We start from the raw sequence: 144,179 nt of genomic DNA, 5'->3' as shown, positions 1-144,179 counted from the left end.
CAGTCCTCCTCTTTTTTGCTGAGGAAACCTGGCCCTGAGGTAACATCCAAGCCCATCTTCCTCTACTTTATATGTGGGATGCCTACCACAGCATGGCGTGCCAAGCGGTGCCATGTCTGCACCCAGGATCCGAACCGGCAAACCCCGGGCTGCCGAGAAGCAGAACATGCAAACTTAACCACTGCACCACCGGGCAGGCCCCTAAATTGTTTCTAATCTTAGTGAGGAGTCTGACTCCTGGCCAAAAGTCTATGTGTGATCTCTCAGGCCCAACTACAGGCAATTAAAAGGCTTTACCTGGCAAGTCTCTTGGGAAGGGCTGCCATCCCACACCAGACTTGGTGCACAGCCAGTGCCCTGCAGTCTCAGAAGGGAGTTGTAGTCAAGGACTCAGGCCCCTAACCAACCATGCTCTTACATTTATCTGCATTCCTAGCCCAGGCACCTCTATTTGGAGGCCTCTTTATCAGGAGCCTTTCACAGACACCTTTGCTGAGACCTCATGTTGGGGGGAGAGGAATCTTGAAGATACTTTCTCCACTCTGGCTCAGTACTCAGTGAGGACTATCTTTCCATTCTTACTCCCTTCCCTTCTCCCTCCCCCAAGCTCCTGGGCCCATAAAATGGCAGAAGCCCTTTGCTTAGGGCTCCCTTGGCAGTGATAAGATCCTCACACCCTCATATCCACACATCTGCACTGACCCTTGCTGGGTGCTGTCCCATGGGGAAGAACAGAACACACAGGGAGCCTGCACTTTCTCTCGGTCAGCCTCTTGCTTATACTGGAGCAGTAAGTAAAGAAAGGCTTGACTGTTAATTTCATTTCAACAACTCAGCTCTCTCCAGCCCAGCTCTTGACACTTTCCTACTATAAACACTGCTACAAAAATTAACCTTATATATGTATAATTTCTCACATGGGAGTATATCATAAGATAAATTCCTAGAAGTGCAATTATAGTCAAAGAGTAAATGCATGATTTTGATAGCTATTGACTAACTTCTCTTCATAGAAATTGTATCAGTTCACTTCTCCCCCAGCATTGTATAAGAGTGCCCTGGGTAAGTTATTTATACTCTCTGTGAAATTGTTTCCTCCTCTGTAAAATGGGCATAAAAATAGAACCTACTCCATACGGTTGCTGTGAGGATTGAATTACTTATTATGAGTTAACTGTTTACCCACTTTCACCACTCTTATTTAACATAGTATTGGAAGACTTAGCCACAGCAATCAGGCACGAAAAATAAATAAAAGGGATCCAAATCAGAAAGGAAGAAGTGAAAATGTCTCTGTTTAAGATGACCTGATTTTATACATAGAAAACCCTAAAGAATCCATGAAAAAGCTTTTAGTAATAATAAATGAATATGGTAAAGTTGCAGGATACAAAACCAACCTACAAAAATCAGTTACATTTCTATAGACAAGCAACGAAGTAGAAGAAAGAGAAGTTAAGAATACAATCCCATTTACAATTGCAACAAAAAAGAATAAAATAACTAGGGATAAATTTAACCAAAGAAGTGAAAGACCTGTACACTGAAAACTATAAAACATTGTTGAAACAAATTGAAAAAGACACAAAGAAATGGAAAGGTATTCCATGCTCTTGGACTGGAAGAATTAACATAGTTAAAATGTCCATACTTCCTAAAGCAATCTACAGATTCAATGCAATCCCTATCAAAGTTTCAATGACGTTTTTCACAGAAATAGAACAAAAAATTCTAAAATTTATATGAAACAAGAAAAGACCCCAAATAGCCAAAGGAATCCTGAGAAGAAAGAACAAAGCTGGAGGTATCACACTCCCTGATTTCAACATATTCTACAAAGCTGTAGTAATTAAAGCAATAGGGTACTGGCATAAAAACAGACACACAGATCAGTGGAACAGAACTGAGAGCCCAGAAGTAAACCTACACATCTACAGACAGCTAATTTTTGACAAGGGGGAGCCAAGAACATACAATAGAGAAAGGAAAGTCTCTTCAATGACTGGTGTTGTGAAAACTGGACAACCACATGCAAAAGAATGAAAGTAGACCATTATCTTACACCATACACAAAAACTAACTCAAAATGGATTAAAGACTTGAATGTAAAACCTGAAACCATGAAAATTCTAGAAGAAAACATAGGCAGTACACTCTTTGACATGGATCTTAGCAGCATATTTTCAGGTGCCATGTCTGACCAGGCAAGGGAAACAACAGAAAAATTAAACAAATGGGACTACAACAAACTAAAAAGCTTCTGCTTTTTTGCAAAAGGAAAGCAAAGGAAACCATCAACAAAACGAAAAGACAACCTAGCAATAGGGAGAAGATATTTGCAAACCATATATCAGATAAGGAGTTAATATCCAAAATATACCAAGAACTCATACATCTCAACAACAAAAAAGCCAACAACCCAATTAAAAAATGGGTGAAATACCTGAACAGAGATTTCTCCAAAGAAGATATACAGATGGACAAGAGGCACATGAAAAGATGCTCAACATCATTAACTATCAGGGAAATGCAAAGCAAAACTACAATGAGATACCTCACTCCAGTCAGAATGGCTATAATTAACAAGACAGGAAACAACGAGTGCTGGAGAGGATGTGGAGAGAAGGGAATCCTCATACACTGCTGGTAAGAGTCCAAACTGGTGCAGCCACTATCAAAAACAGTATGGAGTTTCCTCAGAAAATTAAGAATAGATCTACCGTATGATCCAGCTATTCCACTGCTGGATATTTATCCAAAGAACTTGAAAACACAAATGCATAAAGATACATGCACCCCTATGTTCATCACAGCATTATTCACAATAGCCAAGACTTGGAAGCAACCTAGGTGCCCATCAAGGGAAGAATGGATAAAGATGTGGTATTTATACACAACAGAATACTACTCAGCCATAAGACATGATGAAATCCAGCCATTTGTGACAACATGGATGGACCTTGAGGGTATTATGCTAAGTGAAATAAGTCAGAGGGAGAAAGTCAAATACTATATATGATCTCACTCATACATAGAAGATAAAAACAACAAACAAACACATAGCAACAGAGATTGGATTGGTGGTTACCAGAGAGGAAGGGGGGAGGGAGGAAGGCAAAAGGGATGATTAGGCATGTTTGTGGTGATGGATTGTAATTAGTCTTTGGGTGGTGAACAAGAGGTAATCTACACAGAATTTGAAATATATTATGATGTACACCTGAAAGTTATATAATGTTATAATCCAATGTTACTGCAATAAAAAAATGTTTATTTAAAAAGAAAAAAAAAAAACCTGCTGGCACTTGTACATGTCACTAATCCTTTCTAGACTTAGTATCGATTAGTACACTCTCACTTCTTCCATCCCCAAACAATCCAGACCTGGTGAAGGGTATGGCTTTTTTTTATATTCAAATTTCAATAATCTATTCATAAATCATACAGGCTTCTGAACACTAAGAGAAAAAAATTCATTTTGTTGTACCATTTACCTTTACGTTTACAGAGGATTCGTATATATCCACCACCTTTCCTAGAGAAATACTTCAAAGTTCATTCTTTACTAAAAATGGGTCAATAGTGTGTTCCTTGGAAGCAAAGACAGCAAACCATTGTAGGATCAAAAATAATTCCCAAATTCTTTCTTCATGGGTTACTGAATCAAATATTGTGGCTATTTTAGTGCCCAAATAACATCAAAAGGCTTTCAGTTTCAGATGAACAGTTTTCTGAGCCTTTCTATGTAATACAGATTATTTCAGTGGGTAATCTAAAGACATGAAATTCTAGAACCATGGGACAATAGTTTGGTATTTTATACCTTAAGAGGATAGTTTAGTCAAACAACTGGTTAGACTCATTATAAATTAAATTAAATTTTATTTGCTAGTTTTCAAAATATGTGCTGTTTTGTATGTGGTTATGCATAAGCCTCATAAAATGGATTGTTCCACTGCGTTACTTATTTGTCCAGGTCTACTCCGGAGGCCTGTGTTCCAGAGGCCATGTTTTGACTTGGGATCTGGAAACAAAGTTGCTGAGAGAAGTGAGGTCAATTTTGCTATGAGGGAAATCATCAGTCTACCAAAGGCGGATCAAAGCTTTACAAAGGATTTCATAGTTTGAATTGAAGGGCAATGAAACATAGAAACAAGAAAACAGATAGTGAGGTTGGTGGCTGAAACAATTGAGAGAAGGATAATCAAGTGCAAGTACAAATCTGGTCACTTGGAATCTGAACTTTGAACGGACAATATGAATTCTGTGTTGTTTGGCTTATTAATTCAGGGGCTTCTTTACCCTTCATCTTCAGTTTTGAAAGGGGATTTCTGGTTCAGAGTCAGAGCATTCCTGAAACCACTAGTGTTTCCACAGGCAATGAAGGAAAAGTCCACTCTCTGGAACAACATAGGTTTTAGGCAGTCCTTGCTGCCCTTTTCAGGCCTTTATATACATAGCCAAATCCCTCATTAGCCTTCATGTTTCCAACAAGAACAATTCTCATTTTTTCAATCTAGGGAGGCACATGCTTCAGGGCAAGGCAATAATAGACACTACTGAGTTACGTGAAAGGGTCACTGAAGATAAACCCAAAGGAGGGCTGAAGTTGGTTTGGATGCCCAGCTAGATGCTTCACTGCAGCGACATGAGTATGGCAAACTGCTGAAATTTGCTGAGGATCCATCACGTTCCACAAGATCACGCTTGCAAGAACTACCGGAGTATCCAACAAAATCACTGGAATCTAGAACTTGCTCAAGGCTATTCCCTGGGAATGAGAAGGCAGACAAGCAGCTAAGTGATACCTGACCACCTGCCCTCACTGGATTGAAGTCCTGATTCTTCCACTGTTTCAATTACAAGCTCTGAGTAGAAATAGGGGATATGGTGGGTTGACATCCTGACAGACTCTAACTGCTTCAACTTTACTGTGCAGACCACCTCCCACAACTGATAACCATGTAGGTGGGCAGACATGTTTCCAGAAATGCGAGTGGATGCTTGGAAAGAAAGAAAATCCAACCACAACATTGAAAACCCAGGTACCGTCCATTTGCATATCTTATTCCTTCTCTCCTAAATTCTCACAATACAATAGTCTTTGCTTTTATTAAGCATAAATTTGACACAACTATTATAGACTTACTCATTCTCCCTCCCTCTCTCCCCAAAAATGCCAGTTGTGACTGGTCAGACTCACTTTCTGGGCTCTGCTCTCCCCAGCCCCTGGCGCTGTGGATGCTTTGGGCCGGAGCATCAGTCTCTGCTGGACGCAGGAGTTCTGAGCAGCGCTCAAGCCCACTATGCGAGAGGGGCCAGGAGTTTCTGAGGCCCCTGCGGGAACCTGGGAAGGGAAAACGGGGACGGTAGAGGCCAGACCTCCTGGGCCCCCTGCCCCACTTTGGCGCAGTTCTCCTTTATTTTACGTATTGGGCTTGTTGGTAAACTTCTCTTAGTACGAAGGGTTCAAACGATTTTTAAGGGTTTGAAATGGCTGCTGTGGCGGAAGGAGGTCCTAAGGGGAGTCGGACTTGGCTTGAAGGCCGGGACCTGTCACCCGCTGTGACAGGAGGGAAGAAACCTCTCCTCTCTGGTAATAACCTCGGCACCGCCTACCTCACAGGCCGCTGTGAGAGCCAACACCTGGGCGAGCCGGTTCCGCTGGCTGTCGCCTTCCCGCCGGAAGTCCCGCCTCCGCGACGCCGACCCGGCCAAACCGCACCCCCACTGCACACACACCGGAAGTGGGCCTCACGGGCGGCCGCATCCACCCAGAGCCTGGGAGTCCTCTTCTCCGGGTAAGACGTGGATCCCTCCCGCCTAGAGTCCCACCCGCCGGCAAGAGTCCGACCCCGCAGGCCTAGATGTCGCCTCTGCTGGCCAAGATTATTTCTCCACTGGCCACCAGTTCAACTCTCCGCACCAAGAATTGGCCCTAGACTCTTAAGGAACATCTTTTTTCTCAGTCCATGCCCGGCGCCATGACAGAGACCTCTAAGCCCACTTAGGAATCCCACCCAACTGCCCAGCCAGAGGCTCACAGAGGCGGCGCAAAGGGAGCCCATATCCGAGTTCGCTGAATTGGAGGTGGAAATTGTCGCCCTGTGCCACACGCTGGCAGCCAGAGAGAGACGCTGCGTGGAGCTCAAGAGGAAGCTGGGCCTCGCGGCCTTGGTGGGGCTGAGGCAGCATCTGCCCAAGAGCTGGCGCGAAGTTCAGGTCTCCAACGCCCACGAGAAACAAAAGGCGACAGCTGTCCTGTTCGCCATGGGCTCTGCCATCTGCAGGAAGCTTGCAGACATGAAGACGTCGGCCACATTCAGATCCTCTGAAGGTCTGATGGGGACAGTCAAGTCCAGAGGCCCAGGTGGCAGAGAGCTTGGCAGTGACTGCCTTCCTTCTTGAGCGGGAAGTGGGGATGATCTGCTCCCAGTTTCTGAGACTGGGAACGATCCACTTTCTGGAAGTGGAGATGATCCGGTTCTAGCGACTGGGGATGACCTGCTGCCCTTTCTGAAGCCGAAATGAGCCCCTTGGTAACCTTGCCTGGCCACCTAACCAGTGCAAGAACTCCCCTCATCACAGTTGCAATTCTGCCCGCCAAAGACAAGTAGCCAAACCATAATTGTAAAGTTAATTCGGGATATGGACAGAGTCCACTTTTGAGAAAAGCAATGCCCGTTTGTAGACAGATATTGGCTGCCGTTGAGATAGAGAACCCAACGTTTTTTATCCAGTTATTTTACACTGAAATTTATAGATGAAATGTATCACTATCCTAACCTTCCTGGGGTTGCATTTAGATGGACAGGACGATGGCTCCAGAGGGATCTTAGGCAAAGCCCAAACTCTTTTTTGGAAAACTAATCTATCAGAAGGCCAAAGTAGATTTCTGTTTAGAACTGGAAAAATGTATGAAATAATGTGTAATCCTATCCCTTCCCATTTCCTTCCTTCCCTAAATCTCAGAAGGAACCTTGAAAGCTGCACCTGGCCTACAATTTTTATTTTAAAGAGATGATCAAGAAAACCTGTTTTTCTCTTGAGAGTGTCAGAAAGGGTGAAAAAATATCAGTAGACTAATTGTTACATAATCCTGTAACTTTTTAAAAACTTGATTTTATTTTAAAGCTCCTAATTAAACAAAGTAACTTTCGCTTCGATTTAGGAGATTAACTAATTTGGACTCAAACTGAAATTGCAACTCTGCTTTGCCTTGTGCTTTGTTTATAATCTTTTTATATATCAAAAAGAGAGTTTTAAAGCGTAACCCTTGTGGCAGTGTGTCTCTGCCACAGCAGCATGCCACAAAAGGAGGAATATTGCTTCTCTGTTCTGCAGCAATTCCTAGTTAGATACCCCCTCTAGCTGAGGGGCTGGAGGGAAAACAGCACAGCCAAGTTCAAGAAAGGTAAACCGCTGTCTTAAGCAACATTTAAGACAGAATGCCTATCTCCTGTAAACCTAGCTGTCATGCCTTTGAATGGACCTATCTAATTGCCCATCACTGATCTCCTTGACTAGAAGTCTGTCCTTGCTTAAAATTAACCCCAACTGAGAAGGAAACAACCCGACCCTCGGGATGCCAGGTTAATAGGAACCTGATTTGAGTTGATTCAAGCTTTTTCATATCTGATTTTCACAGGAGCTGTGGTACTTTTTATTTTATTTTGTTTTGTTTCCTTTTCCATTTTGAAAATGCCTGGACCCTGCAGCTCTTTCCTTCCTCCAGTCACACTGCCTGAGGTAGAAGTTTGTGTCTTACTGGCTTTAGCGGGGGTCTCGGACCTTTATTTGCCTGGGTTTTTATTGATAACGTCTCCTTGCCTAGAGGAAGTCTCTCCAGCCTAAGAAAGTGACCCTGTTTTGTTGATTCTTGAATGCTCCCCCGTATTGCTTTAGTTTTCCCATCAGCAAAACCAAATACCACATAAATGCAAAAGTACATGGTACACTGTAAAGTCACTGATGTATTCCAACCCTCTACAGGTTTCTCAAGACAAAGTTTTGCTTGGATTAAAACAAGATGTTCAACTATTTTATGTGTTTGTTTTTTAATTTGTTATCAACCACAATGGTTTTCTATACTGAAGAACTAGAGACAAACTTGCAGCATGCATAAAGGCCAAGTAGTCCAACAGGCAAAGGCTTTGACCCCATACCGCAGAAAGCCTTGTGTTAGCAAAAATCTCAGACTGACATCATGGCTAACCAAGAACATGTTCTATTTCGTTTAATACTTCAAACAAATGCAGTAACAGTTTCCTCCAATAAATCCTCAACTCCCCGAGAGCAGTAAAGAACATATCTATTTTTGTTCATCATTGTATTCCTATGCCTGGCTTAGGGTAGATGCTCAATAAATACTTGTTGAACCAATGAAGGAATCAATATCACATACTTCAGACATCAAATCTTGGATCCAAGAGATTATCAACAACATGAACTAGTTGACAAGTTCCTCCTCCTTTTAAAGAAAGCATTTTACTTCCCTATTCAAAGACAGTTTGAGACCCTACTATGCGTCAGGCACTGTGCCAGGCTCTGAAAGAACAGAAATTAATTAGACATGGTCCATGCTCCCTAGAAACAGAGTTTCAAATCATTACAATTCACTGCAGTAGGTACTAAAGTCGAGGAATTCCGTGAAGAAGGGTGTTCAACTCTGCCTTGATAAGTCAGAAAAGAATTCAGGCAGAAAGTCTTAGAGGACTAGCAGAAATTTGCCAGACAGATAAGAGTAGAACATTCCAGACAGTATCCAGAGGAACTAAGTCATAGAGGAATGTAATAGAAGGACATGTTCCAGGAAATACAAATTTCACTATGGCTAGAGATAGAGGGGAAGTGTTGAGAGATGAGGTTGGAGAAATAAACGGGCAAAATCGTCAACAAAATGCTATCTCAGACATTACTATTTTATCTTGTAGGAAATAGGGAGGCATTGAAGGTACTTAAGTAAGAAAGTAACTTATATGCTATCTCAGACATTAGTATTTAATCCTGTAGGAAATGAGGAGGCATTGAAGGTACTTAAAACAAATTTGTGTTTTAGATAGATCACTCTGGCCACCATAGAAATAGATTGAGAAGTGTTTAAGAAGTAGAATATCCAAGACTTAGGAAACAAGTGCATGGGAGAGAGGGATGGAAAAATTTGCAAGTTGATGAGGACGTAGAATTGGAAAGACTTGATACTAAGAATCCTGGAGCCACACATTCATTTTGCTTTGGCTATTTTATTGGATTCCAGCACACCTGCATCAATAGCCATGGGCACCAAATAACGTGCCTCCACAAGTATATGGACTCTGGATCAAAAGTTTCCTCCAGATTTCCTTCCTTCCACTTGCTTCTACCCTTCCCATACATTGCTGCCCCTCATTCTCTAGCCTTTCTATCTTCATAATTTGGTCACCTCTGCTCATCTAAACCTATTTGGATTTCGTAGCCTAACTTCAACCTATTTCACTTTAACTTGGCCATTGCAGGATGCAATTTCCAATAGTTCCTGGAATATGTGAACCCTCAAACATGCCCTATCCATAGGTCTGGCTCAACCGCTGAGAACCACAGGTTAGGAAATATATTGGAACAAAATTCCCTGAGGCTCAGTTTTTTGGTCTTCCATTGCCCATATGAGTGAAGGGGTTGGGGTGGGAAGTAGAGACAAAGGTTGAAAGTTCCAGCTCTCACAGATGACACTCCCCATGCAGCTGGCAAAGATGAGAGTAGAGTACCTGTTAATTACCATCATACATATCCCAGCATATTTCTAGCATCACAGCCAGAGAAGTGCACCAGCCACTTCTGGAGGCTACTTTACTTCTAAGCTCCAGATTTGAGAGAAATTATATCACATACCTACTCTGATGGCTTGCATGGATTGCTGAGAGGTGAGCAGTGACCACTGACCCAGAACTGTGTAGGTCTTCTGATAGTGTTAGGCAATATGTTTGATGGCCCTACTCATCAAGGGGACAATGATGATGCCATTTGTTGATTCTGTTAAGGGATGAGGTCAGTTGCATCTAGGCCATGGAATTTCAGTTCTTGCCCATAGACTCCAATGTAAGGGAAAAAAATGAGTTCCACTCTATCAAAACTACTGGGGCCTCAATGCAGGCACCATCCGAGACCATGTCCCACTCCTGCTGATCTATTGGTGAAAGGCTCAATGATGCCACAACTTCCAGTGTCTAGAGCCACATTCACATAAGGCAAGTGACAAAGGGGAAGAATCCCTTCCAGATGATGCACCTTGGCCAGCTAGTATAAACACATTATCATGCCACTTGGCCATCTCTCAGAAATTACTAAGCAGGTCCCTAAGACAGCCAAAACTATCTGGCAATTCCTGAGAATTCACCAAGTAATTTAAAAGTTCATTCCCTGTGTATCTATACTACCACCCAAATAACTGAAGCCTCAAGAAGAGAAGTAGGTTCTTCTGGAAGTTGAAGGTTTTGGTCACCTCTACCCCAATCCTGGCTACCTGGCCTCAGACCCATGGCATCAAAACTGATGCATCCAACATAGTGCTACCTCTCCAAGGAGACTCTCCTCTTCTTTCTCCCCCCCCCCCCCACCCCAGTAACTTGCAACTGATTGGGGAAGAATAATTGTACCTAATTTAAAGGAACAATTCATAGACTTGGCCGAGACAAAGTTTCTTTCTGTAACATTAGAACTAAGAGATAGAAAGACTGAATCAGATGGTAACTGGTCTGTACAGTCATATAGATGTGGGTTTTTGTTGTATTTGGAACATATCCAAGCACAGAAGGTGATCTGCTAAAAGGAGACCAGAGCAGACGTGCAGAGAGTTGCCATGTGACCACTCAGACTCACTCCCTAGCCAGAACTGAGGGCAGGACACAATTCCAAAAAGTGAATGTGAGCTGGGCCATGATGCCAAAACTTCACCACCACAGAAACCCTTAAGTCTCATGCCAGAAAAGAGAAGAGTCACCTGGGTTTATAAGGTGACAAAAATCACTTATTCCCATTAGGAAAGTTATGGGTCAGGGAGGCAGTCTTGGGAAACACTGAGCAAACTAGGGAAACACTGGCACCCAGACCAGGGAAAAGAAGGAAACTCTACTCCTAACATATTGCTGTTTTTTTTTATTATGAAAGAGTTTACTCGCTTACGCTACAAATATTGAGCACCTACTATGTGCCAGGCACAGTTTAGGCGCTAAGGATTCAGCAGTGAGCAAAACAGACAAAAAAATTCTTGCCTTCATGGAGCCTATATTCATATGGGGGAAAACATAAATGATAACGTAACGAACACCCATACAGGCACCACAGAACTCGAGGCCCAGCATAGCTATTTACCAGGGGCTGTGAACACTTTACAAAAAGTCCTCATGAAACTGATTCCTTCCTAATTAGCTTGGCTTCACATCATGCTTAGACCTCCTTTTTATTTTGTCACATTTTAACTTCGTAGTATGGCTTCATCTATCCTAATATTGACTAAGAAACCTGTGCTGTAACCCAAGCCACCCACATTTCTAAGCAACTGGCTACAAACTTTCAGGGTTTCTCACTACTCTTTCAGACTCCATAATTCACTGGAATGACTCACAGAACTCAGGAAAGCACTATACTTACGATTACAGTTTTACTGTAAAGGATACAAATCAGAAGTGGCCAAGTGAAGAGGCACATAGAATGAGATCTGGGAGAAAATCTGAAGCTTTAATGTGCTCAGGTTTCATCACCCTCCCAGCGCGTCGATGTATCATTAACAACCTAGGAGGCTCAGGTGTCCATAGTTGTTATTGTGGTCTCATTTCGTAGGTATGATTGATTGAATCATTGGCCTCATGATTGAACCCAATCTCCAGCCCCGCTTCCCTCTCCAGAGCTTGGGATAACCTCCAACCTGGATCATGTGGCTCCAATCCCCAAACTTCTAACCACACAGTTGGGTCTTTCCAGCATGGCCAGCCCTCACCCTGAAACTATCCAGGAACCCACCAAGAAGAACAAAGACGCTCAGGCCACTCAGGAAATTCCAAGGATTTAGAGAGTCCTTCCAAGGAACCAGGGACAAAGACCAGCCAAATTCTTTATTATACAACAAAACCAGGCAATAGGAAGCTGCCCTCAAAATGGTCCCTCAGGTTCCACAAACACAAGCAAAGGGCACTGTGCCTCCACGGCAGCCTGTAAACATTGCTTACAGACAATTTGCTTGTCAATGTTCCTTACCACCACAAAACTCTCATATAATAATTCACTGCATTGTTCCACCACCCAATGTACACCATTCCATAGCTCTTATAGCTTCCAGACCATTATTTACCCCAAATTCCCATATTAACTGATCATTAGTAACACCCTAGTGGTTGGCACCTAGAAAAACCACAGACTCCCAATAGAGAGGCATAAAATACCTTCAAACACACCAGTGACCGTTGGGTTGAGGCAGGACTGGAGATGAAACATCTAGTCTACTCAACCCTGCACAAAACTGGAAGATATCTTCCTTAGCATATTCAAAATCTTTATCTACCCTATGGAAGCTCAGAGTTAATTACTCTTATCCCTGCATATTCATCCTGGCTTCCACTGATTCTTGCTGAGCCTTGTCCCTCTAGACCTTTACCCACCTCCAAATATTATCTCTCAGCCCAGAAGCCTGGGCTGGGAAGCCAGAGCACATAAAAGTATTAGAGGCCTGCTGGTTGGTACCTTGGTTCTTTCTATCCTTAAGAGGGTGGAGAGGTTATGGAGCCAGAAGAATGGTGGTGAGCATCAGCCTCCCACTGCAAGCCTTTAATGGAGCCTGTCCAGGGCCTTTAATGGAGCTCTCCTGACGGAGCTGAGTGGGGAGGTGAAGCTTTGCCTCAGCCATCCTGGACACGCTCTCAATCATTCCTGGCCTGCTGTCACTCTGAATTCTCCTTCTTCCTTGGAACTCTGCCCCACCTCTGTCTGACTCCAAACCTTGGCTCTCTGTACTTCAAACTTTGAGCCTACCTCTGGCCCTGTGGATTTGGTATTCCAACCAAGTGTTCCCATCAAATGGCTCTTGTCTTTTTCTATTGGACTCTTTTATTTAGTTTGCCCTTTGACCACTGACTCTGTTTGCTGTCTGTGAAAGCCTGGTAAGCCCATCTGAACCTCATAGGAGAGGAGATGGCAACTCACACATTTGGAGTCACCAAAGATTGGCTAGTTTGCAATACATATAGTTGCCAAGAAGGCAAACATTTATAACAATGAAAGCTAATATTTTTATGCCACTTACTGTGGACCAGACACTATTCTAACACATTTTGTACTTTAATTCATTTCATCCTCATTCTGCCTCTTCCGTGCAGGTTCTTTATTATCCCAATCTTACAGATTAACAAAGCAAGGCTCAAAGAGGTGAAGTAACCCTCTCAAAAATACATAGCTAGTAAGTGGCAGAGCCATGTGCAAGCCAGGAAGAGAGGTCTTAGCCAGAAACCAACCCTGCCAGCACCTGGATCTTGGACTTCCAGCCTCCAGAACTGTGGGACATAAATGTCTGCCATTTGAGGTGCCTAGACTGTAGTATCCTTCTATGATAGCTCTAATACAGACTAATACAATCTCCTTCAAATTTTTATTCAAGTCACCCCTTTCGCCACCCTGTGTCCAATTTTAACCATCATATCCCCATTTCTGGCTTTAGCACAATATATCATAGGTTATATTTTTGCTATTCACTTCGGTTTTTGTATGCCTCTTCCACCAGACTGTAAACTCCCTAAGGGCAGAGATTTTTGTCAGTTTTGTTCACTATTATGTCCCCAGCATCTAATGCAGTGTCTGGCACATAATAGGTGCTCAGTAAACAAATGACAGACAGGAAGAAAGTCCAGGAGCTGACTCGTTCTCCTCATAGCTCATCACACTCCATAGGACAGGACGGAGGCAACAGGGCTGAGCCGATGAGTGAAACCTGGTCTGTACTTAGAATGGGGTCAGCAGGATGACAAATGTCAACTTCAACAAAAGATCAGAGTAGCCAGAGTCAGAAAGGCTAATGAGGGCCAAACCAAGGAGGCATCTGAAGTCACAAACAATTAAGGGCATGTAGGCAGCCAATGACTAACTCTGCCGTATACCTGCTTGTTAAGCCTTGTGGCTTTTACTTCTGCTTGCTTCACCTGCCCAGATGCTCCAAGTGCTCCTCACTCCTATTTTGACACTCTTGTCCTTAGCCCAGGCAAGACTGGTGGTGATCTGAGGAATGATATGCACTTCTAATCAGTGCCTTCAAAAGTTTCCTTCCCTCTTCAAGCCTGAGAATCCTAGAAGAGGAAATGCTTATAGCACTCCCTCAGGTAGAGGCTGGGAGTCTCTCCAGGCTCCACCGGGATCTCTTGCTTTGGCCTACCTTCCCTCACTGCCTGTTTCATTCCCTCTCTGGATTTCACCTCTCTCCCTGGTCCCTTTTGATGGCATCTTAGTTGTGGTTTCATTCCCAGATGCTGTCCTTGGAGTGCTTTATTCAGAAGGCTCTGAGCAGCCGAACCCAGCATCTGGGGCTCCTGCTCCTGCAGGAGTGGACTTAGAGCAAAGGCATAGAGAGGGGCTCTGTAACACTCCCAGCCACCTCGCTCCACTCACAGCTCCTCCTCGACACTAGAGGGTGCTACTCACACTGTCATTTTACCTTATTTTTTGCCACACAACCCCATTGTCATGCTCTTCACCCCCAAACCTCCATCAGCTACATCTCTCGATGAAATGTTTGTATTAAGGCCTAAATCTATGATTCCCCCTCAAATATGGATAAACCTTACACCAGTTCCTTAAGTAGAAAAAAACACTGACCATTAACTAGGGCTTTTACCTTAACCTGGAGAACCTGCTAACAATACTGAGAAGGGGGTCAGAGGGAAATGGTTTTTAACTCGATAGAGTATCTGACAAAGTTTGTGTATTTGCCTCAGGACCAGGCAAGTGAAGGGAATTCCTTGTTCTGATCCAAAACGAGAAAAGAGAAATTCTTCTCTGAAGGAAGAGGTTGTTTGTGGCTGTGGAGGGAAAGGGAAGAAGATCGATTATCAGGGTCAGTGGATGAAAAGAAAGGAAGCATGTCAGGAGCTGCTCTGAAGCTGAGCAAGGACGAATTCTCAGCTTCTCACAACACATCATCCCCCAGTCCCCAAACTCTGAAATCCTCCAGCTCCACACCTCAGTATCCTCCTTCCAACCATCTAGTAGGGGGATTTTCTGTTGTAGGTGACTTAGAAGTTGGGGATAGTGGAGGAGGAAAAGTCCCTCATTCCTGGCATCCTTAGTTGGACCTTGAACACATCTCCCTGTAAAAATACTGTTCATAGAGTGGCCAAGTCTTATAGTTCTGTTGGGACTCTACTTCAGAGCATTATGGGCTAAACATAGCTAGGCGCCATGCATAATATGGTTTCTCTGGAGAGTGGACTCTGAGTTCCACGTAACTCACTTCTACAAATGAGCCACTGGAATTCTGCCATTCTGACATGGGAACTGCCTGTGAAACTCTCAAATGAGAGAGGAAGATACAGTGGTGTCTTTAGGGACTGTTCAGTGCAGAGGACAAGGAAAGATCGTGTGTCCTTTTTGCTTGAGAGCTTTCCTGCATTGCCTTTTGATCATTCTAGAGATCAAGAAATATGTTCCCTTCCTTCTGGCTAGGTCTTAAAGGATTCTGAGGCCACAGACCAATACATCCTTTGATTACTGTAGAGTCAAAATAAAGATGTTGTGTCTCCCTTGCTCAGAAATGGAAGAGAACAAGTAAACATCAGAAGAAAATTTAATTTTAGCTTTTTTGGGCATTTGGATCACAAAAAGTACTAAAGCATGTCTGATAAAAGTGCACTACTTTACCAGAGCTCAGAGAAATAAGTTTATCTAAATTCAGATTATTAAACTAAATTTTATCAGCTTTAGTATAATTGGGGAAGGAGTGGGTATGGGCGTGTGTGTGAGAGAGGGTGAGGTAGGGGAGAAAATGGTTCATGCAATCTTCTCTGTGAAGCTGAAAGTCTAGTTAACTCTGAAAACATGCCATTACTAAGTGAGCTATAAATCATTGTTTATATGCAAGCTAGCCACCAAGTCATATTTATCCTTTTGGGGGGCCCTTAGCAAAACAATGCAATCAACTTCTAGTACACAGAAATATTTCTACACTGCAAGTTTTTTCTGGGGGAAAAAAAATAAGTGATTTGAAAATAGAAAGAGATGAAACAGGCTTTTTCATATGATGCTTTGGTAATTAACGTTTTTACATATAAGAAGTATCCTGCAAATATTTAAAGAGCATTCACAAGCATGAGGATAGTGACAGAGTTCAGTAAACCTTGATATCATGCATTTGAGCTCTTGCTATGCGCTAAGGACTTTACATCCATTACCTTTTTTAATCCTCACTAAACCCCTTTAAGGAAGAAATTAACAATCCCATTTCACAAATGAGGAAATTAAGGCAGAGAGATTAAGGCACTTGCCCAAGTCTTCGAAGCTTGCAAATGGCAGAGTGGACATTTGAATCCAGGTGCATCTGATTCAGAGCTGGGCTCTCAGCTACTCTACTGCCTCTCAAATGGCAGAAGTCCTGCTGCCACGGTTAAACATCAGCCACTATTATCAAGGATAGCCCAGGGACACCTTTATGGTGCAAGCATCATGTGAAAAACACTCTCAAAGGTTTTCTCTGTACAAAACAGGGCACTTACCAGAGGAAGGTGTTCTTGAATATTATTTCCAGTAACAAATCCTTAAAATTAATCTATACTTTTTGTGCAATAGATGGTCTTTAAGCAAGTATCTTTTAGAAATGCAATATGGAATATACAAGTACAATATGAATAATGCAATCTGCATAAAAACAGGTGTAATGTCTTGTAGGGATATAGGTTCCCTGCTTGGGGGAGCTGGAAAACAGAGCGGGACAGGCATGCATGTGTGCACACATGTGCGCACCTTGGGAAGTGGCTCTGCTACCATCCAAGAGAGAGGGGGAGTCATAGCGTGTGCTAGTCCCATCTCTAGCCTTGCAAGGAGGCTTATTAATATTGGGAGACTCAAGTCTAGTGACGTGAGCTAGCTCGTTTTGCATAATCCTCTCTTGAGGCTGTGGCTGAACTGTGGTGGAAGTTTGGATCACTCCGCCTCAATCTCCCCAGGATAGTCCATACAGCTCTAGAGATGTCAGTCCTTCCTAGAGGTGTCAGTTCTTGTAGGTGCAACTTTGTTGTTCCGCTTCTGGAAATGGGTGTTGGGGTTCAGGAACTTTCACCCTCTAAGCTCCTAAAATGCAATATGTTAGAAATGCAATCACTTTGCATCAACCACCACACCATCCCCCCTCCCCACTCCACCTCCCCACCCCTGACTCCCAACCAAAGCTCTGGATATTCGTAAATCATTATGACTGCTTGATTTCGGAGAGTTCTGCTGAATTGCTTCTAAATTTCTCTGGATCAGTAAATAGGAGTGAACTTACTGCCCACAGCAGCTGCTAGCCCCAGTATCTGTGAAAGCAGGGTCTGTATCCGCATGCCAACCTCCACTGACTGGGTGGACCCAGCAGGAACCTGTCCTCAGGGCTCTGAATTTTCCTTCTGTAGTATCATATTCCCCAGGCTCAGGGACTAAAGGAAAGCCAAGCCATTGCCTTGTTGCCAGGGAAACCAAGCAGGTGCTCTGAAGCCAGTGGTTCCTAACAAAATGCTCAACTTTTCCTTGCTGGGAGGCAGAGGTTGTTCTAGCTAGGGTAGAAGTTAGATTCCAAGTGGTCAGAACTGGAACAGTGTTTGCCATGTGGCATCAGGAGGTCAGACGGGCCAGCTAAGTCCGAATCCATTAGAGAAAGCTTACATTGGAAAGGTGGCAAGACAAAGAGCTAATACATAACCCAAAGGCTGGAGGTTGGGATTACAGAGTCAGGATTTGAGAATCAGGCAAACTGGGGTTCACTTTACAAAAATGTAGGGAGCAAAGTAAGATGTCCAAGGGCGCTGCTGAAAAGAACCTCAGGGTGTTCCTTGGTTTCCTCAAGGAAACCAAGGCACCATGAAACATGAAAGGATACATGGGCAGATTTGTCAGCTTCACAGCAAGGTGTGCAGCCTTCTACCTCCTGCCCAGCTCTTGAGTGAGTTAGAACAAGTCCTGTTTCCAATTCCAGGCACATGAGTGTGCATCAGTGAATCACATAGAAAAGCTCCTTCCTCAGGGCTGGATATCACCTTGACTCCCCCTGAATACTTTGGTCTACTTTGACCTCTGCTTGACCACAAACTAGCGGGAATGTCAAGCCCTTTCTTTCAGAAGGTCCCCTCTCCTAGATCTTTGCAGATAAGTCTCACACAAGGTCCCAGTCAGCTCCCACTTAAAGCTCTGCCAACCTAAGTGCAGTCTGACTGGCAAACAAGCATACCAATACGACAAAAATCCAAATGCTTTGTTATGGTCTTCAAGGTTTATCTCATCAATCTCATCTTATTACCACAGCCTCTTCTCTTTATCTTCTTCCAGCTTCACAAATTTTTTTGTTCCCTGATCATGCCAAGCTCCTGTACCATCCCTAGACTGTCTACTGGCCCTACCCTGAGTTCTGCACTTTATAGGATCACATCTAGCCTTCCTTCCTCCATGCCCCTCTACATAGGGCAAGGGACATGCTCACCAAGACCCATTACCTCCCACTCTTCTTGGGGTTCCTGGGACCACAGAAGGCTCTGTGCAAACAGCCTCAAGCCTGCTCCTAGAGCCTGCAACAGCCTCTTTCTCAGGTCTGTCCTCCTGGAAGGGGACCACTCCCACCGGTATGTACATCTCTAGACTCTGTGTTACACAGCATATCATAGAATATAGACATAGAAAATAATTATTGAACAAGAATTTAAATTACTCAACATGTTTGCTTAGGTCTGCCCAGAAGAAAGGGTTAAATTAAAAGCAGTGCCTTCAGCTGTGCCCCGACAGTCAACTCTTTAAGGCTTTGTTAAACCATAAAGCCAGGGAAACTCAGAATTCAAGTTTCCCCCGAGACAGGCAGGATTCAGAGAAAGTAAAGACACGTTAGACTTCCCTGGCTCTTACAAGCTGGTGGGGATGGGAGACACATACATACAAACATGGCAGTAGCACAAGGGGTGCGGGGCACAACGCATTAAGAGATACAAAGCTCTGTGGGAGCAGGGGAGGAGCAGTATCTGAAAACATTCCAGCAAAGGGGTCACCTTTCATACCAAGGTGAACTTGGAATGAGCAAGATTTAACTGAGACGAGGGAAGAGGAGAATTAGGTGTTGACCAAATTTTATCCAGCTACCATTTTATCTATTCAAATTTTATCTACCATGGCAAGAAGATAGTAAATAACATTTTTAAATTACTTTTAAATAGAATTATTTGCATATTATTTATGTAAATAGAAGGAAACGCAAGAAGAACTACAATAGAAATGGCTAAAGTGGTTTCTGTGGGGAAAGGAACTGAGGGGATAGGAAGGATTGGGGTTGTGAGGTGGGAGAGGGCCTGTTGTGGCTATTTATAAACCCTTCAGTACTATTTGATTTTAAAGGCACAGATATGAATTCCTTAGATAAATAATTATTAAGTGGGCTTTAAAGAATGATAAGGTTTCTACAAGGAGAGGGAGGAGAGGGGGCATTCCTAGCAGAGGACCCAACATTAACAGAGAGAGGAGGCAGGAGAGCAGAGGGAGGAGCGGGTAACCCATGAGGATCACAGTGTGGAACACACCTATGTGGATACGGACACATGAGCTGGTGCTCGACTGCAGAAGGGCTTGGATAGAAGAACACGCACACACGTGCTCACATTGTTGTTGGCAGGAAGGCAATAAAAGGCATTGGGCAAAGGGGTGATATGCTCAGCACTGAGCTCTACATACAGCAGAGATTCTTGCCTTGGAGATCACCTGCTTGTTGAGACAAAATTGCTGGGCCCCACCCCACAGCCAAAATTTCTTCTTGAACTCACACAACTCAACAAGAAAAATCAAACAACCCGATCAAAAAATGGGCAGGAGACATGAACAGACATTTCTCCAAAGAAGATATACGGATGGCAAGTAGACATATGAAAATATGCTCATCATCACTAATCATCAGGGAAATGCAAATCAAAACTACACTAAGGTATTACTTATACCCGTTAGAATGGCAAAAATAACCAAAACAAAAAGTGACAAATGTTGGAGAGGTTGTGGAGAAAAAGAAACCCTCATACCCTGCTGGTGGGAATGCAAACAGGTGCAGCCACTACGGAAAACAGTATGGAGATTTCTCAAAAAATTAAAAATAGAAATACCGTATGACCCAGCCATCCCACTACTGGTTATCTATCCAAAGAACTTGAAATCAGCAATTCCAAAAGTCCCATGCATCCCTATGCTCATTGCAGCATTATTTACAATCGCCAAAATGTGGAAGCAACCTAAGTGCCCATCAACTGATGATTGGATAAAGAAGATATGGTGTATATATATATATATATAGTGGAATACTACTCAGCCATAAAAAAGGATAAAATTGTCCCATTCACAATGACGTGGATGGATCTTGAGGGTATTATGTTAAATGAAATAAGCCAGATAGAGAAAGACAATCTCTGTATGACTCCACTCATAAGTGGAAGTTAAACATGTAGACAAAGAGAACAGATTAGTGGTTACCAGGGGAAAGGGGAGGTGGGGGGTGGGCACAAAGGGTGAAGGGGTGCACCTACAACATGACTGACAAACAATAATCTACAACCGAAATTTCACAAGGTTGTAAACTATCATAATCTTAATAAAAAGTAAAAAAAAAAAAAAATTATTCTTGAGTAGGTCCAGGATGAGGCCCAAAGATTTTCCATTTCTAATAAGTTCCTAGGCAATGCAAATGCTCCTGGTCTGGGAACCACAATTTGAGAACTGCTAAGAGAGTTATCTAGCAACAAGAAGTTGAGACTAGGGTAGTGCAAGAATGGAGGTCAAGGGACTGTGTCCACCAGGACAGAGAAGAAGGAGTGGGTCCCTGACGGGGAGCTGATGGTGGGAAAGTACACAACAGACCAACTGCTTCAAAGGATGGGGGACTACTGGACCATGTTCTGGGTCATGTCAAATCACAAAGGACCATTAAATCTCCAGTGCCTGTGCCAGGTGCACAAGAAGCACCTGAAATCGATTTTTTTAAAATAGCAATCCTGTCTAGAAATTAAGCTGTGAGTTTTACCTTACTTTCCCTTCCTTCCCTATCAGTAACCTCATTTTAGTGCAATTTAGGTTGCAAAAGCATCTTCCAGGGAGAGCACCCATATGTGCAAGAGTATCTATTTGTAAAACATACATATAAAATGGTATATGTAAAATCATATTAAAACTGATTTCCTTAATATTTCATTTTAGAATATCCTTTTAGCTAAAAAGTGTTCAAAATAAATATCAAGTACAGGAAGCATCCATTTCCACCAAGTGGGGCAAAAAAATAATTAACTCCCCATACCATAGAAATAGTCCATGAAAACATTCTCTGAGAATCTACCACGTGACGAGCACCATGGATGTGCTTGGATACAAAGATGAGTAAAACATGGACACTGCTCACAGCAGTTCAACATCTAGCAGTCTTTGTTCTGTGCTCTTAAATCCGCCTAAGGATTGTGTTTCGTTTGTAATAAAAAATCAAAAGCAGGGACCAAAGAAGATAGCTTTTCTAAATTGACCGTCTCTGTTGTCTAATTATTCCACTGAGGAGAACACTTGGTCCTGGATTATTTCACTGAGCTCAGATGTATTTTTCTGACACATAGAGAGTCTGGGAAGCATCCAGCCCCCATTTATTCCCTGGTCTTTAAGCCTCGTGAGCATTTTATCACTTACACATTTCAGTGCCCAAAGAGAGTGCCTCTTGGGGTTTTGAAAATATCATTTCCTTTACTACCTCCTCAAATAACAGGGTCACTTCGGGACCGGTGAGTGGTTGGCAGTGGGACATGTTTCCCAGAAGTACTAACAGTTCTGGAGAGGAGCAAGTATTTTCACAGCTGCAGCTCTGGGTGCCGAACTTTCTACTGTCAGTGAGAATCATGTCCCACTGAAACTATAGAAGTGGAACTGACCCTCAAAGGGATAAGGTGACAGGGAGTGGTGTTTACTTGAGTCAGAGAGCAACCAAAATTGACTTCTGCAGCTGGAAAAAACAAAGACAAGGGTTAAAGATCAACTTCCTCTTTAATTTTGGCTAATTGGCAGCCCAAGTGGCCTTTCTCAAATGTTTCGGGTCTGCTGACTCTTCCAATTCTGTAAAAGACCCCACATGTTGTATTAACCTAGACCTCCTGGGCAATGGAGGGAAACAAAAGGAAAAATGTTGCATCTCATCAGAATTAATGAAGTCATCCATAGCATCCAGCTCTCCCTGCCCCACTCTCAACCTCATCTATCTCCAATGTTAGGAATTTTGTTAAATACCACTCACATCGGTCCACATCACTCCATCTTGGCCCCCACCAGCATATTCCATGCTGACGTCATCTCTCTTGTAGATCACTGCAGTAGCCTTCTCATTGGCCTCTCCCATCCTATTTATCCCCCTCCAAACCATTCTTCACCTTAAATCACAGTAACTCATTAATTCACAGTATTAATTCATGGTAATTCATTCACAGTAATCTTTTGGAAACTCAAATAATACTACTAAAATTGGAATACCCTACACATACACATAAATCCTAACTTAAAATTTTCCCCTGGCCTTCCCATTGCTCCAAAGACTTAACTAGTTGATTTGTCCCAGAGAGGTCTGCATAATCTGTGCCCCCCCGTGCTTTTCCCTCTTCTTTTTGCATCACATTGCTCCCATCACCCAGATCCGCCTGCCTGGAACACTCCTCCCTCCCTGCTTTGCCAAGTTGTCTCCTACTCACCCTTTACCTCTTAACCTTTATCAGCTCCTGAGGGACACTTGAGGAAGACCCTCTCCTCTGTGGTTAGGCCAAATGCTGGAGTTTTAAACTCCTTTCGCACCATCAACCAGCTCATGAAACCTTCATAGAATGTAACACAATCATTTAACACAGGACATTTACACAATCTTATGTGATTGCTTAATTTCTGCTTGGTCTCCTCACTAGACTGTAAGATCCACAAAGGCAGGAACTCTACCTCTTATTGCTTTTCATTGTATTCCAGAGCCTAGCACAGTGTCTGGCACATATTGGGTACTAAATAAATGTATTTGTTAGGAAGGAAGGAAGGACGTAGTGGAAAATTGATAGTTCTAAAATGATAAAGAGGAGGTCTAGCATTTTAAGTGAATGGTAATAATAGGTAACACCTGTTAAACTTCTGATGTTAGAAATTTAACTGTTCTAACTGTTCAGAGCTCTTTACTTGCTCATTCCAGTTCTCGGGGCCAACCCTGTTAGCACGTATTAGTATCTCCATACTTAATAGAGGAGATCTGAGACTTAGGTTACTTGTGCAAGGCCAGGTAGCCAGTACAAGGTGAAGACTTAACAGTCATCAATATTGTTACTCTATTTATTACTGTGATCACCTCGGTGGAGTTCCCTCAGGTTCCCTCGGGAAAGGAGCAGTGTCTGGCAGATGCAGCCCCACCTCCAGACCTCCAAGCATCTTTTGAGGCCGGGCCCTGAGTCGGGGTTCAGGTTGAGAAGGCACGAGGCCTGGCTGGCCTGGATGGAAATGGCAAATGGAGGGAAGGACCCTTCAAGCAGGGCAGGGGGTAAGGTCGCTTGGGCATCCAGAAACCTTTGTGAGAACCTGTCTTTGAGTTAAATCTCAACTCTTGTCTTCCAGAAGCAATGGAAACAGGATCCAGCTGGCCTGTGCTGCTACCATTAGGCCAAACAGACCTCTCAAACAATCTTTGAGGCCCTGCCACTGGGTGTGGCCCTACCCCCAAGAGCACGCTGGGCAGGGCCTCCCCTTAGGAATCCCTCCCTTTGCCTATAAGTTCCTGCGGAGGATTCTGATCTGTGCTAGGTGTCCCTGGCTGTGATCAGGGAAACATGGTCTCGCTTCTCTGGGAAGGTAGATAATTAAGCCACATACTCCACACGTGTAAAAAGTGTTGTGAATTGGAAAGCAAGGGTAGATCCCAGCTCGCAAGGATCAAGGAAAGCATTGAGGGAAACCTTTCTGTATAATAGGAAGGGAAGAGGAAAGAGGGAATGGGATTGCATTTTCGTTTTGTTGTTGTTTTGAAGTTTTTATGATGAAAAGTTCCCATGTGATGACTTCTCATTCCCCTGTGGTGGTCCAGCATGTGTGCTGGAGAAGTGTGGACACATTGTAGGAAAGTGAGATCGTTGTGAGAACTTAGGCAAGAGAATTGACTGAGAAAACAAGCACAGAAGCTCCATCGAGGCAGAGACTCTGTTTGTTGCCTCCACTGGGTGTCTCAGGTGGTTAGAAGAGTGCCTGGCACGTAGTAACACAGGAGGAGTTACTGCAGATTCTCATGCAGTGGTGGAGCTGACCAGTAGCTGTAGAACAGACATTTATGGGGACCCAACACTCTTACTCGTGTGATTTCATCCAAGAGGAATCAGCCCCTTATTCGAAGGCAGGTCTAAAAAAGGCAGAGTTGGATTTTGCCAGGCAGGAGAGATGAAAGGAGAAAGGGGTAGGCCATTTAGAGTAGCGCTGTTTAGGCCTGGGTTTAAGTGATGGGCCATGAAGTTTTCCTTGGAGAGGGAGGAAATGGAGACAGAAGTTGTCAGATGGACAGGGGAAAGTATAAAGTGGCTTGTAGTTCCTGAATAGGTTGAGGAATTGGCATACCGAGGGCATAAGCTGAGAGGATAAAGGGTGGAGTGTCGGACTGTCTTCTTTCAGAATGCGGAAGCATTCCTGGTGATAAGTTCTAGGATATGGCCATAACTGACATGGAATGGAGGTAAAGGGCTCTGAGATGAGGAGGGGTATTCTGTGAGAGGCCGGATTCTTGGATGGTCTGTCCACATGGATGTTGGGGCCTCTGACTGATTGTTCCAACTTGAAGTTCCTGTCCCAGGCTGTTTTCCTGTCCTAGAGTCTCTACAGAATTGGCATTTCCTGCAACTCCAAGCTTCAGTGTGTGGCATGACTTTGGATGAGAAGGCAGAAATGGGGTGGTGAGAGAAAGGGCTGTAGTAGACATCAGCTTTGGTTTTGGTTTTGATTTTGTTTTGACGCCCAGCATTCACTCATCTTCTGGAAATAGTCCTTCTGTTGCCCTCTGAGGAACTAACCCTATTCTCAGTCTCAGCACAAGTGCAAGTGGTGTTCTCTACCGTGACACTCTTACTTTAAAGATGGGTTGAATAGAAGAGTCAAATCCCTGAACCCAGTGCCTTCCTCAGGGGTGACGGTGACCGGAGGGACCTGGCATATCTAATGCATGCAGGTGGGGCTTGGATGGGGCATAGACTCCCTGGAAGGCAGGGAAGGGGGTTGACTCTGACAGAAATGCTGGTCCTCGAAGGCCACAACTTTCCAGGGATGTCCGATCCTGTCTCTGTTCTGGCTAACACTTATAAACTACTCTGGTCAGCAGAGGCAGGGTCTTGGCTGCAGGACGTGGTCCTTGCCCAGTCCCCTCACTGGGAGTCAGAGAGAGCCCCGTTGTTGGGGGGATGTCCCTTGTCAGGCTCTATCTGGGCCTGCAGTTTCTCCTTCTGTTGACCTAACTCCACAGCCTCAGTGAACCTACATGTCAGTTTCTCTAGGATCTTCCCAATGGCTTGTCATGAGCTTGGCTTTTTGCTAGGAACTTTCCTGCCCTATGATGTTTCTCTTGGAATTGATCCACCAGGCCAGCCCATAGGAGCTGTTTTTTAAGGTCTGATAGTTTAGAATCTTGGGGAAGCAATATTTTTGGTGAGGGACATTCACTGATCAGGGTAGTTTCTACTTTACTTGTATTGACATTTACCATTTGGGAGCTTCCCAAGTCCCTGGTTGTCAAGATATCACAAGATTGTGATTTAAGAGCATACAGCTCCTCAGCCTTGTTGAATATCTGCCTGTACCTGTTGGACATGGAAAAATGTTATAAATTCTTCTGTTCTTTAGAATTCTTGAATTCTAAGTACATCCTTTGGCCCTGAATCATTTCTGCTCTATCACTGGAGCTCACATTCTCATCCCTTGGCTCGTATCCAGCCCCAGCTTGCCTTGTGGGCACCTCTGGGCTGCTTCTAGTATTGTCTAGAACAGTCTCGCTCTGACTCACTTTGTCTGTAATGCTGTGTGTGAGGGGCTCTAAAGACTGTCTACCATGCTCAATTGTCTGGACATCCTTGGCAAGCTCGTGGTTGATATCAGAGTGGGATGGTTTCAGGGCGCCCTGTCTTTCTTGCCCACAGGTGAGGTAGCAGGGAGAGGACGATCCAGAATGGGGACTGAATTGGTTGTTCTCACCTTGTTTCCCTGGAAACTTTTAGAGCTTCCCTCAAGGGGCTTGGAAACCTCAGCTTTGGACTTCACCCCACAAATACAGGTGGCTGAGGAGAGAAAGTCAAATTGGGGAAGAGGCCATGTTTTGGCTTCTCTCAACATATAGAATTTTATGGATTCAAGAACTTTGAGGGGTAGGCCCCACCTCTGACTCATGTGAAACCTTATAATATGGGCTTCCAGCACCTGTCGGGTGTTGGGATCAAGAAAAGAAAGCTCCAGAGTGGTCATCTGGCACTACACCCTCCCTACCATTGTGTTTTTCCAATTTGTGTTCTCCTTGTTGGTCTGGAAACTCCCAGAAGGAGGGGATGGGTCGTCCTCAACCAGCCATGAACGACACACTCCTAGAGGGATCCTCCCTGCAGTGATCTGCCAAAACTTCATTCTCGAATATGATCTAAGAATGATTCTCCTTTCATTCTGGTCTGTGTCTTTCTTTGAGACATTTAAGAATTCATTTCCTGACTGATTCCTTGAGTGATACACACAGTTACTTTTTGTCTCTGCGGCAGCCCGCAGACCCTTCACTACATAGCATTCTAGTGACCCTTGGAGGGCTGTTTTCTGAGCTCTTTCCTAGGATATCCCAAGATTCCTCCTCACGTCCTTCCTTAGCTGAAACTCTGTTGGGATTGTCTCGTGGAAGCTTCTTGGGAGACTTAGTTCCATCTCCACTAGATCCTCGCTGCTCTGGCCCTGAAACTCAGAGAGCTGTGAGTGAGCATATCTGCCTTTCTGCTGAGATGTTTCTGTGCATTTACACTGAGGCTCCATCAGTGCTAGAGTCTCTAGATTCCTATGGATGTGGAGGCACCAACATGGGAGTAGTCTCCTTGGAACATGGAGCTCCATTTTCTCCTAGAGTTCACTGGTGATATGAAAATGGCCAGGAAAGATGGAGACTGGTACGTAAGCATGGAATGACTGGTTGACTCATGGAAGGCTGGGAGCTCAAGGACAAATGGCTTCTTGAGATTTTTGGAACATAGAGACTAAACCCCACAGAATTTCCTGTTGCTTCTGCAACACGTGCCGTTCCAGGTGTTGATTTTCAGATGAGGTATGGGAGTCTAACTCATTCTGAGATCTATGGAAAGACACTCTACAGTCCTTAATCTGGGATGGAGAAGAAGATGGTAGGATTGGGAGTGGGGATTGAAGGTGGGGGTTGGGACTGGGGCTTGGTTTGAGGCAAGGGTTGGGGATGTACATTGGGGAGGGGAAGTGGGTGGGAATGAGGAAGTGGTGCAGATTCTTGATCCCACATTTTGACTGAAGAAGCATTACAGACTCTGTCGAATAAGGCAAAGTGAGACTCTAGCAGAGAACTACTGCTAGAAACCAGGAGAGTGGCCCCTGGGGACTCACTGTGCAGAGAGGGAAAACCCCAGAAGAGCTGGCTCTATTTCTGCTGCAGGTTTTCCCCCAAAGTCTTGACATACAGTAGCTACTGATAAATGCACATCTTCTCTGGTTTGCCTTTGATGTTCTAGCCAGATTTGGAGGCTGTTGTGTCCTGCACATCAAGTGGCTGCAATGAATTCCCTGAAGGTATCTCTTGGTTTTCTGACCACGTATGTTTTGAAAATAATCCCTCCTCCTTTTCTTTCTTCTCTAAAATCTAGAAAGCCATTCTCTTTTTTATTTGTCTCACTAAGAGTGCCTGTATGTTAAGGCCAAGGAAAAGATGGCTACTGGCCATCATGTGCTTGGTAGCAGAGTCTCCCCAGAGACAGGTCTCTGGTCTGGAGGGAGACATGCTCTCGCTGAATTTAGAGTGTGATAATGTGAGGAAAAACATGTTCTTGGCATGAGCCTGCCAACAAGAGAATTCTGAAGTTGACAGACTTGAACGGTAAGTGCCTCTGATTGTTGGGACACAAGTAGACAACCCACCAGGGCTATCTGGAGATGAGTTCTCCAGAACAGGCTTCAGTAAGATGGAAATAGATTTAGACTGAGTCAAAGTTAATGGGCAGTCTAGCGGTGGTGAAACAGACAGGGTTGGTGGTATGTAATGACAAGCCAATCAATCAATGAGATTCATTTTCTGGGACAAATATGGTAAAGGATTGATATCTTGGCAAAGGGTGGGGTCAAGAGAGAGGATGGTACGTAGAGACAGAGTGGATTCTGGTTGGAAAACAGGATCTGCTGTCTGACTGTCATGTGGTGGGAGAGGGGGAAAGGCAAGGGGTTGGGGTGAGGAATGGTCTGCTGGGAATTCAGAATCCAAGGGAGGAAAAGGCTCTGTTGGCATAGAGTGACCTGATGGTGAGGGTGAAAGAAAGTCAGCTAAGGGGGTGATTAGGTCAGGTGAGAGAATGGAGGTGGGTGAGGAAGGCTCAGGCAGAGGGGCTAGTCTTAGGGCTCTTGGAGAGACTGCTGAGAAAGCAGAGGACAGAGAGAACAATGACTCAGTAACAGAAGCTGTGGAAGCCAAAGGGGACATAGAAGGAGTAGCATCACCCAGAGCCTCTGGGAACAGCAGCTAATTGGCCTCAGCAGTTGTGCTATTATACACCTCACAGAAGGAGTCTGGACATAACAGTTGGTGAAAGCAGATGGTGTCATGATGCCGGCCCAGGGAGCTGTGGGAGACAGGACGTACAAAGCTGCAGCCAGAGCCAGAACAAACATGTGGGGCCTTGGCAGGTCTGGCAGAGGTAAGGGTGCCCAGTGCATGCTGTCCTTTCATATTTTCCCACTTCCTGGGACCTCATGGAAAGGATAAGAAGGGTCACCCTTGGAGAGCTCAGGTGGAACAGGCAGAACCTTACCTCTCAATGTTCTACCTTTCCTTCTCTTCTTGGCTCTGCCCTAATGCTAAAAACAAAGAGAAAAGAATAAGGGGCTGGGGCTCATTTCTCTCTCTAGAAAACTCAGATACTCAATATCTAAGAATAATATAACTCTCTATTTTAATTAAGAGAATTTTGTGTTCCTTCCTTTAATTAATTTTTAAAGGTGTTAAAATATTTTCAATATTTGGGGGGTCAGCCCTCTGGCCAAGTGGTTAATTTCGCACACTACGCTGCGGTGGCCCAGGGTTTCGCCAGTTCAGATGCTGGGCATGGACATGGCACCGCTCATCAAGCCGTGCTGAGGCGGCATCGCACATACCAGAACTAGAAGGACCTACAACTAAGAATATACAACTATGTACCAGGGGGCTTTGAGGAGAAAAAGGAAAAAAATAAAATCTTTAAAATATATTTTTTTTTCAATTTTTCCTTCTTAGAAAAACTCAAAGGAGGATTTTTGTCTATGAGGTCCACACTTGATATTCTGAGTCAGAAGTCCACTGCTCAAGGAGGGCATAGACTCTGAGGCCAACAATCACGACTGTGCTCTCTCAGATAGACCCTGTATCCTGGACAGAGCTCAGGCTCCAGCCTCTGCTCAGAGGCTCAGCCCTGCTCTCCTGATCTGCCCAACGTGAAGGGAGGCTTGGTTGAGTGACGCCTGCCATGGGAATGTGACACATGATCAAGTGCTGGGAACTCTGTTCTCCTGCAGAGATCCAAAACTCTAAGCAACCTGACCCAGGACAGCAGAATCACTAGTTAGGAATTTTATCTGAGAACTCATCACCACAGCCAGATAGTCTTTGATCTTCAGATGGAAACCCTAGTCCTCCCTGAACCCCTAGTTCTGCCTGGTCTCCTCCCCTAGAAGAATGGTGTTCTATCCTCTCCTCGGACTTCCCTTTTCAGGTGTGTTTCTGACCCAACTAAACTCATTTAGAAATGTGGGAAGAGGAACAGGAAAATAAATAATCATTCTTTGAGAGGTGACTTCTGGTTCCAGCTCTGACATTTAAAGAGTTTTGGAGTCATCACTCCAGTCTTTAGAAGAAGGAAAAAGCTGAACAAACTGTACATCAATTACTTTTCATGGAGCCATCAGAGAATTGAGGTCACAGGGCAAACTACTACACAAAATCCTCAGACAGGGTGAATTCAGAGAATCACACTAAAGATCGGCTTACCTGGAGTGGAAGCCACTGGAGTCATACACTGGTAGAAATACGTAAAAGGACACTTTGACAAATCCTGAAGGATGTGTGTGGGCTAGCATGAGAGTGAGAAACTCTTGGGGTCACTATCTTAGGAGGGGCCCTCACCTATTCATGGGCTTTATTTCCAGGAACTCCACCAGGTTCTCACAGTGACGAGCCATGAAGAAACTCTGATGTTTCTGTCAGGGGAGGGTGGAGTTGGGAGAAACATAACCATTTTGAAATATTTTAAAATATCCCCTGAGTGTTCTCCATAACAAAGGCCTACTTAACAGAGGAAAAGACAACCAAGCCTTATCCCACATGGGAGAAGAGAAATTACCCAACTACAAGCCCCCTCCAGCCTTCCTGTCTCATATAAAGAGTGAAAAGTAAGATAGAAGCACTTGTGAACATCACAACCCAGGGACACAGACCTAATAAAAGACTGAGATTTAATCATGTCCCCTCCCCCAGCACCTTACCACCACATCCACAGGACTCCAGTGTAGTAATAGGATCACGGCTGAAGGAGCTTCAAAGCATAGGCTCTATTTAAGAAGGAGATTTAGGGAAACCCCAGGAAAGACAGAAACAAGGACACTAGAGGAAATTGAAGCCTTTGACATTTACAGCTACAGTAAATATTAAACACACCCCAACACCTAGCCAGATTAACATGAAACTTCACACTAAAGGTCTATTTACTTCGATTCCTATTACCCAACACATCATGTCAGCTTTCAACAAAAAATTACAAGACATGGTAAAATGCAAGAAAAATCATCTGAAGAGACAAAGCAAGCACCGGATCCACCTTCAAATGTGACACAGATTTTGTAATTACCATACATTGAATCCAAAATAACCATGATTCATATGTTAAGTGTTCTGATGGCAAAAGCAGACAACACACAAGAACAGATAAGGAATGTAAGCAGAGAGAGGGAAACTCTAAGAAAGAATCAAAAGGAAATGTTAGAAACTAAAAGCATTGTAAGAGAAATGAAGAATGCCTTTGGTTGGCTTATCTGTAGATTGCATATGGCCAAGGAAAGAATACATGAATTTGAATATATATCAACAGAAACTTTTCAAACTGAAATGCAAAGAGGAAAAGAATTTTTAAAAAATTTTATAACCCAGAATATCCAAGAACTGTGAGACAGTTTAAAAATGTGTTACATACATGTAATTGGAATACCAGGAAGAGAAAAAAGAACAGAGCAGAAGTAATCAAAGCAATAAAGGCCAAGGATTTTCCAAAATTAACAACGAGATTAACCATAGATTGTGGAAGGTCAGAAAAAAACCACGCAAGATAAATACTAACAAAGTCTATTACCTGGACATATCGTATTCAAACTGTAGGAAACCAAAAGATGAAATCTTGAAAGAATACAATAGAAAATAAGCACTCTGAATCTAGAGGAACAAGGATAAGAATTATGTGCTTCTCATCATAAACCATGCAAGCAAGAAGAGAGTGCAGTGAAATACTTAAAGTGTTCTAAGAAAAAACATCAACCTTGAATTTTATATCTAGTGAAATTATCCTTCAAAAGTGAAGAAGAAATAAAATCTTTGCCAAAGAAAAACAGAGAATTCATCAGCAGCAGATCTGCTCTGCAATAGATGTTAAAAAAAATTATTCAGGGTAAAGAAAAATGATGACTCAGATCTACATAAAGGAAAAGAAGAGAAGAAATAAATGAAAGTAAAATAAAAATTGTATTTTTCTTATTCTCAATTGACCCAATAACAATAATGACAATTTATTAGATGATTATAGTATGTGGATAAGTGAAATAATGAAAACAATGTTACAAGGGACTTTTATTAGTTGTAAATGTACATTACAACTCTAGGGCAACCACTAAAATATTTTTTTTTAAGAATAATCAGTATACTAAGAGAAGAGACAAAATGGAATCATATAAAATGCATGTTTAAAACCAGAAAGGAAGAAAGAAAAAAATAGGTATAATGAATAGCAAACAGTTACAGACACTGTAGATATTAATCCAACTATATTTTTAAAAAGTACTAAATGTAAGAGGTCTAAATTCACCAATTAAAAGACAGAGACTGTCAGCATGGATTAAAAAAACAAGACCCAATTATATGTTGTCTATAAAACACTCACTTTAAGTATAAAGATACAGATAGATTAAAAGTAAAGGGACAGAGGAAAATGTACCATGCTAACACTAACGAAAAGAAAACAGGAGTAACTATATTAATTTCAGACAAGACAGACATCAGAACGAGGAAAATTATCAGGGATAAAAAGGGGCATTACATAACAACAAAGGGGTCATTGCTCCAAGAAGACATACAATTCTTAACATGTATAGATCTAACAACAGAGTGTCAAAATATGTGAGGCAGGGGGCTGGCCCCATGGCTGAGTGGTTAAGTTCACGTGCTCCACTGTGGTGGCCCAGAGTTTTGCCGGTTTGAAATCCTAGGCATGGACGTGGCACCACTCAACAAGCCATGCTGAGGCGGCATCCCACATGCCATAACTAGAAGGACTCACAACTAAAAATACACAACTATGTATCAGGGGGGTTTGGGGAGAAAAAGGAAAAATAAAATCTTAAAAAAATATATGTGAGGCAAAAATGGGTAGCACTACAGGGAGAAACAGAGGACTCCACTGTCATTGTTGGAAATCTCAACACCTCTCCATCAGAAATGGACAGATTCAGCAGGCAGAAAATCAGTATGGATATAGTTGACCTGAAGATCATCATCAATCAACTTGATCTAATTGACATTTGTAGAATACTTCATCCAACAACAGAATACACATTCTTCTCAAACTCACATGGAACATTCACCAAGATAGAACACATTCTGGGCCCCAAAACACACTTTAACAAATATAAAATAGAAATTGTACAAAGTATGTTTTCAGGCTATTATGAAATTAAACTAGAAATCAATTACAGAAAGATAGCTGGAAATCCCAAAATGTTTGGAGATTAAACACACTACTAACACGTGGGTCAAGGAAGAAGTCTCAAGAGAAAAAAATATTTTAAAGTAAATGAAAATTAAAATACAACTTATCAAAATTTGTGAGATACAATAAAAGTAGTATTTAAAGGGAAATTGATAGCATTGAATGCATCTATTTGAAACGAAAGATTTAGTATCTCTGATGGACTCTGGTTCACTTACCTGATTGATGTCTCTGTCTCTAAAATATTGGGAAACATGGATTCCTCTTTAGGTAGCACAGTAGTGGGAGAAGGAGCACCATCCCACCCATGAAGGCAAGGATGGGAATACCTAGGAAGATGGGCTGGAGCTCAGCCATGGTGCAGTAAGGCTCCTCAGACAGGGAAGGTGGTCCTCGTCATGGGAAGTGCATTGCTGCCTCAGGCAGCTGGGCATTAAGAGTGCACATTCTAGACTAGAGTTCCAGGCCCACATCACAGAGCTTTAGCACAGACACCAAAGGTTCTTGAGGGGAGGGGAGGGGACAACACAGGAGAGATGAACCCACAACCCTTCCCCCACCATCTAGCCCAGCAAATCCGTCCATACCTCCAGGGCCCCTTAGATACCTGCAACCTACCTTTCAACTACACCTGTTCACCATACCATATATTTACCTTGGTGAAATTTTCTATTTATTCTACCTGTTACCCAGATATTACCTGAGACCCTTTTACTGCTTGATGATCTCCCTTTGGACCCCACATCATCTTTGAAAGTTTGCTATGCCCAGGGATTTACACCCCCAAGATCTACTCTGCCCTCACCTACAGCTTCCCCTGATACTTAATGTGTTTTTACCTGTAGGAACCAGAAATATACTCAGCAGCAGCCCTACCCCCAATATCTCCTCAAAAGAATCCACTCTCACCAAGAAGCATGAGAGAGCAGAGTAGCCTGTACCAATGATTAGAAAACATGAGAAAGAGGGAGACAAGGGCATGGCTCACCCATGGACCCACGGCAAACAACTTGAAAATCTTCAGTAATTCTTTTTCTCCCAAAATCCCTCTTAGGCTGTTCAGCCCCTAAGGGTTCTCAAATCTATCGCCCTCCACCCAAACGATGTCTCACCCTGCTGCTCCCTCTCTCTTCTCTCTGCCAAATCCCCTCTTTCCCAGAAACATTTTTAATTTTTACTTAATTTTGCAGAGCAGTTGTGCTGGACCACAACCCACAGGACCAAACTCATCTTAATTTAGGGAGTGGGCTTCTCTTTAGCATAAATTCTAGTGAGCACAATTATAATTATAGCAGTACTTTCTGATTTTTTTGAATGACACCTTTGATTACTTCCTCCATGAAAAGTTTTCTGATGTTTTTCCCTTCTACTTTCTGTCTTTTCACCAAAATTCCTATTGGCATCTCTATACCTTTTTAAACCATAATGTCATTTTCGTTGATGGTGTACATGTGTTTATTTCATCTCCCCATGCTAGCTAGTCATTTAATAGTTGTAATGCTTACAGATTCATTGTTTAGTGATAAGCTGCGGAAATGAAGCTCTGTGTCATGTCCTCCCTCTGCCTGCCTGCATTCCCTCGCTGAGTCTGATGGATCAGTCTCAGCCACAGACACCCAGTCCCTTCCCTCCCGTGTGAGAGGGTTTACCAGTAATGACAGCTCCTTTCTTTCCCCATCTTCTCCATCCACAGCTGCACCATTGTTTCCACCCAAAAGGAAGGTACACGTCAAGCCCACCCTTCTCACATACAGTTCCTCAACTGTAGGTGCTGTCTCTGCTCAGAATCCCTCCACATATCTTTGCATCTCTGGTGTTTTCTAGCAAGTCTGGTCCTGACTGCTCCTAAGGTCCTAGGACTCACAATTGTGAAAACATCCTTCAAAGTCTGAGAAAGATAAACTCCACCAAACAAATTTCCAGGTGAGAAGGGGTTATGAGAATGGCACATCAAACATATTCTTCAAAAACGGCCTTGTCATGAAAAAGAAAGGCTGAGAAATTGATCCAGATTAAAGGAGACTGAAGACACACACAACTAAATGAAGTTTGTGATTCTAGACTGAATCCTGTAAAGGAGGCTTTTTAAAAAGCCACAAAGGCCATTACTCAATAAATTGACAAAAATGGAATATGAATGGGAGATTAGTTAAAAGTTTTATGCCAATGTTAAATTTACTGAAGGGGATACCTGTACTGTATGTAAGAGAATATTCTTTTTCTCAAGAAACACACAATGAAATATTCAAGGAGAAAGTCCATGATGCTCAAAATGTATTCTCAAATATTCAGGAATGTGTGAGTGTTGTTCATATATGTGTGCGTGTTCATATAGAGAGAGAAGGGGAGGGAGGGAAGGAGACAGAAACAGAGACAGAGATCGCAAATGGGTCAAAATATTACCAGGTAAATCTGGATAAAGGTTATGTGGTTGTTTACCATCCAAGCAACTTTTCCACAAGTTTAATTATTTCCAAAAAATACCTTTTTAAAATGGGCTGTTGGCTGTTGTCCTGAATTTTACCCAGTCTTTGAGATTTCTGGCTTTGATTCCCGTAGCTGCCACCACCAGCACACCCAGACCCCAGAAGTGTGCAATGGTGACTTTAAAACAGTTGTCTCAGGTTCTGTCTCAGGCAAGAAACCTGGGATCCTCTTTGAACATTTGAAGCATGCTAACATTTCAACAGGGTTACAAAATACTGGAAAAGAGCACCTCCCTCCAAAAAAAAGAGATTTAAAAAAATTATACACAATATAAAACAAAAAACAAACAACAAAATATTCAACATGTTTACAGCATAGAACCCTTAATTTCTTTCTTATCTGCTGCCACCAGGTCTTCTGTCTTCTGGGTTTTTGTGGTGTGAATGGGTTTGCTGGCACTTTGTGTGCTCTGCTAGTCAGTTACCACACCTCCACCAGATTTCCGTCTTCCAAAACTGTGTTGAAGTCTTTTGTCCTGTCCTCTCCTTGTCATCCTCAAGTGCTTATTCTTTTTAAGTCCTTTCCTTGTTTTAACAGCTTTATTGAAATATAGTTCACATACCATACAATTCACCCATTTAAAGTATATAATTTCATGATTTTTAGTATATTCACAGACACCTGTAACAATCAGCACAATTTTAAAACATTTTCATGACGTCAAAAAGAAACCTTGTAACCTTTAACCATCATCCCCCTCTCCCCTCACCCCCCAGCCCTAAGCAACCACTATTCTACTTTCCATCTCCCTAGATTTCCCTCTTCTGGACATTTCATGTGAATGGAATCACATGTGGTTATTCATGACTGGCTTCAAGACGAGGGTTTAGCTCTCGCAATAAGGACATTTCAGGCAGTGTAATTCCATTGAGGTTAGGAAGGAAACCTCTTTTCATACAACAGGAAAGAAGGAAAGGAGGAATGGGAAAGGGTTTTTGTGAAGGTGTTTTGACGGAAAGTTCCTATCTCATGGCTTCTAGCTCCTCTGTGAATGGTGGTCCAGTACATCTACTGAGCAAGTGGAGACAGCCTAAGTTTGAGGAAAGTGAAGGAGATTTGAAATAAAGTAGAGAGGCAGCAGAGAGAATGGACTAAGGAAACAGTGACCTAAGCCCCATTTGTTTTCCTCACGTGTTGGTAAGCATGGGGTCATTATTTGTGGAATGAGCTAAGGTTTTCCAGCTAGTGCTGGGGCTGAATTTATCGTGGCACCAGTAGATTCCATTGTGAGATTTAATCCAACAGCGATCAGTTACTTATAGGAAGGCGTTTCTGGAAAAGAGGTGGGATTTTGCCAGACAGGAAAAATCAGAGGGGATCGGATGAGGCACATTTGTAGTGGAGCTTTTTAAATGTTGCTTGCCTCATAGTCATTTCAGAGGAATCGTCTTGCATGTCTTGTATTCTTATCTTCCAAACCGGACCAAATCGCCAACATTCCAAGAAGTCAGTAAGGACAAGAATGTCCTGTTGGCAAGAACTGATGAAATTGGACTTTGCTGATGACCAAATTCCTAACCAATCAATGAAATACAAGTCTGGCCTTCTGCCTTATGACCGAATCTAAAGCCAACCTATGAAGTATAACCCTAGCCTTACCTCATCTAGCACCAATGAACTCTTCTTTAATACAACTTATCTCATCTTCCTCCCTTTTTCCCCTAAAAACTCTGAGCCCCCTCTTCTGTAATCAGGACACTATTTGGGTTTCTACGTGAATCTGCGCTCCATGAATTGCAATTCTTTGATCTCAAATAAACACTTTGCCTCTTAAACTGGTTTCTCTTTTTGTAGGTTGACATATGGTGTCAGGAAGCGGGACCTGAAGCAATCTCACCTTCACGGACCAGCGTCCCCTGGAAATGGGTTGGGGACCAACATGAGCCCCCTTGTGTGCTCAACTTCTTCCATGGACAGCTGACTCCTCCGGTCGTGGGACCTCTCAAGCTTGGACCTCCCTCCCTTTGGTTTAGGTCAGTGCCTTTATTTAGAATCATTGCAGTGGCTTTCATTGTCAAAGGAGAGGTTTCTCTCAAGCAAGCAGGGGATTACCTGATTGTGGCACTGATGTGGCTTTTGTTGCAGGAGGGGATTCCCTCAGTAGATTTGTGAGTACTCTCAAAAATTAAAGGGGATTCTCTCGGTAAAAATTTCTGCTTAGACTTTGCTGTGGGTTAATATGCATATGAGGAAAAAGCTATTGCTAAGAGACACCTTGGAAGCCAAATCCGCAAAATTAGTGGGCATGGGTCCAGCATTTAAGAGCCATAAGTTCACTCACCAACCTCAAGAAAACTTCTGTGCAACGAGGTACTCTGTAAAACATCACACAATCCCAACCCCATGGCACATCCCTCTTAGGTATAAGTTTGACTCCAAGAGACCCAAGGCTGGGGCCGGCCTGGTGGCACAGCAGTTAAGTTCACACATTCTGCTTCAGCAGCCCAGGGTTCACTGGTTCAGACCCCGGGTGCAGACATGGCACCACTTAGCAAGCCATGCTGTGGCAGGCATCCCACATATAAAGTAGAGGAAGATGGGACGGACGTTAGCCCAGGGCCAGTCTTCCTCAGCAAAAAGAGGAGGATTGGCAGCTGATTAGCCCAGGGCTAATCTTCTTCTTCTTCAAAAAAGTTTATGCTATGAGACAATGTATGTTTTCAGTAAAAAAAAAGAAGGTATAAGGACTGGAGATATTTTCGTTAAGAAAGTAAGTTTGTTCTAAAGTAAGACTTGTTATGGGAAAGAAAGGACAAATTCTGAATGTAAAAAAGAAATTTACAGAAGGTTTGTGGAGGAGGAACCCTGAGAAAAGTTTTGTGCTTCGTCAAGCTGGCTAAGATCAGAATGAATTTAATTAAGTAAATTAGTTTTAATTTGAAAAGTAAGCTTGTACAAAATTAGAATTTGGTTTTCTCTTTATTATAAGGACAAAGTTTTCTTGGGCTTTTAGTCTGCTCTTGATAAAGAGATTATGAAAGATTTTTTTTCTTTATCTTTGAGTAGTCTACCAAAATGGCAGGGATTTTGTTCTATAAAATAATTTTCTTTATTGTTTTTATCAAGTCTTTAATCAGAAGAGCTAAGGTTTTTTTTTTTACAACTATTTAAATTTCTGTATTTGCCTGAAAATCTTTGTCACCATGGTTAAATGGATAACTAAGCATCATTTCACATCAACTGATGATCCTATTTGACAAAGTGTTTTAAAACATTTTGATATTTTTTACAAACTTCCCAAAATCAAATTCTAAATGAAATCTTTTTCCCTGGAAATAACTTTGAGGTTTTTCAGAGGGTCCCTGGAACACATCATCTCAAAAGATTTGTTCTCTCTTCCTATAAAAAGGGAGATATTAAACTAATTAGGCTTAGTTGGTATGTTTAATCACATGGCAAGCATTGTCAAATAAGTGATGATAATAAACCTTCTTAGGTTATATTGTGTGGGTGAATATTATTAATATAAATGTTTTAGAAATTATATGGAATTTTAAAAACTTTACTACGTCCTGGTATAATGCACTTGTAATTCTAGTTATTATCTTAAAATGTTGCATGTCATAAAAACAACCAAGTTTCTTTGTCAACTGTATTATAACATTAAGTCTTTTGTCATCTATAGTAGTTATATTTTTACTCTGATGCCTTTGCAAATATGTTTCATCCTCAGAGAGATTCATGGAAAAGACTCTGATCCTCTAGAATACAGGATTCTGATAAACTTTCAGATCATAAAACTGGACTGGGTAAGAAATTACAGAACTCTAACTGAAAAACTAACGGCTTCATAAAACTGCGAACAAAAGAGCAAGAATAAATATTAATTACATGGGACATTATTTGGGTTTCTACCTGAATCCTTGCTCCCTGAATTGCCATTCTTTGATCCCAAAGAAGCGCTTTGCCTCTTAAACTCGTTTCTGTTTTCCTAGCTTGAGCAGGGAGGAGGGCGGATCATTTGAGGGAATCGATGCTTATTGCCCCATGGTGTGGGAAAGTGTGAATTTATTTTCTGCTCATTCTTTTCCCGACATCATCAAACAAATAAAAGGTATTCCTATTGCTGGAGGAGGAGCGGGGTGGTCAGGCCTGCGAGGGCCAGGCTCCCCCGCAGTTGGGATGGGCCGGGTGGAGACGGCCGGTGGAGGGGCTCGGGCGCTCCCTCCTGCGGGCGGGGACTCTCCGCCTCCCACACCGCTTGGGGCGCCGCCCCCTCGCTTCTGGCGGCCGGGCGGGGGGCGGGGTCCGGCCCAGGCGCCCGGGGCGGGGCGGCTCCGCCCTCCGCGGCGGGGCGGCGGCCGGAAGGCGACAGAAGGAGCAGGTTGGAGGCCATGGCGGCGCCCGGCGTGCTGCTGCTGATGGGCGTGAGCGGCTCGGGGAAGTAGGTCCGGGAGGCAGGGGCCGGGGAGGGGGCCGCCGGGAGGCGGCGGCAGAGGCCAGACCCTTGTTGTCCGGGCCCCAGGGGACGGGAGGACCCTGGGGAGCGCCCCAACTTTGCAGAAGAGCAAACTGAGGCAGGGACACTGCTCCCTCTCCCCACCCTCCTGGACTACATCTGAGACCCGGGCCCTCCATGGAGAGGCTCGAGCGACAGCCCGAGGTAAGGAGGCGCCTGGCGGGGCGCACAGAGAGTAAGGTGCCGCGGGCCTCCAGGAGTGGCTGGGCCGTCACATGTGCCCGTGGGTGGGGCCTCCGGGCAGAACTGGCTGGAAGGGGGCGAGGCCCAGTTCTTGCGCACTCTCGTCAGGCTGGCGCAGCGGTAGCCCACTCCTGCGAGGCCCGCACTTTCTGATCAGTGTCTATCAGCTTAAACAGCAAGGAGGGTGGCCCCCGGGGCTTGTGAGGAAGGAGGAACACTGGACGCCACGAAGCCTCTGCCCAGCCCAGTCTGGCCAACGTGGGGCACGGGGTCCATCTAGCCTTTGGCTTCCTGATGAGACCAAAATCTATGCCGTTTGTCAGAAAAGACGGCTACTGCAGTATTCCACCAAAGGCAGCAAGACACAACCTAATCGACTGAAGTGTCATAACCTTCAAAGGCCTGTAGTACCCTGCTAGAATTTTCTGAATCAGGAGCTACCTATGTGGTCAGATATATAGGAAAGAATCTTCCTTGCGCCACGTAGGTAGGTTTATTTTCCCAAAATTATTGACATTTTGGGCCTCAAATCTTGAGAAATTAAAATCGTTTGGGGAATCTTGGACTGAAATTAAAGTTAAACATGGAGTCTGGAAATCCCTAGCTGCTGTATGATTTGAAGCAGTTGAAGAAGGCGGAACTGCTGCTCTGGTGGGATGTCTGGGAGTCAGGAGCCCCTGGGCTCGCTTACCCTGCAGCCTGGCTGTGGGAGCTTGAGCACTTCACGTTCCCCTCTCTGCCTTGGATCGTCTGGGGGAGTCTGAACCATGATTTATATGGTTATGATGTTCGTGCATTCAGTGAATATTTATTAAGCTCAGTCTTTACTCTGTATCACTGATATATAGTGAACAGGACGAATAAAATCCCTGCCCTCAGAGAGTTTACCTTCTAGTATGGGAGACAGACACTAAGTGAATAAATACACCTGTAGTGTGCAGGTGGTGGTAGGAGCTCCAGGGGGAAATAAAGGAGGGTAAGTAGAACAAAGAGCGCTGGGCAGGATGGTCAGGAGTGGTATTGGAGCATGACCCACAAGAAGTGAGGGAGTAAACCCTGTGGATAGTTGGGGAAAGGGCGTTATAGACAGAGACAATGCAAGTGCAAAGGCCCTGAGGCTTGGTTTCTTTGTGGACTAGCAGGAAGGCCTGTGGTTGAGTGATGGGAAATGAGGTCGAAGAAACAGTGCTGGTGAAGAGAAGTGGTCATATGCTGGAGATATTTTGAAGGTAGAACCAGAAGATGTGTTGATGGACTGGATGTGGGGTATGAAAGAGGGAGAGCAGAGTTGAGGGTGATTTCAAGATTTTTGGCCTGAACTGGAAAAAGGAAGTTACTGTTAACTGATGCAGAAGCAGTAGGCAGAGCAGGCTTGGAAGAAAATATCGGGAGGTCTATATGGGATGTGGCAAGTTGGGTATGCTTATCAGTCACCCAAGTGGGTTTGTTGTGGGTGATCAGATATGCAAGTCCAGGGTTGGGGAGAGGGACTTGAGATGTAGAGGGAGGAGTCCTCAGTGCGTGGATGTGTTTATAGACATAAATTGTTGAATGAATGAAAGGAACGAGGGAATCACTGAGGGAATACAGAAGCTGGCCAAGGACTGAGCCCTGGGCCCTCTGAGGTTAAAGGTCAGTGTCAACTGTTGCTGACAGTCTGAGTAATAAAATGACTGAGAATTGACAGTATTGATCAGTGGATGTAGCAACATCGAGTTCTTTGGTGATGTTTGTGAGCCCCTGTTGGGGCCCGGCAAGATTTTTAATTTACTCCATAACATTTAGAGGAAAAAAAATAGCTTAAGAGAATAAGAGTCTCAAACCAGAAAGATTCTATTTCAAACAAAGTAATGTCAAGTAATACGTTTACTTATTTCCTGTTCATTGTCTCCCCCTCCCCTACCTGAATGTAAGGGATCTTCTTCCTTTTTGGTTTACTGACTTGTGTGTCTAAAACAATGCCTGGCACTGCTAGGTGCTCAGTAAATATTTGTTGACTTGATGAATGAATGAGTGAAGGAATGAATGGAGCTGTTTGAGTGGGGGCCGTGTCAGCTTTCTTCACATTTTAACAATCTTGGTAAAGCCACCCTGAGCTTCTTCCCAGGTTTCCTTCCTCCTGCTGGGAAAATAAGCGCAGGCCTTCTGCATCTCTTTCTCCTGTATCCCGCGCCCGGCCTACCACCCTTGTCCTACTGTCGTTTTAAGTCTCCTTGATCTTCATTTAGACCAACCCACTGGCAAACAGTTCGATGCCAAACTAGTTTGTAGTGTTTGGCTCTGACCAACCTCCCCGGAGCGGAGCGCGGTGCCTTCTGCGGCGAGTCCGTGGTCCACGTTCAAGAGCGCAGCTGCTCTCTGGTTTAGGAAGTTCGGACAGAGCTGCGGACAGTGTCTTTTCTGTTTCCTTCCTGCCATTCTACCCCCAAATCTAGTTAGCTCTTCTTTTAAATTGTGAACGGCGGCTGCCGTAGTCATTCCTGGCTAATCTAACTTAGTCTTCGGTGTGGCTTCTGTGGTGCAGAGCTCCGCTTCACCAGCAGCTTAGTCACCGGTAGGCTGCAGCGTGTCACCCTGCGCAGCCTTCAGCAGAGTGAACGTCGTGGGAAGGTTTCAGTTCTCTCCCAGTCCTTTGGTTAGTCTCAGTCTGGTCCAAGGGTGTCTTTAACAGCTCCCTGAAACATTCTTACAAAAGAGAGAATAGGACCCTTGGTATGAACAGTGTCACAGCGTTTTGTTTTCGTTGTATATGCATCTTTTTGGTTACCTTCTATTTAAGGCAGGTGATGACAGCTTCCTTATAAGGAAAGGAGTTTCTTTTTTTACTCATTTATTTAATTTTACAAGGCGAAGCAGTCAAATAGAAATATCAAGTAAATAATTATATGGGTGGTATGCAAAACTTAGGAGAGAGGGCGTGGTGAAATGGTAGGAGGATACAGTAAGAATTCTGAGGGTGGTCCTTAAATGATTGGCACTTGGGCAACACTTTAGAAATTGACAGCAAGAAAGGGTTTCACTGATAGTTAAGTGTCTGCCAGCCTCCACTCCTCCCCTGTGCTCTAGACTCTAAGTCTCAGGATGGCTGAGACCATGGCTAGTGGGCTGGCCATTATATCCTGGGAGCTATAGGTGCTCAGTAAGTACTGGCTGAGTGAAATGAGTATATGAATGGATAAGTCGTGTGGCTCAGTGCCCTTGTTTTGCAAGTGAGAAAACTGAGATTTAAAGGAAAAGGTAACTTGCACAGGAGCACACGGTCACATAGTGGTGGAATGGAGACTGTGGCCGGATCTCAGGTTCCAAGACCAGACCCTTTTTATGGAGCATCATGCCTGTCAGGGGATGAACAGATCATTATCAGATGCATGGCACAGAGAGCATGTCACTCCCAGACTTAATGAGTGCTCGTCATTCTCCAGATCCTTTATTTTAAGAATGTCTCTTTTCAAGCCCCAGTGTTTTAATGCCTTGATGAGCTCCTTGAACCTTGTGTGGGTGCTGGAAGGTTAAATCCCCCATCAGACCCCTCCCTCCAATATCCTCAGGAGAATTTTATCGCTGTATTAATTTAGTATTTTTTCTCAAAAAATAAACATCTATAGCACAGGGACCAAAAAACATCATAAAAAACTTCAAGATTTTAATGAAATCTTATAGATTTCAAAAAGAAATTTCTAGATAATTATTTCATTTAAATTCCTGGAGAGAACGAAAGTCAGGCTCTAGACTCCAGGGTCAAGAGCATCACTCTCAGCTTCAGTATCATAAAGTACCAGTGTTTTTTGTTTGTTTTTGGTGAGGAAGATTGGCCCTGAGCTAATATCTGTGCCAGTCTTCCTCTACTTTGTATGTGGGACACGACTACAGTGTGTCTTGATGAGCAGTGTATAGGTCTGTGCCCAGGATCCGAACCCGCCAACCCCAGGCCGCTGAAGTGGAGTGTGCAAATTCAACCACTATGCCACCCGGCCAGCCCCAGTTCCAGTGTTTTAATACCGTGGAGCAGCCATCTGTTCCCCAGGGCATTGGTGGATGGAAGGAGGCCAGCTGGCTGGGGAAGGGCAGTCGTTTGAACATCCGTGTCCTCTCCACAGATCGACCGTGGGCGCCCTGCTGGCATCCCAGGTAACCTGTCCCGGTGCCTCCCAATCGCGAGCCCACTGTGCAGTCTCGCAGCTTCTCTCCCTCACTCCTTCCTTCTGGGCTCTAGTGGTTTATAAAACTCACCACAGACACCGCCACATGGCCTGTGAAACCCAGTGGAACGATTTTTATTTTCTCTTTGGTGACTACAAATAGTGATGAATGGAAAAGGAGCTGTGGCGGCCAGTGAGCAGGGGTGATGAAGTGACTTACAAACCTCTTTCTTCCTTTGGGGGATGGGGAGGGGTGGGTGGAGCTGCTCTTGGGCTGCTGGTGGTGAAGAGGGCAGCAGGGCTGTTAGTCACCCCACAGTGACTGTCATATGGGCCGCACTGCCTGCCACATACACCCTTTCACTTTGTTCTTAAAGCTAGGATGGAAATTCTACGATGCAGATGACTATCACTCGGAGGAAAATCGAATGAAGATGGCAAAAGGGATACCGCTGAATGACCAGGTGATGTTCGCTGTTTGTTTCCAACACAGATATTCCACGTGGGTGGGTGACACGGGTTGAGATCTCTATGGCTCGTGGTGTAATAGATTCCTGAGTCATGAGATAACCAGTGTGCAGTGCTCCAAAGCCAGGTGCACAGTGGGTCCTCCATGTGTTAGCTGTGGCCTTGAACTTGTCTCTGAATCAGCATCGGGAGCAACACCACCCTCTGCCCCAGCTTGAGCACGGTCTGCCAGAACACTTTGTTGCCAGGTTTTAATCTGCAGATGTCACCCCTGAGTTGGCAGAGGCTCCCTGGGCCTCATACGTAGGGAAGTTCATCTTCTCTTCCCAGGTCCTATCAGCCTTCCACCATCGCCAGACTCTGGCATCCACCCCAAAGCCAGAGTGACCTTTGCAGATTCAAATCTGGCCCTTCGAAGTTTCCCACTGATCTCAGGGTAAAGACCAGACACCTAAACTCCTAAATGTTCATGATCAGGCCAGGCTGACCATGCCCCACTCCAGTCTCCTTGGGTGCCATGTATCACCCTCCAGCTCCCCTGGAGCCACCGTGGCCCCTTTCAGTCCTTTCTACTGCCATGTTCTTCCCCACAAGGCATTTGCATCTGCTCTTCCCACTGCCTGGAATGTGCTTCTTTCTCCTCTTCACTGAGCTAACCCTGCTCATCCTTCCCATCTCATCTCAGCTTCTGTGCCACTTCTTCAGGGACCCCCACCCTGACCTATTTAAGTAAAGCCTCCTATAATGAACACTCGCAGCACCGTCTTCCTTAGTGCTCTTGCCCCAGTTGCAAGTCGGCATTTGATGGTATGAGAATTTGATCAATAATTGTCTCTGCAACTAGTTTTACCTCTGAAAGGGCAAGGACTATGGCCATTTCTGTTAACCATCGTATATCCCCAGGGCCTGACACACAGTACATGTCAGGAAATATCTGTGGCATATTTGTGAGTGGACGAATGAATGAGAGAAGGAATGAATGAATAACCCTTCATTCCTGTATGCACCATCAGGAGGCCATTTCCTAGAGGGTCTCTCTCAAAGCAGAGATACAAACTGTGGATTAACATGTTGGCGTAACTAGTTGTAGCCCAAGAGTGACTGTGAGGGCAGGTCAAGGGCCAGGTCCACGGCGCAGCTGAGAGCAGGGGCACCAGCCAGGCCACGTGCCTAGGGTGGCCAAAGGGCAGGGACAGAATGGAACTGGCCAAAGACCAACACTGTTGTTTTCACTTTCAGTGACCTTGGTTCACCCCAGCTGTGCTCCTCCCCCCGCCCCCCACCCCCCACCCCCTGCTCCAACTCTCTTCCCTTTGCCCTGCCTTGAAGGATTCGAGTCACTAACCCAGTATTAGGTCTAATTCTAGAGCAGTCTGGGTGCAGCTTTAGTTTGCAATGGTTCAAACCTTGAACCATCAAAATTAAGTTTGCAATATTTGACTTTAGAAGATAGGAGGAGGGAATCATAAAAGAGATACGGAGTAATAATTTAAACGTTATAATGATATTATATTAGAGATAACTGACATAAAGTAGATAACCTGGCTCTACCGCTAAGCTTGTGTAACCTTTGGCAAATGGCTTTGTCTCTCTCTGCCTCATTTCCTCCCCTGGAGCTGGGATGGTAACAGGACCTATCAGAACATTGGGTTCTTGGGAGGATTAAATGAAATAACACAAAAATGTGCACAAAGCAGTGCCCGAAGCATTCTGTAAATATCACTTATGTATTATTCTTGCTAATATCTCTATATACACATGTATATGTAACATAAGCCATTTCTACAGAGTGTGTCAAGTGTGACTGTGCCAGTGTTATCTTTCTCCTTGGAGTACAAATTTAAGAACAAATTAAAGTAACCCAAATGGATGGATTTTAGAATGGCATTTCAACATGCTTCCTCTTGTATGTGAGTAAGGCTTGTTAAGTGGGCAGTGTGGCTGGGGGGAATTCAGAAGAGAAGTTTATCGTACAGAAGAAAAGTTACTGATAGCCAGAAGAAACATAACCAGTTACTAAATATATTGAGGAGAAATTGTACACATTAGCCGGACTTTAGAGAGAAGCAGAACAGGGAGAGAAAGAGTAGAACGGCAAATGGTTTACATTCTTGACAAGAGCCCAGCGAGTCTGAGAGTGAAGATGCGGGTCATGGCTGGGCTGGCACCGGTGCTCTCCTGGTTGTGCTGGCAGCCAGCCCCACCTCCCATGATATGGGTTCTGCCTGGGGGAAGAGTCTTGGGAGGGCTTGGAGAGGGGTTTGTGCTCAGAGGGCTGAGGTTTGAAGAGAAAGAACCTGAGTTGAATATGCCACGGGATCCTTAAGGCTATCTAAATGTAAATTAATTAAAATTAAATAAAATGTAAACTCCAGTTGCTGGGTTGCACTGCCACATTTCAGGTGTTCAGTAGCCACATGTGGCTGGTGGCTACCAATCTAGACAGCACAGAGAACACTTCCATCATGGCAGAAAGCTCTGTTGGACAGCGCTGGCCTAGAAAGATATGCCACCCAGGCTGCAGTATGTTATTAGCTGCTGCTGCTGCTGATAAAGAACTTCCACGCCGTGTCAGCATGGCCCCTGCGTGCCAGGGCCACACTGTCCTGGTAGCCCACAGTGACACTTGAGCAGACTTCAGCTTCAAAATCTGTTTAAAACGGGGTTTTTAATACTTTTTTTTCCTGATTATAAATGTAATATCCTGTATAGAAAATTTGGAAAGTGCTGAAAAATTCTTTCACAGAATACATCACCCTTGGTTTCATCTTTCAAAAATACCTACTGATTGAATTTTGGAGTTTTTTCCCTTATCTTTTTTTGATATATATTCTTTTTACGTGATTCTTCTCTGTGAACTTAAGTTCATTTTGCACCAGGTGAAACCAGTCGCTCATGCCTTCTCCCTCCGCACTCCTCCCTCCCCTCTCTCCACCTCCCGGGGCAGTGCTGGACACACTCCATCTCCATGTGTTCCCTGACTCCCTCTAACTGTCAGCCCCTTCCAGAAGACACTGTTTCTCTAGATGTTTCCATCAGATCACTGAAACCATCAGCCAAGGAAGCGTCCTCTGTCCTCACGATGTTCTGATTTAACTCTAAATGCTTAAGCACTGGGCTGGGGGAGGGCCCTCATCCTTGCATGTAGGACTCTCAGGAACGACATGACCTTGAACATCAAATCTGGCAGGCAGAGATGCTCATTTGGGTTATGTTATTTCCTCCTCTCTTTCCCCTAAGACTCTGTGTGTGTGTTTGACTTTCATAATGTGTCATACCGTCTGGACTAAGTATTCAGAGTTCAGTGAGTTGGCTCTAATATCTCCTCTGTCTTGCCCCAGTTCCTGCGTCTTTAAAGAGGAGATCTGGATCACCCCCTTTCTTCACAAACATTATGAACACAGAATTGGGAGCTCGTGTCCAGAATACCCTAAAGTTCAGACTCCTTAGCAGGTCACTCAAGGTCTTGACCATCTAGTCCTGATGGTTTCTCCTGACCATCCTTACATATCAACTCCCACACCTCCTGCTGACTAGTGCTAAGCATCTGCCTTATCCCTTTCCTCAAGAGTTTTGGTAAGCCATCTTTAATACTCCGGGTCTTGGATTGTGCCCTTCCCTCTGCATGGCAGTCCCTGCTTCAGTTGAAATCCTCTGTATCCTTCAGGATTTAGTCTTCCTAGCACCTGATCAAAACTGATCTCCCCCTACTGTGTTATCATCGCCCTTGTCACTGGCTGGGGGTAATTAATTGCTCATCTACCCTCTGTCTCTTCCATCAGGCTGGGAGCCCTTTGAAGATAGGGACTGCACCATTCATATTTATATCCCTGATGCTTGATATGGCACTTTGCATATACTAAGTACTCACTGTACAAATAAAGCCCAGTGCATAGCAAATTCATGAATTAAAGCTCTTAAAAATTAAAAGTGGGAAATAAATACTATTTATCTCAACTATTAAATCAGCCCAAAAGTAATGTTTAAAGTGGAGTCTACTCCTTTTCTTATTTAAATCCCAAAGCAGCTCAATGAATTACATACGATCCCCCATTTTACAGATGAACAAAGGGCGACACAGAGAAGTAAAGTAACTTGAGCAAAGCCAGACAGTGAGGGGAATCTCTAACCACAAAGACCCTACTTTTCTTACTAAGTTAAAGGCCCTGATAATCCACAAAACAACTACTACACCAGAAGTGAATCAGGAGTGGTTAAATGGAGAGAGAAAAGGTTAAAGCAAGGGTGAGGGTGAGAGCAGCAGAGAGGTGCGACCCTCAGTAAGCACGTCCATCATAGGCAGGTGACGCTGTGGCCTGACTTTACGCAGACCAGGCGTGAGAACTCTGGTTCCTACACGCGAGTTTATGAGCCTCCGGAGCTGCTTTGGAGAAACCCTTCTCCTTGTGGCCCATGTGCTCCTCCAAGGAAGGATCCCGATCGTTTAATTACGGCTCACCACCTGGAAACTTCAGGAGCAGAGTTCAAAGTGCTGCTTTTTTATCTCCAACCTTCTGTCCTTGTTTGTGTGGCCGGTGGACCCAGACCTCACAATGCGGTGACTAGACGGGTCCAGGGTGCGTTCTCATTGGGCACATGTTTGAAAGCATCTCTTTTTCTTTAGTTTTTATATTTCCATTTATTAAGTACAGTTTTCATAATTAAGCTTCTAAGGAATTTTACTATGACTGAATGAAGCAGTGTGCTTTATTCTTAACTAAAGCGTAGATTGAAGCACCATTAAATCATTAAAAAAGCATGGATTCAAAGTAAACATCTATTTCCTTGTACACAGGTGAAAAAGCTCATTACTCAAACATGTTTTATTTTTAGTTTGTTTCATTCTTATTATGAAATATTTCAAGCATGAAGAAACTGTAATGAATAATGTGGTTGACACCCATCTTAATGAAATAACGTATTTGTTTGCTGAGCCATAAAATAATAGAGGGAATGATCTCCACCCATAAAGCACAAATAGAGATGTTTGTGCAGACGGGATGGAGGAAATGTACAGCCTGAGCTGAACAACACACCACCAGTCTGCCCCTCTGCTAACGGAAGAAAGACGTGCTACGTCAAGTACTAGGCATTGAAGTATCGTCTCTCCTTGGTTCATCCTAAACCCACTATAAGCATTTACTCACCCAGAAGCACAAGTTTTTGTTATGTTTCTTTGAATCAGTCCTAATTCATCGTTAGAGTTGCTCCTTGAACTCTAAGTAGGCATGCGAATTCGTGTTCAGCCCTCTGAACCTTCTGACCACCTCCTCCTCTACACCAAACACTCTTGTTGAGTGGGGATTGGTGGCCCACAGCACTAGCCTCAGGATTTTCAGTTTTATTAAGGGACTCGCACAGCGACAAAGGATATGTTGTGAAGAAGGCCGGATGACTGCCCAGACAGGACCCCAGGGCCGGCTCTCCATCTTACAGGCTCAACTCCTTGATACTGTCAACACATTGAACATGAGTTCGTCTCTCACGTGAGACCCCCACTAATCAGGTTCACAAGTTCCTGCATAAAATTAAAATGCCCGATGATTAATTTGCAAAGAGAAACATAACTGTCACATAGCCCATAACACGTTGACCTGATAGATTTTCAGAAGCTAACATACAATCAGAAGGTTTCTTAGTGAACATGCAATCAAAAAAGTGGGAGAGGTAGGATCGAAGTTTCTAACACTGAGACCATCATCCCCTTAGTAGGAAGAGGTTTGCTAATGAGAACATGATGTTTGAAGTCCAGTGGCCAGGAGTCCGTGTCCCTGGACAGTGCTTCCACAAATCCCTGCTCAGGGCTTCCCCGTCCGAGCCTCCCCAGGACAGACATGCTTCCTTCATGTGTAAAAATAGTTGGATCGCAGCCATGTCTTGCTAGGCTGAGGGTCATTCTTACTCCTTCAGATGACTTTGTACATCTCTGCCCCTTTCCATGAAGTGTTGATCTTTAAATTGAACCCTTAGAGAACAATCTTATTTCCTTCTTCTCCAAGTCCTTAGGAAAGTACCTCACTGTGGCCCCATTTGCTGTAAGAAGATACATCCACTGACTTGTTAACTTTCTAGAAGTTGACATCATTTCTGTGACTTGAAGCCAGCTACCCCCATGTAGAGGTAAAAACCCACTCAGAAGTTAGTCTCTAAGTGCTCCACTTTACCAGTGAAAGTGATACAGTGATAAAGTTAACCACTTTACCAATTAAGGGGCCTGTGCTGCCCTTCCTGCTGGCCTGAAAGTGCCACAGCTTTACAGGACTGCATCCTTGGGGAGGAAATAGAGCCCATCCTGCTGACGTGTGAGGTTTCAAGGCTCAGTCACCCCACTCTGTCACAACTTTCTGTTAGAGGAGCTGTTTTAGAAAATATAGCCAACAGGTTAAAAAAAAAAAAACAGGTCATTTGATAAGTAACAGTGTTAGGAACTTGGTAGAAAAGCTTGGCTAACCACAAGGGGAATAGACGAAAGAAAGGAATTTAGAAAGATCAGTTCTGGGACTGGCCCCGTGGCTGAGTGGTTAAGTTCACGTGCTCCGCATCGGCCGCCCAGGGTTTCACTGGTTCAGATCCTGGGCGCAGATATGGCACCGCTCATCAGACCATGCTGAGACGGTGTCTCACATGCCACAACTAGAAGGACCCACAACTAAAATATACAACTATGTGCTGGTGGGATTTGGGGAGATAAAGCAGGAAAAAACAAAAAAAGATGGGCAACAATTGTTAGCTCAGGTGCCAATCTGTAAAAAAAAGGAAAGATTAGGAATGAAAAGAGCTGTGAACAATCTGTCAGTAAATTTGAAGACTTAGATAAAATTGGACAATTTCATAGAAAAATATAAATTACTGTGGGGAAATGGGCTTGGATGGCTGTGATCTAAGTGGCAGAGACACTGCTCAGGGACACGGTCTGCTTTTCCCCCCAAATGAAAATGAACTTCCTGCTGCTGCAATTGGCTTGAGAATCAGACGGGGCAAGAGAGACCTGTGTGTTGCAGTTACCAAAACTGAATCAAGGAATAGAAAACCTGAACACAATGTTCATTAAAGAAACTGAATCTGTAATCAGAGATCTCCCCTCAGAACAGGGCTCAGGCCCAGATGGTTTTTCAGATGAGTTTGAGTCAGCTGAGCCTGCTGTAACAAATACCATACACTGGGGGCCTTAAACAACATTTATTTCTCACAGTTCTGGAGGCTGGAAGTCCAGGATCAGGATGCCAGCATGGTTGGGTTCTTGTGAGGGCCCTCTTCCTGGCTTGCAGGTGGCTGCCTTCTTACTGTACCCCGACTGGGCGGATGGAGAAGCAGAGGCAGGAGAGAGAGAGTGCGCACTAGTTCCCTGGTCTCTTATAAGGGCGCTAATCCCATCATGAGGACCCCACCCTCATGACCTCATCTAAACCTCATTACCTCCAAATACCATTACATTGGAGGGTTGGGGCTTCAACACACAAATTTTTGGAAGATAAAAACATTCAGTCCATAACAATAATATATTGTATACAACCTGTTTCAAAGAATAGCAAAAAACTACCCTATTTATTTTATGAGGCTAATACAACCTTGATACCAAAATTTAATATGGACTATACAAGGAAAAAAAAAAGGTCAGTCTCAATTATATAAATGCAAAAATCCTAAATAAAATGGTAGTAATCAAATACCTAAAAGCAAAGACTTCTAAAAATGCATCATGTTTCTGAACATGCATCAGAATAATAAAGCATGGGGGCACAAGTGAGGATATGGTTGGGACGTGATATAAAACAAGATTAATTGTGAGTTGAAAATCGTTGAATTTTGTTGAAAATTGTCTGCTTTTGTATATGTTCAAAAATTTCCGTAATAAAAAGTTTGTTTAAAAACAACGCATATGGCCGATCAGCATCTACCCCAGGAAGGCAAGAACACATCTCAGGAAGATTGCTCTGTAAAGCACTGCAAGATGCACCATGTCAACTTCCGCTGCCTTCTCTTTGGAAAAATATAAATTTCTCACAATGCTTTTATCTGAGGGGAGTTTTGTTTTTGGAGGGTTTGAAGAATAGGACCAGGGAGTAGCTGACAGGGCTCATGTGAATGTGTCCCCGCATTTGGGACCACAGGAACCTAAGAATCAAGCGATACAATGAAAGGAGATTTGTATACATATCACAACCAGGGAAAATGATGGAGGGAGACACACACTGGTATTTTAGAGCAATTTTTATTATTGTGGAAAGAGCCCCCGACCCCTGAATCAGAGAAATGTCTCTGTGCTTAACTGCCCAGTGACCTGGCCCTCAGCCTCGTGCACGGCCTGCTTCTCAAACCACCAAGATCTCTCTGGACCTTAACGTTGATGAACATGATTATATTTCTGTACAAACAAGCAACACTTGGAAAAGTCACTGTCTATCTGCTTTAATTTCAGGACAGGATTCCATGGCTCTGCAGCTTGCATGACATTTTAGTAAGGTAAGAGCACCAGGCCTTGGATAAGCCAGCGAGTGAAGAAAACCCATTAAAAAGTTCAGGAAAAAAATACACTCTTGAAATCACACCTGACTGATGATAAAGGATCCCAGAAATGGAATGCACTTCTATCAAGTAACCAACAATGATTTTAATCAGCCCTTTGGCTGACATATATCTTCGTCGGGTTCTAGAGGCAACCTTCCAGACAGCTCCACAGTTACCAGCTGGGAAGCTTGGTCAGCCACGTGGCTTCCATAAGCCTATTTCTTCATCTGAAAATGGGGATAAATATAGTTCCTACTCACTCAGTAGTGAGATTAGGCATGAGTAGCACTTAGAACGGTAACTATTAACTTACTGTATTTGAGGACTTAATATGTATAAGGACATATTAAGTGCTCAAAAAATGAAAACCGATGCCACCACTGTTAGAGCCATATCTTAGTCAGCACTTTTTCTTCCCCCTACTTCAAGCTGTGACAACCAGGAAGATCTGGGGTCATTTTTAAGTCAACAGGTAATTGACCACCAGGATTTAAGTCCCAAATTGTCCAGCTCTGGAGCATGCCTCTGAGCAAACAAGGTCCCCTCTACCCATCTGCAGGCCTGACCCCTGGGAATCCTGGTTGCGACATGGAGGAGGATAAAGAAATAGCAGGTAAAGCGATATAAATCTTGCTTTTCTAAGATGAAGTCGTGTGTTATAAATCTAAAACCATCTGGGCCACATGAGATTAGAGTATACTGATGATTAAAACTTCAGTTTACTTTCTTCACACCACACTGACATGGCTGGCAACCCTGTCTTTGCTGGAGATTAGGGTTTTAGGGTTTAGGGTTTCAGGGTTTCAGGGTTTGAGAACTCCTGCCCTGACATAGACAGACTTGTCAGACGTCAAATATACTGACTTGTGATGGAAGCAGAAGTGAAGATCTTCAGGAGAGCAGACCAGACTCTAACCCAGAATAAACAAGCTCTCACTTGGGGCCCTTGGGAGGAGCTGGGAGGCTCAGGTTTGTTGCTGACGATACACTCCATCCACTGGGTCTCCAGTCTACGCTGGCCCTAAGTTCAAAGGCAGACCCCTTCAGAATTCACTTCAGAACACGTGAACTTTCTACTAAGCCAGCATTTACCCTTTCACCTCTGTACTCGAGTCCCTTTCCCCAAGACGACTGCCTCTCCTGCCCAGGGCAGGGGCACACATCAGCTGGGTGGAAGTGGGCTCTCACGCTCTCGCACTGTCTTGGGCCACTCTGGTTTTCCTTTATTGGTGCCTTGTCTCTGCCTCTATTTCTGGCTCGGGTTTTTTATTTGTGCCTCCCTAGAAATGTCTCAGTCTTGCTCACTGACCACACAGGGACTAAGGCTCCCTTTTCTCCTGCTTTCTCCAGCACTGCCCTGGTAACTGCCCCAGACTCTTCCAGCATACTGTACAGTAGGAATGGGGAGAAGCCAATCATGAAACTTAAATCACTGAACACCTGTGGAGAACCTGAGCTGAGCTCTGTGTGTGGCACAGGCGCCTGTTGTTAGCCATACATGTCCACACGCTGTGGCTGAGCCACATCCTACATCCACAGGAGCAGAATCAACACTTTCCGAGCACTTCCTGTGTACCAGGCATCTTGACAAACTTGTCCTCACCACAGTCCTATGGGCAGGTACTCTGAGTAGCCCCATTTAACAGATGATGAATGGATGCTCAGGGAGGTAAATACCTTGCTCGAGATGGCTGAGTTGACTAGTGGAAGATCTTTACCTCAAAGCCAGGTCTGCCTGATGCTCGACCACCATACTGTAATGCCTTCCACTGGCAGAGGAGTCAGACTGGAGTCCTCCACCTGGAATTGACACCCATTATTCTAAATGTCTTCATTCTGTAGCACCCCTCCCCCACTTTTTTTTCTTAACAGAGATGTAGCCTCAGGACAGCATGTGGTTCTAGCTTGTTCTGCTCTGAAGAAAATGTACAGAGACATCTTAACACGAGGAAAAGAAGGTGCCCCTCTGAAGCGTGACGACTCAGGGAAGGAAGAAAAGCCAGCTGAGCTGCAGCTCCTTGTGGTCCATCTGAGCGGGTCATTTGAGGTCATCTCTGGACGCTTACTCAAAAGAAAAGGACATTTTATGCCCCCTGAGTTACTGCAGTCCCAGTTTGATACTCTGGAGCCCCCATCAGCTCCAGAAAATTTCATCCAAGTCAGTGTAGAGAAAAATCTTCCAGAGATAGTTGCTACAATTATGGAAACTCTAAAATGAAATGAGAATCCTTTCCTATCAGTGGTCCAGAACAGAATTAAGCATAAATCTCTATCCCATGCCAAACCATGTTCCTGTATCCTTGTAGATACTGTATTCTAAATTCTTAAGGTGAACAAACCGCAATGTGTTGAAATATGCGTGTTTGGGTGTGTTTTTAGGAATCTGCAATACTGTTGTCATCGTGCTCTGGCACATTCAGAGAAGAGAGGGAACTCTGAAAGTAGAGCTTCAATTGAAGTTTAAATTCACGTGACCCAAGCAGATGATCAGAGGCGATCCCATAATTGATGCTGTAAATCACCACCTTACTTAGAACATTCTTGATCATGCCTATATTTGGACAAATAAATGAAACTTGGCTATCCTTGGCATCCCTTAGAAAGTGGTCTCAGGAGCAGAAATGTGTGCAGAATCGACCACTCAGCAGCAAGTCATGTCACACCACATGCCTCCCAATACTCTCTCCTTGGTCATTTCAAGATAAATAAATAAAAAGCACATATAGTTCATGGATATAAAAAACTGCAAAGGTGGAACTTGAGTGAATGAAGGACAGGACTCTGATCCAGTCTCCCCCTCATCATATAGGCAGACCTCTGTGAGACTAGGCTGGTGTCAGCCTACCCGCCCTCCTGCTGTAAAAGCCATCAGTGATGGGCACTAGGCAGGCGAGGAAGGAACACCAGAGCTGCTTACAGCCAAGACATGAAACAAAACCTTCCAATGGGCAGCGACGTGCCAGAGGCAGCTGGGCTGGACAAAGCTGTAAGGGAGACTGGAGGTGCTGGTATGTTCCTGGCATGCAGGTTACCAGGCAGCCACTACGGAAGCTGCAATCTGGCCAGCCACGGGCTGAGTTGAGCCCTTCCCCCAACAGGGCTCCAGGAATAAGCTTCCCTTACCCTCTATCCAGATCAGGACCAAAGGACCCAGCCACTCCTGCAGGCCCACTGGTTGGCTCTGGCCAGAAAGTGAGTTTTGGAACCAATTACCTGTCTTCTTTCACAAGGGCATGCAGCCTTTGTCTACCAATAAAATACGTGTGTGGGGTGCCAGTGGACAGGACCTTTCTACGGAAAGGGATGTTGCCTAGGAAAATGTGGAGCCCCAGATTTTCCTGCCAGCCTATCTGGGGCACCTCCTGCCTGGTTTGAGTTTACATCAACCCTCCTATCAGGGTCCAGGCCTTTAAGTTGCCCAGTCGACATACTCTCTCTGGCTGGATGAGTCACCCCCAGATGCAGAGGAAGGACTCCATCAGTCCACTGTACTCAGTGAGTCCACACTGGGTCCTGTGATGGGCACCCTGGAGGGTTTGAGGACCTGTAACACCAAGCCCTGCTCCCGGGTAGCTCAAGTCGGGTGGAAAGATAGGGCATCTCGTACCCTCTGGCATAGGCTGGAGTTCTCAGTGAAGGCAGTTCTTCACAAAGAATTGATTTTCAAATATCCTGCTAGACTTTCACATAGGACCAAATGAAAAAGCCTGTTTATAATTATAGGAGCACAGAATCTAGCACTATTTTACACATAAATTTTTTTTCAGTTTTAATATTCACTGAAATTTCCAAGAATGCAATAAAAGGAGAGTTATATTCCATTTTAGTTTTAACATTACCAGGAGTTGTTTACCATTTCAGAGAAGTCACTGTTTTTCTGTTACGAAAACAACACGCCTACATCCACCTGCATTTGTAATTCTTCGTTCCCAGTGATCCACCAATGGGCACAAGCACCTAGCTACCCCACTGTGTTCATCTAGCACAGCCACGCCCAAGCATTCCATATTGAAACCTATTAGTTTATTACAAGTTACTTTTTTTCCTCCTTTAGAGTTAAGGCATATTTATTATTTGCTTAGGTAAGTTTTATTAACAATTAATTTCACTTCAAGATGGTAAAGGGGGCATTAGAAAACAGTTGTTAAGAACAGTTGTTAATTGAGGCTGGCGGGGTTGAGCACGGCGACAAGGGAGGCCGAGGTATGAGCCAGTGCTGCCCTCTGGTGGCCCAGGGTCCTCTTCCTGGGTTAGGAGCAAGGAACGCTTTGCCCCTCCCAGCCCTGACCAGACTCCTGCCCAGCCTCTATCACAGGGGAAGAAGGGGCAGGCGAGAACTGTTTGTAGTGGCTCAGAATAGATGCCAACGAAAGATTTCCTCAGCCCTGCAAATGCCACTTACGACCCCTCTGGCAGGACTCTCCACCTTACCCTCTTCCACTCCCCACCACCAGAGGAAGTTCAGGTTAAACATTTTCCTCTCCTATGAAATGGGGACCTGCCTCGTAAGGTTGTGAGAACTTACAATGCTGAGACCAAAACCTGACACTAACTGCTCAACGAGTTAGCTCTTGGTATACTTGTCATCCCCTGGAGTTTGAGGGAGTGTGGCCAAAGGACAAAAACTCCTAATCCTGTTTTTGACTGTGGGGAGCTTATGAACCCCTCCTAAGGATGTGAATCTTAAGTCTTTGGGTTCTGATAGGTCGTCTTCCACCCCTCCCTTGGCCAGATCCAATCAGGCAGGGTCTGGGATGATGCCCTTGAAGCCTGAGACGACTCAGCGACCTGCTGAGCAGCCAGCTCTGGAATCAGGACCCTGAAACGGCTGGTCTCTGGGCACAGCACTGCCACAAACTCACTGGGTAACGATGACCCCTCTGAGGTGTCACCAGGTGCCGTCCAAGGTCTGAGACCAACACCTGTGCCTCTCTGAGAGACTGCTCTGATGAGTAAACAATTTCAGTGGGTGGGAGGGCAAGAAGGGAGAAATTAAAACAGGCTAACTTTAATCAAAGATACAATCGACCAGGGACTTTGATTTTCTAAAACTGTGATATGAGTTTATTCTCCTTTCACTGAACAGCAAATCTGTATATTAAGAATGATTGGAGTATTAACTATATTATGGGCATTATGAATGCCCAGCAATTATCAAGGAAGTCAAATTTGATTAGACATCCAGCTACAAGCTGTGTTGGGCATCAATGTAGGGAGTCATTTCAACCCCTACAGAATCTCAAGTGTGAAACGTAGCTTGGTGCTGATTTCTGGATAATCTTCAATCCCTCCAGTGGAGTTTCTTGCCAGAAACCTATCTTAGATGCGGTGGAAACTGAATTTCACTTTGTGGGTGAAGGTTGGAAAGTCATGAGCCATCACTCAGGAGGACCCCAGACCTAATACTGGATCTAATTAAGGATCCAATCAGATGGTGCTGGGGGAAATGACCCCAAACCATGACAGTTCATGGCAGGACTTGGGACACTTGAATGCCCAGAGGACCTAGCAAAAACAATAATGGTGGGATATGGCAGACATTAGGTAGTAGTGAGACTGTGGCAAAATGGAAAATGGATGTTTTATCTAAAAAGGGCAGCCACTACTCAGCTCAAGATGATGCAGGGACATACCTGCATTAAAGTTGGGTTTGTTGCTTGTTGCATAAGGGAGAACCCACACCTTCAGAACCATGAGGGGTATCTTAATAAGATAAGAGGAATGAAGTGAGGCTAAAGCTATCATTCATAAAGAAGTACATTAGCCAGGACAGGGAGTTATTTGGTCACTTTTGTGTTTTGGAAAAGTTCACGTTTTCCTCTGTGTTCAGGCACAATTACAGAACGGTCTTTGTCTTGACCATGGTCACAGAGCAGTTCTGTAGTTACGTAGGTGTTCCATGGAACTGTATGTTCAGCAGACAAAGAAGCCTCATTTTAGTACTAGGCCAGCTCCTGGATGACAGGGACTGCTTTTCTCTCTCTCATTGTCAGAGATGGTTGTCACTAAGATCTTTTAGTCTTAGATTTGAAATAGTTGAGGACACATCATTTATCTTTAGAATAAGCAAAGAACTCAGGTTTTAACTTGAAGGGAGGGTTTAACTTGAACTTCCCTTCTCAAGAAATGAGAATGTGGTAGGTTTTCAACCTTAAGTAAGGGCCAGGTTGTGGTAGCTGGTTATACCCTGAGGTCAGAGGGCTGAGTGACAGGAAGCGAGCAGTGGATTAATCTCTCAGGACATATACCACTTCCCCTTCTGTAGCTAGGGCTGTTGTGGTTAGGGTATGTGAATCTGGAAGACCTTGAGAAGTTCTCTCATCCCACTCAGCAAACACGCTTGTCCAAAGAGGGCCCAGGGCCCGGGAAAAAAATGTCTGTCCCTGTTTCACCATGTATCAGTACTTCATTCCTTTCTCTTGTTGAATACTATTTCCATTGTAAGGATATACCACATATGGTTTAGCCATTCATCAGTTCACAGATATCTGCACTGTTTCCAATTTTTGGCTATTACAAATAATGCTATGAACATTCCAGTACAGTTTTTTGTGGGGACATTAACATTTTCATTTCCCTTGGGTACATACATACCAAGAAGAATAGCTGGGTCAAATGCTAACTCCATGGTTAACCTTTTGAGAATCTGCTCAACTGTTTTCCAAGTAGCTGCTGTATTTTACATTTCTATCAGCAACCCTAGCCAACACTTACTTTCTGTCTTGTGATCACTGCCATCCTGGAGGACATGAAGTGGTACCTCATTAAGGTTTTGATCTGCATTTCTCTAATAATGCTGAGCATTTTTTCCTGTGCTTATTGGCTATTTGCTTATCTTTGAGAAATGTCTATTCAAGTCTTGTCCATTTTTTAATTGGGTTGTCTTTTATTGCTGAGTTGTAAGAGTTCTTCATATATCCCAGATACTTGATTCCTATCAGATATATGATTTGCAACTACTGTCACCCATTCTGTAGGTTGTCTTTTCACTTCATCAACTCTGAAGCTCTAAAGTTTTTAAGTTTGCTGAAGTCCAACTTATTTTTCATTGGTTGCTTGTGCTTTTGGTGTCACATCTAAGAAACCACTGTCTAGTCCAAGGTCAAGAGTTACACCTATATTGTCTTCTAGGAATTTTACAGCTTTAGCTCTTACATTTATGTCTTGGATCCATTCTGAGTTAGTTTCTGAATCAGAATATGCATTTTAACAAGAACCCGGGTGATCTACATGCATAATGAAGTTGAGAAGCAATGCCTTAAAGTACTAATAAATTCCCATTTCCTTTAAATCAGTGGTTCTAACCCTGGCAGTTTATCACAATCACTTCAGGAGCTTTAAAAAATTATGCCTGAGCCTTACCCAGATACAGCAATTCCACTTAGTCTGGGGTGGGCTTATGTTTTAATCTCTGTAGTTGATTCTGACGTCAAACCAAGGGTTAAGAACTACAACCTCTTTGCAGATTAACATTTTCTATAGCCCTCACCTAACTCCTCAATTTCTTGAGGAGTCCACAAAGTTATCTCCATCCACTTGCTTCACCATTTAATCAATGTTTCATGTCTTTCTCATTTGAAAAGAAATCCTTAACATCATTCACACATCCTTTTTATATGGATTTCACCCACATGCCTTTGCTAGGCTGGTAGGCACCCACTGCATTCTTAATATGTGTTACTGAGACTTTGAACAGTGCCACATTAACTAGGATCAGTCTTAACAGTGCATATAGTACATGAGATCATAAGCTTAGTGTCTGGATATGACACAAATCACACTTTGATCAAGAGACCAGAGGATGGAGGTCACATTGGATGGTAATGTATGAAGGTGGGGGGGAATAGGTCTCAGAAGAAAAAATAAAGAACTTTGCAATTGTTCTGGGAAAACCAAAGATCTCAGTTTGGCCAAGAGCATGGTCTACAATGAGCTACATTTAACATCTAGTTATCATGTTCTCTTTGAGGCATTACTTGTCCTTGCTCTTTTTCTTTTCTTTTTTTTTTTTGAAGCAATGCAATGGGAATAGGTAAAACACTCCTGTCTTCCCTTTACAAGTCCAGAAGCACAAAAGCAGTTCACACTGATCAATGATCTATATCTAAGAGCTAAATCCATAAAACTCTTGGAAGAAAACACAGAGGGAAATCTTCACGACCTTGGATTTGGCAATGCAATCTTAAATATGGCACCAAAAGCATGGGCAACAAAAGAAAAAATAGATAAACCAGACTACATCAAAATTAAACACTTTTGTGCAAAGGACATTATCATCAAGAAAGTGAAAAGACAATCTACAGAAAAAGGAGAAAATATTTACAAATCATATAGCTGAAAGAGTTTAATATCCAGAATATGTAAAAAAAAAACTCCTACAATTGAACTATAAAAAAACACAATCAAAAATAGGCAAGGACTTGAAAAGACATTTCTCAAAGAAGATAAGCAAACAGCCAATGAGCACATGAAAAAATGCTCAGCATTATTAGAGAAATGCAGATCAAAACCTTAATGAGATACCATTTCACACCTAGTAGGATGGCTGTAATTTAAAAACAAACAAACAAAAAACAGAAAATAATAAGTGTTGGCAAGGATGTAGAGAAAACTGAAACCCATACATTGCTGGTGGGAATGTAAAATGGTAAAATGGTGCAGATGCTGTGGAAAACAGGTAGTTCTTCAAAAATTAAAAGTGGAGGGGTCGGCCCTGTGGCAGAGTGGTTAAGTTTGCGCACTCCGCTTCAGTGGCCCAGCATTTCTCCAGTTTGGATCCTTGGCGTGGACATGGCACCACTCGTCACGCCATGCTGAGGCGGCATCCCACATGCCACTACTAGAAGGACCCACAACTAAAATATACAACTATGTACTGCGGGGATTTGGGGAGAAAAAGCAGGGGAAAAAAAAAAAAAAGATTGGCAACAGTTGTTAACTCAGGTGCCAATCTTTAAAAAAAAAAAAAATTGAATTACTGTATGACCCAGCAATTCCACTCTAGGTATATGTCCAAAAGAATTGAAAACAGAGAATCAAACAGATAGATACTCATACACCAATGTTACAGCAGCATTATTCACAATATACAAATGGTGGAAGTGTCCATCAACAGATGAATGAATAAAATGGAGTATATATCCACATAACGGAGTATTATTCAGCTATGAAAGGGAATGAAGTATGGATAGATGCTACAACATGGATCGACCTTGAAAACATGCTAAGTGAAAAAAGACAGACACAAAAGGCCACATATCATATAATTCCATTTATGCAAAATATCCAGAATGGGTAAATCCATAAAGACAGAGAGCAGACAGAGAGTTGCCAAAGGCGGGGGTAAGTGGAGAATAGTGAATGACTGCTTAATGTTTATGGGGTTTCCTTTTGGGGTGTTGAAATCATTTTGGATTGTGATGGTTGTGCAACACTGTGACTATACTTAATATCACTGAACTATACACTTGAAAATAGTTACAACAGTAAATTTTGTTATATCCGTATTACCACAATTTTTAGCAAAAAAGAAAACCATAGGCCTTCCTTCCCTACAAGAGCTGAGCCTATCTCACTAACCTTATTACTGTATGCTAGAACAGCAAACTAGAATGCATACTTCTTTTAGACTGACTCAAAAGTTAAGGGCCTCGTCACATGTACCTGGTTCCTTCTACAATACTCAGCAAGCAGTTAAGTCACTACTTCTCCCCTGGAAAAGAGTGAACATTGAAGAATAATGTGCTCCTCCAACACTGTTCTCCTTTTGGGATCAAAGACGGTTACAAATTCTCTGACATTCTACCCATCAAGCAGTGGGACCTATGACCCTTAAATCTGGGCAAGCTAAGACTGCTGACAACTAGAATATGAGACAAATGACACTGGGCCAGTTTGGGGCCTAGACTTTAAAAAAACTGACAGCTTTCATTTTCCTTGAAATACTTGCTCTTGAAACCTATCCACCACGTTGTAAGGAAGGACAAGTAGCCCTGAGGAAAGGACGCTGTAGAGAAGAAGTGAGATTCCAACTGCACTCCCAGATGAAAGCATGTAGCAACTGAACAGCCACGTGAATAAGCCCTCTTTAAAGTAAATGCTCCAGACTCAGTCAAGTTGTTGCAGCGGTATTCACAAGCCTTGCCAAAATTGCTCATTCAAAAATAAAATAACGATTTTGTTCTAAGCCACCAAGCCCTGTAGTAGGTTGTTATGAAGGATTAGATAACCAAAACAGAGTGGAAATTCCCTTCCCTCTGTAGGAAGTATAACGATGTGAAGAATGTGTCTGAATAAGCTTTTTAAAAAAAAAATCCAGCTTGAATACACAGTGACTACTATATATCCCATTAAAGAATCAGGACCCACATTCAGCTTTGGTCTTTTGAGGGAAACTATACTGAGAGCTTCTATGTGTGCACAGCTCTGTTCCAAGCATAGAGTGGTAAGCAAGACAGACTGGGCTGTGGATCTGGGGCAGGTTACTCTATAATTAGGGAGTCTGAAATACAAATGTTAACATGTATAAATTGGAATTACAATCTAAGGATGTGCTTCATAGCTGTCCCAGCTCTGGAAGAAATCTCAACCTCGTTCTACTCAATCTCACCAAAGCAAAGACACTGGGAGTGGGGTGCTTTTCTTTTCCTCTCTTCCACTTTCAAAAGGGCTGACCACTCCTACTGACAAGGCAAGGCAGCTCTAGCTGAGGAAAATGATGGCTGGAAAGACACAGAAACCCTTTCCCCCTCACACTTCAGCTCATGTAACAAAGGTGCATCTGTGTATGCTTGCGTATTCATTTATTTATAAAACCTCTTCTGGGGATCAAAAGCTAGTGATAATGCCTTTCTCTCTGTATTTTTTGGTAGAAAACAATTACCCCAAACTCTCCTCCTAAATTAAGTCCCCGGCTCCCCCAAACCCCCCCCCCCCAACACACACAGGATAATTCCCACTAGAATACAAACGTAGTAGTTCCTAGCTTAAAAGAACACAAAAGACAAGTTTCCTCTCTCCCACCACCATGCCCCTCACCAGTTACTGCCCCCATTTCTCTGATGCTACTTCGAAACTCTGTTTCCTGATATCTCCTCGGCCCACACTAACCAGGATGTCACCCTCAACACTGTAACATCCCTGTCATAGTCACGAAGGTCCTCCCTTTACTAAACCCACAGATTAACATTCAATCCGCAATGAGTACTTGAAGCAGAGCATTTAACACAGTTCACTTACCATCTTTCTCCTTGTGAAAAGGGTTCTTCAAGGACCTCTCTTGGTTCTCAACTTACTATCTGCCTGTTCATCTCCTTTGCTGGTTTTCTCTCATTTCCCTGAACTGAAAGTGAGAGTAAACCAGGGCTCAATCTTCCCCAAGTGTGTTTATCAACAGTCTCGCTAAAGCCACAGTCAGGATTTTTCAACCTTGGCACTATTAAAATTTGGGCCAGATAAATCTCTGTTGTGGGAGGCTGTCCTGTGCATCATAGAATGTTTAACAGCATCCTTGGCCTCTTCTCACTAGAGGCCAATAGCAGCCCCAATCATAACGTCAAAAATGTCTCCAGACATTGCCAAAAAGCCCCTGGGGGCAAAATCCCTTTTGGTTGAGAACCACTGATCTAGCTCCCAGGTTTCAAATACCATCTCTGTATTCTGGCAGCTGGATAACTTGTCTATAGCCTGAACCTCTCCTCCAAGTGCCTTTCCGTTGTCTCCACTTGTACGTCCAATCAAGTACATCCCACTTAACATGTCAAAACTAAACTTCTGATTTTCACTCCTTCCCATATGTGTCTCTACCTTGTTTGCCTTGCTTGATACCTCTCTTGCTCTTAACCTCACACTTTTATCCATCAGTAAAGCTTACTGGCTCTGCCTTCAAAACACACCCCAAATCTTACTACTTCTTACCACCCTCCACTGCCTCTAGCCCAGCTCAAGCCCCTGTGATCTCTCAGCAAGATTACCTCCTAACAGTCCCTCTGCTTACACCTTGGCCGCCTAGTCCAGCGGTTCTCACCTGGGAACTTGTTAGAAATGCAAATTCTCTTCCAATCCCAGAACTATAAATCAGAAACTCTGGGGATGGGACACAAAAATTGGGATATTACATCCTCCACATCACACACTTGAACCACTCCTCTGCCCCCACCTCTCCAATCATATTCCCTACACTGCTTTCTCCCTAGCTCACCTTGCCCCGCCACAATGAACTCCCCGTGTCCTACAAACACACTTGGAACGCTCACATTACAGGACCTCTTCTTAGTTGTCCCTCTTCCTGGAAAGTTAGTCAACCATCCCAGATATTCTTCAGGACTCTATTTCAATGTCACCCTCTCAATGAGACCTTCTCTTGACTACCTTCTTCCTGAACTAGCCTCCTGTGCTTTTTTCCACCAAAGCACTTGTCACCACCTAACAGGCTATGTATCTGTTTTGTTTATTGTCTGTCTCCCTACATTCTACTACATAAACCCCATATGGACAGAACTTTGTTACATTTACTGCTATACTTTGAGCAACTAGAAAAAAAAGCTGGTACTCAATAAAATAAACGCTGACTTTCTAAGGCAGGGGCTGTCTATGGTTGATTAGAGAAAAGATACAAAGCAGTTAAGGAGGAACACTTAATGCTACTTAAGTAACTGCCAAGAAAATTTCAGAGCAGAAAACAAACTCAAAACTGTAAGGTGAATGAGGCAGACAGAATGCAGCAGTTGACAGGAAAGGAAGTGGTTCAGAGTAAATCAGTCACTGGTTTGCAAAGTTCAGGAAGACTTCAGAACTGAGCCCAGAGGCGAGAGTAGGCTTTATATAAGCAGAAGACAACAGATGAAATTCCAGAGAAGAGAATACCATGAGCAATGAGAGAGAAGTGGAGATTTGCCAAGTACAGTTTTCCAAAAGTGTGTTCATTGGATAGAGCATTACACCTTGAAGCATATTTCAGTGAAAACGATGGCAGAAGCTGGGAAAAGGCTGGATTAAATGGCCTTTAATCCATCACTGGAGGATTAATGGATTATCTTCCACTAATCTTTAATGGAGGACTTCTTGTTGATTTTAACATGTTTAATTTAACATTAACCTCTAAGACAGGAAGTATAGTATGCAGTTATTTCTCTGCCTTAACCACACCATCTTTTATTTGGTGCAAGCACACAGACATGTGGTCTAGCTTCACTTTTATTACTAATGTTAGCGACGTTTTTATCTGTCCTATTTTGTTGTAGTTTGCCTATTAAATTAACATAGTAATAATGTCTCCCCAAACAAAAGACCCCTTTTATTACTATATTTAAATCAAGTCTGCAACTCCAATTCTGAATACACAGAAGCCAGCTGTCATTTATCTGATTGTTCAATATTTGCTATACTTTGTTTAGGATAACGTAATATTCCACTTGGGAAATACACCTGAAATGTTATTTTCATCACTCCATTCTTTATTCAATTTGTAATAAATAACCCAATATGAAAACAATTTAAGCCTATAGTATTTTAAGTGTCTTTTTAATGCTTTTGAGGATTTTAAGTATTTTGAACTCCTAAAAAAAATTCAGACCTAAGATAAACATATCAGAAACAAACAACAACAAAAACCATACCATTGCAGTAGCCAAAAGGGACTTAAGAGATCACCCAGTCCAGTGTGCCAGATGGGCCTTACCAGCACTTTTACAGTGAAGAAATCATGATTTCTTTACTCAAAGTCAAATAACTAGTCAGGTACCAAAAAAAGCAAGCCATGGCCAGGTCACCTGACTTTCTAGTTGTCTATCTTTTTAACATACAATACAGCGTATGCACACATTTTTATTGAGGAAACAAAAAATTAATAAACCATAATCTAAAGTGTGATAAAATCTGGGATAAATCAATAGTCTTTAAAGACATGGTTAGACAAAGTAAATTGAAGACATCTTTTTCTTTCTATAAAAGAGGCAAGACAAACCAAGTGTAAAAGCTAGAGATTTATTGTTATTTTGTGATTAATAAACTGTCAAATTGGTTATGACACTATCCCGCACTGTATACCACCATTTGCCAGTACAAAAGTTTTTAAACCAGACTGAGGCATAAGGCAGAGAGAGCAGAGACACATGAATATTATCCTTAACAACGTCCTCTAGTCATGCCTCCACCTTGACCCTCATACATGTTTTCCTCCTGGGCAAAGCGGCAGAACAGTGCACCGGCTGGTGGGCAACCTGGCCTCTTGACCCTTTTTAATAGCAAGCAACTTACAGAAGTAATGGAATTCAACTTGTATTTCCCTTGATTTTATTGGTCTGAACTCAATTTAGATTACTTTAACATTTTCATTTCCTGTAACTGTACATGAGAGAATATAATGACCTAAGAGAATACTGAACCAGAGTCAGCCAAATATATTACTGACCCCAAAGTTATGTTTTAATTGGTCCTAAAGGAATGTACCACCCCAACAGTTTGAGAGTTAGGCAAACAGAACTTCTTTGGGGAGGGAAGAGAAAGGCTGTAGAACAGCCAAATGTATTCAACATTGTTAAAACGGCTCTTTGTTTTTCACCCCTGAATTTACTTTACTACACTATATGCACAGAAATCCTAACAGAATCTTGGTTGCCAGTATTATTTAGGCTGGCCCAATCCAGGATAGATCCCCACCCTCCCAAGCTCCCCTTCTCTGAGGCTCTGAAAAGCACAATATTTAACTATTTCTTAATAGAACTACCAAAACACTTCAGAAACAAGTGGCTCACAAATCATTTTAAATTCATGTATTGCCTGTGCATGAGAAAACTGATAAACCCAAAAGATAGTTCTGCTTTTATGTGGTGATTAAAAATAAATGAAACATCAAGACACTTTCAGTGAAAGCAACATTTCAATTACAAATTGTAATGCCTGTTAAACTACCTATGGGAGAAGCTGAAAAGTCCTAGCAAATGCACTTTTGGGTTATACTACAGTGCTCCTTCAGTCTGCACAAAGATTAAGGTAATTTACAGTCAATCTGTGAATGTTGAGACAATGTTACATTATGTTGTCTGTACAATTAAATGTCCTTAAAGAGATAACCAGAATCAGCTTTTCTACTATATTTTCAACGAATCTGACTAACCGGCACTTTTGCTGAGAGACGTTTATCAAAGATGCTGTAAGATTCTACAATTAGGAAATATTGAGCTTTAAAGGTATTTCCTCATCTTTACTTCCTCGGTTACAAGTGTTTTGCTCAGATAATCTATTACAGTATGTTTCTAGAAATGCAGTCCCAAATGTGCATACTATATTGTATACAAATAAAGCAAAAACTGTCAGTAGTATAAATCTTACAGCATTTTGTTTGCAAAAATACATGCCAAAGTCACAATAAGCAGTATTGTACCACAAATTATAGAGCGCAAATGATTTGCTTCTTTTAATGCTTTTATTCTACATAAATTACTACCATAGGCTAATGTTTAAAAAGCAAATAAACTGGACAGATGCAGGACAAAAATCTGTTCACCCAACTATAAAAGGTGATATGTTTTTCAAAAATTACAATAAATGCAGAAGTGTTTGATGCATGCAGTAGCCTTAAATGAAAAAGCATTGATTCCCACTGTTCCACAAAAAAAAAAAAAAAAAAAAGAGAAAAAAAAAAACAGAGAAACCCACACATCTTACTGCACTCCACCTTAAAATGCATCATATTGGGCTTGTTTATAACAGCACAGAATTCCAAGAGTCAAAATGAAATAAAGCAGGTATTTTAAAGATTTAAGAGCCGTTATCAAAAATAAATTACATTTTTTCAAGATACAGAAATGCTGCTATGATGGCTGGGAGCCCAGTAACCTTTCAATAGCCGCATTGATATCACCTCCTGTTGCTATTAGCGCTTGCAAGTTTGCTTCACGGTTCAAAAATCCCATTGCACTGAGCTGTTCCAGTTGTTGCTGAAATCTAACTTCTGGATTCTGTAGCTGTTAAAAGAAAAAAAGTTAACCAAAACTCTCAAGGAAAAATCAGCCCATGTCCCACCTGAATATCCTTTAAAAATTGTTAATAGCTTTTTAATAACACTCGGTCTACTGAGCTATAAAAGCACTGGCCTCTCTCTTGAAACATATTCAACATGCTTAAGAGTACAGCACTTTGTTATTTTAAATAGTCTAATTTATACCTAAACAGCCATGCCAAATAGATCACATAACTCTGCTTTAAAAGAAAAATAGCTTAGTAAACCTCAACCATTATTTTAGATATATTTAAAAAACTCATGAACATGCAGGAAAACTTAAAAGTTTACATGCAAATAGTTTAGAATTAGATGATTTATTTTGTAGCTATTGACCAACTGGGTAAGTACAAAAGCCAATGTCCTCACGTATAAAATTATAAAGTTCTAATAAGGCTTAGGATGTGGATTCAATTTCTGTATTGGCCAGGCAAGTCTTCAGAAAAGAGTTCCAGTTTCAGGCCCACAAACTATATTCCTGACAATTTAGCTGCATCAAAACTTCCTTTCACAAATAAGGTAAGATAAAAAAAATCTTGGCCAACCTGATAATGGGGAGGGCCTGGAGATTGTTCAACTTACGTAACAATTCTGTCCAATACCTAAAATTTATTTTTCTTATGAATATTGACTGAGTCAGAGGCCATGCTAGGTAGTAGGAATACAAATACTTGTATAAGATAAAACCCTGCTCTGTTTATTTTATTTAATAAGGCTTAAAATTAGAAAGCATGCTATATTTTGGGGGTAACAACCTATTGTAATAGGTTTGAACTCTGTATAATGGCAGATTCTCAGTAAAGCAAATAAATGTTTCCAGATGCAAGAATATTAGGAGTTCACATTTTTTAGCCATATTTGTGAGGTGTACATATATAACATAAGTTACCATAGGAAACAGTAGTGGGCAGGGTGAGGTAGTCAGAGTTTTCTTAAAAGTCAAAATACAAAGACTAGATATAATACAATTGGTCAGGAGATATTTGGGATAATCAAATTTCTATTCCTCCCTGACAAACTTCTATAAAATATATTTCAAATAATTTCCAAACAAAGACTCCAAAAGAGAGTGCATTTTTAAAGGCAACTTCCAAAAATGCATTTTAAAGGCAAAGTTGTAGCACTTCTTCCTCACAACTAGAACATTTCCTTTAGTGTCTAATATAGTACCAAAGTTAATTTTTGTAATGCCTATTTTAGAATCAATATCCTCAAGACTGTGCTTTTCATTACAGTCTAAACCCTAAAGGACTGCCACTTTCTTTTTTGGGGGAAAATTTTAAATTTCTAATGTTAAGGAATATAAAATGTGAGCAGAGAAATAATCATTACCTGAGGATTGACTCCAGCAAGCGCCTGCAGCATCTGCTGTATAAACTGCTGGTGTCCAGGCTCAGTGGTTCCTGCCGTGGGACTTGGGTTTTCACTTGGTGCAGAGCTAGACCCGTTGGTTCCTGAAGAGCCTCCAGTGCTTCCCAATGCCCCCAGGCCAGGAGTGAACCTAGGAAAAGCACAGACTAGTAAGAAACCTAAGCTCCTGCAAAACTAGAGGCCAGATTAGGCCAGTTGGTGGTAAATCAGTTACATTTTAACATAATATTAGCTAAGTTATCTTCCCAAAATGAGTGTTTCTAACTTTGGAAATTCCATCTAAAAACAATCTCAACCAAAAAAAAGGTAGAATGATATTGTCTGAAATTCTCAGAGAGAAAGTAAGTGTTGTACACCTTCATAATCTTCAAATAAACCTACCCTGGGATGAGGCCAGGGGCTTCTGTTGCTAATGTCTGTAAACCCTGCTGAATCTGTAACAAGGCCTGCATTGCTCTGGGGTTTGACATTGCCGATAATGTATCAGGATTCTGCATCTAAGGAAGAAAGAAAACCAGTGGTTACAAGGGAATTAAAATCAATGAGGTAAAATTTAAATGTTTTCTTTGCTATGTTTCTGGAGAAAAACCTAAAACCTTACTCTTAAGACACTGGTAATGCCAAATTTCTTTCCCAGAATAAACACAAGCACTTCCTCTTTAACAGCAAACCTAGTGTGCAAATCGTTATTTGACCTCCTCCCAAATACATCATGAAAGCCGTTTTTCAGAATGAAAGACAATCAGGAGCTACTCTGGAAACCACAACTGTTCCCCTTCTCCAACAGAAGATAAAAGTATTATTTCTGAGAGACAACCTCCAAATGCACAATTTACATAGCATGGTAATATGGTGAAAGCCACATATTCCTCCTGACCAAGTGTTATCTGTTGCTGATGTAACAATTTTACCCGTAAGATAGACTCTAAAACAATAGTTCCAAATTTGAACTTAATACATGTGTCCTGAGTTCAGCTTCGCTACTTCCAAATATACACCACCTGACGGACCAAAACAGATAGGCTTACATCATTACAATAGACCAAGGACACCAACTAACCTTGGATAATGGTTTACAGGACTGAGAATCATTTGCATAATATTTTAAAAGCCCTAGAACTACCAGTCTCAACACACCAAGACTGACTTCACTTTTATCTTTTTAAATAATAAAATACCATGGCAATCTCAAGAACATTTTTGTAATAAACCCTCCTTGTAGGACAACACTGACAATTTTAATCTTGCTAATTCTGAGTTTGAGGAAATGAGATCTACTCCTTGGAAAACAGACATTCTATTAATTTGGAGGAATTGAAACATTACAAAGAAACCAAACATGTAAAACAGGATAAAGTAGAGCTCTTTCCTGTTACTCAAGATTAGTTAAACCATAAAAGCATAACATGACACGGTGAAGCACTTCAAAGTTAGTAAAGTGAAAGGAAATGATTTATGGTATTATCGAAGCATTGAAAATCCTAAATCCTCAAAAGCAAAAACAAAATGGTCCTTTCCTCAGACTTTATGTTTAAGAAATAGAAGCAAAAGATCAGCAGTGAAATGGGGCCCAGTTAAGATCAAGCTGAGTTCTCTGCGAATTGACAGCATTATCAGATTCTACTCTATGTTTTGCTATCAGCCACAGAAGAGCAAGGAAAATGTTCATCATCAAACTTTTTCAAGCAAATCATTACCGAAGATAGCTAGCATCTTTTCTTACTCACTTGTTGGAGGAAAGTTGGGAGCTGTTGTCTCATTTGTTCTTGAAGCTGAGGATTTCCAGCAAATAGGGGATTATTCAGCATCATCTATGGGGCAAGTGTTCAAACAATTTTAACTGGAAATATCTGAAACAAGTAATGTACCTTGTTTAATAGTCTATCTTCCCCCAAGTGCCTAACCTGGCACTTAAAATGGAGGAAGGTAGAACATGAATAAAAAAGAAGGGAAGATACTGTCCACAAGAGGGATCTCCAGAAAAAAACAAAAACGAGCCATCTTCTCTCTCAACGAGAATGGTGATTATGATAATGACATGCAATATCCTAAAAAATAAAAGCAATCATTTTCTTAGGCTTTTCCTTGAGCAAAGGTGACTATTTGCCCTTGAAAGAAAAATGGGAGTAACTGGCATTCGTGAGGACACATTTCTGCTACACTGACAGAATAAGCATAAGCATCAATATATGAAACTATACATGGCTTGCTTAGAAACCTCGACACACAAGTGGCAAGCACAGAGAAAATCCAGACCTGGAACCACTGTTATCTACCTGCCTACTACAAAACAGCTAATATTAGGTCCAGAAAAGGAACGCCACAAAACAGCAACCAACGTGCCAGAGAAATGGAGCTGCTAGGTGAAAATCAGCCTAGGACTAGCACCAACAGATCTCTGGGGAAAGTATTAAAAAGTTTTAAGACCGGAAAGATGTAAATCCATTTGAGAACACCAAGATAAGCCTCTGGATTTCACCTCACTACCACCAGAGATGAGAAAAGTTACAGGCCTCCTAACCTTGAAATAGGTGTTAAGAGTTAAAAAGTCAGGTCAATATTAACATGATGTTGAATACCTGAAAATAAGATTACAATACACAATCAACATAACCAGAAACTAGTAAATTCTCATAGCTTCAAAAAAGACAAATTTTATATCGGTTTCCCCAGATGGAGTGAAAAGTCAACTAACAATGATTTATTGATAGCCTATTACCTGTCCAAAGTCTGGGGGGAAGATGATCCTTGCCCTCAAGTAGTTAACCATATTTGACAGTAATTATATGTAAATCCTGGAAGTAGAGAGAATTGCTCCCTCCCTCCTCAGTTTATCTATTGTTGCAAAGTGGATTATTTAATTTCAACAAATAACTAAGCAGGAAAAAGTCAGACAATGTTTTTGGATATACAGGATTTATTTTGAACTGACCAATAAGTTCACAGTAAATAAAGTAATACATGAGATCAACAAACCTGCTTCTTTATTAGCTCGAGTCATACTTTTTATTATGAACATATTAATGAGGTTATCATATTTATCTTTCAGGATTCATGTCATTTGAAAAAGCATGTCATCTTAAATTTATTCATTCTCAGAAAATTATATCTCACTTGATTAGGATATTTCTCCTAACTTACCTGTGTATTTAACAATACAGTTGCTATACTCAGACTTTTTTAAGTATCTAAAAATCAAAATTGGAATAGAGAAACTATAAACTTTAATCTACTGATAACCAGAGTACACTGTAAACGCTTCTATATTGTCTATAACAAAAGACATTCCTATCTAGCCTTGTCAACATTTTGCTTTAGAATAAAAAACTGTATATGAAAGCACTCAAGTCATTTTATAATGTAAAACTGTTAAGTTTAAATGGCTGGGAATGTGCTTGTTAAAGTCAAAAATTTTAACTCGAGGTGCACATTCAATGCTAATTATTAATTAGTCAAACATACATTTAAAAACATACAAATAGGATCATTCTACATATCCACTTTCCACATTTACTTTCAACAAAAGTGCTGTGATCACAGTAAATTGTAGCACTTAAGTTGTAGTCTGGTAATTTTCATATAAATAAAACAATTTTTCTTAAAAAGTACCTACAATATGCAAAATTAAAAGAGTATACAAAAATTCATCTAAAAACTTATTTCCAATTCCAAAAATTTTAAGAGGGCAGAAGTTATTGTTGAGGGTTGTAACTCAAAGATACCTGCTGTATACTTGAATCAATATGGTTCCAGACTTTAGAAAATAAAAAACATTTCATTTGACATAATGAAGGAAAGTGATTAACTTTAAGAGCTTTTAAAATTGGGGAAATGGGAATAAACTATAAAAGAAACTACTTCAAATTCCTAACACTCTACAGAAGCCATTTTTAATAAACAGCAAGTATAAAGTATAGATGATCAAGGCTTATTTCACTTTCTCCAAGGTTTCTCAAGCCCAATGGTTCTTAACCATTAGAATCACCTAGGGAATCTTGGAGGGTGGGGAGGGGGAGATCCAATGCAATTAGACCAAAATCTTTCAGGGTGAGGCCAAGAATTTTTTTTTTTTTTAAGTTGCCAAAGTGATCCTCAATGTTCAGCAAGGGTTGGAGATCCACTAATTTTCTTAGTTATGGTCTCTTCAGAAACAAGTGAGAAAATGAATAATTAATAAAGAGCCAGTACACTAACTAAAGGGGTCGGGGGGGAGGAGGGATCTATAATGGAAAGAATAAGAACACTTTCCACAAATCTCCCTCTGCCTTTAATAAACAATTTCAGGCTATTTTCTAACTGCCATTTTGAGCATGACTATTACTCAGAATCTGTGTGACCTAATGAATAAAAGTATTTCAAATGTATTAACACATTCTCAACCACTTTCAAGATTTACATTTCACTAAATATAACTTCAAAAGGGACAAAACTTTTGTATTCATCACCTAAATCAACAGATATAGATACAAAGTAAATGTGTACTTCTTTCTAGCCAGTAAATGGCAGAGATGAAGCTATTTTAATTATATACAAAATATTAATTTACTGCAAAGGAACAAACTATTAAAAAACTTGGAGATGCAGTTTTACATACTTTTCTAGTGTTAAGGTAGCACAAACAACACAAGTGTACCAAAATCACAATTACTTGATTAGGCTATTTCAATTCACACTGCACAGTCCTTTTTAATACAATTACAAACTCACCTGTGCAGCCAAGTCAGGGTTCTGGCTTAGTGACTGCATCATGCTTCTCATGTAGGGGGCAGACAACATGTTCTGCATAAGTTGTGGGTTTTCAGTTATTTGTTGCAACAAGCTCTGCATTCCTGGTGTGTTGAACATACTAGCTGAAAGTTTGTTTAAAAAAAAGACACTGTATCAAGGAAAAGATATGTAAACAAAAATCTAAGTTTTATAATATAATATATATCATGCATAATTTTAGCAACTGCAGATGAGCATATGTATTACTTATCAATTGAACTAAGAAAGAATTTTAAAACTAAGATCTCCAAGACTATATGCTAAACATATACCAGTAAAGGAGGGCTTATGATTTTAAACATTCTGGTCACATTTACACTAAATCATATCTAATGGAAGGGCCAGGTTCTCAAGTGAATTTAAGACAAAAATCAGGTATTGTCAAAATTACTATTGAAAAATCCCATAAAGTGAAGAAGTCTGAGCCAACTTCCCCCCAGGATCACTTAATTAGAATCATATTCAGTACTCAATATGCTCACACTTAAGAAAAAAGGAAACCTCCCCCAGGAAACAAGAGGTGCAGGCTTCCATCCCCTTTTCACTGAGTACCAGCAATCACTGAGCGAAACGACAGGCACATTTAACATTTCAGAGACCTTACAGCATGGTGACTAACAGCACAGACTGGACCCAGACGACCTGGGTTTAAATCTAATCTAACAATGTAACCTCAGGCAAATTATTTGACTTGGAAACTTCAGTTTCCTCATCTGTAAAATGGGATAAGTATTATCTACTTCATAGGGTGATTGCGACAAATCAGTTAATGGGTAAAGTGCCTGTTACTATTATTCTCGTTTTTCTCGTTTTGTTTTTGCTGAGAGCTACAGCTAAATTTATGTAATTCGATTTTCTTTGGAAACTAATTTGTTCAACATATATCCAGATTTTCACTTCCTGACTAGATATACTCAAATATATTCTCAAACTCATTATGTGAATTTAACTCGTTAGCTTTCTCATTTCCCTTCTGTTCTTATTCCATCCAGGGTAGTTTTATCAGGCTTACAACATTTGACTCTTCCTACTCATCTTTCTAGTTGATTATAATTCTGGTGTGGTTTGTAATAATTTTTGTTGTTCCTATTTTCTCACATTGTTTCATTTTAGTTTCTTCCACATCCTAGAGTCCAAGAACATTCTAAGACAAGAGACGACAAACAGCCTGCAGGCAAATATGGCCCATGACCTGTTTTTGTACAGCCCACAAGATAAAAATGGTTTTTACCTTTTTAAATGGTTAAATAAAAAAATATATTCATGAACTATGAAAACTATATGAAATTCAAATTTCAGTGTCCATAAATAACATTTTATTGGAACATAGTCATGCTCACTCATTTGCTGTCTACAGCTGCTTTTGTACTACAAAAGCAAAGTTGAGTAGTTTCAACAGAGGCTGTCTGTGGCACTGCTGCTCAATGTATCACAAATCACAGTGACTCACTTATACCTCATGCTACACAAATCACTGTAGCATGTTGTTATTTTCTTTTTTTTTTTTTAATACTACCAGTGCATACCAATCATGTCAGAACTAGAAGAAAAAGGGAGAATTGGACCACATACGTCATGCTTTTAAGGCACAATGGAGAATGATTTTATCAAATTAGATGGCAAAACACTGTATTTCTTATGCAATGACACTAAAAGAATACAATACACTCCAACACTGCTAGACAAGGCACTCATCACAGGAAAGCAACAGTCAGATAAATACAAAATTTAAAATGCAATGCAGTATCTCATCACAGCCAAATTTCTTCACAAAAATAAAAAATGAAAATAAGGCGGCAACCAAAGTTAAAGTTTGCATGCAGCTTATTTGTAAACCAAGCAAGGAAAGCAGTATACTAGTGGTGATTAATTAGCATGGTTTGTTAAATCTTAATCGCAGCAGCCAAATAAATGTATCCAGAGAAAATAAACTTATTTAAGACTATTAGCCTTTCAGGAAAAACAGTTTCTCAAGAGTTAAGGACACTGGGTTCACTATCAATATTCATTTAAAAAACAATGCAAATTATTGAGTGGCATTCCCTGGGTCTTGATGAGATGACAGGTGTTACTGATACTGCTCATTTCTTGTTTATTAGAGGGTCAATGCCAAGTTTGAAGTGACTGAAAAATGAGCCTCTAGTAACAGTCTGCATGGAACTACAGGCAAAATATTTTCAAAGTTGAGAAAATACTGATTCAGTACAAAGTCAAGTACAATTTGCCAAGATGTGCTACATCTGATGAAAACATGTGGAGTAAAGGATTAGTTGGACAAATATACAAAGCTTGTAACAATATAAAGTATTTAAAGCCTGGTTCATTCACTGTCTTATTCATCAGCAGGTACTCTGGAAAATATTTTGAACTATCATGTTATTCAACCAGTAGGAGTAACAACGGTGAACATCATTCACTCTTGTGAACTTAGTCAACTGCATGAATTTTTGTCAGACTTGCCCAACAACATAGCATTTGATGGTTTAACAGAGGTAAAGCTTTTTGTTTTTTGGGCTTTCTTAAAGAGGCAACGTTTTATTGCAATTTTTTTAGCTCAGGCGTAAAAGTGAACTTCTTCGGAACCACTTCACCACCACTATCAAAGATGGATGACTTCGGAAATTACCTTCTGAAAGAGACTTGGTAATGTTTCTCAATGAATTCAACCCAAAATTACAAGGCAAAAAACAGCATTTACATGCAAAACTGATACTGTGGTAAAGTCATTATGACAACAACAGAAATTGCTGAATCGTAAGTAATGGTCAAGCAACTTTATATATTCTCGTGCTGTCAAAAGTTAAAACAAGATGATCTCCATTCCCACAGATTGGCAGTAGATATACAGTGTCAGCTAGCACTAACATTCCAGCAGCATTTTTTTGAACCTCAGTACAAGTGCAAAGAAAATTTCCACATTTCAAAATTCATTTAACTGTGTGACTGAGGCACTACCACCTAACCTTCAATTGTGATTAATCTGCAATGACATGCTAAAAGCACAGAAGAATCTAACAGAATCCTATAAATGCCTTCCAAGAGATAGACTTGAATTTGTGTAAGTAAAATCTTGTAACCTATCAGTATTAAGAGATGAATATTTGCAACTGATTTTGACAACAGGTGACACTGTGAACACGAATTAAGCAAAATGTCATCCTTAAAAAAAGAATTCCAGGGCCTGCCCCAGTGGTCTAGCGGTTAAGTTTGGCACACTGTGCTTTGATGGCCTAGGTTCCATTCCCAGGTGTGGACCTACACCACTCATCTGTCAGTGGGCATGCTGTGGCAGCGACTTATATACCAAAAAAAAAAAAAAAAAAAAAAAATCAGGCTGAATCTTCCTCAAAATAAAGAGAATTCCATTCCTATCATTAGATACATATGAGAAAATACTATACTCAATCATTATATTTTTAATTCCATCAATAAAAAACTTGTGGAAATTTCTCTCAGAATGAAATATATCTCAGTTTTCCCTCTTGGCCTGCAAAGCCTAAAGTATTACCTGGCCCTTTGCAGGAAAAATTTGCTGACCCCTGCTCTAAGATTTCCTCACCTTCTAGACTAAGTGCTTACGGGGCAAAAGAAGAGTCAAGAATTTCATCCTTACAGGTATATGGGTGCATATTATGTATATATGTGTGTATCTAACTTCAAAGAGTTGAGTCAAAATCACAACAGCATACCAATATGCTAACAATTTGTTAGGCCAGCAGAGTATATTCACTTTTGCTGTTTCTTGTATTCCTGTGATGGAAACATTAACATGAAATCTTAAATAGAGTATCAAGCCATTAAATAAAAAATCTGAGTAAAAAGTTGCAAAACTGATTTGTTAGACAAAAGTTGTTACTGTAGACAAGCATCATACTATAGTGAAAAAAAAAGAAAAGCAATTCTCCTATCAGTTAGGAAATCAAATTACATCTCTGCTCTCTGTCTGCTCTAATATCTCTAAAATGTGAATAAGCATCTCTCTCAAAAGATGGTTAATGAGAATTAAATAAGCAGTAAGTAAAACAGAGAATAAGATAAATTTTTTTTCTTGATTTAAAAATGGTATTACTTGCAATGTTAACTAGACTTATTAGGGTGATCATTTTGCAGTATATACAAATATTGAATAATTACATCGCACACCTGAAACTAATATAATGTAATGTCAATTATACCTCAATTTTAAAAAATGGTATTACTTCAATTTTTATAAAACCTGTATTATATCCAGAAACCTCATGATACCCACTATATTCTATGACCACTAATCACTCTCCTCACTCTGATTTCTTCTCTCAGTAATGAAATTTTAAGAATTCCTCATCCAGTAGCTCATCTTTCCACTCCCTATGCCAAAACAGGCATCTTTTTTTTCTTTATAGATTTTATTTTTTCCTTTTTCTCCCCAAAGCCCCGTGGTACACAGCTGTATATTCTTCGTTGTGGGTCCTTCTAGTTGTGGCATGTGGGACGCCGCCTCAGCGTGGTTTGATGAGCAGTGCCGTGTCCGCGCCCAGGATTTGAACCAACAAAACAGTGGGCCGCCTGCAGCGGAGCGCGCGAACTTAACAACTCAGCCACGGGGCCAGCCCCAAAACACGCATCTTTTAAAACATGTCCAGGGGCCGGCTCCGCAGCCGAGTAGTTAAGTTCGCGCGCTCCGCTGCGGCGGCCCAGGGTTCGGATCCCGGGCGTGGACATGGCACCACTCGTCAGGCCACGATGAGGCGGTGTCCCACATCCCACAACCAGAAGGACCAGCAACTAAGATATACAACTGTGTACAGGGTGGGTTTGGGGAGATAAAGCAGGGAGAGGAAAAAAAAAAAAGAAAAAAAGATTGGCAACAGTTGTTAGCCCAGGTGCCAATCCTTAAAGAAAAAAAAAAAAACATGTCCAGTCCCTCACCTTAGGGAAGAGGCCTCATGCTTTCATTTCTTCTCATTTACATTCCAAGTATTATGACTAAAATCATCAAACTGGCTACTGATTTTTGACCTAATTCTTAACATGTAAATATCTGAATAGTTGAAAAAGGAACACCTATTTAAGGAGTCTAGTCTATAGAAAAATCATTAAAAGTAAATTCCTAACCTGTTCACAATCAGAATCTCCAGTGCTCTTATGCAAACACAGTTTTTAAACTCCACTGTGGAAGATTCTGATCCACGAGGCGTGAGGTTAAGACCTGGGAATGGGATTTTTATCAAACCTGGCAGGTGCTGTGATACAGCTAGGTCAGCCCTGGTCTCAGGACCCGAGTTTGAGAATCCACTCACCTAGAATGCAAAACCACACTAAAGCCACGAAATATGTTCTCCAGTAATAAGTGCATAGGTAACTGTGCTCCCTCTGCACTTGTTTTTTTATTGCTGAAATGAAGACAACCACCCACTTCTCCCAAACCATCTTATGAGAATGTGAAAACACAAAACTGCCTCTGGAAATCTTCAGTAACCCTTTCCACTATAATGCACACAAGTGATTAATACTAATCATTAGATATTTAAAGCTTCCTTAAAAAAAGAAAACCCTTGCAACATGAAAAGATCATTCATAAAAGCTACTGATCATACACACAGAAAAGCACAAAACAACAGTATAAGAAATGTTTTCATTATTCAAATAAGTGAGGACAGCAAAGAAAAAAAGCCTAAGTTGTTATGAGCATACCTCCTACTCCAGGCCCCAAATTCGGCGCAGTAGAACTCTGTCCAGCAGTGCCACTGGCAGCACTACCACCAGTGCCCCCCACAGCACTGGCAGTGCCACCGGAAGCTGATGAACCCTGGGAAGCCTGTGGAGCCCATGGATTGGGTAATGGATCTCTGTTTTCCGTACGGGAAGGTTGACTACCTTCACCTGAGGATGTACTGCTCACTAAGGAAGCAAAGGGATTACCACCAAACTGCAATAAGACACAAAAATCACAAAGAATAAGCTTTCGTTTTAAATAACAGGTATGAAACTCTTTTTTTAATGAAAATCACATTCCCCATATAAAGGTACCCCTCAATTACACACATATTTGTCCTCTGGCCTGAGCTCTGGAGCCAGAGTTATCACCTGTTCTTGTGCAGCACTCAGCATTGGTTCCTGAATATCCGTGTACATGCGCCGTAAAGCATTATATCCCCCTGGGATGCTTTCCAGGTTGCTCAAGGCTCGGTCCTGATTTCTCATCATTTCCTGCATCATTGCTGGATTCCTGGCAAGTTCCAATGTCTAAGAAAAGATTTCCATTAAAAAAAGGCACTGAAATACACAAGAATGACTTTAGCTATTAGCTGCCAGAGCTGATTTTGTAAGTTTCCTAATTCTACAAATCAGCAGCCTTCACTATTTAAATCAAAAAATTATTTTAAATAATTCCTGGTGGATTTCACCTCAGAAAGAAAGCTAACATTCAAATAACATCAAGGAAGAAGCACTTTGTTATAAGTGAACACCCATCTCCTGAAATGGACTCTTTTTCTTTCTTAAATCTACCAAATAACTGTTTACAAAGATCTTTAAAATAGAGCGGAAAATTCAGAGTTCAAACAGTTCAAATTAGTGCTTTGTTGAGTTTTCCTGAACATAGATTAGGATTTCTTTTTTCTAGCTTAGCCACATATATAGAGGACAAGCTCTTTAAACATAAAAAATTAAATAATAAGAAATAAGCATATAGTTTTTTAATTAAATAAACTGAAAGAACTTTCCACATACTTGTCTCATAATATCTGGATTATTCAGCATATGACTAATTTCTGGATTTCTCTGTATCAACTGTTGCATTTGCGGATTGGCCATAATTAACTGCCTCATCAGGTCAGGATTTGAGAGCATGCTCTGGACAAAGGGGTTCTCCATGATCTGGACCATCATTTCAGGATTAGACATAAGTTGCCGCTGCATCTGGCTTTGTAGTTCAGAGAAGTTGGTAGTATTCAAACCCAAGCTACTCAGACCTGCAAGTCCTCCAAGGCCACCTAAGAAGAGAGAGAAAAAAGACAAAAATGAAAGTCAGAAATTTTATCATTAACACAACTATGCTAAAATAAGATACAGATGTAAAAATATTAAGGGAATCAACAGTCCATTAAAGAAAACCATTTTAAAAGCAAAAATAGAATTCTTACTTTCATAAATACATACTTAATTTCTATAATTGAAATTAGCTCAAAACTTATTCACTGTGATGTTTAAGTAACAAACCAACTCAATATATATATTTTTTATGTGTGGTATCATATAAAAATATATTTCATCTTTGTCCCTGGTTTCCAACACAGAGCTCCTAATTCCCTAAGCATTTCCTGAGTGGAGGGAGTAACTTTGGTCATTCATAACAAGTCCCTCTGGATCACACTTCATTTCCGGTAATGGTGTTTCTTAGGGTGGGGTCCCTGGAGAGCCTGGGGTGGGGGTGGGGGGATCACCAAAGAGACCAAATGATTAGATTAGAGACTGGAACTTTCAGCCCACCCACCAACCTCCAGGAAGGGGAAGAGAAAGGGCTAGACATTGAGCTCTGTAAAAACTTTCCAGCGATGAGATTCTGAGAGCTTCTGGGTTGGTGAAAACATCTAGGTGCTATCAGGGTGACATGCTGAGAGGGCATGGAAGCTCCACATTCTCCCGAGCCCTTATACCTTGCCCTATGTTTCTCTTCCATTTGTCTGTTTCTGAGGTGTATCCTTTATAATAAACAGGTAAATGTAAGGAAAGTGTTTTCTTGAGTTCTGTGAGCTGTTCTAGCAAATTATCAAACCTGAGGACGGGGTTGTAGGAACCCCAATTTACAGCCTGCTCGTCAGAAGTACAGTGGCCTGGGACTTGGGCTGGTATCTGAAGTAGGGGCAGTCTTAAAGGACTGAGCCCTTTAACTTGTGGGATCTGACGCTAACTCCAGGTAGGTAGTGTCGCAATGTAACTACTGGACACTCAGATGTTGTTGGAGAACTGGCTGGTGTCAGAGAAACACCCTAGAATATGCCCACTAAAAGAAGAAAGAAATGAAAAATACACACACTGGTTTACATTTCTAATAATCTCTTTCCAGAAGACTAGTTTAAGTTTATAGCAAGTAAAATTCACCTATAAACTAGAACAGAGGTGCTGCCAATCACAGAGAGAAAAAGCCAGGACACAATGAAAATAGGTATCTCTTTGGAGGAATTAAATCATGGAGAAACATAAGAGATCCAAAAGGATGATTCAGGGCTTATCATAAAACGTTTACTTTGTATAATTACATAACCAATCAAATGCATTCATTCCTCACTTACTGAGCACTTGCTATATATGCCAGGGACTGTCCTACACATTGGGAATAAGGTGACAAGAAAGACACAAGTACTACCCTCAGGACTCAACCTAGCAGGAAAGACAGACAAGGAAAACAAATGCACAGTAAGTACTTCAATAGAGAGAGTGACAGGATATCATGGTAATAAAGTACCTAACTGGGATGGCTGCTTTCCCACAAGATAACACTTAATGAGTCTAGACAATGAATAAGTTGGCACGGAGAAATGGGGAGTGCTGGGAGGAAGATTTAATACTAGGTACAAAAAACATTATATACAGGAACCAGAAATAAATAGGAGTATTGATGTATTCTTAAAACTGCAAAAAATTCAGTATAACTCGAATGGCAGATAGCAGTGCTCACCAAACATTTCACGTGCAGCCTTATATTTCTTTTGCAGTTGGACAGACCTATGTGACTAGTTATGGCCAAAGGACTGCAAGAAATGATGTGTGTCACTTCCGGTGAAAGTATAGAAGCTTCAGGATGAGACTTTTTAATTGTCTCTTCTGCCATGTCCCAAATGGTGCAGCTACATGATGGCAGAATTCCATTAGCCTGAGTCCCTGAGAACTATGTAGTCGGGGGCCTCACTGACCAATGAAAAATATGTAGCATGAAGGAAAGCTTTGGAGCAAGAAACTAAGTTTCGCGGTAATAAGGCCACTGAGTTTGAGGTTATTTATTACCACAGAGTAGACTATCCTGACTAATATAACTGTTGTGATGTGGCAAGACATGAGAATGGAGAGGTAGACAAGGGCTAAATCGCAGAGTCTTGAAAGAGTTTTTAAGCAGAACTGTCAGTTAACATGTTTTTATTCTAATAACACTGTGGAAATCGCCCAGAGCAAACATTATAGATTTAAAAAGTTGAGCACTTGCATCAAGGAGGTAGCAGAGAATAACTCCATGGGGTAGGACAGAAAATAGGTTATGGACCAAGAGATCTGGTGGGAGAGAGGGAGTAGTTTGAGGAGCAAGATGATGAGTTTTTGCATTTGTTTTGCTTTTCTGTGCTTTCTCAGGAGACACAAACAGACTAAAGTACTTAGAGAACATAAGGTAATACCAAAGAGCATTGAATACAAGGCATGGAGTTCAAAAGTGACGTAGGTTGAGGTACATACTTGAGAGTCACCAAGATACAGTAACAGAGGATAATGTCACTGGATAAAAATAAATACAGTAAAAGAAGAAAAGAAAGACAAGGCAGAACTCTGAAGCACAATACCAACATAAGGAAGAGGAATAAAAACCCCCCATAAATGAGACAGAGAAAATTAATCAGGGAAAAACAGTATCGGAGTTAAAGGAAGAAAACTGCAAGGAGAGACTGGTAAGCATGAAAAGAGATTGATTTAAAATCTAAAAAGTGTCCACTAAATTTGGCAAGTTAAGAGGTCAGTGGTGACCTTACCAAGGGAACTTTCAAGTGAAGTAATGGGGCAAAAAATAGAGTACGGCAAACTTAGTGAAAGGGAAATATGGACAGAAAGTGTCTTTTCCAAAGACTGCTGAGAAAGGAAGCAAAAAAAAGGTGGTAGTGAGATTCTGTCGCTTTTACATGAAATAGACCTTAAGGAAGAGAGGCATCAAAAAGAAAAGCAGAATATGTAGCATAAATGGAATAACTGATGGAGAAAAGCAACTGAGATAGTAGGGGGAGGGAATGAGACTAGAAGTGAAGGGATTATAGCGAGATGGAGGGCCTCACACAAAGTAACTCACAGTCTCTCTGGGCTTCAATTTCTTTGCCTATAAATGAGGAAAGAGGGGAGAGAGCTACCTCAACAATACCTTTCATGAGTCTCAACACTAAATAATTTCATCCTAATTTCTCTAGATTGTTTGTGTTAATAATTTTGCCATCTAAAACTCATCTGCCACAACCAAAAGAGACACATTTAGCCTAATATCATTTTAGAAAGTAAGAGCAGCAAACGTTAAAAAAAGAAAACATTAATCCATACCATGCCCTAAAAGTTTCCAACACAGTTGGCATAGTAAAAAATATATAAAATTTAGTAACTAAATTACTAAAAAGTTTTCTGGAAGGGATAAAAGGTGTAATCCTTGATATGTGAAAACTAGACATATAAAAAAAGACACTTCAAGGTATTATACTTGTCATACAACTTAAGAACTGAAAGAAGCATTAATCCATTTATCTAGTTCAACTTTTGTTAGCTTCAGGATACTTTTTCCCCCAACAAAACCTTGCACAGAACCTCATTATAAGAACTGATACAAGAAAAGTGGTTTGGGCTGATGTGGGAGATAATCACCGGGCTTGCTCCCAGGCCCCAGCCCTCCTGTGTATGTTCAAGACAATCAAAAAATCACTAACGCAGTCTGATCAGTTTGTTTTACAAATGAGAAAATTCTATTTGGGGGTTTAGCTCATGATCAACAATTAGCTAATCTTCCTCATATTCAATTATGTGGTGGTCAGATCAGGTATACATGCACTACATCTCTTTCATGATTAAAAAGCAATGTGTCACTTTCTCACCTACTTAATAAATGCAAATGTAAGCTAACCAGGCACATCTGTATTCCCAAGCACTCTATAAAAGTTTTGTTTTTGCCGTTGTTGAAACGATTTAAGGTTTAATTCTGTCATTTTATCCAAAACTACCCTGGAGGAAGGGATTTTTTTTTCCATCCCTAAAAAAATGACTAAAGACACTTACCTAAACCAAAAGGGTTGCTAGTGGCAGAACCGGATGTGGAGTTACTATTAGGAGCTGATGATGTGGTAACACCGCTTCCACTGGTATTTGTTTGCTGAGCTGAATGATCCTGAGGCCTGGGGAAAATAATTAAGTCATGGTGTAAACAGTGGAGGTAATTATTTTTAAAAGAACCTCCAAAATTCCAATACCCAGAAATAAAGTAAGTTTCCAGACCAATGCAAATTATCATACAATAAATACCCTGAGAAGACTAAGCATTAAGAACACAAATATAAAGAAACACTAAAATCTTACTAAGTCCCAACTATACTTCAACTGCCTCTCCTCCTCCAGTAGAATGTACATAAGTATTTCATTACTTTCAATCATACTGATCATGTAAGAGAGGGAGCTAGGTCCCATCACAGAAGAGAATCAATGATCAGTCACACTCACAAAGCTTGACTATATAAGCAACTTTCCATCTACTCCCTTCTAAGTTCTTGAGGGTTGAGCGGGGCAGTTTTACTCAGACCCTGGAAATTGTTAAAAGTAAAAACCAAAAAGACTTCACCAAAAGAAGGCTGAGAAATCAATACCAAGTAATAACTGATTATTACTTAGTATTATCCTTAAATAAAAAAATAGACTTTATTTGAAACTCCTTCCATCTGATACTTAAGAGTTTCGAATCTCACTCACTGCTTTTTATTAAGATGCACATTTTTCATTTTAACATTTCTGAAATCAGGATCCGTCTTAAAATTGCTTTTAAAAGCCAAGAATCAATTGTCATGCCTGCACACATGTTTTCTGTATGACTCCAACTGAGTGACTGAGTACGTTGTTGTACCAGACATGCTGTGTTTAATTACCACAGAAAGTATCTTCAGAAAAGATTACAGCATTAATTGGTACTAAAATAAGTTATTGTGTATATAGAAAAGGAAAGAAACAGGAACAAGAGGAATGAATTTTGTATTAGTGAGACAAATATTTGCTGTAGGGAAAAACTAGCATAAAAATTTGCAGAATGGGGGCTGGCCCAGTGGCACAGTAGTTAAGTTAGCACTTTCCGCTTCAGCGGCCCGGGGTTTGCCAGTTTGGATCCCGGGTGCAGTCTGACACTGCTTGGCAAGCCATGCTGTGGCAGGCGTCGCACATATAAAATAGAGGAAGATGGGCACGGATGTCAGCTCAGGAAGAGGATTGGCAGCAGATGTTAGCTCAGGGCTAATCTTCCTCGGGAAAAAAAAAATTTGCAGAATGGGCATCACTGGCTTGAAACTCTTGGAGAAAATACTCTAGCACTCTTTTAAGAAATACTGTACTACTGACACTCTTGACAGTACAAAGTTTCATTCCACATAGGAAAATATGGGCACTGATGACTAAGTCCAAAAGGTGATTCAAAAGAATCAGATTCAGGAAGTAGTGTTAGAAAGGCTTTTAACCCATTTATTTCAGGTATATTTTCTTTGTAGGTATGCACAAGAATGATATGATAATATACCATATCCAAGTAAGTCTAAAGGAGCTCTTTCACCAAGTATAAAATAAAAATTTTAAGTGAAAAAAATATGTATCAGTTTAACTGGCAGTATTTTTTTAATGATACAAAAAATAAAGGAGCCTCTTAAAAATTGATGGTGCTTGAGATTTAACGAAATAAGATTACTCATTTGTGGTTTGCCAAGGAGATGAGTCACTCCTGTCTAAGTCCAAAAATCTTCCTAAAATAACATGCATAGGTAAAAACATTAGTTTGCTTATTCAAGTGTGTAAGCATTAGCATCACCGAATCACACTGTTTATTAAAAAAAAAACTTGCTACCAACAAATAACTGAATTTTTTTAAGATTTTATTTTTCCTTTTCAAATAATAGAATTTTAATCCATTTAAATATAAATGAGACAGCCACAACTGCTTATTTCTAAACAAAAATATAAATATTCAGTTTAAAGCTATATGTCTTCTAAAAACATACCTGTTTTGTGTTTTGATGACAAGGTGAACAGTAAGTCCATCATGAATTCCATGCTGACTCAACGTATCTTGATCTTTTAAAATTTTTCCAGCAAATATCAACACAAGTTGGTCAGTATGTGATTTGAAACGTTTAGAGATTTCTTCCTTGAACTAAATAAAATAAAAATAAAATAAACATGCATTACAGGTGTCTGAACAGCACTACTCAGTCTAGTTTCTAGAAGTAGTACCTCAAAGAGCCCCCCTAATACAGATAGTGCAACAATTCAAATATAAAGATGCATGTTTTCTGTGTCAGTATCTTGATCTTAGTGGGAAATGAGTATTACCACTTGACTCATCTCTAACTCAAAGGTTTTATTATAGGTGCACATATCCTAGATTCAACCTTTTGCTAAGCCCTAACAATTCATTTCTTTGCAATATCCTTATTCTTTTTATATCAATGGTGCTAAATATAGTTCAAGCCACACAGAGCTACTAGCAAGTTTACAGTAATCTATTCCTCAGATTTCGTATCTCTAGTCTTGCACCTTTCTAGTTGAATATATATACAGCCAACCTCTTATTTTTGGCCTATTACACTGACGTCCCTCCTCATCTATTTCATTTAATGTTTATTAACAAGTAGTATTATGCAGATGCAAGATACAAAGCAAAAATCCTTCCCTGAAGGAGAGCAGTCTGATGAAAGAGTCAAGTAAACCAAAAAGTACAGAAGAAGCACAGAGGGCAGTTAGAGGAAAACTTTCCAGTGAAAACTAAAGATTAGGTAGTAGCCAGGAAAATCTGAAGAAAGGTATTCCAGGACAAGAATAACATGCAGGGGCTGGCCCAGTGGCGCAGCGGTTAAGTTCACACGTTCCGCTTCTCGGCAGCCCAGGGTTCACCGGTTCGGATCCCGGGTGCAGACATGGCACCTCTTGGCATGCCATGCTGTGGTAGGTGTCCCACATATAAAGTAGAGAAAGATGGGCACGGATGTCAGCTCAGGGCCAGGCTTCCTCAGCAAAAAGAGGAGGACTGGAAGTAGTTAGCTCAGGGCTAATCTTCCTCAAAAAAACAAAAACAAAAACAAAATAACATGCAAAAACAGACGAGAGAAAAGAATCATCAGACTTTAAAGAAGCGCTTACTGATTCTATGCTAGATCAGCGTTTCTCAAGCCTTTTTCAAAATCACCTGGATGCTTAGGCTTTATTCCACTCTCCAAATCAGGAAAACCTCAGGGTAAGCCAAAGGGTCTACATTAATAAGCTACCTCAGGGAATCACTCCACATTCAGAAAAGAATCACATCTTAAAGCCCTCTATCCCAATGCCTTACAGAAGTGGGTCTCAAGACATGATGGCACTATCACCAAAGAGGTGTTTTGGAAAATAGAGGGTGTATTTTTCAGGTGTCACAATAAGTGGAAAGACACATTAAATAATATCCGAGATTTTATACAATCTTGCTGGAGGAGGAAAGGGGAACTGTAGAGTGATATAAATAAAACAAGACAGGCCATATGTCAATCGCTGTTGAAAATAAGAAGTCATGAAAGTTCATCACACTCTACCTTTGCATATGACTGAAATTTTCCATAATCAAGTTAACAACCCTCAACGTAAGCAATTGGTTTTTAAAAAGTCATAAAGACAACACAAAGTTATACTGCACTAAATATTTTGGAGCTTCTCCATCTGAGCTTTCCATTCTTTATTAGAAAATATATGATATATAACCCTTTTATCTAAGCAATTTCCAAGTAACTAAAAAGACTTTTGCAAAATACAATTTGCATAATATTCTATATAGAGAGATAGACCAATCCATAATTTAACCATTCTCCTATTATCAGACATCTCATTTCTCCCTTTGGCAGCTATTAGAAAAAATAAGAATGTAATGAGCAGCAGAATACCTGACTTTATAAGGACTGAATGAGAATGTATGTGAAATGCAAGCATCAGGCACACAGCTGGTGATCAATAAATAGTAGCTACTACTACGCCAGCTCTTTTAATCTTCAATGACTCTAAGGTAGATAGTTTTTAATTCTATTTCAGACAGAAAAACAAAGAGCAGTTCAGTATGTTCCCCTCCTTTCATGGTGACACAGCTAATAAACTGCCAGGTCAGCATACAAACCCAACTCTGGTCTCAAGGACCAATCTGCCCAGATTTAACTACACTCTATTTCATCCAGAAAATGAAGTCAACCTAGATTCGTGTTTCGGAAGCTTAAACTAAGAAATCCTTTTCAGAATCCTTGATTCCTAATACGCCATTCCAAAATAAATTATTTGTCTAACATACAATTATATAGCATTTTAACATATTTTAGGATTTGAAGGTAAAATGCTAGATTGAAGACACATCTATCTACTCTTACATGCTTTGAAATTCCCAATAAAACAACAGTAAAAGATTCTTTAATGCTTTATGGCGATATAACTCACATACTATACAATTTGTCCCCTTATGGCGTACAATTCAATGGTTTTTAGTATATTCACAGATATGTACAACCATCACTACAGTCAATTTTAGAATATTTTCATCTTCTCAAAAAGAAATCAGTACCCTTCAGCTATACCTCCCTATCCCCCAATCACTCCAAGCCATAAGAAACAATTAGTCTACTTTCTGTCTCTCCAGATTTGCCTATTCTGGGTGTTTCACATAAATGCAATCATACAATGCACCATCTTTGTGACTGGCTTCTTTCACTTAGCCCGTTTTCAGGGTTCATCTGTGTTGTAGTATGTATCAACATCTCACTCCTTTTTACATCCAAATAATATTCCATTGTATAGACATACAACATTTTGTTTATTCGTTCATCAATTGATGGATATTTGCATTGTTTCCAACTTTGGGCTACTACGAACAATGCTGCTATAAACATCCACGTACAAGTTTGTGTGTGGGCATGTATTTTCATTTCTCTTGAGTATATACTTGAATGTGGAATTACTGGGCCATACAGTAACTCCTGGTTTAACTGTTTGAGGAACCATCAGAGTGTTATCCTAAGTGGCTGTACCATTGTACATTCCTACAAGTAGTGTATAAGGGTTCCAATCTCTCCATATCCTCACCAATACTTGTTATTATCTGACTTTTTTATTATGGCCACACTAGTGGGTGTCAAGTGGTTTTGATTTGCATTCCCCTGATAGTTAATAATGCTAAACATCCTTTCACGTGCTTATTTATATACCTTTGGAGAACTATTTATTCAGATCCTTTGCTCATTTTTTAACTGTGTTATCTTTTTATTATTGGGTTGCACAAATTATACATTCTAGAACAAATCTCTTATCAGATGATTTGCAAAAAGAAATTTGAGGCAAAAACTCAGATGACAGAACAAATTGAGACCTTCTGGTCTCAACCGAAATAAAATTTTGAAGCTGGAGATCAGAGGGACACATGGTCAATTAATTTTGCAGACCCAAGAGAACAGAATCCTAAAACTGGCAATGCAGAAAGTAAAAACCTAATTCAATCCCCAGAATTGGCAGAACTCCCAGAATACTCAATATTGGTACCAGAAGAGGCTGAGGGTACAGAGTATGGGGATGAGAGTTGCCTAAAGGCTAAACGAAGAAGAATTATTTGAAAGTCTACGAAGCAGACACACCTTCAACTGCATACTACGCAACTGCCCCTCCCTAAACTCAACAAAAGACTGGAGGATTTCTTTTTCCCCTCTCTGGAAAAGAACTAGAAGGTCTCTGGACTAAAGAACACACCAGCCATGTTTTGAGAGCAGGAAAACAATACTAAAAGCAAAAGATTAAAGTAAACACAGACACACCAGAATGCTAAGCCTTTCCCCCTTCACCTCATACCTATCAAAGAGAATGCTGGCAGCTGGGCCTTCATCATCCAGGCACGAAGATTAAAATATATAGTATCTCCAAGAAAAATCCAATCAGCCTAAAAGAAAAGAACTTAAAGATATGAACTAAGAGTTTTCCCCAGTTAGCCAACCTACAATAGTGGTTCCCAACGTGGGTGGGGGTGTCTATCCACCCTGGGTAGCATTCAGTAATGTCTCAAGACATTTCTGATTACCACAACAGGGGTGAGTACCACTGGCATGTGGTGGGCAGAGAACAAAGAAGCTATTAAACATCCTACAATGCACAGGCCAGCCCCAAACAACAAATTATCCAACTCAAAATGTCAAGAAAGAGGAGGTTGAGAAACTCTGCCCTAAAGCTGCTCCTCTCAAAGTGTTGTCTCTAGATGAGCAACATTCACCATTACCAGGTTAACGTGGTAGAAATGCAAATTCTCAGGACCCACATCAGACGAAGTCTCCCCGGTGAATGTGATGCACGCTAAAGTTTAACAGTCATTGATCTAGGTCTAACAACAAGTCTTCCCCCAAAATGTGAGCAATAAAAGAACATATTAGGTGGCATCAAAAGGATACAACCACTAAAATCAACAACAACAACAACAACAACAAAGTATCCTCAACAAATAAATTGCTAAGGGGGAAAAAGCATAGGGGAACATGTAGACGAAAACAAAACTTTTTGAAGTACACATGGAACACTCACCAAGAAAGACCATAAAACTGGGTCATAAAACAGACCTTGGAAATTTAAAATGATTGAAAAGACACTCCTTGACAATAATAGAATTACACTAGAAATCGACAACAGAAAGATATGTGGAAAATCTCCAAGTTACCAAAATACATCTAAATAATTCATGGGTCAAAGAAGTAGTCTTGAGGAGAAATCAGAAAATATTTTCAGCTGACAAAAATGAACCTACAATATATCCAAATTTGTGAGATGCAGCTAAAGCAATGTCTAGAGAAACTTTTAAAAAGAAAAAAGGTCACAAATCAGTAACCTAAGTTTCAACCTTTAGAAACTAGAAAAAGAGCAAATGAGACCCAACAAGGAATTGATAAAAATAAGAGCAGAAAACAAAACAGAAGCAGAACAAGAGAAAAATCTTTTAAAATATCAGTGAAATTGATAAACCTCTAGATAGACCACGAAAAAAACAGAGAAGACACAAATTAACAACATCAGGAACTGAAGGGGGTGAATACAGACCTCACGGATACTAAAAAGATAATTAAGGAAACTCTATATGCAAATATTTGACAACACTGACAGAATGAACCAATTTCTTGAAAGATTCAAGCTACCAGAATTCATTCAATCTCTTCGAAAATAGAAGGAACACTTCCCAATTCATTTCATGAGGCCGATATCACCCTGATATCAAAACCAGAAAAGAAAGCACAAGACTACAGACCAGCATCTCTCATGACACAGATGTAGAAATCCTCCACAAAATTCTAGCAAATCAAATCCAGCAATTTAGAAACAAGAATAATTCTTAATGACCCAGTGGGGTTTATCCTGGAAATGTGAACCTAAGTCCACATCTAAAAATCAATTTAACTCAATATATTAACAGACAAAAGAAGAAAACCACACACTCTTATCAACCAATAGTAAAAAAGCATTTGACAGCATTCATACATGACAAAACTCTCAGCAAATTAGGAATAAAAGGGAACCGCCTTGACCTGATAAAGTGCACCTACAAAGTAACTACACTTAAAATCATAGTTAATGGTGAACAACTGAATGCTTTTCCTTTAAGATCAGGAACAAAGCAAGGATGTCCTCTCTCACCACTCTATTTGATGTCCTCTTCAAAGTCCCAGCTAATGTAACAAGGCAGGAAAAAGAAACAATGGCATACTTAGTGAAAAATAAGATTAAAAAAAAAAAGACATTTATCAATCCCTTGCGCTGTATGAGCCTTATGTGCATCCCACTTTAAAATCAAATTTTGAGGTGATGTCAGCAGCATGTCAGAGTAAGGTGCTCCCTTAGTCTCTCCTCTCTAAGTTACAACCAGTAGGACATCCATAGGCCAACAGAAACTTCTCTGCACAACACACCAGAAAGCCTGATAGATCCATACAGCTTCACATCTGAAGGTGGGTGGACTAGATCTTGTGGAGGTGATGGGACCAGGGGAGCAGCAGCACCAGACTGCAAAACCCAAGGCTCCAGGAGCTGTGGTAACGCCCGTGAACAGAGGCCCCAGGAACCCAGGTAGTCACTGCAAACAAGCCTCCTCCTGCACCCTCAGCAATGGCACCTACAACCCCAGCCCTTCCAGCAGCAGGGGCTTCACCCAACACCCTGCTAACCTCCAGCAGTGGTGGTGGTGCCTCTGACCTGAGGTTCCAGGAATCGCACTGACACAACTCTGCCTGTCCCTTTCCCCTAGCAGTGGTGGTAACACCCATAGTCTGAGCCTACAGGAACCACCAGGTGCCCGAGGCCAGAGACTCCAGGATGAAGAAGGTACCCACAACCTAGCTCTCTCCATCTCCTGCAGAGGCACTGCCTCCAACACTGGCCCTCCCAGGAACGAGGGGCTGCATACAAGACCCCGGTGCCCCAGGCAGCAGCAGCAGTGCCTGAGACCAGAGATTCCAGGAACCTCAGCAGTGGCAGTGACACCACCCCCAGGAAACCCAGGAGCAGCAGCACTGGAGATACATGCAGGAGCAGCACCCACAACTCCAGCCTCCCCACCGACAGCAGCAGCACCTGCACATCAAACAAACCCAAATAAGGCAGAGGTGCCCATGATCCTGGCTCACAAGTCAACCTCCCCCTCCCACGCCACAGCTGGGAATCCGTGACCCAGGAGATCACAGAACCAGCAGAGGTGCTTGTCAGCCCAGTAACACCGGTGGCAACACCCACAACTGCAGTGACACTGTCAGCAGCAAAGACACCAGCAATCTCAAAGGCACAAAGAGCACAACCAGAGCACTAATCACCCCTCTGGCAGAGACAGTGGAGAGTGGAAAGGACAAACTCTCAAATACAACCAGGAGCAGCTCAGAAACAAAGTAAACAAAGCATTATCTAAATGAGAAAGGTGTTGACTACTACAAAAACGTTGACAAAAGAACAACTCCTCAAGCACTGTGAAAAACCACAGTAACAAACTATCACAAAAAGAAAATGACAATTCTTCAGAAACCAAATTTAAAGTCATGAATGAGTGAAATCTAACTGATACAGAATTCAAAATAGCTGTCATGAATGAGCTTTCCTGGTAATCTCTCCCCTCCAACATACAATGAAAGAGACATTCATACTCCAACAGAGGACATCCAAACACAACACAAAAGACGTCGGAGAGACCCACGCAGCCATACAATGGAGGGTGGAGAGGCTAGAGCCCCCTTTGGAGGAAGTGGAAGGGGCTAAGAGAAAAAACTTCACTCCATCCCCAAAAGACTGTCATCCCAGAACATGGGCGGCCTCCAAGAGGGAAGGAACAGAGGAGGAGATGTTCCTTTGCAGCAACATCAAAGATCCCCGAGGGCCCTCACAACATAGGGGAAAGCCCCTACCAAGGTGAAAGCTAACCCATGGGTAATCTCATCAGGTCAACATCCCAAGGGAGCAGACAGCAAGGGCAGAGCAAGAAAACCCAAGAGGACACATAAAAAAGTGCCCCTTCCCCCCCCACATGCCCATCACCAGGTCCAGTGCCTGAGATCATGGCAGAATGCAAACGGCTCAAAATACGCTGCTCTTGACTAGCACCCAGTGGCAATAGGTGGTAACTGCAGCCAAATAATACCACAATGCACAAACACAGAGCCATGTCCTCTAGCAGCGTCAAAAATTATATTAAATATCTGGGGCCAACCGACGGCGCAGCAGTTAAGTTGGCACATTCCACTTCGGCAGCCCAGGGTTCACTGGCTTGGATCCCAGGTGTGGACCTATGCACAGCTTGTCAAGCCTTGCTGTGACAGGCATCACACATATAAAGTAGAGGAACATACACACAGATGTTAGCACAGAGCCAGTCTTCCTCAGCAAAAAAGAGGAGGATTGGCAAATGTTAGGTCAGGGCTAATTCCTCAAAGAAAAAAAAGAGCAAAAGCACTTGTATTAAATCTTCAGACAAGAGAGAAAATGACAAGCAGAAATCAGTCCTGAGGACACAGAAATATGTAATCTAAATAACAGGGAATTCAAAATAGCTATCATCAAAAAACTCAACGAGTTAAAAAGAGAACATAGAGAAACAATTCAATAAGTTCAGGAGCTCCTTCACAAAGGAGATTGAAACTATAAAGAAGAACCAATCAGAAATGTTGGAGAGAAAACACACAATATATAAGACTAAACAAAATATGGATTCCCTGAATGCTTGAGTGGACATCATAGAGGAGCAAATCAGCATAATCAAGGATACACATGTTGGAATGCTCCAGATAGAGGAGTGCAGAGAATTAAGACTAAAAAGAAATGAAAGAGGTCTCTGAAAAATATCTGACTCAAGTAGGAAATGCAACATAAGAACGGTAGGTATTCCAGAGGGAGAAGAGAAGGAGAATGGAGCAGAAAGCTTGCTCAAAGAAATAGCAGAGAACTTCCCACACCTGGGGAATGAGATGAAACTCCATGTGGAAAAAGCTATCAGATCTCCTAAATATGTCAATTTTAAAAAGACCTACTGCAAAGCATATATAGTAATGATACTGACAAAAGCGAACGACAAAGGAAAAATACTAAAGACAGCAAGGCAGAAGAAAATAACCTACAAAGGAACCCCTATCAGGCTTTCAAAAGATATCTCTGCAGAAACCTTACAGGCTAGGAGACACTGGAATGACATATTCAAATCTTTGAAGGACAAATACTTCCAACCAACAATACTCTATCCAGGGGCCAGCCCTGTGGCCAAGTGGTTAAGTTCACAGGCTCTGCTTTGCTGGCCCAGGGTTTCACCAGTTTGGATCCTGGGGGCGGACATGACATTGCTCATCAGACCATGCTGAAGCGGCATCCCACATGCCACAACTAGAAGGACCCACATCTAAAACATACAACTATGTACTGGGGGTATCTGGGGGAAGAAAAAGCAGGGGAAAAAAAAGATTGGCAACAGTTGTTAGCTCAGGTGCCAATCTTTAAAAAAAAAAAAAGAAAAAAGAAAAGAATACTCTATCCTGCTAAAACATCCTTCAGATATGATGAAGAAATAAAAACTTTACCAGATGAACAAAAGCTAAGGGAGTTCATAGTCATGAAAAAAAAAGGAGAAAGGGGATACAAAGCATGGACTAAGGAAATAAATAGGTAGACAAAATCAGAAAACTGTAGCTATACATCAGAACAGGTTAGCAAATACTCAAGTATAGCATGAGCGATAAAGGGAAGGAAAACACTAAAAATAAATATTATCTTGCCATTTTAACCACAACTGGACAACACAAGACGGAATCAGATATGAGAAAAACAACTCAGGATGGGAAGAGGAAAAGAAGAGAATTAGTTTAGTCTAAGGAAATAAGACGCCATCAGAAAATGGACTATCGTATTCTACCAGATTCTGAATACAAACCTCATGGTAACTGCTAAACACAAAAGCAGAACAGAGACACAAATAATCAATAAGGAGAAAACAAAAAACACAACATAAAAAAAATCATATAACTCAATTGGTAGACCAAAATACACAGGACAAGAAACAAAGGAAATGCAGGAAAAGTGGAAAATGTGTGCTAAAATGGCAGCAGTAAGCCCTCATATATCAATGATCACCCTAAACATAAATGGACTGAGTTCTCCAATAAAAAGACACAGAGTGGTGAGATGGATTAAAGAACAAGACCCAACAATATGCTGCCTCCAGGAAATAAATCTCAGCTCCAACAAACACAGGGTCAGAGTGAAGGGATGGAAGACAATACTCCAAGCTAATGGCGAACAAAAGAAAGCCCGTGTCACAACACTTACAGCAAACAAAACAGACTTCAAGATAAGAAGGGCAAAGAGACAGAGAAGGGCAGTATATGATGAATAAAGAGACACTCCACCAAAAAGACATAACACTTATACATATCTATGCACTCAACCCAGGACCACCAAAGTACATAAAGCAACTGTTAACAAACCTAAAAGAATATATTAACAACAACACAATAATAAGGGGACCTCAACACTCCACTCACATCAATGGAGAGATCATCCAGGTAGAAAATCAACAAGGAAACAGTGGAATTAAATGAACAGCTAGACCAGTTGGACTTAATAGACATATATAGAACACTGAACCCAAAAACAGCAGAATACACATTCTTCTCAAGTGCACACGGAACATTCTCAAGGACAGACCATATGTTTGGAAACAAGTTAGGCCTCACTAAGTTTAAGATTGAAATAATAACAAGCATCTTTTCCGATCACAATACTATGAAGACAAATTAATTACAAGAAAAAACTGGGAAAGGGACCAAGATGTGGAGATTAAACAACATGCTATTGAACAACCAATGGATCATTGAAGAAATTAAAGTAGAAATCAAAAATCACCTAGAGACAAACGAAAATGAAAACATACCATACCAACTCATATGGGATACGGCAAAAGCCATACCAAGACGGAAATTCATCACAATACAGGCTCACTTTAACAAACAAGAAAAACCCCAAATAAGCAATCTCAGACTACACCTAACTGAATTACAAAAAGAAAAAAGCCCAAACTCAGCAGAAGGAGAGAAATAACAAAAATCAGAGCAGAAATAAGTGCTATTGAAACAAAAAAGGAAGCAGAAAGGATCAATGAAACAAAGAGCTGGTTCTCTGAGAAGACAAAACTTACAAACGCTTAGCCAGACTTACAAAGAAAAAAGGAAAGCAAGCTCAGATAAATAAAATTAGAAATGAAAGAGGAGAAACAACAACAGATACCACAGAAATACAATGGATTATAAGAGTATACTATGAAAAACTATATACCAACAAAATGGACAATCTAGAGGAAACGGATTAATTCTTAGGCTCTTATAACCTCCAAAAGCTGAACCAAAAAGTAGATAATCTAAATAGACTGATCACAAGTAAAGAGATTGAAACAGTAATCAAAAGCATCCCAAAAAACAAACGCCCAAGACCAGACAGCTTCCCTGGAGAGTTCTGCCAAACCTTCAGAGAGGATTTAATACCTATCCTTCTCAAGCTATTCCAAAAAACTAGGGAAGATGGAACACTTCCTAATACATTCTATGAGGCCAACATCACTCTGATACCAAAGCCTGACAAGGACAACACAAAAAAAGGAAAACTATAGGCCTATATCGCTGATGAACATAGATGCAAAAATCCTCAACAAAATATCAGCAACCGGAATACACCAATACATCAAAAAGATCATACATCACGATCAAGTGGGATTTACACCAGGGATACAGGGATGCTTCAACATCCACAAATCAATCAATGTGATACACCACATTAACAAAATGAGGAATAAAAACCACATGATCATCTCAATAGATGCAGAGAAGGCATTTGACAAGAGCCAACAGCCATTTATGATAAAAACTTTTAACAAAACCGGGACAGAAGAAAATTACCTCAACATAACAAAAGCCATATATGACAAACCTACAGCAAACTTTACCCTCAATGGGGAAAAACTGAACGCCACCCCTCTGAGAACAGTAACAAGACAAGGATGCCCACTATCACCACTCTTATTCAACATAGTACTGGAGATTTTGGTCAGAGCAATTAAGCAAGAGAAAGAAATAAAAGAAATCCAAATAGGCAGTCAAGAAGTGAAACTCTTGCTGTTTGCAGACATGATCTTATACAGAAAACCCTAAAGAATCCATCAGAAAACTATTAGAAATAATTAACAACTACAGCAAAGTTACACGGTACAAAATCAACTTACAGAAATCACTTCCATTTCTATACTCCAATAACAAATTTATAGAAAAAGGACTCAAGAATACAATTGTATTTTTGTATGGATATTACAATTGTAATGGAATCTTGTATGGAATTACAATACCATTCACAATAGCAACAAAAACAATAAAACATCTAGAAATAAACTTAACCAAGGAGGTGAAGGATTTATACAATGAAAACTATAAGACATTACTGAAAGAAATAGTTGATGACATAAAGAGACGTAAAGAGAGTCCATGCACATGGACTCAAAGAATAAACATAGTTAAAACGTCCCTACTACCAAAAGCAATCTACAGATTCAACGCAATCCCCGTCAGAATCACAATGACATTCTTCACGGAAATAAAGCAAAGAATCCTAAAATTCATATGGTGCAACTGAAGAACCCAAATTGCTAAAGAAATAGTAAGAAAAAAGAACAAGGCTGGAGGCATCACAATCCCTGACTTCAAAACACACTACGAAGCCATAGTAATCAAAACAGCATGGCACTGGTAAAATAACAGGCACACAGAACAGAAATGAAAACCTAGAAATAAAACCGCACATCTATGGACAGCTAATCTTTGACAAAGGTACCAAGAACATACAGTGGACAAAAAATAGTCTTTTCAATAAACGGTGTTCGGAAATCTGGACAACCACTTCCAGAAGAATGAAAGTAGACCATTATCTTATGCCAGACACAAAAACAAACTCAAAATGGATCAAAGATTTGAAGATAACTCCTGAAACCATACGACTCCTGAAAGATCACACAGGTAGTACACTCCTTGACATCGAACTTAAAAGGGTCTTTTCAAATACCATGTCTTCACAGACAATGGAAACAAAAGAAAAAATAAACAGGTGGGAATTCATCAGACTAGAGAGCTTCTGCAAGGCAAAAGAAACTAGGATCAAAACAAAAAGACAACCCACCAATAAGGAGAAAATATCTACAAATCATATATCCAACAGGGGTTAATCTCCATAATATAAAAGGAACTCACACAACTCAACAACAAAAAGCCAGTTAGTCCAATCAAAACATGAGCCAAGAACATGAACATTTTCCCAAAGAAGATATATAGATTGCCAATAAACACATGAAAAGATGTTCAACATCACTAATCATCAGGGAAATGCAAATCAAAACTAGAGTAGGATATCACCTTCCACCCATTAAAATGGCAATAATCACTAAGACTAAAAATAACAAATGTTGGAGAGGGTGTGGAGAAAAGGGAAACCTCAAACACTGCTGGTGGGAATGCAAACTGGTGCAGCCACTATGGAAAACAGTATGGAGATTTCTCAAAACCTAAAAATAGAAATAGTGTATGATACAGCTATCCCACTACTGGGTATCTACCCAAACAACTTGAAATCAACAATTCAAAGTAACATATGTACCCCTATGTTCACTGCAGCACTATTCACAATAGCCAAGATGTGGAACCAATCCAAGTGCCCATTGACTGATGATTGGATAAAGAAGATGCGGTATACATACACAATGGAATAGTACTCAGCCATAAAAAAAGACAAAACCATCTCATTTGCAACAACATGGACGGATCTGGAGGGAATTATGCTAAGCAAAATAAGCCAGACTGACAAAGACAAACACCATATGATTTCACTCACATGTGAAATATAAACAAACACATGGACAAAGAAAACACTTCAGTGGTTACCAGTGCAAGGGGGTGAGCACAGAGAGTGAAGGGGAGCACATATGTGATGACAGACAAGAAAAACTGTAAAACTGAAATTTCACGATGATGCAAACTATTATGAACTCAATAACAAAAAAAGTGATTCTGAGAAATTTGGGGATTCCAAAATGATGAAATGAAAGAAATATTAACTGGTAAGGCAGAATAACGTATCATGTTTTTATAAAGGGTCTACAGATACATGCTGAAATTTAAGGGATGAAATGATATAATTTATGAAAAATGCATCAAAATAATGGGGAAAGGGGAGAGGCCTTCAGAGAAAGCATACGTGAAACAAGACTGGCTATAATATTGTCAAAGCTAGGTTAAGGATTCACGGGGGTTTAACGTACTATTATCTCTACTGTCTGTATACTTGAAATAACTAAGAAAAAATTTAAAAGGGGGAAGAATAACTGGCAACATAAAATTTTATGGCCAGTGAAAAATTCCTCAAAATGAAACTGAAACAGACATTTTCAAACACATAAAAATGGATAGAATTTGAGAGAGTAACGTCAGCAACATGGCGGCATGAGCTCACCCGGGACTCTCTCCCAAGTACAACCAAAAAGAGCAACTGCATTCCAACCAAAACAACAATCCTAATAACAGAAATCGTCAGAGACCCACAGCAGCCAAACGACAGAAGGCAGAGAGGCTGCAGCCAGCCTCGGAGCTGGAACCAGGTAAGAGAGAACTTCGCTCCCGCCCCTAGAGACAAGGATTGCTGCCACGGGTGCGGGAAGGAGCGGTGGAGGGGCCGCACGTCGGGGGATCATCCAGGACTCCCACCTCCCAGCAGCAGAAACCCTCTAACAGGGGAAAGCTTTCGCGTGGGGGAGCCCCAGCCAGCCAGGGCCCTGGGAGACCAGAAAGTGAGAGCTGATCCAATACCCCTCCTCCCCCAACCCACGCTGGGCGCCGCCATCTTGGCTGAAGGCAGACAGCTCAGTAAACAAGCCTCTCCACCCCCATCTAGTGGCGACAGGCTGTAATTGCAGGCGAATAATAGCATCCTACACAAAAACCGCTCCTCTACCATCCAGCAATTTATAAAAGCTACAGTCCAAAAGCAAGACAATAAAAATATAGAAGTAGTTCCTAAGGGCTTGGAAATGGGTAAACTAGGGGAAGAGGAGTTCAAAATAGCTATCCTCAAAATATTCCATGAAGTAAAGGAAAATATAGAGAAACAAGTCAACGAGTTCTGGAGTTACTTCACAAAAGAGATTGAAATTATAAAGAATCAATTAGAACTAATACAGATGAAAAATATAACAGATAAAACAGAATACAGATGCCCTGAAAGCCCGTGTAGACACCACAGAGCAGCATAATTGAAGATAGGCTGAATGGCTCCAGACAGAAGAAGAAAGAGAACTAAGATTTAAGACAACTGAAGAAAAACTCTGAGAAATAGCTGGCTCAATGAGAAAATGCAACTTAAGAATCATCGGGATTCCAGAGGGCATGCAAAAGGAAAATGGAGCAGAAAGTGTGCTCAACGAAATAATAGAAGAGAAATTCCCAAATCTAGGGATTGAGAGAGAAACGTGTGGACAAAGGTTTCAGATCACCTAGATTTGTTAATGTAAAAAGAGCTACTGCAAAGCACATAGTAGTAAAAATGGCAAAAATGAATGACAAAGAAAGAATACTCAGGGCAACAAGGCAGAGGAAAATAACCTACAAAGGAACCCCTATCAGACTTTCAGTGGATTTCTCAACAGAAACCTTACAAGCTAGGAGAGATTGGAGTAACATATTCAAAACTTTAAACGATAAAAATCTTCAGCCAAGAATACTCTATCGAGCAAAACTATCCTTCAAATATGAGGGAGAAATTAAATCTTTTCCAGACAAACAAAACCTGAGGGACTTTGTAGTCACACAAACTCCACTACAAGATATCCTCAAGAAGGCTCTCATACATGAATAAAGAAAAAAAGGGAGTACGGGGTCACAAAGCACAGAGTAGGGAGACAGATAGAATCGGAATAGGATAGCAAATATTCAACTACAGCATTAGGATAAAGGGACGGAAATCACAAAAGCAAAGACAGTCTTATCACCCTAACCACAAACTCACAACACAAGTTGGAATAAGAGATGAAAATAATAATTTAGGAGGGGAGGCGGAAAGGGACTGAAACAGTGTAGGCTAAGTAAGTAAGAGACCACCAGAAAATGGACTATGTTACACACGAGATTCTGAATGCAAACTTCAGGGTAACCACTAAACTAAAAAACAGAACAGAGATACAAAACATAAATGAGGAAAAACATCTAAGAAACACAGCATAAGAAATTGTAGAAGTCAATGGGTAGGCTAAGACACACAGAATAAGAAACAAAGGAAATGCAGGAAAACCGGAAAACGAGCAACAGAATGACAGCATTAAGCCCTCATACATCAATACTCACCCTCAATGTAAACGGACTGAACCCTCCAATAAAAAGACACAGAGTGGCAAAATGGATTAAAGAACAAGATCCAACAATTTGTTGCCTCCAGGAAGCACACCTCACCTCCAAGGACAAACACGGGCTCAGAGTGAAGCGGTGGAAGACATTACTCCAAGCTAATAGCAAACAAAAGAAAGCAGGTGTTGCAATAATTCTATCAGACAAAACAGACTTCAAGATAAGGCAGGTAAAGAGAGACACAGAGGGCCAATACATAATGATCAAACGGACACTTACATCAAGAAAAAATAACGCTTATAAATATCTATGCACCCAACACAGGAGCACCAAAGTTCATAAACCAACTATTAACAAAACTAAAAGATATCAAAAATAACACAATAATAGTAGGGGACCTCAACACCCCACTCACATCAATGGACAGATCATCCAGACAGAAAATCAACAAAGAAACAGTGGAGCTGAACAAAAAGCTAAAACACTTGGACTTCATAGACATATATAGAACACTCCATCCAAAAACAGCAGAATACACATTCTTCTCAAGCACGCATGGAACATTCTCAAGGATAGACCATATGTTGGGAAACAAGGCAAGCCTCTACAAATTTAAAAAGATTGAAATAATAACAAGCATCTTCTCCGATCATAATGCTATAAAGCTAGAAATTACAAGAAAAAAGCTGAGAAAGGCACAAGGATGTGGAGACTAAACAATACGCTATTGAACAAGCAATGGATAACTGAAGAAATTAAGGAGGAAATCAAAAAGTACCTGGAGGCAAATGAAAATGATAACACGCCATACCAACTCATATGGGAGGCAGCAAAAGCTGTATTAAGAGGAAAATTCATCGCCATTCAGACACATCTTAACAAACAAGAAAAACCCCAAATCAGCAATCTTAAACTACACCTAACTGAATTAGAGAAGGAACAACAAAGTCCAAAATCAGCAGAAGGAGAGAAATAATAAAAATCACAGCAGAAATAAATGCTATTGAAACAAAAAAGGCAGTAGAAAGGATCAAGGAAACAAAGAGCTGGTTCTTTCAGAAGATAAATAAAATTGACAAACCCCTAGCCAGACTTACAAAGAAAAAAAGAGACAAAGCTCCCATAAATAACATCAGAAATGAAAGAGGAGAAATAACAACAGACTCCGCACAAATACAACGGATTATAAGAGAATACTATGAAAAACTATATGCCAGCAAAATGGATAACCTAGAAGAAATGAATAAATTCCTGGACTCCTACAATCTCCCAAAGCTCACTCAAGAAGAAGCAGACAATTTGAACAGACCAATCACAAGGAGAGAGATTGAAACAGCCATCAAAAGCATCCCAAAGAATAAAACTCCAGGACCAGATGGCTTTCCTGGGGAATTCTACCAAACTTTCAGAGAGGATTTAATACCTATCCTTTTCAAGCTATTCCAAAAAATTAGGGAGGATGGAACACTTCCTAACACATTCTACGAAGCCAACATCACGCTGATACCAAAACCTGACAAGGACACCACGAAAAAAGAGAACTACAGGCCAATATCACTGATGAACATAGATGCAAAAATTCTCAACAAAATTTTGGCAACCCGAATACAGCAATTCATCAAAAGGATCATACATCATGATCAAGTGAGATTCATACCAGGGACACAGGGATGGTTCAACATCCACAAATCAACGTGACACACCACATCAACAAACTGAGAAATAAAAACCACATGATCATCTCAATAGATGCAGAGAAAGCATTTGACAAGATCCAGCAGCCATTTATGATAAAAACTCTGAACAAAATGGGGATAGAAGGGAACTATGTCAACATAATAAAGACCATATATGACAAACCCACAGCCAACATGATTCTCAATGGGCAAAAACTGAGCGCCACCCCCCTGAGAACAGGAACAAGACAAGGATGCCCTCTATCACCACTCTTATTTAACATAGTTCTGGAGGTCCTGGCCAGAGCAATCAGGCAAGAAAAATGAATAAAAGGAATCCAAATGGGGGGGAAGAAGTGAAACTCTCGCTGTTTGCAGACGACGTGATCTTATATATAGAAAACCCCAAAGAATCCATTGGAAAACTTTCAGAAGTAATCAACAACTACAGCAAAGTTGCAGGGTATAAAATCAATTTGCATAAACCGGTAGCATTTCTATACTCTAATAATGAACTAACAGAAAAAGAACTCAAGAACATAATACCATTCAGAATCGCAACAAAAAGAATAAAATACCTCAGGGTGAATTTAACTGAGGAAGTGAAAGACCTATACAATGAAAATTACAAAGCTTTTCTGAAAGAAAAGGATGACGACATAAAGAGATGGAAAGACATTCCATGCACATGGATTGGAAGAATAAACATAGTTAAAATGTCCATACTGCCTAAAGCAATCTACAGATTCAACGCCATCCCAATCAGAATCCCAAAGACATTCTTTACAGAATTAGAACAAAGAATCCTAAAACTCATATGGGGCAACAAAAGACCCCGAATTGCTAAAGTAATCCTGAGAAAAAAGAACACAGCTGGAAGCATCACTATCCCTGACTTCAAAACATACTACAAAGCTACAATAATCAAAACAGCATGGTACTGCTACAAAAACAGGTGCACAGATCAATGGAACAGAATTGAAAGCCCAGAAATAAAACCACACATCTATGGACACCTAATGTTAGACAAAGGAGCTGAGGGCATTCAATGGAGAAAAGAAAGTCTTTTCAACAAACGGTGCTGGGAAAACTGGAAAGCCACATGTAAAACAATGAAAATTGACCATTCTTTTTCACCATTCACCAAAATAAACTCAAAATGGAACAAAGACCTAAAGCTGAGACCTGAAACCATAAGGCTTCTAGAACAAAATGTAGGTAGTACACTCTTTGACATCAGTATTAAAAGGATCTTTTCGGACACCATGTCTTCTCAGACAAGGGACACAATAGAAAGAATAAACAAATGGGACTTCGTCAGACTAAAGAGCTTCTTCAAGGCAAGGGAAAACAGGACTGAAACAAAAAAAAACAACCCCGTAACTGGGAAAAAATATTTGCAAGTAATACATCTGACAAAGGCTTAATATCCATAATATATAAAGAACTCACACAACAACAAAAAATTAAACAACCCCATCAAAAAACGGGCAGGAGACATGAACAGACATTTCTCCAAAGAAGATATACGGATGGTCAATAGGCACATGAAAAGATGTTCATCATCCCTGATCATCAGGGAGATGCAAATCAAAACTACACTAAGATATCACCTTACACCTATTAGAATGACAAAAATAACTATAACAAATACTAACAAACGTTGGAGAGGTTGTGGAGAAAAAGGAACCCTCATACACTGCTGGTGGGAATGCAAACTGGTGCAGCCACTATGGAAAACAGCATGGAGATTCTTCAAAAAGTTAAAAATAGAACTACCATATGATCCAGCTATTCCACTACTGGGTATCTATCCAGAGAGCTTGAAGTCAGCAATTTCAAAAGTCCTATGCACCCCAATGTTTACTGCAGCATTATTTACAATCACCAAGATGTGGAAGCAACCTAAGTGCCCATCAACAGATGACTGGATGAAGAAGATGTGGTGTATATATACACAATGGAATACTACTCGGCCATAAAAAAGAACAAAATCATCCCATTTACAACAACATGGATGGACCTTGAGGGAATTATGTTAAGTGAAAAAAGCCAGATAGAAAAGGACAATCTCTGTATGACTCCACTCATATGAGGAATTTAAACCTGTGGACAAAGAGAACAGACTAGTGTCTACCACAGGAATGGGGGGGTGGGGTGTGGGCACAAAGGGTGAAGGGGTGCACCTACAACACGACTGACAGACAATAATGTACAACTGAAATTTCACAAGGTTGTAACCTATCATTAACTCAATAAAAAAAAAAATGGATAGAATTTGTAACCTAGCACATATAGCCTACAGGAAATGTTCATGTGGTCCTCAGAATAAAATGATCCTAGATGAAGAAATACAAAATGGAAAGGATATATACCTAGGTAAATCAAAATGAATACTGACTTTCTAAAGCAGTAATAATAATGTCTTGTATTCTAAGAAAGGAAGTCAAGTCTAGTCCAGGGGTGTGTAAATGGAGTTCAACTGTTCTTAGGTGCTTGCATTAACTGGAAAAAAGCACAAGCATTTATTAATTTAGACTTTTGATAAGTTAAAATACATATGGTAATCTCTAGGGTAACTACTAAAGAGTAAAAACAGCATACATGTACCAATCTAACAAAGAAGGCAACTGGAATAATATAAAATAATCCAAAAGAAAGGAAAAAAGCACCACAGAATAGACACAAAAAATAGAAATCAAACAATATAACAGTAAATGTAAACCAAAAATATCAATGATTACACAACAGACTATAAGTTAAAAAGACAAACACTGTCAGACTGGATTTAAAAATCCAACTTCATTGTGCTTAAAAAATACACATAAACTACAGAGAAAAAGAAAAGTTGAAAATAAAAAGAACAAGTAAAGACAGTTCATGCAAAAATTAACCAGAGAATGTTGGTGAGGCTAATTCTAATCAACAAAGCAGACGTCAGTACAAAAGCAACTACATTTCAACTTTATAAAGTCTTCAATTCACAATAAGATAAAACTTTAAATGTGTGTATACATAATACAACTTCAAAATGTATAAAGCAAAAACTAAATAAAACTAGAGAAAACCAGACAAATCCAAAAATACAGTAAGATATTTCAACATTTATCTCAGTAACTGATGAATAAAACAGGCAAAAATAAGTTAGTATATAAAAGATTTCAACAATATAATTCACAAATGACCTAACTGGCACGTACAGAACACTGGACCCAATCACTGCAGAATAAGCATTCTATGTAACTACATTTACAAAATTAGACCATATGCTGGGCCATAAAGCAAGTCAACATATTTCAAAAAGTTACAATCATTCCAAATATGTACTCCGACTACCTGCAAATTAAACAATATCACGCAATTAAACAGCACCAAAAAGATAAATCAATAATGTTAGCTGAACTGGAAAAGATTTCCTAAGGGGGACACAAAAAGATGTAAACACAAAAAGAAGGCACAATAAATTGAACTATCGTTAACAGAGTAAAAAGATAAGCAACAGAGAGAAATTATCTGTAACACCAAATAAACAACAGAGAGTTCAAATCTGGATTTTATATAGAAGGCTTACAAATCACCAAGAAAGACACAACACCAATGAAAAAGGGTCGAGACAAACAGGAAATTCCCAAAAACGAAATTTAAATGGCCAATAAACACAGGGAAGGTGCTCACTTTAATTAATTAATAACCAGGTAACTTCGAATTAAAACCAGTAATACATCCACTGAATGGTTCGACTGGAGGACCTGGAACCTACATACATTACAAGTAGAAGTATAACTGGTATATTCTGGAAAAATATTTTGCAGGAGCAGCTGAATATATACTTACCTGATGACTCAACAATTCCACTTTTGGGATTTTATCTAACAAATTGTGTCCATAAGTACACCAAAAGACATGTTCAAGGAAGTAAAATCAGTATTCTTTGTTATTACCCAAAAACTTTTTTAAAAACCCCAAATGCTCAACTGTAGAACAAACTGTAGTATATTCCATTAATAGAATATTACATACAATGACTACAAATGGATTGCAGCCACGTCATCATGGATCCCTCAACGTAGAGCAAAAAAAAGCCAAGCACAAATTAAGATAAAACAGTGTTGATTTCATTTATATGAAGTTAAAAAAAGAAAGGGGGCAAAATCCATGGTGCCAAAAGTGAGAATAATGGTTCCCCTTGGGAGGAGGTGGTGACTGTAAAGGATCACAAGGTGACTTCTGAGTGGATGGTAATATTCTACTTGACCTTTGTGTTAATATACAGAGCTATACATGTATATGTGTGCATTCTTCTGTACTATACTTCAATAAAAATAGGTTTAAAGTTGATTGTGAATACCATACACATAAGAAACACCAGAAAATCAAAACAAAGGTGACTAAGTTCCCTGAGCATTCCAATTGTTAACATATAACTTGTCTTGGGTAAGTCATCTGAAAGAAACTGGGATGAAGATGCCCTAGTTTCAGGCAGCAGATCAGAGGGGATAGAAGACATGGAAATCACAACACAGATGATCACCCAAGTATGAGAGATGGCCATCCATGAGTACTGAATGAGGCAGAGACAGTTAAGATCCGATAACCAAAAACAGCTACCACCTCCAAAGCTTATAAAACAACAGTGAATAGTTTAGTTGAGCCCTTAGTAATATTCAAGGGCTGGAGTCCTTCTAACAAAGAGTTGTCAACGTCAGTATCTGAAAGACAATCAGGGCTTTCTAGACAGACCAAAGGTTTCTCTATGGTGTCCCTAGATGCAAAGGACTAAGCTCCAATGCCACACAGTTCAAAAAGCATTTACATTAATCATCTTTTTATTAAGCAGCTACACTGTGCCTGGCACCAGACACTTTATCTCATTCAATCCTCACAACAGAATCTAAAGAAATGAAACCAAAGTCCTGACAGAACTGTAAGAAATCACTTTCCCTTACAGAATTACAAAGCTGTTGGAAATTAACATCACTGTCACTAGGATCCTCCAATCTGGTGGAATTCTTGGTTCTGAGAGGCACGTAAGGCAATTAAAGTGTGAGTTTACAGCATTTCATGGTGAAAGTTGGAAAGCATTATGTTATAGATGGTAGTAGGATAAAACTATATTTCTAGTACTGTACAAAGGGAAATTGTATAATGAGACTACCTACTATAATTCAGTTCTTATAAAAATAAATTTTGTATTTCAAACAAGCAATGTCAAACACTTTAGGTATTAGAACCACTCCCAAATAGAAGACTAATCTAACATTGATTCATTCTGAGTAAATTATCCAAAGCTTGGAACAAACTAGCAAAAACCAAGGGATTACTACAACTCTAAATTCACCTGCCTGCCACTTCATCTGCAAAAGTGAATATATCTTAATTTCTTTTTTCCCTCAGAAGAAGATTCACCCTGAGCTAACACTTGCTGCCAATTCTCTTCTTTTTTTGCTTGAAGAAAACTAGCCCAGAGCTAACATCTGTGCCTATACTCCTCTATTTTTTTGTATGTGGGACACCTCCACAGTGTGGCTGCTGAGTGGAGTAGGTCCAGGCTTGGTATCCAAACCCATGAACCCGGGCCACCAGAGCATGCAGAACTTTAACCACTCAGCCACAGGGCTGGGATCAATAAGTCTTAATTTTTATTGTACCATATCAAACAGATATACTTTTCCAAATAAGCTGTATTTTAGAAAATTTTAATCCAAACGTGTTCAATTTAAACAAGGTTTTGTCTTTGTAGAAGGACCAAAAGTACGGCACACACTTTAGATATCCTTAAACTTCTATTCTGCACCCTAAAAGGGTAGAGGGAAATGGTTTCAGTTTACATTGGCTTCAAAATTTCCAAAAATTTTCTCTTAACATTTGACATTTACTTCCATGTCTCTTTTGTCTACTATACTTTTATTACACACAAGAAAAAATCAGAAGCTGGTAGTGTTGACATAGAAAAGAAACTTAGCAATCTTAAAAATTTTCAAAGCTGCTTTAAACAAAGGCAGTCCACAGACACTATTCCTCTGCAAAAACATAAAACTTATTGTAACAAATTGTGTGAAATATTTCTATCTACCTAGGGAAGAATCCTAACCATGAAGGAAAGATTTTTGTAATTTCCTTTAGTTATTTCTAGAGTACTTAAATAGATATACTTATTTTTGTCCTTAAGCCCATGTGGCCACCACTAACGCAAAATGAAAAATACACGATAGAATGGACCCCTAAGGATCTGTATTTCCTATAAAGGTATGCTGCCTACTCTGGTCTTGCAGTGACAAACTACAGTAATAACCAACAGTCCAGAGGAGTTGAAAACTGAGAATTAGTACATGTTTTCTCAACAACCACAAGAATCAAAATTCTAATGTGTCTCAAATAAGTAATTTAAGTTAATGAATTGAAATCAATCCAACATGTATAAAACAACATTCAGTAGCCTCTCATTTTCTCAGCATGACTCAAAGTCAGGTGTTTCACATCAGTGGATTCTCCAGCTAAGTTTACCCCTGCGTGAACACCAAAACTGTTTTCAATTCTACTGATTATAATTTAACTTTTTGATAATGCTGTTACTGGTGCAAATATCAACTGCTGTTCTGCAGTACCGTGATACTGGTTCCAGGCTCTCGAGGTGTCCTGTATCTTTTTTTTTTTTTTTACCAGATTGTCAGTTCTTATCTTGACAGCATACCTCCCCCTCCCCCTAAATTTGCTGTTTTTAATCTGGTGAGGAAGAGGAAAATAAATAAACAAGAATTAGAAAACCATGTAAAATAGAATGCTGAAAGAATTTAAAATGCTGTCCTGAAATGAAGATGCCTAAGATTTAGTATAACAACTTTTATGATACCAATTCTCAGCTGTTCAAGGCCCACTTCACTTACATCCTGTTCTCTGTTTGGGGGAAGAAAATAAGACACACACATGGTTGGGGGAAGGGGAAGAAACAAAGTGTTACTCTATTAGGAAAGAAAGCATGTTTTTGCCACACGCAGATCTGAATTCAAATCTAGGTTTGGAACACTTAGTTGTGTGACCTTGAGGATGTTACCTAACTGTCCCTGAGCCTTGGTTTCCTCATCAGTAAAAGAGAGATAATAGTTATTGTGCAGGGCTGATGGAAGAATTAAGAGATGCATGTAAAATGTGCCTAGGCACAGTATTCACATACATACGAACGCTCAAATATTGCTAACCTAATTATGTGAGGATAAACTTTGAATTGGAAACACTTTTTTAAAATTAAGTTAATCTGATTTTAAGTTAGCTAAACAGTCATCCTTCACAAATATCCAGCAATCCAACTTGCCTTTAAATAGCCAGTCTCTGCTCCTCTCTATTAAATGTTCTCAGAAAAAACAGCAAAATCTTGTAACCTCTAAAAAGAAAAAGCTCTCAAGATTAAAACATACACATTAATTTCATTACCTACAGAACCACATACTAATAGCATTTAGCAAGAATTTTCTAAATAGTTGACTAATATACTATATTCAAACATTTGCTATTGCAGTATTTTAAGTCACAGGTCCTTCAAGAGTCTCTACATTTTAATCAGTTCCTCAATGTTGTCAATTATCTCTTAAAAAAATACATGCTCAATAAATCATCCTACGCAATACTTCAGCCAGTTATCAATCTCCAAATGCCTGAGTAACCTTAAAGTTAGCACCCTCATTAAAACACATCACATCTTTTTTTTTTAAAGATTGGCACCTGAGCAAACATCTGTTGCCAATTTTTCTTCTTCTTCTTCTTCTTCTCCTCCTACTCCTCCCCAAAGCCCCCAGTACACAGTTATATTATTCCAGCTGCAGGTCCTTCTAGTTGTGCTATGTGCAACATCGCCTCAGCATGGCTTGATGAGCAGTGCTAGGTCCATGCACAGCATCTGAACCAGTGAAAACCTGCCCCGCCAAAGCAGAACACACAAACTTAACCACTCAGCCATAGGGCTGGCCCAAAAAACATCACATAAATCTTTCACAAAAATGGAGAGTATGAGAAATAACTACAAAGCAATAAACAGCTACGTGGAAAAAGAACACCTTTTTATAAGTAAAAAATGAACACAGTCATAAACATTACAGTGCATTATCCATAAATAGTTTATTTTTAAAAGATCTTTTATGATCTAAATCTGACAAAGAATAGCAAACTAAATGTTTTAGGCGCCAGCCCAGTGGCGCAGTGGTTCAGTTTGGTGCGCTCCACTTTGGTTGCCCAGGTTCACAGGTTCAGATCCCGAATGCGGACCCACACCACTCATCAAGCCATTCTGTGGTGGCGATCCACACAAAGTGGAGGAAGATGGGCACAGAAGATAGCTCAGGGCCACTCTTCTTTAAGCCAAAAGAAGACTGGCAACAGGTTTTAGCTTGGGGCCAAACTTCCTCACCAAAAAAGAGAGAGAAGTTTCACTATTCACATGCTCGGATACTCTTTATGCTTCCTTCTACTGCAAAACATTAAGACTCAATTCACTGGCAAACAAAAGGGTGCAGGAGGAAAGAAACCAGTACAAATAAAGCATATAAACTCTCAGCCAGGTACTTATACATATCATCTCAGGAAATCCTCCAAACCACCTAGTAAAGCACAGATTGTGTCACATGTTATAAAAATGTTGCCAGTGAGACTCAAAGGAATAAAGCACCTTGCCCCAAGTCAGACCTCTCAAATTGCAAGGCTCATGCTCTCTCCAAAATCCACATTTTCGTCGGCTAGACCTAACAAGTTAGTTCTACATATGCCAATATGGAAAGACGGCAAAAATACAAGTAAAAAGAGACTGAAATAAAGAAAAGTGTGGGTAATGATCCATCTGCTTAACAGGAATAAACAGAAAATTACATATGGGTATACGGATAAGCACTTTTCTGGACACGATCACCAAGAATATATATCTATATATAAAAACTTACATTATCTTTTTGAGTTGGTCTTTTTTCATACTTTTCTACATCATTCAAATTTTCTAATCTTGAAGTAATAACATGCATAACATATTTAACTTTTTCTTTGCATTCTGTATCTTTAAAAACTAATAAAAGCTATATCCTTTATGAAAACTGAAGAGAGCAAATAAATCTTTAAAATACCATTTGTTCATTCACTCAATAAACACTTGCATTACTCAACATGTGCCAAACACAATGCTAGGTAGGCACCATAGGATTAGGAGATAAGCAAAACAGTCCATACCCTTGTAAATTCTTACATAGTACAGGGTGAGGAGAAAAAATTCATAAAATCACCAAATGGGATCAGCGATTTTAACTGTTGATCTACTTTAGATTGGTGAGTCCAACCAACTTCTGATGAACTAACATTTAAATAAACCCAAAGGCTGAAAAGTCAGCCAGAGAAAAGTTAAGGTAGCTTCGAGCTGTCGTTAGATGCCAGCTCCAAACTTAGTCACTGGATTTGAATCTAGGCTCCGCTATTTAATAGGTGTATGAATTTGATCACATTATTAATCTGAGTCTATTTCTTTGTTTTAAAAAAGGGATAACAACAGTACTTTCATCATAAAATTGTGAAACTTTATAATGCATTATGCCTAGATAAGCCTGGAATAAACAATACTTACTAAGTTACTGTCATTAGCATCGTGTGCAAAGGCCCAAAGGGGAAATAGTGAGTGGTATTTCGGGGAAAAGACGACATACAAATGGCTGAAATGAACTGAATAAAGAGGAAGAGATAAACAGGGAGCAAAGGATGAAGACTCTATTAGCTGTGCTATCTAGTTCAGAAGTCTCAAGCTACATGTGGCTATTTGAGCACTTGAAATATCGCTAGTCCAAACTGAGATGTGCTGTTAAGTGTGAAATACACACCAGATTTTGAAGCCTTAGTATGAAAAAAATTGTAAAACACCTCAATTTTTTACATCAATTACATGTTGAAATGATATTTAGGATATACTGGGTTAAATAAAACATATTAAAATTACAATACCCAAAAGGTAGAAACAACCCAAGTGACCATTGATGAATGAATGGATAAACAAAATGGGGTATATACATAAAGTGGAATATTATTCAGCCTTAAAAAGGAAGGAAACTGCACCACATGCTACAACATGGATGAAACTTGAAAACATTATGCTAATAAGTCAGTCACAAAAGGACGGATACTTATGATTTCACTTTTACGAGATACCTAGAGTAGTCAAATTCAGAGACGGAGAGTAGAACGGTTGTTTCCAGGGGCTGGTGGGAGAGGGGAATGGAAAGCTATCGTTTAATAGGTACAGAGTTTTAGTTTTGCAAGATGAAAAAGAGTTCTGGAGATGTACGGCGGTGATGGCTGCACAATGTGAAGGTATTTAAGGTCATTAAACTGTACGCTTAAAAACAGTTAAGATGTAAATTTTACGTTATGTGTATTTTTCACAATAAAAAAGTTAATTTCACTTCTTTTTCTAAGCGGCTATGAGAAAACTTAAATTACATATGTGGCTTACATTATATTGAAGAGAACTATTATCTAAGTCATGGTAAAATTTTTCAACGAGAAGGGTTTTGAGGAACAATGTTTGACAAGATCTAGAAAAGCAAGCCCTAATGCCCTAAGGCAGGGGTCAGCAAACTTTCTGTCAAGGGTGACCTCTGTTGGTTATATGGTCTGTTCTGAAAGAAGCCATAAATAATAAATAAGTGAATGGGCATGGTGGATTTGGCCCACTGCAGTGTGCTGATCCTTGTTGTAACGCATCTACTTGTAAGCAATGGCTCCTCCATCTCAGACTGCTAAATTCTCAGGAATTCTGTGAGCCAGTTTAATATTGGTAGCTTCAAAATATTCATTTGTTTTATAGTAACAAAACTCATGTTAATATAAGTTACATTCTTATGAAAATAACTATACTTTCCTGGTGTGAAGAGTAGCACTGTTTAAAATTTTTTGCAAATTACTTTAGTCTCATAATAAAAGACAATTGGATTTTACATCTTTTGTGATATCCCACATCTTAAAGCTTCTGGAAAAGTGCATTGTTTACTTTTGAGAGAATTAGAATGAAAAACAAAAAAGAAATCTCAGAATTATTATGAAAATAATTTTGACCCCATGGTCCTCCTCCAAGAGGGGTTTTGGGGACCCCCGGAGACCATATTAAGAACTGTTGCTTGAGTAATAGAAAGCTAAGTAATCACCATGAAATAGCAATTCACAGTAACTAGGAAGGCTATAAACAAAGACAATACAACTGTTAAGGAGAACAGAGAGTAGCTGGAATCCTCAAGCATTGCTGGTGGGAACATAAAATGGTGCAGCCACTTTGGAAAATAGTTTGGCAGTTTCTCAAAAAGTTAAACACATAGCTACCACATGACTCAGTAATTCTACTCATAGGTATACTATCAAGAAATATGAAAACCTACGTCCACACAAAAACTTATATGAGTATTCACAGAGGCACTATTCAAATGGTCAAAAAGTCCATCAACTCATGAACAGAAATAAAATGTGATATATATCCATACAAAAGAACATTAATTCAGCAGTAAAAAGTAAGTACTGATACATGCTACAACATGGATGAACCCTGAAAACATTTGCTAAGTAAAAGAAGCCAGTCACAAGTTTTCAAAATCTGGTGTGTATTTTACACTTATAGTACATTGCAAACCAGTTTTTAAGTGCTCAACAGTCGGATGTGGCTGGTGGTACTAAAGCGGACGGTGCGGTTCTAGATCCACACTATAAAGTACAAAGTTAAATGATATTTGTGATAATGACCCCGAGGCATCACAATTTCCCTTATCAAGGAAAGGCTCAATTCTATTCAATATAATATCTACATTACGTCTAAGTATGTTAATGTTTTTCTAAAAGTTTCAAGTTATGAGAATGTTTTCTAAAACAACTATACCTTGCTTGAATATTTCAGCTAACAGTATTTTAAAATCTTACACTATACCTAGAGGGCTACAAATTCCCAGGACAAGCTAGTAAGAAGTTATAGGGAAGTTGCCTTCCATTCTCTGCACTAATTTTAATCACACACACTCCCCCACCCCCATTCTTCTGGACTTCATCTTGCTTGTTGACACTGGGAAATCTTCAAACTGTTTCCAATAACAGATAATGAATAATTAATATAATACGATAAATTATATCATATCAAAATAATCTGATAAATAATATATCAAAATATCGATATATCAAAATAAAAAATCTGATAAATAATATAATCTGAGAAAAACATAATCTGATACACAGGATTTTTGTACCACTACTCATGTATTTATTTTTTATCTATTTACTTATATTATGAAAACTCCTATTAACGAAATCACCTTGGAATATACATAGTGAAGTTTATAGTCTAACTACCCTTAAGTAGAATTTTAAACACTATTCAAATGATTGAGTGCTCAATGAAAAATAAATTTCACTTTAATTTTAAAAAAATCTAAACTTTATCAATCTTTTTTTTTTCTCCTTTTTCTCCCCAAAGCCCCCCAGTACATAGTTGTATATTCTTCGTTGTGGGTCCTTCTAGTTGTGGCATGTGGGACGCTGCCTCGGCATGGTTTGATGAGCAGTGCCATGTCCACGCCCAGGATTCGAACCGACGAAACAAACACTGGGCCGCCTGCAGCAGAGCACACGAACTAAACCACTCGGCCACCTTTAACAAGTAACATTTATTGCATACCAGCTGTATTAAGGTATCTTCTTTCTGCCTGTTGGTGATACACACTCAAACAAAAACAGAGGGAAAAATAAGAAAATTACCACCTTACAACTTATTTTACGATTGAACTACGAGGCTTAATATAATTTCATCCAATTATTAGAACATTCATGCAATACTACTTCAGCATAATGTATTAAAAGAATTTACACTATGTAGAAACACTTATTGGAAGAGATTTTAAATTGTAAAACATGGGATTTGCCTAATAGATAGCCTTTAATATTACGCTCTTGTAAGTCTCTTCCTCACCCACTCTTTACTTCTAAGACTACGTGAGAATTTTCAGGACCAAAGACTTCCCAATTTCTTACTGAACATTTTTAGTGGAGTCTTAATGTCATTTAAGTATATTTTAATAAATTTTAATCTGTAGCAAACAGTTTAAATCTATCAAACTCTTTAAGAAAAATTCAAATTACAAAATTTAAAACTTAAATTACAAAAAGTTCTGCCATTAGAAAATGTTGCTTCAGAATGGCTTTATCTATTAAAATTTTACTTTGGTTACAGAATAGTAAAATTAAAACTTTCATAGAATTTAAAATTCTAATTTCACCACCACAAAAAGTAAAAAAATCTTCGCAGATATAACATCATAAAATAACCTAAATGAATTTTCCTACTTACAAAACATTGACTCTTTCTAATTTTTTAAAGTAAAATGCTGGGGCCAGCCCGTGGCCAAGTAGTTAAGTTCCCGCACTCCCGCTTCTGCAGGTTTCCCTGGTTTGGATCCTGGGTGCAGACATGGCACCGCTCGTCAGGCCACGCGGAGGCGGTGTCCCACATGCCACAACTGGAAGGACCCGCAAGTAAAATATACAGCTATGTACTTGGGGGAACTTGGGAAGAAAAAGCAGGGAAAAAAAAAAAAAAGGATAGGCAACAGTTGTTAGCTCAGGTGCCAATCTTTAAAAAAATAAAATAAAATGCTGAAAGCAGCCAGGATGGGAGATACCTGAATTAGGAATCCTAGAAAAAAGACCCAAGGACTTCAAAAGTTAATATGGCTACACACCCACAAGAATAGCTAAAATGAAAAAGACTGACACTATCAAATGCTAGCCGGCCTGTGGAGCGACAGGAACTGCCATGCACCATCAGTGGAATTGTAAAATGGTGCAAGCACCCTTTAAAAAGTTTCTTATAAAATTAAACCTACCAGCGGGGTTGTAAAATGGTACAAACACTTTTTAAAAATTTCTTATAAACCTAAACCTACAGCCAGCTCCCCTATGACCCAGTCATTCCACTTCTAAGTACTTAACTTGAGAGAGAAAAGCTTTTGTCCAACAAAAAATATTTGTACAAGAGTGTCTAAAGCCAACTAACTGGAAACAGCCCAGGTGACCCTCAACAGATGAATGCATAAATTATGCTATATTCATACAATGGAAGAAAGCACAACAATAAAAAGAAACTACTGATATACACAACAAGAATGAATCTCAAAAACATTATGCTGAGCAAAGAGCCTTACCCCAAAGAGTACATACTATATAATCCCACTTATGTGAAGCTTTGGAATAGGCAAAACTAATCCATGGTGAAAAAAATCAAAACAGTGGTTGATGGAGGGGAGAGCAACTGAACAGACTGGGAAAAAGCAAGAGGGAAATTTCCAGTCAATTATGAAGTTCTACATCTTAATAACGCTTTGGATTACACAGGTCTATATATGGAATGGCAACCATGTGCATTGCACTGCATGTCAAATTTATATATAAAGTAGTTAAAAAAGATAAACTCAGTTTAATGATAGGCAAACTGCTTAAGTGTTTTTTAAAGGTAACGTGTACAGATATGTGCAACTTACTTTGAAATGCATCTAAAAAATAAAATGGACTGATAAATGATTAGTTGTGTTACAGAGCAAATACAGGAAAACGCTACTTGTAGGTGACGGACATACGGGTGTTCACTGCACAATTCTTTCAACTTTCCTGTATGTTGGAAAATATAAAAATGTTAAGGAAAGATTTTACAGAATTGAGAGACAAAAAAATATGGTGATTCCGCGGGTGGTAAAAGTTTCTCTCACTTGATGCTACACACTCCACTTACCGCTTCACAAAACACACCACCTTTTGGAGCTATATAAACCAGTACCCCAATCACTTACTGTCTCTGGGAAACTGAAAGGTAGATTTCAGGAACTGTTGTTCCTCATAAACTGTTCACACAGATCGTCAGAGATCAATAATCATGGAAAATATCCTGGGATGTATATTTAACAATAAGCTAAAACAATTTGAATTCTTGAAGATTCCTAATTAACTACAAAATTTGCATTCCTAAACAGATTTTAAGTAGTATATTATTTCGTAATATACTCCATTAACTCCACTTTTTGTTCTCTTTTATTGGATTGCAACCGCTATTATTTGAATAACATAGCCATCATCCCTCTAAAATCACACAAAAACCTCCCCAATGATGGGCATCTAAGAGATGACAAACACACGAAAAAGGAAACAGCAAGTCATCAACGAGAGTCATCCACCTTTCTCCTTTGGCCTAGTACTATTAAGATGTGGCTGAAAACAATTTCTACGTCATAATTTTTTTTTTTAAGACTGGAAGGTGGAAAAGATTGCAGCAGTCAGAACGCAGAATTAAATGCACACGTGCTCCTCACCCCAAAATCTACCGTAACCCGCAGGAAGGTAAAACAATGAGCATCCCTCCCCGCCTTTTTTTTTTTTTTATTCACGAGACAAAACCGCAGACTTGGCTAAAGCGAACCCTCGCCCCAGCCAGCCTCCAGCCGTGCACCCCGCCCGGAGCCGGCGGCAGGTCCCTTCCTTTGTGAGAGCAGGAGGGAGGGGCCGGGGGCGGGGAGCCGGGGAGACGCCGGGGGTCGGGCCCGCCGGAGCAGAGGAAGGCGCCGAGGGACCGGGTCGACGCGTCCCACGAACAGGCCGCGCGGCCCCGCCACAAACCTCTGCGAAGGCGCAAGGAGCAAACCCACGAACTTGGGTGTGATCTAATTTGGGATAAGCCCCGGGAAAACGACCGAGGGCACCTCCGGGGACAACCCCCTCCCAGGCCTTTCCAAAACCGCCCTCGGCCGCCGGGGGCGGAGGTCCCGCCGCCACCCCCACCCCAGCCCGAGCCCGAGCCCAGGGCGTCCCTCACCTGCTGCACGGAGCTGTTCTCGGGCACGGCGAACTCCTCCTTCTCCTTCGGGGTCTTCACGGTGACTTTCATGATCTTGGGCTCCGCGGAGGCAGCGGCCGCGGGGGCGCCGGCACCTTCGGCCGCGGCGGCGCTGTCCTGGGAGCTCGGAGGGCCGCCGCTTTCACTATTCTCGGCCATGGCGGCGGCGGCGGTGACTCAGGCGCGCAGGAGGGAGCGGGCGAGCGAGGTGGAACCAGGAGACGCCAAAGCCGGCCGGCCCGGGCAGCGGAGAATGCGGGCACGCCGCCGCAGTGGCAACGGGCGCGGGGCCGCCCTGGCGGGCAAGGGGGCGCGGAGTCGGTGTGGGCTCCGGCGCAGGGCTAGGTCGGGCGCTCGGCAGCCGCCGTGTGTTCAGACGCTCGGTCGCAGCGACATCCGCAGCCGCCGCCGCTTCCTCCTCCCCGCCCCTCCCCCCACGTCCCTCCGCCGGCGCGGCGCGGGGCACGCCGGGTAGGGCGGCTGGCGGCGTCGCCGAGTCATCCTCGGCCTGCCCCGCTTCAACCTGCGGTTGCTCGACTTGCTCTCTGCTGCTCCATTGCTCAAAGTCTGGGCGTGTTCAGAGAGAAGGACTGAGAGCAAAGTGGAGCAGGAGAGGTCAATTCATTTCTTTCCACCTCTTTCACTACAAAAGGAAATTCGCGGATTCTGGGAGGCACTGTCATGGCGCATGGGGATGACGTCACGGCTAGCGAAATTACTAGAAAGGAGGCTCGACCACTGGGCGCTGCGGCCGCGGATGCGCCTGCGCGGTGGCGTCGAGAAAGTTTCCCCACCCCCTCACCTCAGCCACCGCGGTGGCCGTGTTCGCCCCCTTCGTGGCCCCGGCCCGTGTGTGCATCGTGTACGCCTCTGGGAGCCCGGTCGGTAGTAAATGCCTGCGAGGTCTTCGGTTGTTGCTCTTTTAGTCTGCTTAATTTTTGCCAGCTTCGAATACTTAAAATGCTTGATCTTACGGCTCGGAGTGCGGGAATTGGAAGATAAGTTAATGGAGGAAAGATCCTCGTCGTAACGAAAGGAAAATGGAGTCGATGCCTGCAGCCACCGTGTGCAATCCCGCGGAGTCATTGCTTCACGGCCAGGGCTTCCGGCCTCTGGTCGGCCAGGTTCGGTCAGGTGACCGGGCCACCTGTGTCTACAGTGGACTCCGCTCCCGCGCTGGCAGCCCTGGGCGAGCACACCCGAGTTCTCGGAACACTGCCCCCCAAAATGTTTGGGGCAGAAACGGGGTGCCTAAAGAGGCCCACCTAACTGGGAAGGTTTAATGTAGCTGAGGTGTTCATTTTATATTCTATCAGATTAACTACGCCATTTCACACTTTTGGTGACGTTAAAGGTAGTTGTTCAAAAATTAAGTATAATACAGCTACAAATAAGAAACGGGAAGTTAATTTCCCCCTGAAAATTCTAAATTTGAAGTGATGTCACCATTTGCCTTTAAAGATGACTTGCAAGGAATATGCAATCCAGAACATTAACTTTATTAATCACCATTGCGCAAATGTAAACCTTGACAGCCCACTGTGACCCAAATGTGCAAAGATACACTCTGTATTTCTGTTTTGAAAATATCTAACTCTTCTGGGAATAAATACTCTTGCATTAAGACTACTTTTTAGCAGAGCCCCTTTGGAATCTGGGTGTAAGAGAAGTTCTAAAAGTATAACTTGAAATACCTATATAGACATCTCTGACATCAGTTAAATTTCTTGCCGCATTGGTCAATGACATGCAGAAATTACACAAGGCTCTCTGCTGAAGGATACACACTTCGCTGAAGGATGTCTACTTGTTTGTCTAGATGTGGGGTAATCATTCTTTCTTAAAGTAGAAAGTTCCACCCTTGGACAATCAATCATTTATCTCTAATCCAGCACTTTAAAAATCGCTTTGTAATTATCTGTGTCTACATTAATTTCTAAAAAATTCTTATGTGTATGCACAAATTATGAAGTAATATAATTTATCTTTAAGAACATACGTCATGTCAAAGAAGTGGTATAAATAACATGCATTCATCATGTTACTCCCGTACTCTAAATTTATCGTAAGCTCCCACTGTCTGGAAGGTAAAACCCAAGCTTCTTAACGAGGATTTCAAGGCCTTCCAAACTAACTCCTGGTCTGTCTTTCATGCTTCACTCCCATTACTCTCTATAGATATACTGTTACAGTCAAATATGTTTATTACGGTCTCTAGAAACACTTGTGCATTATACTTTTCTCACCTCCAATCATTCCTTGAAGTGATTACACTCCCCACGTTGTACCCATTATTGCTACCTCCCCTCTAAAACCTTTGAGCACCCAAGCCTACATAATCATTTTTTTTTCTGACCTTTGTCATAGTTATTTGTATGCTCCACTTGACTATTTGCCACTTGTAATATAGCTTCTATTATCCAAAACTATTTCACCTGCTACCAGTCTAGTTCACACCCTCATTAACTAACTCTGGCCTAGATTACAGCAATAACCTGCAGGTTGCTCTGTCTCAGTCTAACATCTCCTCCTCAAAACTATTTTCTGTTGATGCCATATGTTACCCTTCTAAAACTAAGCTTTGTTCACAACACCTAGAAAATTTTTGGTAGCTCTCACCAAAGTTTTAGAATAATATCTAAACTTTGTGGCATGGTATCCAGGGCCCTCTGTGACAAAAAGACCTTGCTTATCACTCATATCTTACCCTCAAGCAAACAAGTCCACTAAGTTCTCCAGATTTGTCTTGTACTTTCCTGCCTCAAGCCTTCAACGCAACATTCTCACTGCAGTAGAAATTTTTCCTTCTCATTTTGACTCCATGGTTTTTGCCCATCCTTCAAACGTCACCTGAAATGTGACTTTACCTAAAAATTTTTCCATGATAACCTTTTTTGTTTTTTATCAGAAATACTCTCTACTCTACATTCCCATATAGCTTTATTACCTTTTTGGTGTCACATTCTGCCTTGTATTACACTTAATTGTGTGCATATCTCCCTTATTAGACAAGGTACTTGAAAACAGGGATCAAGTCTTAATTATCATTTATACCACACAGTGTCCAAAATAATTTCTTGCCCTGAGAGTATTTACTGTTGAACTGTCGTGTTTTCCACTACAGAGGAAATTCATTTAGAGCAGCAGATCATACTTTACACTCCTATGTCTCTCCCAAGCTTTAGAGTATAGTGACATATAGATAGATAATAGATACAAGCATACATACCTTGAAACTTACTTGCTTTGCAATAGGTTCAGAGGAAGGAAACATTATTCACTCCCTGCTTGGGGTGGGGGAAGGGAGGAGAGTCAGAAAAGGATTTTGAAGGAAATGATTTGAGCCAGGCCTTAAGGAATGGATATGATTTTGTTGAGTGTGGTGAGAGGGGCAGCATTGTGAGAAAGATGCAGCGGTGGGAAATAGAAACTCTGCTAAGGCACTGATCTCAGTGTGGTCCACAGCCTAGGAACAGTCCACAGATATCTCTAGGGCTACTTCAGAATCAAGGGAACAGGGTAAAATGTTCAAGTTTCTAAGCCTTTGGGCTGGGGAAGAGACGGTGGTGAGAAGGGGTGTTTATTAATTTGCCAACTAAAACTTCAGACCATTAGGTAGAATGTGCAAATACATCTACAACCACCACAAGCTTTGAATAAAAGCTGCTGAGAAGGAACCTGCAGCTGTGCCAGGCACTGCATAACATACAAAAGCAACAAAGGGCCAGCAGTGGCACAAGAGAAAGAGATACTGCAAGCCTCTCTGAAGAATGTGGCTCTTATTTTGCTCTAGTCTCACTATTTATTTTTATTTCTTTCTTTCTAAAGATTGGCACCTAAGCTAACATCTGTTGCCAATCTCTTTTTCTTCTCCTTCTTCTCCCCAAAGCTGCCCAGTAAGTAGTTGTATAGTCTAGTTGTAGGTCCTTCTGGCTGTGCTATGTGGGACACCGCCTCAGCATGGCCTGATGAGCGTGCCATGTCCACACCCAGGATCCAAACCAGCGAAACCCTGGGCCACTGAAGTGGAGCACGCAAACTTAACCACTTGGCCAGGGGACTGGCCCCACTATTTGTCTTTTTAATTTTTATTTCGAAAAAATTATAGACTTATAGGAAGTTGCTAAAATAGTACAAAGAGTCCTGTGTACCCTTCACTCAGCTTCCCCCAATGGTGACATCTTAAGTAGTTGTATAACATCAAACTAGGAAACTGACGTGGTAACTAGACTACAGACCTTATTCAGTTTTCACCATTTTTTTAAACCTGCATTCATTTGTGTACATACATCTGCATGTGTGGTTCTATGTGATTTTACCCCATGTATAGATTTGTGTAACCATACGACAGTCAAGATACAGAACTATTCCATCTCTAGTCTCGCTCTTTTTTATCCTTCTTATACAGCAGTTTCTCAGCCTTGACACTATTGACATTTTGGGCCAGATAATTCTTTGTTGTGTGGGGGGCTTTTCTGTGCATTGTAGGATGTTTAGCAGCATCCCTAACCTCTGCTCACTAGATGCCAGTAGCACCCCCACCCCACACCTATTATGACAATCAAATGTCTCCAGACATTGCCAGATGTGCCCCTGGTTGAGAATCATTACTGTACAAAGTGCTGGTGAGATCATCCCTACCACCTACATTCTTCCTTTTATCTCCTCTCACAAAGTGGAGTAGCAAATGTTATCAAATATCAAAGGATCATATTTCACTATAAAGTCTCTTTAATTCTGAGTCGATTTAATACGATAAACCTTACTGTGGATTTTTCCCAATATTGGTAAGTATTGACAGGATTCCATTATAAACTTGCATTTAACCTCAGCTATTGCATTTCACCTACTCACCTCTTATCAGGAGTCTGTAATTTACTCAGGCCTTATGAAAATGCCTAAAAATATTCTAAGACTATTCTCCTTTGATCTCTCTTATAAACAAGGTACTACTGATAACCTGAGATACATCTTACAGAAGTGGTAAGACTGGTTCTCCTGGAAACATGAATACAAAGATAAATATTTTTATAATTAGACTCAAGCTTGATTTATTTTGTGTAAAACTTCATGCCTAATGATTTCAGAGGAAAAGTTTATTCAATATACCTGTATTTAGAATGTGTTTCCTGACCTTAGGAGGTTACCTTATGTGAAGAGTCTGCCATAATGTTGTGTAAACTAAGCAAATGAGCCATGGGGAAATTTTAGGTGCTCTCTGAGCGCAGAAAGAAGTAGGTTAAAGTGTGCAAAATCTATTGTATGAAGCAAATTATCTAGGAATTCCAGAGGCTAATAATACTTCTGGAGAAAAAAAAGCTTCTGGATGTTGGGGAATTTTGTAGCACTCAAGAAGGCAACCTCAGGCCAGCCCCATGGCCGAGTGGTTAAGTTCACACACCTCACTTAGGTGGCCCAGGGTTTTGCCGGTTTGGATTCTGGATGCAGACTCGGCTCTGCTCATTAGGCCTTCCTGAGGCGGCGTCCCACATGCCACAACTAGAAGGACCCACAACTAAAAAAATATACTGGGGGGATTTGAGGAAGAAAAATAAAAAAGGCAACCTCTTGAGCTATTTTCCACAGGAAGCTGAGAGTGTTAAAAAAAAAAAAAAAAGTATAGTCTTCCTGTCATTCTATTTCATAATTCTTAAGACCTTAGTTCCCAAATGAGTTGAAAAGTGAAGAAAGAACAACACTATGGCTTATCTGAGTTGTTTATCAAGAATTGCGAAGGGTCTAAGATTTTTCCCTACTTACAAGCTAACAGTTTCATGAATACTGGCAGGAGACACAAGACTCCTAAATCAGAAACAAAGGACTTTGTTACAGCAATAGCAGTAGCCAGTGTATCAGCATTTTCTTGCACCAGTTCCCCAAGCCCCAATCTCTGCATAATGATGCAAAGAGGGCCAGGTGACACCTGCACATGCAATGGGTTGCATTATAAGAGAGGAACCCCAAGCATGGGGAACCTAGATCTTTTAAATGGGCGGTAAGCCTGCAGCCCTTTGCTCTGCAGGGAGATACTATATCTTCAGACTGTTCACCATACAAATATCCTTAGAAAAATTGTCTAGAACAAAGGCAGTGTATTAGTTTCCTATTGCTGCTGTAACAACCACAAATTTAGTGACTTAAAACAACAAAAATTCATTACCTTACAATTCTAGAGGTCAGAAATCCAAAATGGATCTTAAAGGGCTAAAATCAAAGGCTGTATTCCTTCTGGAGGCTCTAGAGGAGAATTATTCCTTGCCTTTTCCAGATTCTAGAGATTGCCTACATTCCTTGCCTTGTGGACAAATCACTCCAACCTCTGCTTCCATTATTAGTCTCCTCTGACTATCCTGCTTCCCTCTTTCCGTTATGAGGATCTTTGTGATGACCTTTGTGGACATCTTTAAGGGGCCATTATTCTGCCCACGACAGGCAGGCAGTGCCTGTATTCACAAGATGTGCAAAATTATGAAAGAGCTATGAAGAATTTTCTCCTAATAATACCTACCCCTTGTTTCTACACTTTCTTGGCATCTGGCAAACTTTCCCATGAGTATGCCTCTCTGTTGGTCATTCTGATTAATCTGAGCACCAAAGGCTGGGACCAAATCCATTCAATTTGTTTCATATAGCATTTAATAAGGCTACTATCAACAGGATCTTGAGTAGCAGGATGAGGCCAACTTACAGTATTAATAACTGTGCTCCTCAGGGGTCCAGACCCAATCAGCTGAACAAATCCCAGAAACCATCAGGGTCTACTTTGGCTGCTTCCTAGATATTGTTTCTGTATTCACTTTCCCCTTGGCCCAGGACATTAATCTAGGTACAGCAGGATGTCTTAGCAATTGCACATATTTTGCCATGGCCTGCAAGGAGGAAATCTAGGACAATTATATCAATCATAAAAACCCTGAGCAGTGAGTTGCAGCTGACTTGAATGGCTTCCAGCGCCAGTGTGATGTCATTGATCTCTTCAGCTAAAGTCAGGACAAATTTTGTTCCACCTCTTCTAAATGGATGGTTCTCATTGTAGAAATAATGCCCACAGTTTGCATACAAATAGCAAGTAAGTTATCCCTTTGAGAAACTCCTCCAAGTAATCGAGGGCAGCCTCATTTTGGATAACTCTGTTATCTGAGGGCTCTGTGATGGAGTTTCCTTAAACACTTGAAGGTCTCTTATGAGCACCCCTAAGGTGCAAGCCACTGTGTTTCCAAGAGGAGGCAAGTTAATAATGCCTGACTTCCATATAAGAAGTACAGTCCCAGGGGTGTACATGGTATACCTGGAAAGAAAATGTTGCTTATAATATTGGAGTCCCCCCAAATGTGATCTATATCAGTTGAGGGGCACAGATTGACACTGCGTCACAGGATACAGTATCACCATTGTGGCCTCCCAGCTAGTTGGTAGGCCTTAGGGTTCCTAATTAAGTTTAAATTGAGTCTAGTCCTCATTTATGGAGGGACTGCCTATGGGCACTCAGTCCAAACTGTCCTGTTTGTCCAAGCCACCAGCCAGTGGCATTCATCCACACCACAGAATTACTGTAGCCAGGAATGGAAGTGGGAAGGATAGCCAGAGCTGTTAACAGATGTTTTGCATAGAAGGTGCAGGAGCTGGACCGTTCCCTGCTGTTTCAATTGACTTCTTATAAACTTAAGGAGAATGGCAAACAATGTGATCAGAGCTATCTGGCGGGGTATGCCAGACCAAGCAGTCAAATTTAGTGTTTGCTAGTTCAGGGGAACTTCACCTGAGTGTTTTCCTTCATGAGGAAAGCTCTGAAAGACAGAAGATCATTAATGTCTCTTCCTCCCTCAAGCCTCCCGAGTCCAAGATGTTCCTTTCCCTAACACCAGACTTGTTTACCTCCACTCCCCAAAAATCAGTGTGGCCCATTTCAGTAGCTATAACTTCACCTTTTTCTCAATCATCCCCTACTTACACCCAGATCTTTTGTCCAGGAGAGTAAGGCACAAAAGGGATAAGGACATTTTTCTAAAACTTCTGGAAACACATTATGTCCCCCATTTGGGCCCTCATGGGCCACTATAGAGGGACTTTGGGAGCAATGTGCTCAATCATGTAGTCATTATCCTTATGTGCTAGAATCATGTCTAACAAGAGAATCCAAGTAGCTGAACCAGAATTAAATTTAAATCCCTTAGGCCCCCTTTTTGCTGGGCTGCCACCAAGAGGGTGTACCAAGCAGGCCAGTCTTCGATAGTCATTAGGGGAAAGAAAGAAGCATCACGTCCAGGAATGCCCCCGGTAGGATTCTGAATTTTCAAAGTAGGCTTATAAACTCCCCACAGCACCCATCTGTCCTTATAATTACTTAGGAAGTAGCCAAGAGGAGATGATCCCCTTCTGGGGACAGCCACATTCAGTTACCAAAATACCTAGTAATGGCTGAATGAATTAGGAGGTGGTGAGGGATATAGAGTAAGAGATCTCTTTGAGTTGATTTTTGAGGTGACTGTTCCAATGCTCAACACCACTAGATGCCTGTGGATAGTAGAGAGCATGGAAAGTCCATTGAGTACCTTGGCCATTAGCCCATTGTTGAGTGGCTTTTACGATAAAAGGTTCAACACTGTCAGACCACAAATGGTCCAGAAAGTCAAATACATGACACAGATTAGTTTCAAGGGCCACATGGTGTGGCTAGAGTCAGTTACTAGACCAGTAACACCAAAGCTGAAAAAATGTCAACAGCAGTGAGGCATCACCAATAGCCCTGAGAGAGGGTCAAAAGTCCAATGTAATCAGTACGTTAGGAGTGAACAGGGGCCACATTCATGCGGTGTGGTCTCATTTGCTGTGAGGCAAATGCATCATCTTTTGTCAGGAGTCCAAGTCTAGCATGGTAGCCCTTGCATCAGAAGGATTGATTCCTCTACTCTGTGCCCAGTCTATGATGATGGGTGTGAACCATGTCCAGTAAAATGGCTGACACAGGCAGCAGTGATGGCAATCAGTGCAGCACAAAGCTCCATCAGCAGCTTGACTCCAGTCCATCTCATCAGAGTGGCCCCTACCATGGACATCTACATGAGAGGCTGGAGTGATTGGGTCAACAGCTATGATTTGTTTCCACAGTTCACGTCCCCAAAGAAAAGGAATGTTTTTAATCTGCCAGTCTGTAGTTTTCCAAGCGCAGACCAAAGAGCTAGGCCATTGGCAATAGCCCAAGAGCCAGTACAAATATAACAAGGTTCATCAAGAGGACTGTTGGTCAGAGATAAGAGAATGGCCTTGAATTCTGCCCACTGAATGCAGTGACCATGTCTACTTTCGGTTCTACATGTTAACACTGAGATTGAACAGCTACAATAGCGCCAAGAACCCCTTTCATGTTTCAGTGTAGCCAAACCATCAATTAATCAGACCCAGGAATTTAAGGGAAACTGAACTGAGGATCCCATTGAGCCAGTGGCTTTGCTTCAGGCAGAAAAGCCAGAGAGAGGAGAAGGTAAAGGATAAAGTTTCTCCCAGGGGGAGAGCTGCCACTTTTTCATATAAAGTCAGGATGCCACCGGGGCCAGAACAGCTGCATTCTTGAATATGCCATTTCCATTTGACATGCAAGGCTTATTGAACCCTTCTCACTTTGGTATTTATTCAGTCCTAGTTGACCCACCCCAAAATGGAAGTATTAGGCTGAGAGTTGCAAGGCCTTTATCAGTCATGCATTCAGTTTCAACAAGAGCTGTGTAGCAAGCTAACAGCTGCTTTTCAAAGGGGTGTATGTGGCAGCTACGTTAGGGAAGCTGTAAGTCCCAAAACCCTAAAGGGCACCTCTGACAAGGGGAGGCTCCAGTCAGCAAAATCATCGGTTCTATAGACTTGAAGCTCAAACTGTGGCACCTCAAAGGTACTAGCACTTCTCTACATTCAGTGCTTCCCAGTCAGAAGAATCTCCTCTGGCACTTACGGGATGAGGAAACACAAGTATATGACACATCAATTCCTACTATAAATTCAGATGTAAAAGTAACAACAATACATTGGATTGGCCTGGAGGGCCCAACCCACAAGGTCATGTTAGCTCTCCTTCCCCAGTTGAACCCTGTCAGAACCACATTAGCTGATTCCAGGTGCCAGTTCCCCCATGGGAGTGGTAGAATGGTGACTCAGGTGCCTGTGTCCAGCAGAGCTAAACAAGTTTGAGTTCCTCTCCTCCTCAAAGTTACCCAGAATACTTGTCTAGTGCATAGACCTTTGATCCCCCTTGGTGATGGAAGCCGTGGCCCCTCCCCTAATCATCTTTCCCTTAAAGCAGTGAGGCTGGCATAGAGGAGGAGAGAGGGATCAAGAGGCACAGAAGGAGAGAGTGACTACATGTGGGAAGCAAGCTGTATTGACTTTAAGTAGTGCAGTGGCTGACTACAGCTTAACCAAACAAATTTACAATGTTTTCAGTCCACTCAAAACCCTATATTAGGTAGCAAAGTCATCATTTGCTCACACTCTTTTAGCTTTAGGAAATGTGGCAGCCATAGCCATGTTTTCCAACTGTGGCTGGGGTTTGAGCCCTTTGGCTGACGACCTTATTTGAGAAGCCAACCTTAATCTGGGGCATCTGCTGCCCCATTATCAAAATAACACCTCTTAAATTAAGTGCTAGGGGGAGTTGTCCATGATGGCAGGGCTGATTGCAAGAAATTTTCTAAATTTTCAGGTATGTTTCTCAGTCATCAATGCGTTTCCTCATCAGCATTGTAAACCTAATCTGGGGCAGCAAGAGCCTTAATACTAATCTAAATGCCTCTTTTATGGTTTCCCACAGGAATCAGTCTGCCTCAGGAAACTCTCTCTGACAGGACCAAAGCTCCTTATAGAAGCTTGGACGTACTGTAAAAAAACAAAGCTTTGAGACTTTTTACTGTCATTTCTGGATGGATCTAAGATTAGCATGATAGACTTAAGGGAAAGGAGAAGCCAAAGGACAGTTTAGTTGTTGCCATTCTTAACAAGCATTATACTTCCACTCCCTCATCTCCCAAGCCAACTAGCAAAGTCCTAAAAACTTGCCTGGTTTCTACCCATAGCAGTTGTGAATTTCCCTTTCATGTTCAATACAGTGCATGTCTCTGTCACTGTTGTCTGAAAGAGGGCAAAACTTAGTCTAGTTGTTACAATAGGGTGAACCTGTGGCTGATCTAGTATCTGCCTCTACTGGCCCTACTTGCAAGCTAACAAACCTGCAACTGTTTCATGGATGTGGACAGAAGACACAAGACTCCTAGGTCAAAAACAAAGGATTTTATTACTTACAGCAATATCAGTAGGCAGAGTATCAGCATTGTCATGCACTATTTCCCCAAGGCCCAGTTCCCACATGGCAATACAAAGAAGACTAGTGTTATCTGTACTTGCAGTGGGTTGTGTTCCAAGAGAGGAACTCTGAGCTTAGAGAACCCAAATCTTTTCTAATAGGCAGTAAACCTATTGCAAGCAAAGCCTTTATCAGTCAGGCATTCAGTTTTGGCCCACTCTTTGCTCTGGAGGAAAACACTATCTTCCAAGGCTTTAAGCATACCTGCCCTTTGCTCCAGAAGGACATATATACTATGTCTATCTTCCAAGGCTGCTCACTGTACAAAAATGATTGAAAAGATGGTCCTGAACAAAAGCAGCCAGTGCCTCTTCTGACAAGATGTGCAGAAATGCAGCAGACCAATGGAGAATTGTCTTCCAACATAGTCTCATAACAATTTATATTAGTCTAAAATTCCTAGCAATAGAACATTCGTAAGAATATACTTATTCTCTCTCTCCCCATCCTTAAAGACATATCTTAGAAGAGACGTTAAGACAGGGGTCAAAAAGCTTTTTCTATACAGGGCCAGGTAGTAAAGAGTATAAGCTTTGTATGCCACGCAATCTCTATTGCAACTACTCTGCTGTTGTAGCACTAAGCAGCCATAGACAATATGTAAATGAGTCAGTGTGGAAATAAATAAATAAATAGACATTACAATAAAACTTCATTTGTGGGCACCAGCCCTGTGGCCGAGTGGTTAAGTTCGTGCACTCTGCTTCGGCAGCCTGGGCTTTGCTGGTTCAGATTCTGGGCACGGATCTACACACCATTCATCAAGCCATGTGTGGCGGCATCCCACATAGAAGAACTGGAATGATGTACAACTAGGCTATACAACTATGTACTGGGGCTTTAAGGGGAGAAAAAAAAAAAAGAGGAAGATTGGCAACAGATGTTAGCTCAGGGCCAATCTTCCTCACCGAAAAAAGTATAAAAAGAAAGACAATCTCACCTTGTTAAAAGAAGAGAAAGAAAAAAACACTTCATTTGTAGACATTGAAATTTGAATTTTATATAATTTTTATGTGTCAAGAAACATTGTTCCTTTTTTGATATTTTAGCCATTAAAAAATGTAACAACCATTATTGACTGGCAGGCTATAGAAAAAGAAACAGCAGGCCAGATTTGGCCCATGCAGTTCTAAAAAATAAGATTCTCATAAATAGGCATGAATTCAACATGGCAACATTTTTAATCTATTTCTTAGCAAGTACCTGTCCTCCAAGTTGGGAGAATTTACAGTTACAGAAAGGCTTGCAAAAGTACTAACGCTTGCAAAAATGCCAGTTATAGGAGATGATGGCTAAATTTATGCATCAACTTGACTGGGACACATGGTGCCCAGATTAAACATTATTTCTGGGTGTGTCTGTGAGGTTGCTTCTGGATAATATTAGCATTTGAATCAGTGGACTCAGTAAAGCAGAGGCCCTCCCCAATGTGGGTGGGCATCATCCAACCCTTTGAGGGAGAGAAAAGTTGAATTCTCTCTCTGCCTGACTGTTTGAGCCGAGACATTGATCTCCTGCCCTCAACTAGGACTTATACCATTGGCCTTCCATTTCTCAGAACTGCACCACCGGCTGTGCTGAGTTTCCAGATGGCAGACAGCAGATCATGGGACTTCTCAGCCTCTATATTTTATATATATTATATATATATATATCTGCTCTGATTTTAAAGCCTATGTTCTTAACCACTCTACTACACCACCTTGAGAAAACTGGGGAAGTTCAACTTGGATGAGAAAAAAGTCTCAGTGTGACAGTGGTAGTTGTTTTCAAATATATGATAAGCAGTCATGTGGTTCCTGAGCACAGAATTAAGACCAATGAGTGTAAATGAAAAGGAGGCAGATTCAGTATATCCTAAAAGGAAGAGTCTTTAATAACTAGAGGTACTTAACAGTTGACCAAATTGATTTGTGAATGTTCATGTAAAAGCCAAATGAAAATGTTATTATAGATTTTACAGAAGGATTCTTGTGTTGGCTGGGCCAGGTAACCAGCAATATACTTCTCACTTTAAAACTCAGTGGAGGAAAAAACAGTTAAAAATTTTCAAGACAAATATTAGTTTTTTTCAACTTCCAAAGAGCCCTAGTAGGTGTGTAGTATCTACTCCTAGTATCTGGAAGTATTTCTGAGTTTAAAAGAAAATCAGTATAAAAAAATGCATCTAGGAGTGACGTCAGCATCATGGTGGAGTGAGCTCTCCCGGCAATCTCTCCCCTCAACCAGATAACAGAAAAGACATTCATACTCGAACAGAGGACATCCAAACACAACACAAAAGATGTCTGAAAGACCCACGCAGCCAGATGATGGAGGGCGGAGAGGCTGGTGCCACCCTTGGAGGAGGTGGAATGGGGTAAAAGAAAACTCTGCTCCCTCCCCAAAGACTGTGATCCGTGACCACACACAGCCTCCAAGAGAGAAGGAAGCGGGGAGGGGATGTTCATTTGCAGGAATGTCAAAGAACCCCGAGGGCCCTCACAGCCTCAAGGGAAGCCCTCTACCTGGGTGAAAGCTATTGTGGGGGGTGACCTCATCAAGCCAACACCCCAGGAGAGCAGACAGTGAGAGCGGAGTAAGAAAACCCCAAGAGCATGCAGAAGAAAGCACCCCCCACCAACACCCAATGCGCCCAGCATCAGCTCCAGTGTCTGTAATCTCTGCAGAACACAGAGGGCTCAAAATATGTGGCTCTTGACCCCCACCCAGTGGCTGTAGGCAGTAACTGTGACCAAATAATACCACGATGCACAAACACAGAGCCATACCTTCTAGCAGTATCAAAAATTACATTAAATCTCCAGACCAGAGAGGAAATACAAGTATCCAGAAAACAGTCCTGAGGACACAGAAATATGTAATCTAAATGACAGGGAATTCAAAATAGCTATCATCAAAAAACTTAACAAGTAAAAAAAGAATATAGAGAAACAATTCAGTGAGTTCAGGAGCTACTTCACAAAAGAAATTGAAACTATAAAGAAGAATCAATCAGAAATACTGGAGATGAAAGACATAATGGATGAGATAAAACAAAATATGTATTCCCTGAATGCTCGAGTGGACATCATAGAGGAGCAAATCAGCATAATCAAGGATAGACCTGTTGAAATGGTCCAGACAGAAGAGGAGAGAGAACTAAGACTAAAAAGAAATGAAGAAAATCTCCAAGAAATATCCGACTCAATTAAGAAATGCAACCTAAGAATTAATGGTATTCCAGAGAAAGAAAAGAAGGAGAATGGAGCAGAAAGCTTGTTCAAAGAAATAATAGCAGAGAACTTCCCAGACCTGGGGAAAGAAATGGAAATCCATGTGGAAGAGGCTACCAGATCTTGTAAATATGTCAATTTAAAAAGACCTACTGCAAGGCATATAGTAGTGAAACTGGCAAAAGTGAATGACAAAGAAAAAATACTAAGGGCGGCAAGACAGAAGAAAATAACCTACAAAGGAACCCCTATCAGGCTTTCAGCAAATTTCTCTGCAGAAACCTTACAGGCTAGGAGAGACTGGAATGACATATTCAAATCTTGGAAAGACAAAAACTTTCAGCCAAGAATACTCTATCCAGTGAAAATATCCTTCAGATATGAGGGAGAAATAAAAACGTTCCCACAGAAACAAAAGCTAAGCGAGTTCATAGCTACAAGACCTCCCTGCCCCGCCACAAGAAATCCTCAAGAAAGCCCCCTCATACCTGGGGGAAGTAAAAGGGGGAGAAAGGGGTTACAAAGCACAGAGTAAGGAGATAAACAAAAATCAGAATATTTATAGACAAATCAGAATGTATAGGCAAAATCAGAAAATTGTAGCTATACATCAGACCAGGTTAGCAAATACTCAAGTATAGCATTAAAGATAAAGGGGAGGAAAACACCAAAAACAAAGATAGTCTTGTCATTTTAACCACAAACTCACAACTCAAGATGGAATAAGATGTGAGAAAAACATCTTAGGAGGGGAAGAAGAAAGGGACTGAATCGGTTTAGTCTAAGGAAATAAGAGGCCATCAGAAAATGGACTATCTTATCTACGAGATTTTGAATACAAACCTCATGGTAACTGCTAAACACAAAAGCAGAACAGAGACACAAATAATCAATAAGGAGAAAACAAAAAACACAACATAAAAAAAATCATATAACTCAATTGGTAGACCAAAATACACAGGACAAGAAACAAAGGAAATGCAGGAAAAGTGGAAAATGTGTGCTAAAATGGCAGCAGTAAGCCCTCATATATCAATGATCACCCTAAACATAAATGGACTGAGTTCTCCAATAAAAAGACACAGAGTGGTGAGATGGATTAAAGAACAAGACCCAACAATATGCTGCCTCCAGGAAACACATACTTATATCAGACAAAGTAGAATTCAAGATAAGACAGGTAAAGAGAGACAAAGATGGGCAGTGTAAAGAGACACTCCATGAAAAAGACATAACACTTATAAATATCTATGCACTCAACCCAGGAGCATCAAAGTACATAAAGCAACTATTAACAAACCTAAAAGAAGATATTAACAATAACACAATAATAAGGGGACCTCAACACTCCACTCACATCAATGGAGAGATCATCCAGGCAGAAAATCAACAAGGAAACAGTGGAATTAATAGACATGTATAGAACATTCCACCCAAAAACAGCAGAATACACATTCTTCTCAAGTGCACACAGAACATTCTCAAGGATAGACTGTATGTTTGGAAACAAGGCAAGCCTCACTAAGTTTAAGAAGATTGAAATAATAACAAGCATCTTTTCTGGTCACAATACTACGAAGACAGAAATCAATTACAAGAAAAAAGCTGGGAAAGGGACCAAGATGTGGAGATTAAACAACATGCTATTGAACAACCAATGGATCATTGAAGAAATTAAAAGAGAAGTCAAAAACATCTGGAGACAAATGAAAATGAAAACATACCATACCAACTTATATGGGATACAGCAAAAGCCATATTAAGAGGGAAATTCATCACAATACAGGTTCACTTTAACAAACAAGAAAAATCCCAAATAAGCAATCTCAGACTACACCTAACTGAATTACAAAAAGAAGAAAAAAGCCCAAAGTCAGCAGAAGGAGAGAAATAATAAAACTCAGAGCAGAAATAAATGCTATTGAAACAAAAAAGGCAGCAGAAAGGATCAATGAAACAAAGAGCTGGTTCTGAGAAGATAAACAAAATTGACAAACCCCTAGCCAGACTTACAAAGAAAAAAAGACAGAAAGCTCAGATAAATAAAATTAGAAATGAAAGAGGAGAAATAACAACAGATACCACAGAAATACAATGGATTATAAGAGAATACTATGAAAAGCTATATACCAACAAAATGGACAATCTAGAGGAAATGGATTAGTTCTTAGGCTCTTATAACCTTCCAAAGCTGAACCAAGAAATAGATAATCTGAATAGACTGATCACAAGTAAAGAGATTGAAACAGTAATCAAAAGCATCCCAAAAAACAAACGCCCAAGACCAGACAGCTTCCCTGGAGAGTTCTGCCAAACCTTCAGAGAGGATTTAATACCTATCCTTCTCAAGTTATTCCAAAAAATTAGGGAAGATGGAACACTTCCTAGTACATTCTATGAGGCCAACATCACTCTGATACCAAAGCCTGACAAGGACAACACAAAAAAAGGAAAACTATAGGCCTATATCGCTGATGAACATAGATGCAAAAATCCTCAACAAAATATCAGCAACCGGAATACAGCAATACATCAAAAAGATCATACATCAAGATCAAGTGGGATTTACACCAGGGACACAGGGATGATTCAACATCCACAAATCAATCAATGTGATACACCACATTAACAAAATGAGGAATAAAAACCACATGATCATCTCAATAGATGCAGAGAAAGCATTTGACAAGAGCCAACAGCCATTTATGATAAAAGCTCTTAAGAAAATGGGGACAGAAGGAAATTACCTCAACATAACACAGGCCATATATGACAAACCCACAGCCAACATCATACTGAATGCCATTCCTCTGAGAACAGGAACAAGACAAGGATGCCCACTATCACCACTCTTATTCAGCATAGTATTGGAGGTTTTGGTCAGAAGAATTAGGCAAGAGAAAGGAATAGAAGGAATCACAATAGGGAGTGAAGAAGTGAAACTCTTGCTGTTTCCAGACTACATCATCTTATATATAGAAAACCCTAAAGAATCCATCAGAAAACTATTAGAAACAATTAACAACTACAGTAAAGAATCAGGGTATAAAATCATTTTACAGAAATCAGTTGCATTTCTATACTCTAATAATGAACTTACAGAAAGAGAACTCAAGAATACAACTGTTTTCTTGTATGGATATTACAATTGTAATGGAATCTTGTATGGAATTACAATTCCATTTACAATCCCAACAGAAAGGATAAAATATCTAGGAATAAATCTAACCAAGGAGGTGAAGGACTTATACAATGAAAAGTATAAGACATTGCATATATATACAATGGAATACTACTCAGCCATTAAAAAAAAACAAATTCATCCCATTTGCAACAACATGGATAGACCTTGAGGGTATTATGCTAAGCGAAATAAACCAGACTGAGAAAGACAAACACCGTATGATTTCACTCATATGTGTAATATAAACAAACACATGGACAAAGAAAACAGTTCAGTGGTTACCAGGGGAAGGGGGGTGGGGGAGTGGGCACAGGGGGTGAAGGGGAGCACTTATGTGGTGATAGACAAGAAACAATGTACAACTGAAATTTCACAATGATATAAACTACTATGAACTCACTAAAAAAAGAAACAAAATGCATCTAAGGGAACAGGTTACAGTAATTAGATCTCTATTGTAAACACAAGCTGAATTTGATAATTAAATGAAAACTTTAACATAGGTAGATTGGGTGTAGACCTATTTTTGTAGGAGTTTAGATTCTATAAAATATCTTACATAACAACTAACTGAATTTTTAGAATGCTATACCTTTAAATTCACTGCTATGCAAGTTAGTACAAGAGGGGGGAGGGAGGAGAGGGGCTAGAAAGAGAGGGGGGCAGAGAGAGAGGAAGAAGAAGAAAGGGGAGGAGGAGGAAGAGCATGCTTTGGGGGCTGCTGGCCATTGTAGGGTTGAGGGGGGAAACAGTATTTCAAAAGGAGTAGTTTCTCTTCAAAGTAGAAACTAGATCTATTAGGTTCAGTGTTCTAACCACATATAGGAAAATAAACAGGTCACATCACAGTAGAAGTAAAAGGGAAGAGAACATGGGTTTCACTGAAATGCAAATGATATTTTTGTAGTTTGGACTTGGCCAATTAAATCTATTTTACCAATTTATTCTTCAACATTGTCTTTATTCCAAAGTGCTCCAAAGGATACATGCAAACCCTTATGAATTATGTAATCAAGATTTAAAACCTACAACTTGGAAAGAAGAGACTAAGGCAAGGAACAACCAAAAGACTATCATTGAGTAAATGGTCAACAAAGCCAAAAGGCACAGTCTGGGTTTTCTGAATTCTCATCAAATGTGCCTTCTTATTAGACACTCACTCACTAAGGGATGCTGCATCTCACAACTATCTACATCTCACTTCAGAAAAGTTATTATAGAGTTTTCCATCTAGTGGAAAGACTGTATAAATCATTTCTCAATCTCTCATTAATACAAGAGCAATAAAACTGTAGAGGCCTTTATCAAATAGCCAAGACAAAGAGAAAAGAGTTTACATTAAATACTGAAGACATTAGCCCAAATATCATGATATTCTAAATAGGGAAATTGCCTCCATGTTTTTACATCCAAAGATCAGAGGACAGTTTTATTGTCTCCTGAATGGAGCAATTGGAAGTAGAAATCAACTGCTGAGCAAACTGCCTAAAGAGGAGGAAACTCAATGATTTTTCTTTTTCCTATTAGCAACACTATCAGAAAATGGCAGGGGCCTGGTCTAATGCATGCCATGTTTTCTTTATTCTTCCTTTTTAATTTCTACTCTTCATTTTCTTATTTTCTCAGTTTTACTTCAATTAAGTTCTCTTGTTTGAGGCTTAGGAAGTACCTGACTGTCTTAATAGAGTTGTTTGTCAAATATATTAAGGTTCTCTAAAGATAAGACAGCTAATGAAGAAAAGTTTAAATCTATATTCAGAACTCTTAGTCTTTAAGCAGTGGTGTGCTGATAAACTCGCTGGGGTGGAGGTGGGGATGCTGATTTGTAGCATTTATCCATTGCCAATTTCCATGATGTAAATATTCTCAATTTCAAGCTATCAATGTGATGTGATGTCACTGATTGCAGGGTTGGGAAGACATGCACACAGTCAACTCTCAAGAGCCAGTAAAAGTCATGACCAACATGTCACTGTGAACTTAAATCACACATTACTATCCAATATATTGTATTCCCATTTTTAGTCATTTATGCTTTTTTAAACTGCACTTTTAAAACTTATATGGTGTTCAAAAATTCACTGATATTTTTTAAATCACAAAAATGCAAAATGGACATTTAGAATCTTCCAGGGTCCTAGACATATCCATAAGTCATTAAGAGGGGGGAAAAATGTCTAGTTTTTTCATAGAAGAATTTAAATAGTTATTTTTATTTAAGGGGCTAAGATCTAGGATCCTTTTCATTCTCTAACACAGCATGGAACTGCCTTGTGGAAAGTATTAAAATGAGAGATACATGCAAGATACTAATTAATTTTGTGATATATAATACACAGTACATATAGGAAATGCATTATATATACATATCAAACATTTTTATACAGAGATATAATTATATCCAAGGTCAAGAAATAGAACATTCCCAGCACCCCATAAGACTCCCTAAATGTGTTTTTTCCTATCATAATCCTCTTCCATCTGCTAGAGATAAACAATAAAATGATTTCCATGATAATCATTTAGTTGATTTTGCACATTTTTATCACCTATATCGATATGCAATTTTGTCTATTTTAAAATTTCATATGTATAAAATCATACCACTTGTATTCTTTTCTGTCTTCCTTCTTTCAGTTAGTATTGTTTGTGAGATCCATCTATCATGTTGTTCTGTATAGGTGGGACTTGTTAATCTATTTCAGATGGACTTTTTCCCCTCTACTTTTTCCCTATTACAGACAATGCTTCTATGAATATCTTATACACATAAAACATATAGTTCTTCAGGGTACATATACTTATTGATTGGATTGCTGGGTTCTGGGGTCTGTGGGTCTTCACCTTTGCAAGATGCCAAAATATTTTCCAAAATGGTTGTAATAATTTACACTCCTATCAGCTCTCTATGAGAATTTTGATTGACTCAAAATTTCATCAACCTTGGTATTACCAGACCTTTACATTTTTGCCATTCATTGTGGTCTGAATTTAAATAAGGTTGGAGATGTTTCAAATTTTTATTGGCTATTTGGATTTCTCTTTATGTGAAGAGTCTGTATTCTTTTGTCTATTTTTTTCTATTTGGTTTTAACAGTCTGCTGGGTGTATAATGGTATTTTATTTTTATTTCATTTTTTATTTCCCTTACTAATAAAGCTGATCACCTTTTTATATGTCCACTAGCTATTTGGAGTTCCTCTTTTGTGAAGTGTCTGTTCAACTCTTTGGCCTATTTTGCAATTCTGGTCTTTTACCAGTGATATATACAGTATTGCAAATAGCTTTCCCGACTCTGTTGCCTGCCTTTTTACTCTTCATAGCATCTGTTCACGAAAAGAGGTATTTTAATTTTAATTTAAGGTAGTAAATCTTTTCCTTTATGGTTCGTGGGTTTTTTTTACCTTATCATACCCTGAGCTAATGAAAATATTCTCCTATGTTATTATATTAGTTCCTAGAGCTGCCATAACAAATTACCACAAACCATGTAGCTTAGAACAACAAATTTATTCTCTCACAGTTCTTGGGGCCGATGTAAAAGTCTGATGTAAAAGTGTCAGTAGTGTTGGTTCCTTCTGGAGGCTCTAAAGGAGAATCTGTTCCATGCCTCTCTCCTAGTGGGAGTTCTGGTGGCTGTCAGCAACTCTTGGCATTCTTTGGCTTGTAGCTGCATAACTCCAATCTATGCCTTGTATTCACATGGCCTTTTCCCTTGTGTTTCTCATGTGTGTCTTTTTCTCTTTCTCTTATAAAGACACTCATCGTTGGGTCCAGTCCTGGTAGCTTACTGGTTAAGTTCAGTGTGCTCTGCTTCAGCGGCCCAGGTTTGGTTCCCAGGCATGGACCTACACCACTCGTCTGTCAGCGGCCATGCTGCGGTGGTGGCTCACATACAAAAATAGGAAGATTGGCAGTGGATGTTAGCTCAGGGTGAATCTTCCTCAGCAAAAAAACAAAACAAAACAAAACAAAAAAACCCCCACATCATTGGATTTAGGGCTTACTCCAATTCAGGAAAATCACATCTTGAGATCCTTAACTATATCTGCAGAGATTCTTATTCCAAATACGGTCACTTTGTGAGGTTCCAGATGAACATATCTTTTGGGGGGCCACTAGTCAATCCAATACAGTTATCTCCTAAAAGCTTTAGGGTTTTGCCATTCACATTTAACTCT

At 40.8% G+C, this 144,179-nt stretch overlaps 3 protein-coding genes across 17 annotated transcripts; 2 read left to right on the top strand and 1 right to left on the bottom strand.

The window, feature by feature from the left end:
* Positions 1 to 5,837: 5,837 nt before the first annotated feature.
* On the top strand, positions 5,838 to 8,035 carry TPD52L3 (TPD52 like 3). The gene is given in 2 exon segments (XM_044756896.2): positions 5,838 to 6,037; positions 6,039 to 8,035. Coding segments are annotated over 2 exon segments (435 nt in total). The 5' UTR covers positions 5,838 to 5,972; the 3' UTR covers positions 6,409 to 8,035.
* A 31,575-nt stretch (positions 8,036 to 39,610) lies between these two features.
* Positions 39,611 to 56,045, top strand: IDNK (IDNK gluconokinase). Of its 14 annotated transcripts, none has more exons than XM_070495444.1 (5): positions 39,611 to 39,679; positions 44,670 to 44,700; positions 45,093 to 45,175; positions 53,599 to 53,642; positions 55,560 to 56,045. In XM_070495444.1, the coding sequence occupies exons 3-5, from the start codon at positions 45,140 to 45,142 to the stop codon at positions 55,903 to 55,905; spliced, it is 426 nt and encodes a 141-aa protein (XP_070351545.1). In that variant the 5' UTR covers positions 39,611 to 39,679; positions 44,670 to 44,700; positions 45,093 to 45,139; the 3' UTR covers positions 55,906 to 56,045. The 14 variants fall into 14 exon arrangements, with proteins under 14 accessions (XP_070351545.1, XP_044612830.1, XP_014684017.2 ...); XM_044756895.2 differs by lacking the exon at positions 39,611 to 39,679 and adding an exon at positions 39,983 to 40,314; XM_070495443.1 differs by lacking the exon at positions 39,611 to 39,679 and adding an exon at positions 40,186 to 40,314 and having other exon boundaries at positions 44,479 to 44,700.
* Positions 56,046 to 67,656: 11,611 nt separating this feature from the next.
* UBQLN1 (ubiquilin 1) lies at positions 67,657 to 122,899 on the bottom strand. Of its 2 annotated transcripts, XM_014828519.3 has the most exons (11): positions 122,232 to 122,897; positions 88,788 to 88,939; positions 86,818 to 86,933; positions 82,537 to 82,799; positions 81,892 to 82,050; positions 81,499 to 81,733; positions 75,766 to 75,908; positions 72,786 to 72,869; positions 71,440 to 71,555; positions 71,020 to 71,188; positions 67,657 to 69,652 (listed from the first exon to the last, which is right to left on the bottom strand). In XM_014828519.3, exons 1-11 carry the CDS (start codon positions 122,409 to 122,411, stop codon positions 69,500 to 69,502), a joined length of 1,770 nt encoding a protein of 589 aa, XP_014684005.1. In that variant the 5' UTR covers positions 122,412 to 122,897; the 3' UTR covers positions 67,657 to 69,499. The 2 variants fall into 2 exon arrangements, with proteins under 2 accessions (XP_014684005.1, XP_014684006.1); XM_014828520.3 differs by lacking the exon at positions 72,786 to 72,869 and having other exon boundaries at positions 122,232 to 122,899.
* Positions 122,900 to 144,179: the final 21,280 nt, after the last annotated feature.

The sequence above is a fragment of the Equus asinus genome, chromosome 23, assembly GCF_041296235.1.
Source record: "Equus asinus isolate D_3611 breed Donkey chromosome 23, EquAss-T2T_v2, whole genome shotgun sequence".
Lineage (NCBI taxonomy): Eukaryota > Metazoa > Chordata > Mammalia > Perissodactyla > Equidae > Equus > Equus asinus.
The sequence above is the reverse complement of the archived record's forward strand: the minus strand, read 5'-3'. Positions and strand labels throughout refer to the sequence as shown.

Bases quoted from the DNA above. Each gene is read 5' to 3' on its own strand.
- UBQLN1 (XM_014828519.3), bottom strand. From the start codon at position 122,411: ATGGCCGAGAATAGTGAAAGCGGCGGCCCTCCGAGCTCCCAGGACAGC. The intron at 82,051-82,536 runs GTATGTGGAAAG...ATCTTTTCTTAG, and splicing joins ATCCAGATATTATGAGACAA to ACATTGGAACTTGCCAGGAA. The intron at 72,870-75,765 runs GTGAGTTTGTAA...CTTGCCCCATAG, and splicing joins ACCCTGACTTGGCTGCACAG to ATGATGCTGAATAATCCCCT.
- IDNK (XM_070495442.1), top strand. From the start codon at position 44,608: ATGGAAGGAGGCCAGCTGGCTGGGGAAGGGCAGTCGTTTGAACATCCG. The intron at 44,701-45,088 runs GTAACCTGTCCC...TTGTTCTTAAAG, and splicing joins GCGCCCTGCTGGCATCCCAG to CTAGGATGGAAATTCTACGA. The intron at 45,176-53,598 runs GTGATGTTCGCT...CTTTAATTTCAG, and splicing joins GGATACCGCTGAATGACCAG to GACAGGATTCCATGGCTCTG.